The 117502-nt window shown below is 40.9% G+C and overlaps 2 protein-coding genes across 2 annotated transcripts; one reads left to right on the forward strand and one right to left on the reverse strand.

Annotated features, from left to right (window-relative positions):
- The first annotated feature begins 983 nt into the window (after positions 1-983).
- Positions 984-113192, forward strand: LOC115045668 (voltage-dependent calcium channel subunit alpha-2/delta-3-like). Its single transcript, XM_029505454.1, has 41 exons — positions 984-1085; positions 3694-3757; positions 7646-7713; positions 11452-11694; positions 11892-12010; positions 12264-12345; positions 34430-34546; positions 45239-45298; positions 56667-56829; positions 59479-59610; positions 60084-60295; positions 61335-61409; positions 64708-64797; positions 65213-65326; positions 70331-70409; positions 73861-73994; positions 75366-75383; positions 79139-79210; positions 79513-79593; positions 80164-80238; positions 81808-81891; positions 81990-82061; positions 82706-82767; positions 82900-82967; positions 84447-84492; positions 84938-85035; positions 85145-85238; positions 85429-85524; positions 85699-85820; positions 86655-86732; positions 99074-99135; positions 99507-99551; positions 99644-99706; positions 101221-101291; positions 103248-103323; positions 103464-103516; positions 105248-105303; positions 107809-107923; positions 111806-111918; positions 112857-112939; positions 113071-113192. Exons 1-41 carry the CDS (start codon positions 984-986, stop codon positions 113161-113163), a joined length of 3750 nt encoding a protein of 1249 aa, XP_029361314.1. The 3' UTR covers positions 113164-113192.
- Positions 88804-94871, reverse strand: lrtm1 (leucine rich repeat transmembrane protein 1). Its single transcript, XM_029506229.1, has 4 exons — positions 94537-94871; positions 92175-92559; positions 91865-92070; positions 88804-90543 (listed from the first exon to the last, which is right to left on the reverse strand). The coding sequence occupies exons 1-4, from the start codon at positions 94571-94573 to the stop codon at positions 90020-90022; spliced, it is 1152 nt and encodes a 383-aa protein (XP_029362089.1). The 5' UTR covers positions 94574-94871; the 3' UTR covers positions 88804-90019.
- Positions 113193-117502: the final 4310 nt, after the last annotated feature.

Genomic DNA, 117502 nt, shown 5'->3' on the forward strand with positions numbered 1-117502 from the left:
AATTGTTACTTAACCCAGAGTTTTTCCAGCCCAGCGTCTTCTGCCAGTGCTGCCTCCCCTCCTGAGCACCATCTGCTCTCTCCTCTCACCTCGCTCTGACCTATAATGTCAGTACCACTGACTGGGACAGCTTACCAACGAGCACGTGTCCAATCAGACACCTTAATACTTATTTCATTGGCATTCACAGACATCTGATAACTTGTAATCTCAAAACCAGAGCCCCAATGTCACCTCTCTTTTGATAAATCTATATCTCAGTCTCTCTACAGTGTCAAGTATATATTTTCACCTTCATATTAGATTTGAAAAAATAAAAAATAAAAAAAAATAAATAAATAAAATAAATAAATAAATAAATAACGGTTTGGTAAAGTCTCTTCTCTTACTCCAATACAGGATTATACAACATGTGTCCTCGTCCGACGTGGTAATAACCATACTGATTATTGTGAAGTATTGTTGGGTTATGTGACAAAACAGAAAAGATGCTGAGCTGATAGTACACCAATGCTGTAGTAGTTTAAGCTGCCAGCTTGGATGCTTTCATCACCAAAAATAAGACGAATCGATTCTGAAATGTCTAACACATCACAACCTACAGCTGTATGCAAAAAATGTGCTGGTATAACGGCAAAGCTGCAGACTCAACAGTACACTGATGCACAAACCCTAAGTTAGCTGTACATACTACATAGTGACCGAAAATAATATTAGCAGTTCTTACAATGTTTTAAGTGCTCCTTTATAGTGACACAGGCGCCTCCGATCTACAGGGACATCTGGTGGCGACAAGCGGACCCAGCAGCTGGCAGTCCGTGAACCACACTCAGCTTCCGGCAGATCGACCGGACGCTGATTGTGACGACACCTTCGGAGTAGATGACGTAACCAAGTAGGATTTTAAATTCGGTGCGACGTCACAATTGCTAAATTCCCCGTTCCGTTTTGTTTGTTCGTTTATGTGGAGCCATATCCGGGTCATGGCCACCCCCCACCCCGCGCACCTTCACTTGACCCGGAAGTGCGGACAGGCGGCTGACTTCCGTCCTCTGGTGAGGACGCCGAGGTTTGGCTGTTTTTTGGTAAGAAACAAACCGAGCAGTCAGTCTGAGGACTGGTTGAAAAATATACTTTCCTCTGAAATCTGCAGAGAATTATGGCTACAGATGTTGTGTACTTTAATCTAAAGGGTGACTTTAAAGTGAAAAAGTTGCCGGGCCCCTGTGACCCATGATATGGCAGCAAGCAGTTGTCACATCTACCATGCACTTGTCACTGTCAGCCATCATTTTGTTGTCTTAGAAATTTGTAGAGAAAGCTAAAATGGTGAATCAATTAATTGGCAGAATAGTGGTTAGCGCTGTCTCCCCACAACACAAATGTCACAGGTTCAGTTTGCATGTTTGGGTGAATTGTTGACTCTAAATTGCATGTAGGGCTGAGTGTGAGTGGTTCTTTGTCTCTGTGTGTTGGCCCTGCGGTGGAGCGGTGACTAGTTCAGGGTGACCCCGTCTTCGCCCATCGTCAGCTGGGATCGGCTCCATCATCCCCGCCATGACCCGGAAACGGATAAGCGGTAGATGACGGAATAATTGGCCAAAATAATTATTGTAGTTGTTTAAACAAATACAAACAGCCAACCCACCCAAAACATTGCGTACTAACGTCCCATACTGAGAATATTTCAGTTATATCTGTATTTTATATGATTTGCTCAAAAAAAGTAATCTGAATGCTTACTTCTGCTTCAACAAGTCAATGAGTGCACTTGTCACTATTATTTGACATTTCATAGTAATTACTATCAGAAAAATAGGGGTTCTGCATATTGATAGTGATAGCTATCATTGGCTGCAGGCCTATAATGGTGGCCTATAACAATATATAATGACCAAACCAATTTCTTTTGCAATTTGTTAAGTGTTAATGTTAAATGGTAGTTGACTAGGCCTGCATTTTCCAGGTACCTTGTTAAAAAAAAAAAAAAAAAAAAAACTATTGATATGATAAAAACTGCTCAGTTTTAAGCATGATCCTCTTTTTAATACATGTTGTATTAAAAAGTGGTGTGGTAGTAAGTTGGTCTCTCCTGTTGTCCGACTAAGTATTGCAATATTGTAGGAACCATTTAGTTTACCTGATGCTTTGAATATGACACATATTTTATGGATCTTTGGTCATTTACTTTCAATAATCTATGTATAGGGGGTAGCTTGAGCTAATTGTAGTTATTGAAATATGATGCTGTTGAGAAAAATACTCAACATTCATTTTTTTTTAATAACCAATTCAATAATGTACAAGGATAATTTTGGCTATTATGGTTCCATCTGAAAGGGAAAATGGCTGTCTAATATAGTGATACAAAAGAGGGAAATGACTCTCTTGTAACTACTCTTGTAAGGTTGATGCTGTGGGTAGTTTATTGTTTATTGTTGTTTAGGGTCCTCATTAGCAACAGCATAGCTGCAGCTAGTTCTGTGTGTGTGTGTGTGTGTTTGTTTTCAGGTGCTCTGAGGTGTTTGATTACGTATTACAGAGGGATGGGCTGGAGTTCTATCTTGTAATTTACAGGACTTAAAGGATCTGCTGCTAATATGCACACCTCTTCCGAAATGCACTGGAAGATACGGCTTAACTGGTCATGGGTGGTTTGGCAGCAAGAGGGTGACCTTAACAATTAAGGGCAGGTGGTTACAATGTTCTGACTGATCAGCATAAAAGACTAACTGCATGAATTGAACTTGCATTTACATAATATATCCATTAGAGGTCAGCTTTTTGTAATCTGTGGAGAACTATATATACCTGGAAGATGTATTCTTTGTTCAAAGTCAAAGAGCAGACACAACAGAGCTGAGAGGAGAATTTTTACAAATGCAATAGTACTGTCTTAACATAAAATTATTTTAGTAAAAAGATTTTTTTATTAGTTTAATAATTATGTATCTGTGTAGTCTGTAGGTAATACAGTAATTGAGATAGAGGTATTTTTTAGCTTGCCTTAAAACCCATGTTTTAATTTTTCAAACATGTAAATTTGGCAGAAATTCCAAGATGTAATTCAAGAGATTTATTTATTAGTGAAAAATTACATTGTGCTTGTTTCTCAACAATCATGATCATCAAAATATAGGCCTGTTTTGCTCTGAATATACCCTTAGTGCAGTAGTTCTATATAAATATAGGTTTACCCTCCCTTGTACTTAGAAAGTGTTATTTCACCTAACCTACTCTAGATGACAGTATTTGCTTGCGCTTGCTTGAGTTTTTGTTGGCTACTTCTGGATATGTTGAAATACATGATAAATACATTTCATTTAATCAAAAATAATACATTTGAACCTTTGAAAATTTGAACCTTCTGTGACCAGTTATAAAGGCCAAATGCCATACAGAGAACCAGGGTGTCAATAACTTGTAATGTGATTTCAGTATCATAATAAACAGCAATAGACTGCAAAATGAGAGCACAGAAGTTTCAAAAGAAATGATCATATCTTGTACAAAAATATGTTAAGGAGGAGAAAAGATTTTGAACAACTGGGTCAAAGATTATTTATGTTGACAGTGAAGCCAGAGACTTTTATTTGACCAAACTTCCCTCCATGATCCATAATTTCCCTTCTTCTATGAGACAGGAACAGAAGAGTCATGTTTAGTGTTTGTTGTTAATCTCTCCCTGTGCAGAACTCCAGAGTGAGGATCCTCAGAGTGCTCAAAGCTGGGGATTCGGACTTTGTGGCTGCAGCCTGTGCGAAGACAGATAGGCCTGCCTGTTTTATATGTAAAGCTGCCAGCCAGAAAGCATAGGCCCGCAGGGTACTCTGCACAACTCTTCTGTCGCAGCCAAACTGTGGCGCCGTCTGACTGTTTAAGCTGCTATGCATTCTGAGTGCACAAGAGATGGGAAGGACACTAAGGATGGTAGGTGGGTTAAGTTGGACCTTTTGAATCCATGTTGTCACACTTTTTACAAAGCTGTCTGGGGCCTGCACGGCAGCATGCTCTTTATAACAGCATCCCCCTTTTTTTTTTTTTTTTTTTTTCTTTTTTGAGTTCTTACGTTATTCATGTTATATTCCTTCTTTGGTGTGTCCACCATTGCAAATAAGAAGAGAAAATACTGCTCAGCCTTTGGTGGCTGGGATTATTCTGCACTGTCAATCATTTATTTGGCCCAATGGGGCACTTTGACGTGTCTTAGTCGACAATTAATTGAACATCGCAGCTGAACCAATCACAGACTCTGAGCTCTTAAGCCTCTATCAGCACAGCCACAGTCAGTGGTCTTATTTTAGCCTCTTGGGCATGTTATCATTGCAAATGAGTTAGCCGTCACCAAAACAGCCTACATTACAGGGCTTAAACAAAATAAAGTTAAAAGAAAAAAAATGGGGGGACAGATAGGCATTGATGAAATAATAATGTAAATTGGATTGGACTGGTTTTCCAAATCAAGCAAAAACAAATATTAAAATTTGCCATGATTGATAGTATACAATATTTAGTCACTTTATTTGCAGCAGTTTGGCATGATGTTGCCAAACCAGTAAAGAGAAGCAGCCTGCAGGAAAAGGTTGGCTCTCTGGCCCTGCTCTCTCACCATAATTTCCTGTAATATGAGCCATGGCTCTGGTTAACTAGGCAAACAGTTTGCCTTTGAGGAATGATGAGAAAATATACATTTTAATAAGGTGCACTGTGGCAGGGGCACAAAGACACAACAGAAAGATACAAAAAATAAAAATAAAAATGAGGTTGCACATCTGAAATTAGCTGATGATGGAGGAAGGGTGACACAATAATGAAGGTAAGGTCTTGTAACAGCTAGGTGTTTTTTCTTTAATTGAAATGGCTGAGGAACGTAAAATGGAATATATGCTCTGGGCAAATCAATTGTGAATGTAGAGCACTTTAAAGGCATTTTTAATCTGCTACAAAAAAAAAAAAAAAAAAAAACAACATGCAAATATCACAGACGTATTTTCTGGCTTTCTGTTATTTCCCCGCATAATGAAGCCACCTCTCGCATTAAGGCTTTTCTTTTCAAGCAGACATACAGCTGCTTGAGTTATTTTGCATAGTTTGCTTGAAGATGGAAAAGAAAATTCACAAATAACTCCCTAATATAAAAGTCTGACACTCAGTGCTGATGCTCAATTTATGCCTTGGTTTAGGTTTCTTATATTTGACTTAATTATGATATGGACATTCCTCAACCTCGACGTCAACCCTCTCCATCTTCGTCTCATTTCTCATTCATCTCTGGTTTCTGTACTCTCCTTTTCTCAGTCCGCTATTTTTAGGGAGAGCGCCTTTAATTATGCATGCTGTCATAGTGCTTTTAGTATTACCGTCGTTTATGAAGATGGGTGGGTTTTTCTCTCACCCACAGTGCAATCCCGGCTTTCTGTTTGTTTACTTGGCTTGCTCTATGTCTGAGCACAACCCCAGTTTGACGACAAAGTATGAGATATGAGAGGCGTTCGCCCTCAGGTGACCAGAATTGCAGACATGACGATGTGGAAAAAGGGAGAAGGAGTAATGGATATATTATTGTGCCTGCATACCTGCAGAAACGCACATTTTCAGACGTTGACATCCCTGTGATCCCTCTTCTCATACCCAACATGGGGATCTCTTAGATATTGGGAGTTTATTTTTTATAGTTAATCATCAAAAATAATCATAAAAAATTCTTGAATTAACCTTTTTTTCTTTAAATGACAAGGAAAAGAGAAAAGCAAATAAACTTTAAATAGTATGCACAAAAAAAAAAGTGTTTAGTGGTATGCAGTTCTGTGAGGTAGCTGCAAAGTCAGCCTGACTCTTGCGTTTCCAACCAAAGTATGGGGAGCTGTGCTGACTTGTCACCAGGGTAACACTTTCTGATTTCTAGCAGGACAAACTCTTAACACCAGATTATATGGCCCAACAAGTCTTCCTGTTGTAGTATTGTGTTCCACTTGCTTTCAATTTATTGGCCTGTCTTTCTTTATTCCCTTCTTCATTTTCTTGTTTATACCCAAGTCTTTGAAAAGCAGATGGCTTCCTCATGTCTCTCCCAGTCACTCTGTTTTTCTTTCACCTGTCTTCCCCAACCCATTGTTGCTTGTTTTGATTTTGTTTCCCTGAAATATTTGTCTTCCAAATCTATCCTTTTTCTTGGTTTCGTCCATCTTCTCTCTGACCATCTCTGCCCCTCCTCACTCAGGTGCTACATTGTTTTGATATATGACCTAATTACTTGGCTAATTGAGGTTCTTGTCGCTTCTACACGGTTTGGTTGTGGGGAATATCTTGTGTACTTTACAATATCCAAACGAAGGTCATGGTCTATGTCAGTGTTGGCTAAATGTATTGTTTTTGTTGTCAGATGGGGTCACAGGCAAAAGTACAGTGAGAAGCAAATCTGTTTTGAGTTCCTGAGGCTTGACAAAAATATCCATGGCAATAAGTCTTGCGAACAAGCAGTGCGTTAACGATACTGCAGTTCCTTTGGCCATTATGGGACTTGCAGTCTTCCATCAGCTCATTTCTCTTTCATAAATGGCTCAATGTTCTAATTCTTATCTCATAGCAAAGGAAATGACTGGTGTATAATTGCTTTTAAACACAATTATGTTCACTAATATGCAATAATTTCTCTAGATTTTTCACATAACAAATTAGTCTTTGCTGTCCTGAAGCATCCTCCTCTTTTCATTGGATATCGTCTCCTTTTCTCTTCCCATTCTTCTCTTTTGCTGAACAAGCTCTTTCTCTCTTTCATTATATCTGCTTGTCAGAAGATGGGAGATTGTAATCACACAAAAGAGTGCAAGCACACACAAACGATTCAGAAAATTGCATGGTCCTGTTAAAGGTAGTGACATTTAATATGCTCTTTTTGGAATAACCCTAACTCTCCTGGAGGTGAAAATATAACTTTTCAGGTTAGCAAATCAGATTTTACCTTTTTAAAAAGGCTAAATACATTTAAATGTCCCTTGAAGAACATTTGAACTACCTTGTTGCATTTTAACAAAATTCGGATGTTTTAGCCTGTAATAGAGCAACTGCTCATTTTGCACAGCTTGAAGAAACTACCAGGACTTTGATCATTCATGAACTACTTTTTCATCTTGAAGACCAAACTATAGATGTTATTTGTATAACGCCTACTTTATTCTACCTTATGTTGTTATATATGTGTCGATTTTAGGTTTTGATGTTAAAAATATCAAACAATTTCCCACATTGGACTGAATGTGCCCATAGGGAGCATCTTTCCTTTTCATGAATTGTTAAAATAGCGTCTAAACATTCACAGCAATTTTCTGAAGAAGGCTGGAAAATTAAGCTACCTTTCACAAGCACTGAAGTAATCTGTTTCAAATTCAGGCAATCTTGGAGCATAAGTTTTTAATCATCTATTCAACCCAGTGTACTAGATGTTGACAACTGCTGTTGAAGAAGATTCCTCCCCAAAGCCTTCATTTGCCTTACATCTGTTTCAACCTCCCGTTTCAAACTGCTTCCTTGTTCAAGCACAGCCAGCTCTTACCAATGTTAGAGATTTAATGATTCATTCAAGGACACTTTCCAGGATAGGAGGAAAACCCTGTAATCATTAATTTTTCCTGTCCTTATTTTGCAGGTGCTGTACCAGGTGGAGGCTCACTTCTCTGGAGCAGAAGCTGCCACCGCCCCCTGCTGTTCGTCATGGTGAGCTTGGCGCTTTGTCCTTGTTTTCAGAGCCCATGAATCTTGCATGCAGTGGATATTTTGATGTGTGACTGTGCATATTCCACAGCCAGCCATGCTCTTGTCTCATCATCAAGTACAGTCCTCTGTTTCTCTGCTACTGCTGATGGAGGAAAGTCTTCTGGCATCTCATTATTAATTGAATTAAGCAAGGTATTTCTATAACATGGTCAGTTCTGAGCCTGGTAACAAAGAATTATTTATTGTGCGCTTTGAAATTTACAGCCGCTAATGGGAACTGAGCCCATCACTGTCTATATAGATGAGAACATCAATGATCACTGACATGCGAAATCTGCTGCTTCCGGCCTTCTAGTGTAAATACAAACCAGCTTTGAAAGTGGTGCTTAGGCTCTGCAATAGCTCAAAAAATATAACAGCCAATATAACAGCCTCATCCTATGAAGGCAGCAATACACCAGTTTGTTGACAGTAATCCAAAAAAAAAAAAAAAAACCCATGCATATTTGGAGACCATGATTACAAAACAAAATACATTAAAATTCAATCCAGTGGTTGCAGCAATTGATGCTCTCTGAAGCACCAACATATGTAGTTCAATCAGGGCAACCCTTCTCCACTGATCTTGTATTCTGTAGTTATGTGCAGAATTGACCTTGGTGCTAATGATCTTGTAGTCTTGGGGTCAAACTCAGGACACCAAAAAAGGAGCCATGGCTCTCATGCTGGTCATAGCTCCGTGTAGTTTGTAAAATATTCTCTTTCCACCTTGGCTTGGTAAATATTAACAATGGGAAGTCAAGACACAGTGGCTACTGAGTATATTTGAAATGCACAGCAATCATTCAGAGTCTGTAAATATCTAATTCGACTGAAGATATATGCAGCATGTTGTGTGAATAAGAAAAACCATAGTACTAACTGTCTTTCTATCAGTAGCGTATTGCAAAAGCTAACGTTACTTAAGGTCACTGTTTCATATGTAAAACTGCAGTTTTTAGAGGACCATGGCGAGGTATAGAAAGCCTTTGCTACTGAAAAAAGGAAGTGCACACTTATAGATGTCAAAATGTCCTTTTTCCTCTCATGTAATGCTCGGTACAGCCTGGTTACCACCGGCCTAGGTACACTCTGCCTTCCAAAATCATGTGAGATTACAGCGTTCAGGACTGGAAATGGAGGGTTAGAGAGGATCGTGGGCATGTGAAGATGGAAAAGAAGATTGTGTCATTAGACTTTGATGTTTTTTTCCCCCTCTGATGTCACCCATGACTTATTCTCCCCCACTACAATGTAGTGTTTGTGTGTATGCGTGTGCATGTGAGAGAGAGGTCAGGACTTGTACTTTTTTTTTCACTATTATCTGTGAAAATATTAATACCCCTGGTTAGAAATGCACTATTTTGTGTATTCTGTTAATTTCAGGTCTTGCTTGCCACATTAACAACCTTATCTCCATGGAAACAACATGTTCTGCGTTGGCTTAAAGGTTGATGGTACTGTGTTTAAAAAATGAGCAAAAACAACAACAAAAAAAAAACCAAAACAAGTAACAACAGCAACAATCCCTTGCTAATCCAGATTTTAGCCTCCTACCTCACTGCCCCATTCTTTCAGAAAGTCTCCTGGGAAATGCCTTGAACCACTGTATATAAATATATAATGAGGAAGTTTTCTGGAAAACTGGTTCACTATCAGATCACTGTCCAGTGGCGGGTAGGGTCCCACTGGACAGGAAGTGTGACAGAGAAAAGTGAGTCTTTGGAGCCCATTTTTGTTCAATATTATTATTGTTGTCCGACTTGTTTTACCTTGGAGCTGTCTCAGCATCTACTTATTGGCAACAAACTAAATCCAGAAAATTTTGTTGTAAAAGTCAAGTGCAGATGCCTTAACCCTATCATGTTGCATTTGAAATCATCATCCTTCACTTCAACTTACCATAATAAATAAAGAATAAGGACAACCCAGCAAGGCAATATAACTGATATGTCTTCTTTTATTTGCTTTTGCTCTTTGCGCTCCGGAGTTCCCAGAGGAGATTCTGGTTTTGAAGAAAAAAATCGATTTCAGTCCAAATAACATCTGATCATTTTTCAGGAATAAATGAAATTTGTTTTAAATGTGATCTTACCTCAGGTGAGATGATTGAAATTGGCTGCTGACTGCACATCTACCATCCGATGAGCCAAGATTCAATGTGTAGATGTAGAAACAGAAATGATGCTGTCAGAATGATTAGATTTAAACATCTTTACAGTGGGAAATTATGGCAAGTACACAACTGCTCTTCTTATTATAAGACATTTTATGAAGTTGCTTGACAAAATACAAAATACCATGCTGTTCATTCTTGAATGCTGTTGGTGTCATGTGCTCTATTTTTCTGTTACAGTTCTGTGTGTTATGCAAATTCTGCATTTTCTTCCAAACGAGATTTTGATCTAGATCTGCACCAAATTCCACCAAAAGTCAACACCATAAATACTTAAAATAACTTTTATCCCATACCGTCTTTGTTTAGAAATGAAGTTAATGCATATCTTTCATGTTTTAATGAAAAAAAAACAAACCAAAACAAAACTGGATATTCCCTTTGACCCTGTGGCTGATCCAGCTATCAGGCGAGGTGCAAATATTGTTGGGCACTTTTTCGTGTAATCCTGTTAACAAATAAACAAACCAACAAACAGGCACAAAATATACCAATGTGGACTTAAAACCAACAATATTCAAGCCATTTTCATTTCCCATGTCAGGGCAAGTCGGCTACTTCTTACTTTTCCTTGATGAAGTAGATTTTTAAGACTATGATTCTGAAAGTTTAGAAGCCAACTGAATGTGATCTTGACTTGTTTGGTGTGAATACTTGGGAGGGGGCTCTATCAAATATAGTTGTTTTGTTGTTTTGCTGAGCTCACTTCAGCAGTTTTACATCAGTATGCAAAGGTGAGTCCTGAGCTGTGATCAGGGTAGGCCCTTCATCGACAGGACACCCCTCCTGCAGCAGCAGAGATAGGCCGTTCAGTCAGTGTTGATCCCCTCCCAGTGCTTTGCCAGAATCCTTCCAGCTTTGTGTGAAATGCGATCCGTCACATGGGGTCCGTTGCTGGGGGCTCTCATACACTTCCACAGCCCATATGCCCGCACTCTTCCAGTGCCACATCACTGCTGCTAAGTGCATTTAATTGACATGCTTTTATTCAGCACAAGCGACTTATCCTCTGCTCCTTTTCCACCATCAGGCTGAACACCCCCTCTTCCCTCCGTGTGTGTGTGTGTTTTATACAAAGACACTCACTTTCTCTTTTCCCTCTATGTCTTTCGTCAGCACTTTGGCACTAATTCTTGCTCCAGTGAACTGGACATACAGGGCATGACTTGATCTGACATGAAAGCAAAAGGCTGCCTATTGTAGCTCTGTATTAGAGCCCATGAGGGAGAGAGAGAGAGATATGGCGTAATTCCGTAACAATAACAGCATCCTCAATAGCCTATCCTCTGATTCTGAGCGGAAGGAGGAGAGAAAGTTTGTGTGTGTGTGTGTGTGTGTGTGTGTGTGTGTGTGTGTGTGTGTGTGTGTGTGTGTGAGAGAGAGAGAGAGAAGGAGAGGGAGAGAGAGAGAGCGAAAGAAAAGGGGAGAGGAGGCAAGTCTCAGCACTCAGGAGGAGTAGGCGTGCTCTTGCGCGCTGCATCGTTAGATGATCTCCCCGGTCGCCCCCGAACCTCCACTCCGAGCTCTCGGTGGGTGAGGTCGGTCCACCAAAGCGGCTGAGCGGACTTTTACCCAGCCGGAGGAGTCGGGATCGACTTTCCTGCGGGCAACAGCAGCAGCAGCAGCATCAGCAGCAGGTCGGTGTGCTGAGCATCGCGCCGGTCAGCGGGGCCACACCGTGGCACTTTGGAGAACTCCCGCTGCGGAGGATCCGTCCCTCAATCCCGCACCAAGAGACAGATCAACGCACCGCCATGCGCGATCTAGTCTGTATACATATGTGACTTTTCATCTCCTCCATTTTCTTTGTCTTTTTTTTTTTTTTGGTTCTCTGGAGGAGGAAGAGTGTGGTATTCACGGTGGCAGCATAAGCCAAAAACAAACAAACAAACAACCAAAAAAAAAAAAACAACACCTCGCAGTTTGCGCGTCGGGAGGGTATTTTTTTGTGCCCAATATGCAGATGGAGCGGAGCTGCGTTGCTTCCTGTGCGTGGTGTGCGTGTCTGCTTTTACTTTTCTCAAGTCTTAGCAGCAGGGTCACAGAGGTGGGAGGCTCCCACCAAAGCATCCCTCCATCCGTGTAAGTAGACGCTCCTTTGCTCGAAGATGCAGAGCATCAGTCCATTCTGCAACTTCCAAATCCAAATTTGACTGGTGGCACATTGAGAAGAAGAAAAAGTGCATTTTAACTTTTACCTTTCAACTGTAAAATAGAATATAAAACATTCTGTTTCATTTATTTATTTATTTATTTATTATAGCCTGCTTGTTCATGTTTCTGCCTCTGATTTCTTTCTGCTCCGTGCGTGTGTGTGTGTGTGTGTGATTTGCAGGGTGAAGCTGTGGGCTTCTGCGTTTGGTGGGGAGATGAAGTCCATCTCGGCAAAGTACTCTGGCTCCCAGCTGCTGCAGAAGGTGAGCTTCAGGTGTCAAACTTCAAGTGCAGCCTGGAACTGCAAGACTCAATATACTTATTCAGATGGCTGAGCTGGAGCATGGTCTTATGGGCAGTTTTACTCTTTGATTTGAAACATAGTGGGGTAGAGGAGATTTTCTTTAAAAATGTGTAAGTACACGCAGTGTTACACACGTAACTGGAGATCATTTTACTTTTCAGGCTTGAATTATCCACTCATGCAGGTAAATGCTTATCTAAAGAAATACAAATAAATAAATTACTGTGTGAATGTGAAAGACCAGCCTAAGAGAGAGAATGACAGTTGAGTAATTTTTTTTGAGCTGAGAGAAATGTCACTTTTAATTTTTAGGACCTGTGCTTTTTATCCACACGAGAATCAGTAATGCATGTTAACAAGGTAGGTGCAGATTTAAAAGCTTTTTCAGAACATGTGCCTTTTTAAATGAGTGTCCACTTCTGAAGCACTTCTGCACAGACAAATATACTTCAAGCATCTAAACCTGCTTCTCACATATCTAACCACCCCCCCTTACCTCTTTTCCTACCTCTCTGCAGTCTCTTACAGTTGCTTGTCTGTTTGCTTTGTGGCGTTAATGTAAAATTTGAGTGCGATGGAATGCAAATTTTTCTAATGGAGGGTCAGTTGATGAAGCATGACTTAAAACTAGCTAATGGATAGCCATTGGATAGAGGTCGAAGTGGGTGTCCACGCACACAGACACACACACTGACACCCACATGCGCGCGCACACAATTTGGTGCTTGGGGTCAGCTGTTAAGGGGTCTGGCGGATGCAGAGAATCACTGGTGTGCGGGTGGGCACAGCCTGTCCCTGTCACTTACTCATGTCCCCTATACATACGTGATAACATACAGAATCCGCAGGCAGACACACTGGGCATGCACATAACCAAACACTGCCTACTCTCACGCACAATCCCACAGACACATATGGCCCTCTACAGCATGGGATTTCATCAGCTCCTGATAAGGGTAGTGGCAGTGTTATCTCTTTTCCAGGATAGAAACTGTACCCCCTTCTCATCTTTTTTTTGCCTCCAAAAAGAAGATAACCCTCCCACAGAGTGACGACCTCTTTATGAAATGCAAATTAAGGCCGCAGGGTTAATTGAGCAAAGAAAAAAGGGGGAAAAAAAAAAAAAAGACCTTTTTTCTGTAGCAGAAGTGCATCTTTTTTTTTTTTACACCAAACTAGTATATTGTAATATAGCGGTATAGTGTGATATTTTTTATTTTATTTTTATTTACATTTTTGTACTCATTTGATGGATCATATAGGATCATTTAAAATGAAGGATTTAAAAGTCCACACACCCATTCACGTGCAGGCTTTGGAAACATGTCACGATACCCTGTATATGTCAGGCCTCATTGTGTGCCCAGTACAGTATTGTAGCTCTTGTTTGGTACTGCTTAGGAGGGACCACAATTCCCCCGAGGGCCCATATGCTTTTAAATAGGCAGAAAGAATGTTGGATATATACTGTCATACATAGAGGTACTGAAGAGAAAAGACCAAAGTGTGTGTGTGTTTGTTTCCCTTGGGCAGGGGACAGATGGACTTAGTCTTTCTTCACTTATCTCTCTGACCCTAGCATAACAATACTCCCTTGGAAATAACCATAGCTCTGCAAGACACACACAAAGACAGAGATAATAAAACTGTGTTCTGTACTATCACCTTCAACTAAGTATATTTATTAAATGAGCAAAGAACAATTTTGGACTGGTAGGTGGTAGGTAAATTGTTTAAGCCACCTGATGAAAGTGCACAAATCAAGTCAGTATAGTACACAAATCTAGCTAAGCCACCACAGGTGTCCCAACCAGCGCATGTGAGGATTTGTGTTTTGTTCTGCATGACTGATAGCTATTGTGGCTCATGGTGTTACTTTGTGCTCCAAGTTAAAATGCTACAAATTGAATTTTACTCTTCCTTTGTGTTGCCTATGCATTAATTTGATGCTTGATTTGACTTCTGAATTTAATCATCTTTCATAAGAGACATTCTTAAAAAGTGCAAAAGTGTGATTAATCACAATTAATAACACAAAAGCATGCGATGAATTACTTACATCTTTTTTAATTGAGTGACAGCCCTAATCCAAATACATTACCAGCTCAATTTAATATCTTCATAGATAATTCAAACAGATGTTTTCAGCAATTTTAGTCAAATAGAAAATAGTCAATAAAAATTATCTGTGTCAGCTAAGTTGGAAAATGGCTTAGTTCCCAGATGGACCAAGACTACAGGATTTATGTAAATTTAAATATTTGAAAATAATTACTTACCTAATCTTTGTTTCCACAGACAAATTTAACATGTATTTATTTATTTATTTTTTAAAACTCCAGTTGAACCAGTTTTAGCATCTGTTCTGTCCTGATCTGCCCTCCCCCTCCACGGCACAGCGCGCTTCCTGTAGCCATCGGAAACGGCTCTTGTTTCAAGGTTATACCAGTGTGTGTGTGTGTGTGTGTGTGTGTGTCAGCCCCGTGTGTGTGTGTGTATGCTTGTATGTAAGTGTTCTTGCACGATAGCAAAAGCAAGTGATCAATTACAACAGGACACAATATATAAATGCAATACAAATCTATGCAGTATATATCTATAGATACAATGTGCGCACACTCATGAAAAGGACAGAAAACTTCTGTTTGAGACACATTAAATATCTCCTGCTGACAGAATTAGCTCTGTGTCTTTTACCCTCTTCAGTTCTATTCTGCTGAAATCTTTAATTTCATGTATCATTGAGCAACCTGTCTATATGAGCCAGTCTGGTTGTGATAGCTGTGTCTATGTCTGTGTTGTTGGCTGGACTAGTTTTCACCTCACTGATGTTATGGCTTTCTGGAATCAAAGTAGTGGGACATTATGCTACGCTGAAATAACCGCAAGCCTCTTGGTAATAGAAGATACAAGACAAATGATCTTTCTATGGGATCGCCACCACAGCCCTCTGAAAGTTATCCATGTAGCTCTGCTTTCCCTATTTTTAAAAGCATAAGCCGTATCTAAAGGCAAGGAATAGGCAGCAGGTTTGTATGAGTGTGTTTGTGTGTGTTTGTGTGTGTGTGTGTGTGTGTGTGTGTGTGTGTGTGTGTGTGTGTGTGTGTGTGTGTGTGTGTGTGTGTGTGTGTGTGTGTGTGTGTGTGTGTGTGTGTGTGTGTGTGTGTGTGGAGTTTGCATTACTACTTAAAGCATGCTCAATCACACACACGCACACACGATGTCTCCCCTACACTGAGGCGTGCTTATTCTGAACAAAAAGAGCAGAGGATGATAGGAAAGTTTAATGACGTGTGACAAGAGTACGCTTGAATCGATTTGCTTGGGCGAGGAGGAGTGTGAGCGTCTGTGTGTGAGTGGATGTATGGTTTTAGAGTGTTGCCATACCATTTTCCTTTACTGATGTGGAGCTTAGTGCTTCAAGCCACTGACAATGTTCCTAAAGAATGAGTGAAATAGGACAGAGTGGAGTGGTTTTGCAATAAGAAACCCAGCATTAAAAAATATATATTAGAATTGAAGTCAGCCAGTGAAGTGAAAAGGTAAAAGTCTTACAGAAAGACCTGCTGGGTTCATGGAGTGCAGAGGGAAAGCGTGGGGGGCCTGCATATCCTCTGATGTGGCTGGCCACCAGCTTTGATATGAAATATTTGTTATGAGCGATTGTAGGAAATATGTAAGATTACCACTGAAATATAGTTATATACTACTGTACCCGTACCAGTTACCATCACGTCCCACTCGGTAGTACATCCTGCATGTAAGACATGTTTCTCTGTTTTTTTAATCAGTTTTTGCTCCTTTTTTAAACATGATATATGTCTGAGGGTCATACATTAGTTGGTATTATCACTGACAGATATAAAATAATTTTTGAAACCATGTTACATATGATGCAGTTTGTGCTTGATATCAGTCTGTTTGGCATTATCTATTGAGATTTCAAGTCATTTCATAAACAAGGGATCGCTGACGAGTTAAGTGCTTTACGCACAAAATCATTTTGATCACTGAAGACCTTTCTGTAAGACCTGTTTCACAAAAACATAATTCAGTATTTCTGCAGAAGGCCGTTTCATGTTTGTTGGAGGAAAAAACCCCATCTATTTATGTTCTGAATATGTATTTTAGTCACACTAACCAGATTTAAGAGCATGACTAATTGTCTAATTCTGAAGTGAAAATGATTATGCATTTCAGTTTTTCATGTTCATTTAAAATTAATTACATATTTGGATGAACAGTGGAAGAATGACTCTTGCTGTGTGAAGAACTGCAGTGTAATAAAAAAAAATCCACTCAGTACTCGCATTAAACAGCACTGAAATTTTAATTTGATAAACATTTTTTTTTTTAAATCCAAAAATAACACACATTTACAAGCATTTGTTAACAAACAATTATTCGCAGAAGTGGCTTTGTCAAACTCAGTCAGAATTATTTGTGTTATGTTGTGCACATACATGTAATCATCTGTGTCCAGTGATTTCACGACCAAATGTTTCTAATGGTCAGTTGAGGTTGTGTTCACAGTCATGTTTTGAGGAAGCTGTAAACTTTATAGACTTCAGAAATGCCAACAAATTACACACAATGGTTTCGGGCATCAACCTCAATATATTTTTTTTAGTTCTTATTAAGTAATAAATAAAAACCAGAATATTAAATCCTTTCATATTTATCAACTAGAATCACATTCTGGGAGAAAGCTTTGAGAACACACAGCGTTAAGATATAAAAATTTTAGGAAACTTTAAAGATGTTTCTGTAGCTAAGCAAAGCTGTCACCATGAGACTTTCATGCAAGAAGTATTTAGGCCAGTATTTCAAAAAGCAAAGCTACGCTGCTGTTGTCTCTAAGTTGCTATGTTTTTACAGCACAAATGATAGCTTACCACTGACTGTCGAAAGTGTATTAGAACCCGGAAAAATAAATGTGTGTGTTATTACGAAACCTAACTCAGATATTTTACTGCAAAAAAAAAAAAAAAAAATTCAAATTGTGTGATCATGACTTGCTCTTGATACTAATGCGAGGAGCTCATTTATTTTCTTGCTCTCTATTTGTCTGTCTGGTTCCATGGATGACTTTGTATATGTTTGCGTGCATGAAGGGGGGAGGGGGAAGTGCGTGTGATGGTGCCAATCTGCTGCCAGGGGTAGGTGATGGCTGAGGCGTTTCAGTGTAACACTGTGTCAGTGAGGGGGAGACGGCTGCAGATTAGATTTAGCTTTGGGAAAATTGAATAGCTGTCAGGTTTGGTTCAGCATGGCTGGCGATGAGGTGAGGGAAAGTGTGGGGGGAGGGGGAGGGGGGGGGGTGTTGTCGGGGTGTGTACTGGTGATGATACCTCGTTCCCTAACCTCTGCTAACCCTCCCATTTCTCCTTCTGCTTCTCTCTCCCTCCCTGACTTGTTCTCCTTGACCACTGCATGATCCAGCCAGATTCAGTTCCTCCGCTTTTCATCGAGAGCAAGGGGAAAAGAAAAAAAAGCATGTGTGTGTAAAACAGAGAGGGTAAGACTGACGGAGGAATGCCGTGCCACACAGAATTAATTACAGCGTTAGGAGGCGAGAGTGCACCTTGTGCTGCTATCCTTTCATGTCCTAGCAGGCCAGCTTTAGCCAACACAGCCACTCACTCATACTGTAATTAGCGCTTTGTTGGTGAGGAAAGCATGAGAAAAGCCAGTGTGTGAATCAAACGCACTCCCTTTACGAAAGAGAGCTGTGGAGCAGAGAGTGGGGCCCTTTGCTACCAGATTAAAGAACTAGAGTTCTTTAAGAGCACAACTGCTGACGCTGTGTTTGTGGGCTTAGGAAATCAAGTGTCTTTTGATGACTTGTTAGCACTTTCAGCTGTGCAGTTTACGTCTTTATTCCCAATTTCTCTGCCTGAATTCATTTCCCAGTACCCAAAGTGTTTGATTTAGTAGTTAATTTGTGCTTGTAGAGAAACAGATTTTTCTTCCCTGTTCCTCAAGTTAAATGGACAAACACACGCACACACACATATACATACATAGACACACACACACACACACACACACACACACACACACACTGTTTGCATACAGTGTAATACCTTCTGCTCTGTGCTGCAAGGATGATGAATGTGAACACTGAAGATAAATATCCGCTGTCATTCGTCATTGGCTGTGCAGGTTTGGCTCTGCCTCTGTTGGCCTGCAGATAAAGAGCATCTCACTGTGCAGACATTAATGGACACACGTGTATACAAGCATACAAGCACACACACGCACACAAACCGACAAGCACATACAAACACACCTTTACAGATTTCATAATTATGACAGATTGGTCACCTGGTCTGCTCCAGACTTGATTGCATGCAGAAAGTAAACATTAGCCAACTCTGCAAAGGGGCGGAGCTGGTGCTATTAAGCACATTAACATGTTTGGCATTGTGTGAAGGACTGTCCGTGACTTACTGCTGTCCACATCAATCATGCTGCCAGTTTCTAGTGTCCACCCTGTCTGCTGTAGGTAAAGATGGCTCTTATAAAGTAACACACTGAATATGGAAAAGACATTCAGCCCAGTTACGACTGCTCCCTCATTCAGTCACAAAATCAGTTACTTTATCTCTTTAATTCCTACAACTATTCCGTCAACTCTTTCCACGTGAAGGGTTTGCATCTTTTTTACTCCCCCAATCTTATTTTTCTCCTTCTCCCCATGCCTTTCACACGCTCTCCTTGTCTCTACTTCTCTCCCTCCACCCCGCTACTTTAATAATGGATAGGATGCAGCTATGGCACTAAAGAATACATGGGAGGGGATCTTGGGACACACCAAAGTTCAGAGTAAGTCTTGGTGCCCACACTCTTTGGAGAAAAAAAAAAAAAAAAAAAAAAAAAGTTCTGCTGGCCCAGCACAATGTCCTGCACTCACTGCACTCTCAATATATGTCCCAAGTCACTCCCTCTGCCTCTACATCAACTCTGCCGACATGCACACTTGCACAAACACATACTTAGTTTTACTGTGCTATTCCCCATTTGCACAACACTTGCAACAGACTGAGAGAGTGCTGCCAAATCCCGCTCAGTGGGACAACACTGGCTCCTCCTCCTGATGACCTTCACCTGCACTTGCTATCTTCTCACACAAGCGCACACTTGCTACTGCAGTTTACAGTGGAGAAATACCATCACACGCTCAGTCTTATACAATATGCTGGTACACGCATAAACTTCAGTTACAATTCACGTTACGAAAACTCTTTGCATTCTTTTCTACTCTGTTGAGTCTGTTACCTTCCATGTCATGCATTTATTGATGAGCGACCTGAGCTGGCTGATGTGCAGCTATGGAAATGCTGAGCACTGAGGAAATGACAACCGATCAGTTAGATGCAGAGAATCAGTATGGATCAATGTTGAGCTGTATTGATTGCATGGTGCTATTGACATATACATTAACAAAGACAGATGTTCCATGAAAGTTAGTAAAATAGAGAGGAGACACAGCCTGTTGTTAGCTGAAGTTAAAAAGTTTTAATCTGCAATAATGTAACTGTACCTCAGATCAATGGTCATAAAGTGGGATTATTTAACAGTCACCTTCAAATGCTGCTGTGCGGACGTATGTAATAGTTGGTTTTTCCAAAAACAACAACAAAAAAAAAGTTGTAAGGCAGCAGCTCCCAAAGGCTGCTTCTAGATTTTTAAAACTGCTGCCAAATTAGACTGAGGATGTGATTACTCGTTCAAAGAAACGTCCAGTTATTTCTATCTAATCTCAATATCTAGACGTTTGACTCAATATAGCGTCACTTAATCAATCCAAAGAATTAACTTTCAGTTGCCTTTTAATCAAGTTGATTAACCAAGACTTTAAAGACTTACAGACTTTAAACTGTAATTTAACGTTTTTCTGCTAAACAGGAGAAAGAGGAAAAAGAAAACTACTCAAAGTCAGAGTCTTTCTGATTGTTTGGGTTATTTGACACAGAGGTGTTGTTAGGTACTTATTTATAGTCAGTGTGTTACTGCAGTAGATATGGATTAGCATGTTGCCAGTTAAGAGAAGCACTAAGAGCACGGGCACAGTAGCTGAGCAATGTGCTGCTGTGGATGGAGCCGACCGGCAAAATGTGTTTTTAGCCATCTGTAAAATTGCCCACAAAAAAAAAAAAAAAAATCAGTTAAAATTCATGCTTTATTTTGAATATTTTACAACTGTATCTCACTATCGAGCAACTCCTTCCTTTAAAGCTATGTTTGAGATACAGCTTCTTGCGCTGAGCCATGTTTGACTCAAACAGCTGATCTGCGGAGTAACACAGCACATGCCATAGTTTAAGATGGCTTCGTCCATGCCAGCCCATCACTCAACGTCTGTGCTGGTGCCCCCAGCTACTTCTGTAGACTGGGAGCACGCTGATCTGTGACATTAATGTTGTCTTCACAACACAAGCAGGCAGTCTCAGATATATGGCACTTTTAATGAAGTATAAATTCAGCTTGCGAATCGAATGCGAATCAGAAATGCTTCTATTCAGTCAGTCTTGTGTGCAAACTCAGGAAAATAGTGAACGTTATGGCAGCAATGTGTTAAATAATGAGATTATGCAGACAGAAGACCATAAATACACACAGTTATCAGCAAGGATCTCAAATGCTGACTGGATGATCCTTTACACCAATGATCTGCACAGCCCTGATTCTCAGTCTAGTAAGCTCCTGTGAGATGATTCAAAGCTTAACATTCATGGAGTCAACACAAGACCATAATCAGTGTCATCAGATACAATGCAATATGGTCCCTCTCGACTTTATAACCTACTTGGTATCTCTAAATGACTATATTTATATTGTGAATGCTTCTTAGATGCGTGTTTTTTTTTTTTTTTTTTTTTTTTTTTTTTGCTATTGCTTTCTGAAAAATAAACCATCTTTAGTTTATATTGCACATTGTGTTTCATGTTGTTCATTATTGTAACATATTAACCTTTTTATTGTCTCCTGATTAATGTCTTCCTTTGCACTTCAGGCAGTAGCTTTATTTCCTCCCATTTCTTTGACAGGCTTTCAAAGCAAACTCAAATGAAACCACGGTTGCAAAAACTTAACTTCCCTCAATAAATCTACACTTGCAAGGATGAATACAGCATTTATATATCCACAACAATGTTTTGCTCTCCTCCACTTTCACGCTGGCTGCAGCTAGAATCAATTTTGAGACTGAAAATGTATGGTGGGGAAGCAGCGGGCCACACTGAACCTGCTGCTAACCATGAAAAATGTTTTCTAGGACTCTGCTGAAACCAGCTGTATGCAGGCAACTACAGATAGACTGTGGACTATTAATCAGTTCCATGTGAACAGATTAGACCTGCTCTTGGTGTTATTATGGTTTTTGGTGAAGTGAATAATGGCCATATTATAGAAGAAGTGAAGTAGAAATAGTTGAGATGTACGTGTTGAGAGAGAAAGCTTTTTTTTATGTATTATGTATTAATTATTTCAGGGTAGATAAGTGCTTATGCTGGCGTCTGCGCACAGGTGGGGGGTACGCCATGATGGAACGGCAAGTGAGGACACTGAAAGATGACGGTCATTAGAAAGAGCAGGGCTTTCGCACCCATTCTGAGGGGCAATGGTGCATACCCAGCAGACACAGGGCACCCTGGGATAAACTCCTGAGCCGCTACCAGCTATACCATAAGCACTGTTTGTGTGTGTGTGTGTGTGTGTTCGTATTTGTGTTAGTACAGCTGTTATTCTACAGTTCCTCTCAACAGCCCTCAGGCAGGCTTTAAACAGTGTATCACTGTGGAAGCGCACACACACTCTTCCAGAGGTGCGGTTGGGTGAATTGTGTTAAGGTGCTAAATTGGTGAAGTGTGTAAGTGATTCTGATCATGCTGATGGGGAAAAAAAAGCACCATGATCTCATAGCTCATAGAAAGGATGTATTTCAACTGGTGATTTTCTTTTTTTGAGGGACTTAAAAAAAACAAAAAAAACAAAAAAAAAATAATGTTGATAGTCAGTTATGTCAGGGATTGCCAATAATTACAGACATTTGGTTTATTCCCCAGAGGCGAATGATCACTGTCATCTCGTCTGCTGACTGAAACATCCCAATGCAGCCATCAAATAGAGGGTTGCCATGAAATACTGTGCAGACATTCCTGGGCCCCAGAGGATAAAACCCAATGACTCCCCGTGACCTTTCCTCTCCCGCCACAATGAGGCTGACATTTGTGCTTTAAAGTAAAATGTCACAAAAACTGTTTGATTGATTGCCATGACGTTTGTTAAAACAGTCACAGCCCCCTCATTGTAATAATGGTTGATTCCCTGACCTTAAATTTAGCTTCATCTGCTTAGGTCTAGTACATACCACAGTCATACAGACTTTTGACCAAGTAATTCGTTTAAAGTTATTGCATTATTACATTTCCATCAGCTTCAGCTGTCGTTTAATTGAGTTTAATTGTAAATTTTAAAAGTTAACACACTTAATCTATCTCCCTGTATGCGGAATAAAAAAAATATACTAACTCTTGCTAACATCTGCTTTTAGGTTTAGTTTTAAGATCACAGTTGGGCAGGTTACTTTAAAAAATAGTATCTAGCTTATTGTTGCTGTGCACTCTCTCCAGGTATTCATGTGTATTAATTTAGACCGTTTCCTCGGCTTCCAACCACCAACACATGTAGAGCCCTATAAAATCGTTTTATTTTTTCTTTGTCTAGTCTGGTCTGATCTGGTCTAGTCTCTAGTCTACGGGGGGGCTCTGGTCCCTGGAGGGATCTGGTCTAGTCTCTTGAGGGGTCTGGTCTCTGGGGTGATCCCATCTGGTTAAGTCTCTAGTTGGCTCTGCGGGGGTCCTATCTCTGGTCTAATCTGGTCTGGTCCAGTCTACTTTTCCTTGCTGGTCTCTGTCTCTCTGGGTCTAGTCCCAGGCCAGGGTTAGGGTTAGTCTTGGGGGGGGGGGTCCAGCCTCTGGAGGGTTCTGGTCTGCTCTGGTCCGCCTTTTCTTGCTGTAGCCCAGTCTGTCACTCATCACCAATATGCCAATTAACCTAGACATCTTCGACTGCCCACATCTGGAATCGAACCGTGACCTGGCAACAGCGCTAATCACTATGTCACCGTGCTGCTCAGATCGCCACATGCATTTACATCAAATCACCAATTAAGTCTGCCTGAAAACTGGTAGATAATAGATAGTAACCTATTTTTCATTTAAATTGTAAAATTGCGGCCTGTTCTGTGTTATTCTGTGTTCATAATGAATTCTGTCCGTGATTTCGTGATTTTATAGGGCCCTACACATGAAGTGCACTTTAGTGTGAAGTTCTTATCTTTTTCTGCCTATTTCAGGCTGTTACTGTTACCAGACTCAGTAACTGTAATAATATTAATAACCCTTAAAAGTAATATATTACTGAATCTTGTTGCTTTTGTGACGCGCTAGCCCCCGACACTGCTGCATGTTACGACGATGCTTCTGTTTGTCTTTGTCTGTCACAACCAAAACAGAAAGAACAGAATCCCTTTCAGTGAGTTTACTCACATGTAACAACATACTAACTATTTTGGCAATTTTGGCATAAAGTAATGTAGGATTTTAATGGTATGAGAACTGATTATAAAAAGTCAAGAGAGTTTAAATAAATGTTAATAGCAGTTTTTGAGTTGTAGTATTAAAGTCAAAGTCTTTCCGGCGGACAGGCCAAATCATTACACACACTAGGCCTACTTAAATGCATGCTGTACAGTAGATACATTTAGATTTAGTTACAGTTATACAGAGATTTAAAAGTAAAGGTTTTGAGTAAACTTAAGACTTTCAGGAGTCTTAAGACTAAGACCTGTTATCTACGATAATGAAAGAGAAACAGCTTCTGTGACCTGTTGACAAATCACTTTGCGAATAATAATAAAAGAAAAAAATAGGCCGAATTCTCTCCTGGGCAGCCTTCAGATTGTGCCATTCAGCTGCTCAAATAAGGGCGTACCAGGGCTCCTCTCCTCCTGCTCATGTCTGCACACCTGATCTCCATGTGAATGGGTGTCAATACCAGGCCGCAGGTTTGGGAAAGTTATGGGAATGATTGGCAACACCTATTCCAAGATTGTAAAGGCGTCGGCAGGCAGTATTTATGTTCAACGGTCCATTTAGATTTTTGGTCAATCTGATGATAATCCATTTAGAACTGTTGTCGATGATGTCAGCACAGTAAAAAATATTAAATCAGTGTCTCACACTAACGATAAAGGATCATCATTTGTCTCTTTTGGTCTGTGTGAAATACCCTGCACAAGGTGGAATTATCTCTGTGATTCAACAAGAGCTTATAAAGTTTACAAATGTGACTGAGGAATCAGAGTGTGACGGTCCCTCGGTCTGTCCCTAGGTTGTAGGCAATAGGTTCTGTGTTTTTGGTTGCTATGGAGGTCATTATCTTTTCATCTCTAACAGGTAGCTACAGCCCCTGCAACACTGGTGGATAAGCAGGTGAAAAAGAATGAAATACAAATGTTTTGTTTCAATCTGCATTTCCTTAGTTTTTGTCCTGGCTTTTGAGGCGGGTGGTGGCATAGGTGAAGACGAGCAATTTTTTTCAACATAAAATAACTGAGACCTGTCTGCCAATGGTCTTTCCACCATCTTGTTTCTTCTCATGCTTCATCTGACGGAAGTTTTCTGAGCGCTAGTAGATTTCAGAACTTTCCCCCCTTCTCATCACATGATTGAGTGGTCCATCAAGGATATGTGTGCATGTGACGTGCTCTCGCAATCCTCCCCAGTCATTCATAGTGCATTGATCCGACTTTGAGGCATCTCCACGCTGTGATCAATACCATCTTCACCCTCTCTGATAGATTGCGTTATTGTTAATGGAGCAATGGTGGTGTGGTCAGTCAGGCAAGAAGGGGTTTACGATTCCTGAATTTTATTAAAGATGTCTTGTTTTCATGTCTGTGTGATTAGCATTTACAGTGTTTAATTTACATTTTGTCTGAGTGTGTGTCTGTGTGTGTGCTTTTACAATCTGTGGGGAGTGTCTCTGTGCCACCAGATACAGGATTCAGACCAACATGCTTTTGAGGCAGGGAGGACAGGCGTGAAATTAATTGTTCCACTTCATCTCCGGCCAGCGTTCTTCTTTTGAGGGAACAATTTGTTGGCTGGTGTACAAGGGAGGGTATGAAAGGAGGAGAGCATGGCAACGGTTTTGGTGTTCATGGCAGATCCTGTGATCCAGAAGTGATTTCCTGCTTGAATTTGGGCTGATGCTCTTGTCTCTCGCTCAAGTGAAAGACTCTGAGTATTTCATAGGAACGCAACATCAGTCATAGGGTTTTTGTTTTACTGTCTCACCCTCACTCTCTTTTTTCCACTTGTTCCTACACACACACACACACACACACACACGGTAACGGCTCAGTGACATGGTGACAAAATACAGACTCCACCTGAAACACATGATTTCTCTGGGTGCTACCTCATCTCTTTTCCTTCTCTTCATCTCATCTCGCCTTGTCTCTCCAATCCCACTCGCCTCCTCCTCCCTGAGCTATGTTGTCTGTAATTACAAACATGACTTTGGGGAGTCAGCCCCCCTTTATATGAATTGATGGCACTGCAAAATGTTTGATCTCTTGAACGTGTTTTAGAAGAATACATACTCACACACTATATAGGTAAAAGGATGTAACTTGTGCCCAATGAACGCACACAAACACTTTCCAGTCTACGTGCTGAGAAAGTGCTATTCATCCTAAGGTATTTTCTTTGTAGCTCTGTTTTGAAATTTGGTCAAAGGATTCAGGAACGCCCAATATTATTTATTATGCCATCCATATGTAATATTCCTCACATGATGGTGATGGGAAAACCACAAACCATATGTTGAATGATAGAATGACTATCACCGCGGCCACGTGCTTCCGTAAATTTAAGTTTAAAATCATTATTCTAGAGAGCAAAGTGGAAACACTCAATGAAAATACAGTCCTGCAGTACCTTCCACCACTGGTGATATTATTTAGCCTTCAGCATGTATGGGTTGATATTGCCCGATTACTCAAGCAAGTAAAACTTGAGATTGTTCTCTTTTCACCAAGGTGAAAAGGAAAACTATCAATAGGGCAATAGATTAACAAGACCTAAACCAAGCATCCAGAGGCATTCTTCGTGGTACTGGCAGACTTTCACCGAACTAAGCTGACGGTCACTTTGCCTCCATTCTATGAGCACATCTCCATAGCAACCAGGGCAGCACATTGGACCAGGTGTACACTAACACATGGGAGGTATACATAGTGGTGGCCTGCCTCCATCAAGGTTTCTCTGGCCATATTGCTATCATAGTCCTGGGCTCAGACACAGTAAACCCGTGCAGAAGAAACCCGAAATCCCGGCTGAGGATGCAGCGTTCAGATCTGAGGGCAGCAGGGAGGAATTTAGAGGCCGGAATTAAAAGAGCAAAGGCACAATGTGCTCTTATAATTCAGACATTGAATGCCCCCTGGGATCTGTCTCTCACAGATACCATGAGCAGATTCTGTGGCCTATTCAAAGCCTCCAAACCCTCCCCAGCTCCAGGCTCACTGTTCCACCAGGTGAGACGTTCCTCAGTGTGTCAGCTGGGGATGTGAGGGAAACTCTTCAGCACATCAACCACTGCAAAGCAGCAGGCCAAAACGATATTCAGGGAAGGGGGTTGAGAGACTCTGCTCGTGAACTTGAACTTGTTTTCTCAGACATTATTAACAACAGTTCTCTCAGGCTTTGGTGCTGATTCTTCTTTTCTGGACTTGAGTTCTGTATTTAATATGATCATCAAGCAGACAGTTCTCAGTAAATTATGCTTGGATTAGCAGCTTCCCTTTGCAACCGGGTCCTGGGCTTTCCTTTTCACCGTCCTCAAGACAGTCAAAATCCACTGCATCTTGTTCTCCCCCATCATTCTCAACACTGGCTCCCCCCAAGGGCATGCCCTGAGCCCCCTGCTGTACACACTGTTCACATACGACTGCTCAGCCAAACACCCAAGCAGCCACATTGTGAAATTTGCAGATGACACAGCTGTAGTGGGGCTGCAATCCCTCAATAAGAAGCTGTCGCGCTGGCAGGAGTTGAAAGATCGGGTGGACTGACATGAGGAGAAAATCCTCGGCATCAATGTGGGGAAGACAAAGGAGTTGATCATGGATTTTAGAAGTAGTCACTACCACCCTCCCAATTGTTCATCATTGGAACAGCTGTGGAAACGGTCCACAGCTTCACGTACCTTGGAATCCACATTTCCAGTGGCTTGAAGTGAAAAATAAACACCTCCACCACCTTAAAGGAGGCCCACCAATGCCCCTATTTCCTCAGGAGGCTGAGGCAGGCCAGCCTCAATACCTCAGTGCTGGCAGCTTTCTACAGGTATGTGATGCAGAGTAAACTCACTTGCATTAAAACCAGAACAACAAGGCTCAAAGGCAGCTTTTATCCAGAGGCGGTCAGACTGAACACACTCAGAATTAATTATCAATTATTTAATTGATTATTTGACTTATATTGTACACTTCCTGACCTCACTACAGATATGGTTTCATGAGCAAATGGCAGTAAATCCACCCTGAACCTTGAATATTCTCACATTATTTTCAATTCAGATCTAAATATCCAGATGGATTCAGATGCTGAGTATATCAAAGACTCTGCTAAGTGGACTGACTGATCTCTATTTATTTGTGTCCCTCCCCTCGGTTCCCCCACACACACAAACACAAACTTGCCCTGCCTTAGTTGTCAAAGTGCTCATTGAAAATAATTCCTTCCAAACCCTTACTCTAAACTGAACATCGCGTTTACTAAAATTAAACATAACACAAAACCAAAGCTAACCTTAGTCCTAAAACCAGATCTTAAACTGATCCCTCACTGAAGCAATCAGGGTCACGACAATGTCTTTGCTTGTTTCAAAGCAAAATTTGTAGACACAGCCAGAGACGTGTAAACACATACATATAAAAACAAAATCAGAGGCTTCGCTGAGCCATGTCTCGTTTGTTCATCTACTTGGACAAGCAGGCAGGAGTAAACAAAACAACAAAAGCGCTAGAATAATATAGAAAACACACTTAAAATTTAGGGTGTTAAGCTTGCTGTATATTTTCAAGTTCTGCTTTATTTTCTTAGCTGGAGAGACCAACAACATCCGATCAACAGTATAACACCGTGTATATTTTTTAATTTAATTTACAGTTAGATCACGTTTCATAATTTTGAATAGTTAATGTCCTGAGAAATACCATATAAATAAATGAATGAAAAATTCTTGAAGTAATGTTCATACTTGTCATACTTTTGTTCATACTTTTGTTTCTGTGCATGTTTAAGTGTCAACATTCATTTTTATTTTTTTTTTTTTGCCAGTCACTGTGTGTGTCTGTGAGAGAAGGGGAGAGCAAAAGAGAGAGAGAGAGAGCTACAAAAAGACAGCTGTGAGATTATGGGCAAATGGGACAAGGTAAAGTGGGCTCTGGTGACGCGTAAAATGAGCTGGGATTTGGGGTATTGGGGTTCAGTCTTGGTGTGAAATGAAGTAGTTTCCCTTCATTAATCACTTTATTATCAAATCCCAATGAAACCACATACATAGAGACAAACACTTTTTATGTCACTCATGTGTCTAAACTCTAATTCTCCATCATGGAGGCGAACCAGCAAACAGACCCAGAGAAAACCAGTATACATACAGTCTACTTATTGTACCACTGCCAGCAAAATGTCTGAGTTTATATATGCAATGTCTGGGTTTTGTACATCTGTGTGTGTGTGTGTGTGTGTACACTGAAGCTTGCTGCTGTTGTCGCTGTTGCTGCGTACTAAGGTGCAGGATGGATATGAGGACTCTAGCCTCGAATTGTTGTCCCACAGTCAGTGCACACTGTGTAGGAGAGAGATTAGCCGCATCAGCTCATCCATGTGATGCAGCAAAGCAGAGGGGGTGAGGGGGTAGAAAAAGACGGATTGAGTTACACCGACTGTATAATGTGTGTCACCACATGCCTCTCTCTGTCCTCAGCACAGCCCAGACTGGTCTTGGTCGGCCATAGACTATCTTAAGATGTAACTTGGTGAGGTAGCAGTGAATTTCTGTCTCAGCTATAACTGTAACAAACATCCTCTTAAACTCCTGTCAGTCATTTGGTGTAATAACTGCAACAGTGTTATTGAATTGATTGCAAAGTAAAGAAAGCAAATGTTCCATTTTGAGCAGGTATGATCACTTGATGGTCACAAAATTTCTGCTTCAGATTGTGTCAGCATTGTAGAGAAACTTTTACAACAGATGATTGAGCTATGAAATACTTAATTATGAATATTATTGTTTTGTTTTTTTTTGCATTTTACATGAATTGAATCCCTGAAAATGAGTGAAGATGTGCTAGAATGAGAGACAAATTGTAAAAAAAGGAATAACTGCTTTGTTGTTTGCAAAAAGTCCAACCTGCCGATATTATAGGTTAGCACTGTTAGAAGTATAAGTGAAGACAGTGTGCTCATGCACAAAATCAAACCATTTCCTACGTAGAGACTACCTCTCTGAGAAAAGAGGAAAAAACGATGTTGTGTTGAACAACATAATAAAGCCTCACCTGCTGTGCTCAACAGCAAGTCAGGCAACACTTCTGCTGAGCTGCAGACACAAAACAAGTGCTCCAGCCAAAAGGCCAGCACCTCCACAGAACCCAAGGAGACTCCAAAGGCACAACACAGGCTTTTCACCTCAGCAAAGAAACAGAGTAACAGCAAAGCATGTGATAGGATCATTTGAACTGGCAAACATCTTTATTTATGAGTCTCCAAAAAATACAAAATGAAACGCATTTATTGTCCATTGCAGGACACCACAGAGGATGCTGCTGGTTTCCGAAAACTATATTGTGTGCATGGAATTTGCATTCTGGCTGATGAACCTGAACTCTGAATTGTTTGGGAATAGTGTGTAGCACTTCACAAGGAGCGAAAGGGAACTACATACTAACCTGAAAACATCATCAGTGATGAATGGCCGAGGAAGCCTCATCATTTGTGGCTGCTTCCTTCCATCATTGAAGCACAATTAAGTCCCACATTAATCAAAGAATCCTACAGAATCATGTCAGGATGTCTACCAGCAGAACAATGCGGCTAAACATCCAAGTAGATCTACCACAGTGGCTTCAAAAAAAAAAAAAAAAAAAGAGGAGCGAGATAATCTATCCTTTTGAGTCAACACTTTTTCAGATTCTGAAGACCTCAAAACGTCTGACACACCAGGTGTCGGAAAGCACCCTCAAACATTTGGCTGACGTTATTGCTGCCAAAGGAGCTTCTACCTTTTTATTAAGTCCAAGAGATTCATTGTTTGTGTGGACATTGAAGAACATTGACAAAATTCTTGAATGAAGATGTAGAACGCCACATAAAATCACTTTTTCTTTTTCTTTTTCTGAATACTGATCCGACTCTTTTGGGTGTCTTCTCATTCACTTAACTGCTACCTTCATGTTAAAGTTGCTATTGGGGCCCGTTGCAGAAGCGTTCGATCGCCTCTCCTGGGAAATGGCGTTTCTGGAAGTATGTCAGTTGGCTTTCTTTTGATGATGATGTGATGTGAAGAGGATGGTGCCAGCCTAATTGGGTGCACTCTGCTCCGGTCAGCCTGACTGAACATAGAGCTGCAGACAGCCTGTGGTCAGCTGGGCCCTCTCAGCCTCTCACTGACCACACAAACTTGACTCAATCTTTTCTTCTTCTTTTGCACCTTTTCTTTCCTTGCTTTCCTTTGTCCTCGGTGAGGCTTCAGTTATCAGTTTTGGGCCATTTTATGGACAGAGATTACATATTGGTTCTGTGGACGATAATGGATTGGTTTTTGGACTGGAGGATCGCCTAAAGAAAGAATAATATGTGACAGTGTCTGTGAATTCAACCATTAGTTTTTAGATAGGCTAACAAAAGAAAAACCAGGTGATACACTAAGTAGAGTAAAAAGAAAGCTCTAAAGAGAGACTAAATGAAGGAAGAAAGGGGCCCGTCGAGCCAGTTCAGGGTTCTAAATCCTGCTGACCTGTCAGCTTTAACAGCCCACCACAGCCAGTCAGGGAACAGGATTGTCTTAAAACCAGGATTTTCTGTCTCTCTGACATACTGCAGTTTTCTGTCAGCGAGTGGGATTATTGCGCTGATTTTCATTCAGTTCTGGTCGCTCTGGCTTGTGAATCATCAGCCAGTCACTTTGATTGGCCACAGACTATATTATTTGAGGCTGCAATTAATTATCAGCGACGTTGGGTGAGGGACTGAGGTTTGTGTGAGAAAATGTAAAACATGGTTGTAGTAGCTGTTATGCAGAACAGGTCCTAAAATTATCTCGCTTGCCACCTTGCTTCCATCATTTCTTCTTTCCTAGTGTCTGGTCTGATCTGATCATTACCATGTTCGAAACAGAAGCATTTTTGGATGACTGCACCAGAGCTTTTGAAGAGAATTTTTTTTTTAAATACCAAACTGTTTGGCCATGACATGCAAATGAATCTGGCAATGATGGCGCCGCTTCGGCAGCATTTCAAAGACACAGACTGCTCAGTGTTATGGCTGTGAGCAGAGTGTGGATGCCATGATATGGTGATAAAGATGAAACAGTGAGTGTTTCCCTTTAGGTGCCGGGTTCTATTCACTCCTCCTTGGCTTTTTCCTGTCAGCAGCTCATCGCTCTTCCCGCTGCGCGTTTCTCTCCACCTGTCTTTAAATCTCTCCCCATTGGTAGAGGCACTTTTCTCCTCAATCAGAACAGATTGTTTATGCCTCAGCTTCCATTATATCATCAACTGGACAATCATGTCCTCAAAAGGTACCTTGATGAGCCAGACCCCTATCTTGCTAATCACCATAACTGCTGAATAATATATATATATATACTTTTTTTCCCCACACACTATGATCAGTCAGAGTATTGTACCTTCAGGCTCTGGTCGTTGGACTGATAATTGCTTGCTTTGTAATGATGAATGCAGTAATCAACAGATTCAAAGCCAGTTTATTGCTTTATACATCGCAAGTCATTCCTCTTCCCATGTTTGTCATGAAATATTTAGTGATTTTTAACCTCCTTCCCTCCGTTTGCGGCCGCCTGCACCTCTGGAAATAATGCAGCTAACATTTGACACCACCCTCTGCCCTTCCCACTTCGATATTACCTCTTCATGTTCATTCTGATCATCTGTCATCCTATTCCTCCACTCCCTACCTTCGCCTCTCACCCTTAAAATGTCCCCGCCTTCCCTTTTGTCTTCATCCTCCCTGCCCTCACATCTCTTGAATCCCTTTGCACCCGCACCGTTTGCTCTTCCTATCACCATCTCTGCATCGCTTTCGCTCGCTTATTTCGGTTCCCCTTTATCTCTCCCTTGCTCTCTCATCTGTTTGTCTGTCTGGCTGCCTCTCTCACAGGATGAAGCCAGTTGCGAAGGCGCCCACATTTTCCTCTGCACACACAAGCGTACACACACAAAAAAGAAATGTAACCATCTTTGATTACTTGTTAGAAAGATAATCAGTGATTAAAGTCAACGTGTCTCCTTCTTAGTGTCCCTTTTTTCTACCTGATTGTTCTCAGTGTAGGCTTTTTGAGTCGGTAGTGATGCACAGTAAAATGAATTGTCTCTGGAGTTGTTCACTTAAGTGACAGCTCATTTTTGCATACTTGCTTCGCTTTCACTCGTCACCTTCAGCTACAACTAAACAATTCATGCTTATCAAAAGTTTTGGCCTGAAGCAAAAAATAAAACGAAATATTCTTCTCTGTTTGGTGATGTCCTGCAGTTTGTCAGATGATTGCCTAAACTCGAAAGCTACTGCCTCAGTGTCTAATGCTGTCCCTGTTCCCCTTCTCCTGCTGTGATCTCTCTCCCCTCACCCCGCTACTTGTGTGTGTTGCTGCACGGGAGCAGCTAGGAGCATGCATCTAAGCAGGTTGGCTTAACATTAGAGCGAGCATGTTATTTGATATGGTGGTAATCTTCAGTTAAATCCCCCAAGAGTGAAACACAACCGCCTGCAGCTTTGCACAGATTTCCAAAATGGTTTTCTTTTCTTCTTCTTTTGCATCTTTTTTTTTTTTCCTTGTATAAGTATACCCCTCACTTAGATCAGCTCTGCATATGTGGCATGTATGGGTGTGAATTAATGAGACTTAGTGTCACTGTCCCCAGTTTAAGGCGCTGGTTAAGTTAAGCACCCTAGTATAGGGTTGGTTTTTTTTTTTTTTTTTTTTTGCAAAATAATGTGATTTAGTGTAGTACAGATACGGAGGGCAGCAGTGTGTCATCAATGCTTGATGTGTGGTGAGGAAAATTTGAAGTTAGCTAATAATTCTTCTTGGCTGAGCTGATTGGTTTCATTTGTGTGTAGATGAGTTTGGAGAAGCAAGTGCTTCTAAGCTTAATTCCACTTTTGAACCTCATGCTCACTTCTTTGTGGCATTGCTGTGAGGTAACACTGTTTTGTTTTGTTTTTTTGTTTCTCTCTGCGGGAACTTTACTACTGAAACTTCTGCTCACACTGTACAGACAGTACTTAATCGTTGTCTTATTTTAGTTCATATTAATACACTTGCCAGGAAGCAGGGCGGTGAAGTGGTTAGTGCTGTTGCTCCACAATAAGAAGGCCATTGGTCCGGTTCCCGAGTTCTCATGTTCTCCCCGTGCCTGTGTGAGTTTCCTCCCACCATCCAAAGACATCCTGTTTAGGTTAATTGGTGACTCTAAATTGTCTGTAGGTGTGTGTGCGTGGTTGTTGGTCTCGCCAAAAGTGAGCTGGAATTTGCTCCAGCATCCCCTGCGACCCAAAAAGGCGTAAGTGATAGAAGATGAATGAATGAGTAATATTTATTTATTTTTTTATTTTTTTGACTAAATCTCCTTGAACTGTTTAATGCACCAAAAACACACCAATGAGTTACCTTTGCAGTAATTAGAACATGTTTTCATGAATGTTCGGTTTTTCTTGCAGAAATACAAAGAGTTTGAGAGGGCAGTGCGCGTGGAGGAGATCGATGGGCTGCGGCTGGTAAAGAGGCTGGCAGAGGACATGGAGGAAATGTTTCACAAGAAAGCTCAGGCAATGAAGGTACGTATGAAACTAATCCCATGCAAAGATTAAAAAATCGTGCAGCAGTTATACACAACAGTTCATATCATTTACAGTAAACATTAAAATCATTTCACTGGTGCACCCTCTCCCAGAGAGCAGAGGATCAAAAAGTAAAGCTGTGGGACAGTGCTCGATGTAAAGTGTTCATTTCTGACCATTCTGTTGACCCCATTGGATGGCTGCAGAAGTGCTGTAGTGTCACATTGCCACAGTGAAACCAGACACATCCAGAGCATGGCGTGTATACGTGTGAAAGAGACTGAAGTGACAGACAGAGGCTGTGATCTGCTCATTGGTGCCTTGGACACTTATTGCTCCAAACAGACCAAACATCACAACAGGCCATTTTAGAAGAGACTAAAAATATACTATTTTCATTTTCCATTTGTTTATGTGTAGACTGTAGCATTAGTATATCGCAATTGACAGTATTTAAGTGTAGGTTGTAGTTCGTTTGTACCTAATTTTTAACCCATTTAATGGCGGAATATTCTACTTGTATTTTAGTCACCAGTTACCTTGCAGATGTTACAAAAATATTAATGCACCAGACAAACTGATCCAATAAGTTTATGATAAAATAAACTCTGAAACAAGCCATTCTGCATATTTATTAGCATAACGGGGCAAACTGTGGGGGTCTCCTCCAGCTGTCAGAGTAATAAATGGTTTTAAACAGCTGTCTTTGTCCCGATCAAAAGAAAACAAAGACAATAGGTGGCACTTTTATGCATAGCATAGGGGCAACTTTTACACTTTTTTTTTTTTTTTTTTTACATGTGAGATGTTGTTTCAGTGTGTGTTGTGCTAGAGAAGTAGTCGCAAATAAGTACTAATTAATGCTACTGCAGCACAGGGGAGACTCCAACTGCTGTGAGATGACCTAAACACAACTTTGTGACTCTCTGAAAGTGTTTTTTTTTTTTTTTTTTAAGCTCAGGGTAGGGAGACTTTTCAGACATGCCTTTCGACATCCACAGTGAAATGCATCACAATCATAATAATCCACATCATCACGCATGTAAACAAACTGTCTGTGTGTGGATGGATGGAAGAGCTGGCAGATTCTCTCTGTACTGTATCCAAATTAGTTTTATAAAGCAAACCTTCATGTGAAACCAAGTTTGGAAAGCTCCAGGAATCTAGTACTGCTTGTTCACACTGAGTATAATATAAAATAAGTAATATGGTGCAATACCTACATTTCCTTGCATCGCAGAGGCGGCAATTTGAAGCAAATATTTATGGGAAATGGGGCGAAATGAATCTAGAGATATGCCTTGACTGGATAATGTTTTTTTATTTGTGCTTGTAGTTTTGCTCTACAAAATATTAGATGCGTGTAAATGTGCACAGAACAGATGCATGCATTAGTTTTGCATTGTGCTATTTCTACTTTTCTTAAGCAGTCTGAATATTCCGTTCACCGCTGGTGTCAGTACATAGGAACGTCAGCCGTATGAGCCCTGTTATCTATATCCGAATGACTGATTGTCTTTGTGGGTGTGTGTGAGTGTGTGTGTGTGTGTGTGTCAGTGTTGTAAGAGGCGCAGTTCACGACGTGTCCACAGTATACTGCCTCTGTGGCTGCTGCTCTAGCTCCAGGTGATAGATCCTATCAGAACAACATGGTGCTGTTCACAGAAATTGGATTTCTCTCTGAGCGTCTGGTCCAAGGATACAAGCTGAAAGAAAAGTGAGGGAGGGGGAGGGAGCGAGACGGCCACAGATAGTGACAAACCATTTCCGTGCTTCAGCTTTGCTTGTGCCCATGCCATTTTTTTTATGCATGATACCCTTTGGCCACTTGGATTACATGACTACGCGCTTTTCTTGGCTTTAATGTTACCTTAAAAACATTCAGTTTTTTACTCATCCACTGTGCCTAAAATTCTTCAATGAGCAAGTACTTCATGGTAATATGTATGCTGATAACCTCCGCTTTAACCTCCTTCCCACCATGGCATGAACGTGAGGTTCTAACTGAGTATTGTTACTGCTCATGCTTTTAACTTGTGCTCAGAGAAGTGAAGACCTGAATTGGTTTACCAATAATAATTATTCAAGTTATTTTGTTAATTAAGCCAATGCCAATTGATTTCCAAAACAGTAGTAATGATTACAATTATTTAATCCATATAAACATTACATAACTGTCATTTTATCTGCCCATTTAACTATTGGTCTACTGTGCTTGTTGACATGAGTAATTTTCCTTAAGCAGGGAGATTAGATATATCAAGTCTACTAACACAGCTGTCTGTCTGTGTGTGTGTGTGTGTGTGTGTCATCTCCTTGAGTGTGTGTTAAATCCCTGGAGATACGAGGGCTCGGTTAGCTAATGGCTTTTCTAAGACTGCCTGTCCAGATGCCTGATAATTCTGGATCCCAGGGGTTTGTGTGCACTTCTGTGTGTGGAAGAAAAGCTCCGGTTCGGTTGATGTGAAGGCTGGAAGGAATCCTGGATACTTACAAAAAAAAAAAAAAAAAAAGAAAGCGAGAGAGAGGTGAAAATGTAAGAGGAAAAATGTTAGAGCCAGGAAATCTGTAGAAATCAAAGGGGGAAAAAAGGCTGCTTGTATTTAAACTTTACCAGCTGCATTACTAATTCCCTCTCACCTGCGCTTTTCACCGTCAATGCAGGCATTTAATCTTGTGATTAACATATGACTGTGTCCGTCACTCCTTTTATCTTTTCTAGATTCTATGAGTTTTTATCACTGTGTTCAGTCTGCCTCAGTGCACAGCCCCTTCACCTGTCCTAAAGCACCCCGCCTTCCTCCTCCGTCCCTTCTCCCGCTCCACCGCTTCCCAGTTCTCTGCTTTTCACTTAAGTCTATGTGGTGCTTCAGCGATTCAATTTCCATACAGACACTCTCCGCCGTCCGTCAACATGGTTTTATCTCGTCTTCATGATGATTCCCCCTCTCTATCGCCCACCACCACCTGCTGAGGGACGGCAACCTCCGCCACTGTAAAAACACTGTAACACCCGTTAAAGTGTGTGTAGGGTTTCAGATGCCCTTCTGTCAAATTGTGTTTAGGTGAGAGGTTTATGCTTTCATCCTTGTGCGATAAGATAATTCCTTTGATTTGGAGAAAGGGGGATTCTGAAGACACATAATTATAAGATTAATATTATTGCTGCTGCTGTGTGTCAGAAAGCATGGCAGTATATATATGTGTGTAATTGCATTTGGAATTGCTGTTTGTTTATGTTCACATCTGTTGATTCTCTTTTCCCTTATCATCATCACATTATTATGGTGAGCAGACACACAAAAGAGCAGCAAGAGCAGTAGTTTTTTTGTTTTTTAGTTTTTTTTTTTTTTTTTTTTTGTGGCTTCACCAATTAAATTGCAGTTTAACTATAGATAAGATTAAAAAGGCCCATCACACAGTGTTCAAAAATATACATATGCCTGCCTGCAAATGATATAGTGTGCATGTGTGTGTTTGTGTCCATGTGAGTAGTTTTGTATGTGTATTGTGAATACATAGGGATTTATTTATCTTTATTCCTGAGCTCAGCAACCATGGTAGCTCACCATTGTTACCTTTTAATTACTATTACCTTCATCACTTCCTGAGTCAGTGGGATACAGCATCTCCTCTTCTATCATCACATCTCTTCTCCTCTCGTCTCCTCTCCTCTTTCTTTCCACACAAAGTTCGGCTGTTGGCTGGTAATGGCAGCAACAACAGATAGTTCAAGAAACGGTGAACATCGTTGTTATCAAAGTTTAAAGGCGTGGAACTATTGTAATGTCCTCTTTGAAGTCAAGCATGGATGTGTTTCATGAGACCAATGGACTTCAAAGCGGAGTGGATTTCTCGCTGCCAGGTCTGTTTCTCCTGTAATGGCATTCAGTCTCCGCTCTGTACCTGCTGATATAATTTACTTGTGGCAGCTATGGCTCTGCAGTCCTAAACATGATTACCAATGTGGAGCAGGGGGGAGTCTGTGTGGGTGCGTGTTAAAAGTAAAAGGCACACACAAGACTTTTATTGAAATTTGGCTGCGAGCAGAACCTCCCATGAACTTTAATTTCCCTTTGCTAACATGCACAGTGAATATCAAACACATCTTTGCATTTGAAGAATGCGGCATAAATTGTCGTCTTCTGGAGATGATTTGAATAAAGATGTGTTTCATCTTATTCACTGGGAAGCATCAGCGTTTAATGGGAAATGTTGGTTTATTGCAACTTTTGGCCTTTGAGTTTTGTAGTTTTTGCTGCCATCGCTATAAATAATGGCATAACAGCTCTGGCAACTTAACTGCCAAACTGTGACAACATTGCAAACGATAAGTCTGTTGGAGACCTGCAGGTTTGCCAAAGTGAAACAGTAAAATGAAATGCCGTATTTACAGCAAACATCTATAACAAAACAAACAAACATCCTCTGCAATGTTTATGGATCTTCACATTTCAGGTGGCCACATTTTTGATTTTTTTGATTTATTTTGCTAAATAAATAAAATTGCCACGCTTCAATCCAAATGTAGTAAACATTTCAATTTCCCGAAGGAAAATTTCAGATAATTGTGTTGTTTTTTCCAATGTTGTTAATCAAGAATTAGGAGTTGTGAACATCAGCGGGACTCGTTTTACTGTTTGGTTCCAATAAAATACTGCAGAAGAAGCACTCAATCTATGAAGGAGTAATTAATCGGGGGCCAGTGTCGAGAGGCAATCTGAAGACCTACAGTTTTGGGCACTTCAATGGTGGCTTGATTTTTCAGCTTCAGAGGGTACTTCTTGTTTTTATCTCATTATTTACTTCCTTTTAAGTTTATTGTAATTGTCATGTAGATGAGCAACAGAACATTCCAATGAAATGAAAAGCTTATTCTCTGGCTCCCACCTGTGCACACACTTGGTCATTCCACAGGAGAGAGGAGGTCACCGTGGGACAGCGGCATCCTGCCAGCTATTGATATTTGTGATATATTTAGGTTTCAGTTTCTTTTTATGTGGACCTCGAACATGGCCATAAAGTTGGAGGAAGCACGTTTAATGTTTGTGTGCAGTTCTGATATGGATTATAATGGTGTGGTCTGGCAGTCAGTCTTATCCTTTTTCTCCTCTCCGGCAGACCACACTGGCACGCTGGGCTCACAGCACTGATTCCCTCATTTGCCTCATATCATTAGCTGCCTTCAGTCTCAGATCATTGTCACATCTGCGTGTGTGCGTGTGTGTGTGCGCGCGTGCATGCGTGAGTGAGTGATGGCTGCTAATAACAAGGGGGAGTCAGCCAGAAGATGTCAGGACAGTGACTCCTTCCTCTTCCTCCTTCTTCTCTCCAGTTGTTTTTCGGTCACCAAGTCATCAAAGTGTTAGAGATTGAATTTTCTAGAGTGATGAAATGAGGATGTAGGCCAAGAGGATGGGAAAGGTAAATGTCAAGAAAAAAGGATTTGTCAAAAGTTCAGACAAAGCATAAAATGAGAGTGAAGAAGTGAGGACTTGTGAGAAAGATGGCAGAGCTGGCTTAGGCCACTCATATTTCTTTTCAGTCAGCAAAACTTGTCACATATTGATTATTGGGATGTGATGTTTCAAAGCGCGCCACTTTCCTCCCGCTCTCTTTCATTTTCCTTTTTTATCAGTCTCCCCACCACGCTTTGTCTACTTGGCCTGGACCCAATCTAAGTTTGCAAAACAGAGGAAGCAAGGTGTCTCAGAGCGCTTTTCCATTTTTGTTGATGCTGCAAGTCTTTCTGGGGTGGTTTGACAATATTAATTGCTGTCCACAGTGCTATTGATGGGCTGACCTGAGCCAGTCTACCTCAGCTCAGCCGAGGCCTTGACGGCTCAAGCTTCGACAGAACCCAGACCCTTCGGATCTGCCCTTATCCAGGAGGCCAAGGCTTAGTTAGCATTTCCTCTTCCATCTGTGGAAAAGCTGAGTATTTGGCCAAGCAGCATAATGCAGAGTAGTTCAAATATAAAAGTTTACTGTGTACTCTTAATTTGTGCAAAGGTGAACTGTTAGGTATATTAAATATGCAAACACATTTACATGGGGGGGGGGTGTCAAAGTTATTATCTTATCTACGCATGCAGACAAAGCTGATAAATGTAGTTGATCTTTATCTGATTATTTAGATAATGGTCATTTTGATCTCTGTTCCTGGCAATTATTCAGAGCTCTTCAACAAACTATAACCAAATAAGACGATTACATAGAAAAAGAAGAGTTAAGTTCAGACCAAAGTAGAACTGCATGCTGAGCCAACAGTATGCAGAACCACTGGGAATCTTTTTTATGTCTCTTTAGAGCTGAAGTTGACTGTGGTCTTGTTCCTGGTTAACTCGGGAGAACATTCAGATTCAGGCCATTGCCCTCTCCTTCTCCTGCTAAGGAAGGCTTAATGCACTGCTCAAAAAAGTGTCCTAGACTTCCGCTTCTAGTCAATAATGTATGTGACCCACCCCCCATCCCCCGTGCTCTCACGTCCACCCATCCTCTCTGCTTCTCCGGCAGCTGTTGGTAGAAATGCTTGGATGTATCCGAAAACCTTCGCTAACTTTCACAGCTTTAGTGATGCTTTCATAATGCAGAGGCATTTGTTAAGGTCAGCAGCTTCCACCATCAGGAAATATAACGACGCAGCAAGCACAGAACAAGAACAATAAGCCAGTCAAGTTGACGGCCAAATGAGGGGGATCTTTTATGATCTTTTGAAAGTGTAAACAAGCTGGAACCTCTGACAGGCAAATCATAATCACAGGATGTCAGATAATGAAAGAGGGTAGATGAGTGCAAATGTCAGAAAAATGGACTGGGTGGGTAGAAGATGGCTGGCTGAAAAGTTATGAAACTGGAACAGAAACTGGGTTTAGTTAAAAGGGAAGATATCACCTCAACTCAACTTATCCTGGGTAGTAAGATTTTTCAAGTTCAATGAAGTAAGGTCGAGATATAATAATGTAAATATCTTCACCCTTCTGCCATTTCTCAGGTCGGAAAATTCCACTGATGCTGAGGCATCATTGTACGTCTTGCAACACATCACCTCAGCCAGCCTTACTGCTCTAAAATACCTTTGGTGGCAAAGCTACACACAGGCTCATTCACGCGACGCATTGTTTCTTGTGGTTTGATTTAGGCTTAAAGACAAATTGGCCTGACTGGGACCAGACTGGGTCTTGTGTAATCAGCTTTATGTGGAGAATCAAAGCTCTGTAGTGATCACAAAGGCCAGCGGAAAAAAAAACAAAACACCAGGGATCTTTAATCAGGTCCAGATGCCAGACTCCTTTTTTTTATTTATTTTTTTAGCTCTAACAAATCTAATGCCGTTACCACAGCAGGTCTTGTTAGCTCTGTGTTCGGCTCTTAGAGTGTCAGCCACAGTAAAATCCTGTGAACCTGGATGCGTGTATGTGCGTTTTCTGTGAGACAACACTTAGACTGTGTCAGGTTAATTATTGCTGTCATCGCGCACTGAGCCCGAGTTTCAGCAGAATGACTGGAGAAGAAAAGACATTTCCTCTCTCTTTTTAAGCTGCATCACGCACCTTGGCAGGTCCACCTATTGACAAAAAAAGATGTGGCAGGCTTATTTGAATATGTGAGACTCACACAAGACAGAGAGCGCGCGCACACACACACACACACTCATGTAAGCCCACAGCAACACAACATGCACTCAGAGACAAACACACCACCTGGAATGCTCATCTTGGTTTTGTGGGAGAATTGAACTTCCAAGGAGTGAGTACTACTTAGTTATCACTAATATTTTTTTCCCAAATTGAAAAACTCCCGGCTATGGAGGAAGTTATTTTTACCCAACACCTCTAACTCCCATTTCCCTGCATGGGAAGATAGACTACATGAATAATATGCCAGGATGGATTATCTGCAGGTGGGAATCAAGTGTTTAAATGCTCGATAGAGTGCAGCAGAGATAAATTTATCTAATGTATGGAATGTATTCCATGGGTGATGGAGTGCTGTGTAATATTTACAGCCAACAGGTTTTATTATTATTATTTTTATTTTTTATTTTTTTGGTCTTGTCTTAGTTTACAATATAACAGATTAATAATCTTTCAGTTTCTCACAAGAGGAAGTACTGTGGCATTTATTCTGCACTTATATGCAATCAGATTTCATCATGCTCACACTTACACGTTTGCATACTCTCACATTCAGTGATTGGCATTTGCAAAAGCAGCTGCAAGACAGAGTAGGTCAGAGGGCTAACATCTTAACACATGTCATCTGACGGAAGGATTAACACTTGTGCACGCACACAAACGCACACCATCACCCACTCGCAAATGATGAAAAGTATGTTTCTATCGATGCAGCTTCACAGGCAACGCCTGACATTTCGCTGGGAGTGTGAGGCTAAGCATCCAGACCTTTAGAGAATGTTGTTCTCTCGTTCCTCTCTCATCCTCCCTTTATCCCACCTTATCTTTGTTTGCTCATGGAGCATGCTCTGTTATGGACTTGTGTTTTGGCGCATCCTGGAGCCCGGACGCACACACAAACAAAAACTACAACACATGCTCTTGCATAGGTGCAAAACGTTCCTTGTTTGGTTCTGAAATATCTGTCCAAAAAGATACAGAGTTGTGTTTTTCTCTCTCTGCATATCAGAGAACAGGAAGCAACCAAGCAAATATATACATGAGTTGATCGCCAAATACAATCAAATACAGCGTGAGATACAATGATACACAACAGCCAGGTGTGTTGCTATGGTGAACAAAATGATTGGCCAGGCTCTAGATTACAGTGTTTGCTTCCCAAAACAGCCTGCCCATACGCATAACAGACACACAATGCACACACAAACACACACAAAAACTCTCAAATGGCTCAGCTGAAATAAGCTGGATGATTGCAGTAGTTTTACGAGTGAAGCCATTTGAATGGAAATGCAAAATGGAAGTGCTTTACCAAAAACTCATAGACACCACGACCAGCTGTGAATGAGAGAAACGACTTGCTATGAGAACATACCATGTGCATCACAGCTGGTAGTAGAACGAAATGTGTGTGGTTGAGAGAGTGACAAAGATCAGTGAGGATAAAAAAAAAAAAAAAAAGCTTCCTGTAGATCTCTCATCTTTATCCTGTTTGAAATGCCGCTGTTTGCCTGTCTTTGCTACTTTACTTTTCGTTTATTGAGTACAAATTAGACAATCTTCTTAGCAAGGGACCTTGTTACTTACTGGCACAGTTAGTCCTTTCACCACTTGAGACCCTCAACACTTCTCATTCCCTTCCTGTGCACCCTTTATTCAAATAACTGTATCAGCCTTTTACCCGCCACCACATATTTCTCACACTGTGATTGAACTTTCATACTTAAACTACTCGCTAAGAAAAGCAATACTAGGAAGTTGGAAATAATGCTTCCGAAATCCTTCTTTATCCCCATCTCATCTGTCATCCATTGTATGTCATTTCTTATAGAAAACAAGTCTTCACAAACTACCCCACTGACACTTGAAGGATTGAAATGCATCTGTATGTGCACACATGCACACATACATATACACAGATACACACAACATGACTGTGCGTGTGTGATTAAAGGCTATGTACTATATGTCTGTATGCTTCTGTGTGGAATCGAGTACAAGATGTGAAAAACAAATTTCCCTTCTGGGGCAACAAGACCACGTCTCACATACATACACGAACTCCCACACATACTCACATCTTCACTAATGCTGAAATCAATTAGGGAAGCAACAAAAATGAATCAACAAGTGATTCCCCAGGCAGAACTGCCAACATTCATTGGCTATGTCTTAGTAGTAAATGCATCCTGCTTTTCTCTGTTTCAAACCAACATAAAAGAGCCATTTTGGAGTTTTTGACTTAAAATTAGACAAAATGGGTTATTTGAAGATATCGAAGCAGCTCCAATGCTAACTGATAGATGATGTCACACCATATCCATGCAACATGAATAATACCCTTCCCCACCAGGTTATGACTGCACAAAGAAAGCCAGTCATAAAGCAGGCACTTTAATTCGTGCAACTTAAATTTCTCCATGATTGGCTGTCATTGGAGAACATTCACGATGACATCATGTTTCCAGCTTTTGAGGAAATGCTGTTTTCAAAAGACAAAAGATATTGTTCCCCTGAGAGAGAGGGAGAGAGAGGGAGAGAGAGAGAGAGAGAGAGAGAACAAAACGTTGACTCACACTGGCACATAGATACCAGCACCACCCTACAGGCACACACAGCAGACGGTAGCAGCAAGAGGGTGATGATGAGAGTGAGTGTATGTGTGCGTGTGTGTGCGCTTCCCTATGCATGTTGAGTGCATGAGAGTGCACGTGTAAAACATCATGAACTGATGCTGGAGTTTGTTGTGGTAGTGTCCAAAGAACCTGAGGCAGTCATTACCTTTACTGCTGAACCATTTAGGAAAATAGCCTCTTTACACAAGATGGCCAAATGTCTGTCTGGTGTCTGTGTCTATTTGTGTCTGTGTGTGTATGTGTGTGTCCTCAGGGGCTGTAGTGGTGGTCTGCTGCTAAGGGGTACCTATAAAGCCAGTTATAATGTTTGCATGTAATGTATGTACGTTTCTCTGCTTATTATTTTTTTGACCCACAAATCGAATCATTTTTGTGCTAAAGCAGTTTAATCTCTCCTCTCCTTTCCCCCCCTGAAGAGACTGGTGGAAGCGGCAGAGGAAGCCCACCTACAGCACGAGGAGGACCCCAACCTACAGGTATGTGTGTGTGGGTCCCCTGAAACTGCATGTTCACACCCTATGTAAGGACATTAATTCATGCTGAAAATGAGCTCAGAAACTAGCACGCCTCTGCGATTGATGCTCATTGAGAGAGAGAGAGAGAAAAAAAAAAAAAAAAGGCTCAGTGAATGACAAAGACCCCTAAAAACACAACCAGAAGAGAAACTGGGAGAAATATTAGGAATACTTTTCTGGAGTGTGCTGCACTTGACTAGACTTGACAGTCTTTTGAAGTGCATTCGTCCTTATCTCTCCATAATAATTTTGTCAGCATATGTCTGTCTGTGACAATCACAATGTCAAATGCTCAGAGTCTCACAGGAGCGAACATAGCTACAAACATGCATATCACGAGGACGAGATGGGGAATAGCTTGTCTGCTAAACACTGAACAAATCGCAAAAGCAATGACAGAAAAGTTTTATGTTCCTCAAGAAAGAAACCTCAACGTTACCTGATATTTATAATTAACTTTTAGCATCTAGCAATCTGGCCAGTGCCAAAGGGTGAAGGTTTCCAGGTTCTAAATTCAGATTATGAGGCTGGACTAGAAAATTTGAGTAATTCAGAAATATTAAACAAGAACAGAAAAACAAAATTCAGATTGGTGTGGGAATAAATAGAAAATGTAAAAAAAAATACATAAATAAATAAAGCACAAAAGATTATCAACTGAAAAGAGGTATGAGGTAGAAAGAGGAAAAGGTGGCTTTAAAACAGTGGTTTGTTTTAAAGTTATTTCCAAACGCAGCCATTTTAGACGCAGATCATGACGGAAGATGAATCTAGAAAAGAGTTGGCTTGAGCTGGAAGTGGCCTGACTGCTGACAGAAGATCAGCTAGTGAGCCCACATGGGAACCACCTCAGGAACTGAGGAGATGGCAAGGCATGTTAACAGCCAGAACCCATAGTGCTGGAACAGGTGAGAAGGTGACCAGAAAACAGACCAGATGCTGATCAGAACATCAGACACGGGACTGAGTGGTGTGTCTACCAGGGCCTTTGACACGGGAACAGATGGGACTAACTTGGTCCAGAACAGGGAACAGGCTGGATCAGGGAATTTGTCAGCTGGGCCTGCCAACTCTGGAACAGACGAGACATCAACTGGGACCCCTGATGCCAAAACAGTTGATGTATCAGCCAGGCCGCATGACTCAGGAGCGGACAAGATGTTGACAATGATGGAACATGTTAGGTGTGAGCCAAAGCGGTCGGCTTTTAACAGATGAGATGCTGTTCTGTACCAGAAGAGAGATCAGGATCCTCAAAGCAGGAACAGAACAGATGTTGCCCCAGAGCACCACTTCAGAGAGAGATGATGCATTATTCAGAATTTTTGTCAGAAGAACAATTGGTTCACAGGAGTAGACTAAGAAATAGAAAAGGAACTGACTGCGATGCTGAGGAATGGAGACTCATGGTCACTGGACAGCCTGGCTGCAGATTGCCTGCCCACTGAGTCCCTGGCTTCCCGGGCAGCTGAGGAACTCGGTGCTGCGCTCTGGACTGGTAGCTGGAATCCTGGAGCTGAAGCTCGGGCTGGTTGCTGGCAACTTGGCTGTCAGTGGAGGTGGGCAGCTTGAGGGATCAGTGTCCTCATGGCTATAGCAAACTCTGGGGAAAGGAGCAGAGGGAAACAGGGAACCAGCTGTCCAGTCTGTCCGCCCAGCTTCTGCCCACAGCCCCATTCCTATGCTCATCCCCAGGGGCCCCTTGCTTTGGAGTTGAACAGGATTCCAGCCAGAGTAACTGGGCAGCCTGAGAGCATAGTCCATGGGCCAGAAAGGGAGGGCTTCCCTTCTGAAGGCTGTTGACGCAGGCAGGATCACTGTGGAGGTGGAGTGTGTGGTTGATGCCGAGAAGCTAATAATGAAGACCGTGTCTCTCTGCTGGGCAGGCTATAGCACGGTGATGCAAATAGAGCATTTATGGATGATAAGCAGTGAGCCAATCAGACAGTCAGGACAACTCTGTGGAATAACCCGTAGACTGACGTTTAGGGTGAAGGTCTGGACAATAGACATATATTCCTCAACGGTACATGTATGAAATAATATATTTTGAAATACTGAAAATGTCTATGTACAAGCTATTGTGAAAAGGTTTCATACCTCCTGTTGGACGCACCTCGTTTATTGTATACAAATGGGAAACAAAGGTCAATAATAAGAGTGCTGGCGTAGACTGGGACTTTCCTGTCTTTTGTTTTTGTGGCAAAAGACAGAAGCTGAAGAGGCAGTGGTTAAAAACTCACAGGAGTGACGTTTTCATGCAGTGCAGTTAAGTCATGTGCTATTTTTACTTTTTTCATCTGCCTTCCCTTCAGAAGAGTTTAATATTTAGGGTGGTTTTGTTGTCCCAGTCCTCATTCACATGGAATACAGTATTGGTTGTGCCTACAGAGCTGTGATTACAATAAGTAGTGATTGAATTACATATTGACAGTTTTGTAAGAGATGAAGTAATGAATCACGTTATTGTTCTAGAATTTACTCAGACTAAGAAATTTGGAGTCGGAAACATATATCATGAATCATTCGTGATATTATGTCACTGTCATAGTCAAACTCCACACATTTTAAACTATTGGGAGTTCCACCCTGAGTCCTGCAGGCTTGGGCAAATACATTCAGCTAATCATAACTGCATACACACCCCCAAAACCAGCTTCTGCTCTCATGGTTCTGCCTCAAATCCATTTCAGCAGCTTCAATTTTTAAAGTGCAGCTTTGTATTTTGTGTGTGCGCGCGCGTATGTGTGTGTTTGCGAGTACCAGAGACAGACTAAATAGAGGAATATATGTGTGTGGTTGTGCGCACTTGAGTTTGCTGTGCATCAAGCACATCTCAGAGCAGAGTTTATTAAAGTAGGTGGAGCAACAACAGAAACTTGAGTTTTAAAGAGGAAATATGATGCTAAGCCGACTTGGGAGAATTTGCCGCTGAACTACTTTTAAACTCTCTGGTGTGCGTTAAGTGTGCCTGTGTTTGCGCCCGTGGTGGTGGGTATGTGTTTACTCTGTCAGCTCTTTAAGGCATTACAGTGAATGCCCTGTGGTTTTCTGCTGTCATGGGTCATCGAGGAGGATCAATTACTACATTTAAACACTGTCTGCTGTCCATGTCTGAATCCGTCTCGTCGTGCCCCTTTCCTTTCTCCTAATTTTGGTTGTCTTTTTAATTCGCCTAATCTTGCAATTTCTTCCTGTGTGTTCAAAGAAAAATTATATTGCATCTAAAATTTCAGCCTTTTGCCAGTTTTATATGAATGTTAAAGGAATATTTCTATTTGGCATGATATAAACCTTGTGACTGGGAATATTTCTCATGAATAAAAACATTTTCTTGGGCCAAGCAATGAATAAATGAATTGGGAAACTAATTTTTGCCCCCCAAACAATGGCCATCATAGATATATAATTGTCTTCGTCGTGTATTTATCTTTGGAGACAGTTTTGTGTGTTCTTATGGACGAGTGACTGTGCATCTGCATGTATGTGTCACTTGTGGATGCCTGTCTGTGTGTTGGTGTTTTCATATGCTGCTTGAGGCACAGCAACATCGTGTGGGCTCACACTGGTGCCTTATGCCAGTAATTACTTGGCGACGTTGAGACGAGCCCAGCAAAGTGTGGAAAGTACAGAAAATGGCTGATCGAGAGCATGCACTTTAATGTGCGGTTTCACAACATCCAGGATAGAGTGAGATACTATCATAAGACCAAGACATTTCTACATAAAAATAGAATATATTGTACACATACTTATGTTGCTGATGCAATGTGCCAAAAATGTGGGAATTGGAAATAATCAAAAGTAGGAAGAGGGATAAAGAAAGAGAAAATTAAATTGTTTATGGCAATCAATGTACCTGCCAGATATGGTGGGTGACCGTAGTAATAGCATCGACTTTAATCAGAGATTAGATTAAACACTTGTGCGGTTGGTGCATGATCCGGTGTTACCTCATTACAGGGACAAAAATTTTAACTAGCAAGATGCCATCTCATAGTTTGTGGGTTTGGTACGTTGTGGTCTACCTTACCTGCTTGATTGGCTCAGTCATCACAATAATAACAAGGGTTAGGGTCAGGGTTATAATAAGTAATAATAGCTATTGTTCTGCATCCTTGTCTGTGTGAGGGTGTCTGTGCTTAGATTTATCCTTTGTTTAGCAGGTTTTTCAGAACCTCTTGGGAAATTATGTCTGGCATTAATTTTTCTCTGCTAATTGTGTTTTGAATTGCCAGAGCAGAAAATGAAATGTTTGAGCGTACTTTGGTTGCAATCACAAACTATTGTGGCTTTTCATGCATGTGTAAATTCATGTACACTGTTTTCGAATGTATGTTTACACCTGTGCATGAATGTGTGTGTGCACTTGTCTGCGCAGCTCTGGTGGTGGCATTTCTAATAGTGCTTTTTATTACAGAACGTGGTGAATAGATGGTAATTATCGCCAGCTGTGCTAAAAATACCGCATCTACACTGTAGGGTGAAACCTCCTCCATCACTATTTGGGTTTATTATAAAATGTTTGTGTGTGTGTGTGTGTGTGTGTGTGTATGTGTTGGGGGGGTTACATATTTGGTTGGCAGCGGTTTGATAGGAATTTCCTTATCTATCCTTTCCAGAGCTCCTCTGCTTCCATGTGAAATTGGCACGGTAATCTGCTGCGATTTTCCTCCCTCGTTCTTTTACCCGCAATGCTCATGTACTGTAAATAGGAAAGCAGAGAGCAGTCTCCTATGCCCTCTGCAGCCAATGAAATCCTTCCTTGGAGGTTGAAAACAAACAGCCAATGGCCAAGCCCCATACTGACTCGAAAAGTAGCCCCAGTCTGGTGGGAGCAGCGGGAAAGAATCACTTAATCGTTGTTTTTTTTTTTTTCCCCCCCAGAGTCACTTTTGTTCTCATACTCTCTTGTCAAGAGCATTACCATAGTGCAGAGGGGTGGCCACATGTTTTGTTGGTTTGCCAATATGCTTGTCATATTACTGGCAAAAATTATGCAACCTGAGTGACTGAAGCTTTGTACCCAGAGTATCCTCTGCTTCACTTTCCTGTCGCATGCATGGCCACTCATGCGCAAATTAGATTTTTTAAGCCATTTATTCAAGAGTTGGCCTTGACTGTCCGCAATCCAGCACGCAGATGTACCACACGCACTTGGCATTCACACATTCCATCTCGCCTGCACAAGCAGCAACAAAGCATTTGGAGGTACCCCTGTCTATAAAGGTTCAGAGGTGTTATGTGTGCTAACTTTGACAAACGTAAGAGATAAAAATATATTCCTGTACAATAGCTCACTTTTTTTCCCCCAACAGTTACAAAATGCGTCAAAAGTCTTTAAAGGGTGAAAATTGATACGATTCTAAAACATATCCTTCAGTGGAATTTTCTAGTTTGTGTTTGATTTGATAAACACGCAGCAAAACCAAAAATACAGTACTTTTCAGAGACCTAGAGCACCGTGGTGCAGCCCAGTGCATCACACAGCTTTCAGTCTGAGTTAACTGCTGCAGTATATATGAATCCAGTAAGTCAGCGGCTCTGAGAAACAGACTGAAACACAACAGAAGAGTGCCCAAATGACTTTCAGTGCAGTCTTTCCTCACAATTTAGAATCTGCAGAGCGCATGGGGAGATAAGTACCCAGTTATCAATGAATTATGAATTTCTTTTTCAGCGCAGAATAAAAAATCTACTGGTTAAAGCTTAACTATTGACTTAGCATTTCACCTGACTTTTATCAACATGCTGCTTTCTGTCACAGTTCAGTTTCACAACTCTATGTCAACCTTAATTTTTTTAATTACGTCATTTTAATGACAAAAGCACAGTGATGCATTGATAATAACTTTGTTCTTTGCTCTCGCGCAACACAATCAATTTTAAGGTGTGCTGCTGGAGACTTTTAGTTTTTTGATCGTGTGAGTGGAAATTATAAAATATGCTGAGAAGCAAAATTCAGCACATCATGTCAAGCCAAACTTGGCCTCTCCTGCGAGTTATTTATTAAATCTTCTGTCTTATTTGCTCCCTCATTACCTGTATCCATGCCCTCTGGTTGTTTTCCAGTCCCATTTCCACACTCAGGGATTGGCGTCTTCCCCCTTCCCAACCGTGAAAAAAGAGACTGGGAGGTGGGTGAGGGAAAAGAGAGTTTAAGCCGCGATGAGAGTTGAAAGTGAACACCAGAGGGTGGAGCGTCACACTTAACAGCTCCAGCCTCCACCCTCACAGCATGCCCCCCTTTCACATGTGGTCTCCTCGCTGTCTTGCTCTTTCTTTGCACCTTGAGGCTCATGACTCATTGTTGTGCTCTTTGCTGTGAGAGCGTTTCTTAAAAAACAACCCAAAAAAAAAAAAAAAAAAAACAGTTGGTGTTTCTATGTGAGCGTATGCATGTGGGTCATACATTTGTCTGTGTCTGCATGACTGGATCTATGTGAGACCCCCAAACTGCAGCAGTACTTCTACTAAATGCGGCTCTTAAAGATGTGAGTTTCTGCTACGCACAATTTTGGACATGTGTAGGTGTACGCATATAAGATATATTAAAAATGAATACATAAATTACTATAATAAATGACATAAAAAGGCATAATACATCAATAAAATTTCACCACGTATTAATAATATTAATGCCATTGCGACCACAGTACAGCGAACCACTGCCTGTCTGTTATACACAAGTATCACTTAGCACTCTCAAGAAGATTCTGACAAATCAGTAAAGCCCACATAAGCATCGAAACAGGTTTATTTAAGGGATGTAAATCCTCCTTTGGCAGTGTCAAGGTGTTTTAAATGTTAACTCTGAAAGAGTGTTTTAAAAAATGCATCAAAGTTGATGCCATTTCAGAGGTGCTAGCACGTTAATGGAAAGCCTGCTGAAAGAAAAGAGTTCCAAAATATAAATAATGGTGAGTTGAAATGAATGAAATTACATTGTCACTGTTATTGTCGTGAGTGTCAAATCTTTCATTTCATGACTTACTACTTCACCTAGATGAGTTAAGGAAATTCTACATGCCATGATAGGACAAATTTTAATATTAAGAGGAAAGAGAGACACGGTCAGTGCTGGAGATATTCATTCATTCATGTATCTTTTCTATCATTTTTCCGTTCCCAGGGCATGGGGGGTGCTGGAATCAATCCCAGCTCACATTGGTGAGGTTGCCAGTCCATCCCAGGGCCAACATACATAAAATCTCATGACTCTCTCTGTTCTATTTTAAAACAGACAAGTGAACTAACCCCCTCCCCCGCCCCTGCCCCGCCCCCGCCACACACACACACACTCACACACTGAGTGGGTGCTACTGGTACATGAGCCATCGCTTAGTGTAATGCACTCAAGCATTAAAGATCAGATTGTTAACACTATGATCAGGGATTGCATTAGTGGCAGTGGGAACAGCTTGACTGTAATGCTGGAACGGCATAATTGACTTACTCAGCACATACTCCCACACTTGAACACAAGCACACACATTTCCGCCCATGCCATACACACACAAGTGCACACGCACAACTGAAAGTGATTTGTGCATCAATGCACACCTACAACCTATGGTTTACCTCTGCCTCCATTAGCACACCTACATATACTCCCACACAGTTGAAACCCAAAAGCTGATAGGAGTAATTTTAATCAAAGTTAACGCCCACATCCTGTGAATTTAATAATAAGTGAATTAGCAGACTCATTAACCATTGTTTGCTTTACTTTCTTTTTCTTTTTTTGCTCCCTAAGCTTTAAACAACTAAAGCCTCAGGTGGCCCTCTCATCTTCCCCTTTACTCCCACTCTCTTTTAAGACACAACTTCAATTGTTTTTCCTAATGAAGCCAGTTGTATCTTGGGTCATGAATTGTTCACTTCTCAAAACTTGATTCTTTGTGTTTTATGTGTGAGCTACAGGTGTTGAAATTATTTTCATTCATTCATTGTCTACCACTTATCTGTTTTTGGGTCGCAGGGGTGTTGAAGCCAATCTCAGCTCACACAGGGCGAGGGCAGGGACCCCCCGGACAGGTCACCAGTCCGTCGCAGGGCCACCACACAGAGAGAGACAGAGACAAATAACCACTCACACTCAGACCTGCGGAAGATTTAGAGTCCCCAATGCTAGTCTTTGGACTGCGGGAGGAAACAAACCTGGAGGAAACCCACATACAAACTCCACACAGAAAGCCCCCAGGCCCGGGAACCGAACCCTTGACCTTCTTGTTGTGAGGCAACAGCGTTAACCACTATGCCCACATGCTGCTCTTGAAATTATTTAAACATTGAAATTTGTCCCATTTCCCTCTTCCTGAAGGGAGATTTGGACAGAGGAAAGCTGGCAATAGCTACAGTGGTCTCACAGATTGAGCTCATAGGACCCAAACCTCGCCAATGAAATCTGTAAGCACACAGGAGCTGAATGCCAGAAAGTGAGAAAGGATGGTAAGAAACTAGATGAGGATTGCATGCAGCTCGGCCAGTGAACAATGGGTAGAAGAAAACAGGTTGGCTAGAAATGGAAAAGGGATGAGTCAGGTTGGGAGGTTAAGACAGAGGAAATGAGGGAGAGAATGATAGAACAGGAACTAACTGAACAATGGCAGAAAGAGAACAGAGTGAAGACACAATGGGGCCTTGTCCTCTGCAGGTGCAGAGCGCTAAGCCTCAATATAAGTATCACAATGTGTGCGTCTCTACATTGTTGTCTTTGTTTATTTTCTGCCTTTCAAGCCTCCACGTCTTTTAAAGTAGTTATTCAGCTACGACTAGGGCAGAACACTGCCAATGAAATTATCGAAAGAAAAAAAAAATTAAAGAAATATTAAAAATAATCAAGCAATCACATAGGAAAGAACAAGTATCTAAATGTTTTGTTGGAAGCAATTCTGTAGAATTTGCATCATGGTCGTCCATTTATTTTGTGTCTTTGAGAGTAGACTTTGAGAGTAGAGGTTTTGAAGGTGATAATGATGTGAAATTAAGGTTGGCTGCAGATGCTACAGCCTTCTTTGGCAGGAAATAGAGAAACAGTTGCCAGAGGAGGAGAGGTCAGGTACAGTGCAAGCAAGAGATCGGTGAAGAGGACACATAAGCCGTTCATTGGCATGTGAAACTCTGCCAGAGGTTTTCGCTTCAACCTTGTCATTCCTGCAGCCTCGCCAGATTTTAAGGCGCTGGACTGGACTAGAATGGAAAGATATTTTGACTGTATTCAATATTTTTGTGTTTTTTAAATTATATTTTCTTGCTCTTGTGTCTGAAACTGCGCTAACTGTGTGATGATTTCCGCTAAAAATGACTGCTGTTAAATTATATATCTGCTTGTTAAATTATTCACAATCAGCGCTTACTAGTTGGTTTTAATTTTCACTTTTTGCATTATTCACTGGATACATTTCATTCTTGCTTCTTTGGTTGTTAGCTTTGGTTGTTTGTTTTTTGTTTTTTTTTTTGTTGTTGTTGTTGTTGTTGCTTGTTTTGTTTATTCTTAAAAGCAAATGTGTGAGGTGGTTTACCAAAGCAATGCAGCACAAGTCTCTTCTAGAAACCAAGTTAATAGTAGAAACCGAGTTATATTCTATGAAAACATAGAATTGCCAGAATTGCCTCTCGCTGTAAAATAAGGATTGGGAATATTAGTGAAGTTCTATGCTCATATTGACATATAATAACCCAGGTGAAGACAGGAGGGAAAATATGGAAAGAAATATGCAACACTGTGCTCCCTAACCTTGAAATGGCAGTATTGCTTTTGATAAAGGGCTAAAAGCCAAATCATGCTTGATTCATTCATAGGCATTGTGTTTGCTAGCCTAAATGGCTTTACCTGTGTTTTGCATAAGGCTAAGGAGATGAAGGTGTTCCTCGTGAGGAGCTGAAAATATTTAACCCAAATGGAGGTTAATGGTGTGAGAATAGAGAAGGTAGGGTGGTGTGGTGACTGTTGCTTTAGGAATATAGAGGGAGTCCATTGAAGTCAGCTTTGGGGCTGCAAAATATATTTGAATTCTAAGAGCTTGTGTCAGAACTATTTGGTTCAGGAAGAGGCAAGGTATTGATGACTTTTAAATGTGCACTCTATGCTTTTTCCTTTGCACAAATACTCTTTGTACTTAGACCTGCAGCCTCTTCAGCCCGAGCAAGAAATAAAAGTTCAGAAAGTCCTTGCCGGCCTCTGAATGATAACACATGCGCTAAGGTTCTGTATTTGACAATTGAAAATTGCAATTTTCAAACGCTATTCTCTTGATCATTACGAGAGAAAGCTGTGTGGTCTTGAGCCATGCAATCAACACCATTCACCTGCCGGACAGACTGAAGTGGGGCAGCTACTGAAAAGTTAAACATTGTTATTTAGAGAATAAAGGTTGTTCTGCTCACAAACTGTATATCTGAGACTGACGATGTATTCAGCATCACTTCATTGCTATGTCATTATTTTATTGAAGTGAATTACCATTTGGTTGAATTTCATATGCCGTCGAGGATAAATTTGTTAAAAATGACTAAGTTGCTACACAGCCTTTACTGCTTACTTGAGCACAAACAGTTTTATCGTCAAAGTTAGTGGTGTATGGCTGTCGTGCACAACAATTATATTAACTGTGAAACATTAGTAGCCTGATGTTTCAAAGACAAAATCCAAAGGCTAATGTTAGATATGGATAAATGACACCTTGTAAAGTAAGGATTAACTTTGTTTCAGCATGTATTGACAAACGTTTAATGTCTGTATGTAACTATAAGCTGTAGCTCATTTACACAAGAACACACAAAAACAAGAATGGGGTTTTTAGTCCATAATACCAAATTTTCTTTACAATGGCTTGAGCATCTTTATCTCTTTGTTGTGCTATGTTCTGCATGGGCTGAAGCCTTTGTAGACTGTGCCCCTGTGTGGTAGCTCAGACTTCACAGTCTTTGGGATGCAGGGAGCCATGTGCTCTATATTTATCTAGCTCTATGATTTATTAATAGTCTCCCAAGTATGCACAGTCCTAAAAATATAGTGGAAGAGCAGCGCAGCACATGCAGCATCTAGCCTGGAAGGGAGCATGTTCAGGCTGAGGTGAATTCTGTTAACTCAGCAGCTTTCCGCTGTACAAACATGCACATTCGGGATTATCCCGGGAATACGGTTACAACGGTATGCAAAATACTCTGACTCAGCAAAAGAGTGAGCCAGTCATCCTATACATTGACAACACAATTCAGCATGTTGAATATGTTGAAACGGAGATATCTGCTTCTGAGTGGAGAGTTTCATTATTGAATGGAGCTATTAGCATGTGTAATCTTATCTCTTTTTTCCTGTCTCTAGTATGAATACTTCAATGCGGTGCTGATCAATGAAGTGGATGAGGCGGGGAAAAGTGTAGAGCTCGGCGGAGAATTCATCTTGCAGCCCAATGACCACTTTAACAACCTGTCGGTCAACCTCAGCCTCAGCGTGGTCCAAGTACCCACCAACATGTACAACAAAGGTGCCAAACAACTGTACTGAAAACAGGTTTAACACCATCATCATAAAAAATTGCATGTCCATCTCAGCTTTTGTTCTCTAAAGTGGATAATTGAAACCTGGTCTAGGAATGGACGAAAACCTGATACTAAAGTTTGTAGGCATGCTGGTGTGCTTGGTCTGAGCTTGAAAGAGGATTTGAGATCATTAACTGTAACTCTTTGGATCATCTCTACCACACACTGACTTAATTAGCAGTTATATAATCAGACTTTCTGCTAATTTACCATCCATCCAAGTCCAACCAATGAAGTCATGGCCTTGTACAATGCTCAGTGGACAGAGTGAATGTCATGTCGGCTTAACACGGCCGCCACAGGCAAAGAAATTGCATGGAGAGAGTAAGTGAGGGAAAAAAAGTAGGTTAAGTCAGACTGATGAAAGGTCTGAGCAACAGATTAATTACAGCTAGGTAGAAAAAGAAGAGAGAGTAAATGAGAGTGACAGGAGGAGACTGAATGAAATGGAAAGGAATTGAATGAGTGCGCCGAGAGTGAGGTTGGCAGGCAGGCAGGCAAACCCATACAGGGAAAGGAAGAGTAATTCTGATTTGATTCACAGGCAAATGAGTGGAGCACACACACACACATACACACACTTTAAAGAGTTTTAGATCTGCAGGCTTTGTTCAGCGGCAGCGATAACATGGATGTATTGGCTGAGACTACAGGACCTTGTTGGCGGGCAAATTCTGACTGCTCTGCAAAGAGCCTGTGAGGCTTTGCTTGAGGCAAGGAAAGGAAACGGTTTTTGAATGATTCTTTAGAACATTTGAAAACATCCATGCTTAAATTGTTCCCCTTTTCTCAGTCTGAAAAATAGCACTGCAGTCAAAAACACATGTCCTATTAGCGTGGGTGTTTTTGTTCAGATGAGGGTGAGAAGGTGAGAGTCAATTTGGACCAATCCATACTGTACATATAAGGACAAAAGAGAAAGCTAATAGAATTTAACTCTCATCATGTTAGCAAGCAGCTGGACTGCTCCATTACTGTCTGAAGAATAATCTACAAATTATTTGCACAATTTGTCTGCTTAGCTGATATAATGAGTCGTTTTTTTATGTATTTTTTTTTTTTTTTTTTTTTGTGCAATGTTAAACATCATCAACTGTCATCCATCACAACCAAAACAGCGCTTTAAGACACACATTTACAGCAAGTTGACACTCTCTAATTTTCATATATTTATATTCATACTGTCTGAGAGGTACATACACATATCCATTGTCTCTCAGCTCTCTCTACTATATTCCTCCCTTGTCTTCTTAAAACCTCTCTTATTCATTGTAAGTAACCTAATAAAGGGAAGTTGATTCAGCTCAGATGGGTACCTACACAAAGCTACTTTTTAATCTGAGTACACGGGCAAGTGTGGATATCGAATCATGGGAGCTTCTTTGATCAGATTGAATTAAGGAGTGCATTAGTTGAGATGAAATGTTAAATTGCAGTTTAGGGGGAAAGTAGAGTCCATAAATCTTCAAATCATCAAGACGAGTTCAGATTGTAATAGACGGCCAAACTGCTCCAGAGGTGACTGTATTGTTGTGTAAATGGTGCCTGGATGAAGTCCAGCTTCCTCTACGCTCCACTCCATAGTGGTTAGGTGTTTACTATCAAGAGAGGGCTTTAGTGTGCTAACTTCCAGAAGACTAATTCAATCATGGACTATTGGTGTGACTGTGCCAGCAGAACAATATTGCCTGCATAGGATATGATGGGAAATCTGCTATCTGCTTCTTCTTTTTTTTTCTGTTCATTAAGGTGCTTGTCTGTCTGTTTGTTTGTCTCTCTCTCTCTCTCTGTCTGCCTTCCTGCCTTTTCAAATATCTGTTTCTAAAAGCTTTTGTGTATCTGTGTCACTGTATGATTGTGTCTGTGCGTCTGCTTATCCTCCTCTGCTTTCATTTTCCCCTCTCTGCTTCTGAACCAAGCAAAATTTTGGTAGTAAGTAGCTTTAATAAGCATGGCTGTCTGGTTTCAGCCCGTTATACTTATTACCACACTGAAAAACTGTAGAAAGATAAAATAATTGGCTATGCCTAACTGAATTTTATGATCAATTTTGGCACAATGATTAAACAGAAAAAAAGCTATAGATATGAGTTTAGGGTACATGCAGTGATACAAAAAGAAAATAAATAAAAGTGATTTGTTTCCAAAAGAAAGTAAAATGGTAAAAATGAACTTAGTTTGTCATGTCCTTGCTTTCGTACCTTTAATTTTATCTACAAAAAGGATTTCCCCAAACATTTGAATGAAATCCAATCGGAAATTGCAATATCACAGAAAAATTGACAAATTTTCCCCATCCATTTTGAGAAGAATAGCAATTAGATCATTTTGAGTTCTGAGTTTATAGAAAGTAAATGTAATATGGCTCTTTCGCTTGGTAGTTGACAACCTGCTGTTAATATTTCAATTGAAATAAACATAATTAATTCTATTATAGTTGAACACATTGGAATGAGCTATGATCAGTAACCGCCCTCCATGTATCCCAATGTGAACTACACCCAATTGTGTGGCTTATCTGTGGATGTTCTTGACTCCTCCCCATGTCTGTGTCTTATTTTTATTTATTTTTTTTATCCCTGTTTGTTCATTAGATTCTGCAATCGTCAACGGCGTGTACTGGTCCGAGGCCTTGAATAAAGTCTTTGTGGATAACTTTGAGAGAGACCCGTCACTCATATGGCAGTACTTTGGCAGTGCCAAGGGTTTTTTCAGGCAATACCCAGGTAGGTGAATGTGTGCGTCAGTATGTTCTTTTTCCTTCTTTTATTTCTCCACTTTTTCATGTAATAGCAAAATGGTGTTTGAAGGGAAACTGTGTGTGTGTTTGTAATTAAGTTGGTGTTCCCCTAAAGCAGAGGGTTGTGTTGGAATCTGCACTGACTGACAGCTAGACAGTGGGAAGCTAGCAGGGTGAAGGAAATGCTGCAGTCGCATTTTTGTCTGAGCTTTGAGCCAATATAAATATTCTTCAGTTGTATTTAATAGCCGAAATCTCCAATCACGTTCTGAATTGTCCCTGTAAACTAAAACTAAAACCTGGAGGGGGTCAAAGAACAGCTCATATACTCATCTCTCTCTCTCTCTTTTTTTTTTTTTTTTTTTGATCTTACCAAGATAATAGTTTGTTTTTCGTCCATGCAAAGCTTTATTGCCATTCATCCTTTATTTTTTTCTCTCTCTCTTAATGTTTTATAAGGAATCAAATGGAAACCAGATGAACATGGGGTCATAGCTTTTGACTGTCGTAACCGGAAATGGTACATCCAGGCAGCCACCTCACCGAAAGATGTGGTGATCCTGGTGGATGTTAGTGGCAGCATGAAAGGCCTCAGGCTGACCATTGCCAGACAGACCGTCTCCTCCATACTGGACACTCTTGGAGATGATGATTTCTTCAACATCATTGCTGTGAGTCCAGATATATGTGCACATCTGTTAGGGCAGCACATAAACTATTTAAACTATGTTTTTCGACTCACATGGACACACACGCACAAAAACACATATTACACAGACCCCCACCCTCTCCTCCTCAGATCAGAGGAAATGCTAGAACGAATCCGCTTTCTCTTCTGTCACGCTCACAACCAATTAGCAGTCAGCTGAAAGAAGATTTGAATTGCAAAAGAGACAGTTGTGATTGGAACCCGCCCCAGGCACCCAAACCATTGTTATCGCATCTCAGTCTGATGAAACCCGTGTATGTGCGTGTGTGTGTTTAGTGTGTGTGAGATGAAGCAATTTCACATGTGTGTGTCTGATGCTATTTCCCATCAGAATGTAGCGAGTCACTTTGCCAGCCCCCATTCTCTTTCTCCAACAGAACAAAGTCTTCATTATCACTTTATATCCTAATCATGTTATTTTGAAAATTATTCTTTTGAAAATAGAGAAAAAGAGGATTAGGACAATCAGGCAGAAACATATTGTTATGCCCAAACTCTTTAAAGGGATGTGTCTTTTTCACTCGTCTGTTTCTTCTTTGGTCTTTTTATTTGTGCTTCTTTTACAATATTACCCCAAGAGACCCACAGGGAGTGTCAAAGTTGTGGATTTTGTATCTGCAGTGAGTTTTTTTTTTTTTGTTTTTTTTTTCATGCTGGGACACACACGCACACACAGAGATGACAGACAGAGAGATGAGAGACAGATGTATGTACCTAGAGAGATTGGGGGAAAATTGCTGGCTGTTGAAGACCCCACTTCCATTCTCTTCCTTGGCCTTTGAAGTTTTATCCGTACTCGTGCAATAAATGATGAGTATTATCACAGAAAGACAGGCACTGAGTACCCTGTGTACTATACAGTGCAGTGTGTCCATACGTGTATGTACTTTTCATCAAGATGAGTGAACATCGCCATGTTTTTGTATTCATCACAATTCTATATATGCACCACATTTACAGTCGTTACTATTGTATCAATTATTCATTTTGTTTTATTACAGTACAATGAGGAACTGCATTATGTGGAGCCGTGCCTGAATGGGACTCTGGTCCAAGCAGACGTCACCAACAAAGATGTGAGTCTCTATTTCGCTGTCTGCCATTGTTTTCTTTGTCCTCTAGACATTTGGGAATTATTGACGAGTTTTTGTCACTCTCTCTCGCTCTCTCTGAGGATCAGGGTTGATAGAAGAATACATTAAAAGAATTCATTTGTGGTGATAAACAAGAGTAAACAGAAATCATTTTTATTAATTTAACCACATTGGCACGTGTCGTTGGGTGAGATCAAACGTTGATGTGTTGGAAACAGGGAGAAATGGGCAAGTGTAAGAGCTGGAATAATTAGATGAGGTTGGAGCAAAACTGCAGTACCTGGTGGTGCACAGAAATTAAAGTGTCCAAACGACCCTACCATTCATGTGGCTTTTACTTTGGCTACCAACTTAAAGATTATTGCATAGCAAGTAAACCACTTCATGGAAACTATTTACCAGTGGCAGTGGCTTCTGATCTAATGTGTTTCCTGACCTACGTACATTTTTTGCTTTATGTGATGTAACTTGAAGCTGCATTGGTTGAGGCTGATATTGCGACTTTGATAGTGCTCTAGAAATTGTGATATATTAGTAAAAAAAAAAAAAAAAAAATGTAAACCTGCTTGAACTCTGTGGCTCACTCTTCATTCTTCTTGAAGCTGGCCTCTCTATTGTACGGTAGCTGCTATCAGCATGACACACATGAATCTCCAACCTAAGTGCTACTGTTGGTGACACTTTTTGACAAAGGACACGAATATATATTAAGAATCAGAGACAAATCAGGCAATTTTCCTTTAAATTGTCCACCATAAGTCTGACATTGATACAGGAGTGTGTTGCTAAATTGGTGTAGTATTCTTTAAAATATATAGCTTAGATTATTCCTGCAAATATGGATAAATGTTTCCACATAATGCACTTTTGGGAGTATTTGCACATTTGACTGTGTTGTGGTTTGGGGACTGTTCATGAAAGGAATTTTATTAAGATGGCAGATGAGATAATCCTTGCCTCCTCCCAACCATAGCATGAATTCCTCGCTCAACTCAGAATATTTGCTCCTCTGTGTTGTCTATATTATTGCCTGCATCTCCAGGTGTCAACTATAATCCATCTTACCCAAGTTTTTAAATTCCATTTAAAAATTCAATTTCCAAACGATTGGTTGAGGGAGGATCATTGAAACACAGCTGTTTAACAGCAAACGCACGGGCCACTTTACAAGTGCTGTGGAATTATGTGTGCCTGTTCACATCTGTGGATTTGTGCCTCTCGGTGTACAATTTTCTGTTTACTTCTTAACGAATGTACACTTATGCATATGGATCATCATTTTGCATTTAACTGCAAATGGTAGCTTAATGTAGTGTGAGTCAGCCAGCTAAAAGGGGATGGCTGTGCTAGTAGATAACACTAATGTCTTCTACTTCAGCTGGGGGCAGGTAGCTACAGTCACACTTGAGACTTGAAATTTTACTCATCTGTCTTTCCAAAATCTGTTATTTCTTACCCAGACCTCAACAGGGTCATAAATAGCTGTACTCAAGGCAGTTAGTTCTTCCAGCAAAAGGTGAAATAACATCATGGTTAGAAAGGTTTTTTTTTGGGCATGTTTCCACTTTCATATGCTGAAATAAATTCTAGCAGAACGTTAAACGTATCGGCTTGATATCAGACTTGGGCAAGCATTACTTGTTAATCTACAGTTGAAATGAGCTTTCCCTATTCATATGAACACGGTGTTAGTTACTTTTTTCTCAGTAAAATCAAAGATTTTTCTGCCTGTTTATTCAAAACTGCTCCAGCCTTCTTGTTGAGATAAATAACTTGCCACAAAAATCAAAAGCTCAGACTTCAGCAAACCTGCTGTACTTTTAGATGTTTTTTTTGCTCATTCCGTATTATGTTCCTGTAGCCAGGCTTCTTCGAGCTTACCGCTGTGATCGTTTTCAAGTATTAAAGGGTGTCTGTGGCTTTGAAGGGTTTGATACCTGATGCCCTGTACATTTCAGGGCATGGTGGTGCAGAGAAAGATGTTGGGCATTTTCAGATATGCATGCGCAAGTGGACACACACACACACACACACACACACGCACACTGTCAGCCACTTTGGTAAACTGCTGCAGAAGGAATTGAACATAGCCTGCTGTGCTGAAACGAATCACTTTGATATTAACTCGCATACACTCATACAGACACACATACACACACAACAGGTAAGATTTCCTGTGCTCTAGGGTATAGCATTTTGTTGGAAGATATCAGCCCTCTTTTATCCACATCATTGGAAAGGTTATTTTTGCCACATGTGGACATCAGTGATCCCAGAGGTTGTTTTTGTTTGTTGCTGCTGCTTGTGTGTACATGTGTTATATGTGCGTGCTTTGTACCCAGGTGACCCAGGCTTAATATGGCCTTATACTATTTGAGCCACCTGCAGTCTTTTGAGACACTCCTCAGCCATTTGTGAAAAGAGGAGAAGACTGAAGGAGATGAATGGAGAGGACGCAAAAGGAAGGGAAAAGAAAGGGGGCTGATGTGGATAATTATGTAGGTGTGGGTCTAGATCCTAAAAACTGGGAGATAAACTTTTTATCTAGAAGTTTGTGTGAGGTGGTTGTTTGTTTCTAGAGCTGGAAATGTTTTTTAGATAGAGGATAGAGTGAACAAAAAAAATGTCCCAAATGCCAGCATCTGAATCTAAATAGCTGTAGAAAGGCTGAACTGGGTAATAACCCGTGTCTGCGTCGTGGATGTGTCCGTGTACGGGGGTATACCATCTGGCTGTTAAATAATGACACATACTCGCAAGACCTGTTTGGTTGTTGACAACATTAAACTCATCATTAATTGCCAGAGAGATAATGCGATAGGTGTAATTATGTGGTATAATTACACCTATCACGCATACATGCAGACGTATTCACAACAGATTGAATGGTTGTCGTTTGAAAGGAGATAGAGGAAAATCTGGTCATATTAGTCAGGATGTTTTCAGCCAAGGATAATGGCCGCAGATTGCAAAAAAAAAAAACAAAAAACAAAAACAGGCTCAGAACCGTGTTAAATAGTCCATTGGACTAGATTTAGGTTCAGACAAAAATTACGACAAATCATGTTCAATCAAATATTATGTTTATTTGTTCCAAAAGATGAAATCAGTATCTTTGCATTTTATCAATTGGCTCTTTGTCTTGATTATTTTATTTTTTATTTTTATTTTTAGATATATTTTTTAATAAAATCAATAATGATCTGTAATCCTGTCACCTGTCAAGATATGTTCTCTCTCCATGTTCATAGTGGCTTCTCATTAAACTTTATTTTCCCAGCATTTCCGGGAGCACCTCGACAAGCTGTTTGCTCAAGGCATTGGTATGTTAGACATAGCCCTGACTGAGGCCTTCAATCTTCTCAGTGACGTAAGTAACACACCGTGCATGATCACCCACACACATATATGCACACAGAAAATAAACAGGGCCATGCACAAGATTAATTAGTGCACTGCAAAAACAGAGTAAACAAGACACTTAATGATTTAGGTTACTGGTTCGACATCGCTTCATTGTGGACAAGCAATTTATCAAACACCTAAACACACTGTCACATGCATTTACTGTTCTTTTGGAATTGCTCATATTTTAATGTTTAAAGATACAGTTTAGTGACAAATGTCTCCTCTCTGATTAATAACACTCTGAATCTTCAGGTAGCAGTCCCAGTAGTTTGTGTGCATGTGTGTGCACAAGATGCATATTATTATTATTCCACCAGACTTCAAAACAATGACTTTCCTTAAACACAGAAGTTAACTGTCTGTATCTCTGTCTCCAGTTCAATGAGACTGGGAGGGGAAGTGAATGTAGCCAAGCTATTATGTTGGTGACTGATGGCGCAGTGGACACATATGACACCATCTTTGCCAAGTACAACTGGCCGGAGAGGAAGGTAATGTTTAAAATCCAGAAGCACACAGGGCAGTTGCTGAGCTCAGTTTACAATTTCTTGTGTTCATAACATCATGGACCTAAGAAGATTATTCCAATGAAGCACTGGGCCGCTTCTGGGGCTCTGAATGACTTTTTAAACTTTTTAAATTACAGACTTTTTACTGTAATGAATAGTCTGTCGGAAAATGTGGAATCAGCAAGTTGAGCCATTTGACGCATTGATAAAGGAATTATTTCTAAGGTCGACTGTTGCATAGCCAGCATTGGCATTATGATGTCTTCACTTAGCAACATTAGCAGGAGCTTCAGCCATTATTGCCTTTACAAGAGGCTATATGTCTTCAGGACAGCGGTAATTCTTCAGGGCAGACTGGACACAGTAGTGACAGTGAAAAGTGAAGGGACCGTCTGTATGGGCTGGGGGTAGCTGTCACCATGCTGAATTCAGTGTATGGGAAAAGATGATAGCAATATAAGCAAAAGAAGCAAGGTATTTTTCACTGCTGGAGGCACATCTGAGGAAGTAAAGGCAGAAAGTTTAATGGTGAATTCCCAGCGTTTGTCCTGGTGAACATCTGTTCATGCTAATTCTGGTTATGTAGCAGTAACTACAAAGGGATACCAGTGAATCTATTAAAATAAGTTTCAAATGCCGCCAATATTCCTATACAGATATGTTGCTACTGTGTCGTATTTCAGAGCATGTTTTGGCCAACTCTTTGGCTGAGTTGTTTGATAGAGTTTTTGACAGCCAGAGGGTTTTGAGCAGGCCCAGTATGGGGTCCGTTCAGAGGGCTTTAAAACAGTGTAAGTGTGGCCCTGTGTCTGAGGTCTGAGTCGTCTCTCTGCTGTCCTGAAAGGTAATTGTGGTGCTTTTCTGACAGGCTATGAAATGAAATAGGATGGGAGAGGAATAGATGGAGGGGAAGAAAAAGGCTCATTCTTCGGTCATTTTGTTCTGTAAAAGAAAGCCCACAGGGTCCTCAGGAGGATAGAAGTACCGAAGGCTGGATGTCACATGCATGCACAGATACACACATATACATGCATGTTGTACAAACTTTCATTGCCTCAGGTAACAGTCTTGGCAAGAAATGCTCTTGCACAGAATATGAATGTGAAATATTTGTGTGCATCCGGGAGTCGGTTTTGGACCGGCATTTGGCAGCTGGTGGGCAGCACAGCAGAATATTGGTTAGCGCTGTCGCCCCACAACAAGAAGCCTGCGGGTTCGATTCCCAGGCATGAGGCTTTTCTGTGCGGAGTTTGCATGTTCTCCCCGTGTCTGCGTGGGTTTCCTCTGGGTAGTCCAGCTTCCTCCCACCGTCCAAAGACATCATGTTTGGGTTAAATGATGACTCTAAATTGTCTGAGTGTGAGTGTGAGTGGTCTGTCTCTGTGTGTTGACCATGTCATGGACTGGTGACTTGTCCAGGGTGTACTCCAAACTCGCCCAATGTGAAATGAGATTGGCACCAGCACGCCCTGTGACCCAGAAACGGATAAGTGGTAGAAGATGAATGAATGAAATTTGGTTGCCGAGTGTTAGAACACACCATTAGTCAATTTGCCTTTGAAGTCTGTTTGTGGATATCTTTATGCATTAAAATAATGCAGTAATAATTTCCCAAATGTACTTATATTCCCATGTGTTTGTGTGTATCAGCGATGGGTGCACCTCTCCTCCTGAAACACCCTGCCTCAAGGCTGTACAACAGTGACAAGGCTGCTAGATACTTCCATTTAGAAGGAGCTCTGCTGATAATAGAAGTCTTCAGTATCTGTCACACTCCTGTCGCTCGCTCTCTCTCTCTTGCTCGACTCTCTCTCCCGCCACTGCTGGTTTTTAATGCCCTTTTTCCAACCAGCCTTACAGCTTCATCATTGTACAGCATTACACTGACTATACTGGCATCTACAAGAATGTCTGTACGCAGATAGTTTTTCTTCCAAACAGCTGTAGAGAAAAGATCACGTGATCATAAAGAACACGTCGCCTTAAAAAAAAAAAAAAAACGCTATCTACTGATAAAAAGTGATGAAGATGATGAAAAGAAAAACAGTGACTTCAGACACATTCTCTAATGAGTTTTTCTCAAAATTACTGTGATAGTTTTCAGATAGCAGCTTTTTGTAGATGAAGATTTTTTTTTTAAGTCTTTTACTCCTTGAGCCATGACCTCGAAAACCATACGTACCTAAAACACGCAATCTAAACGTGCAATTTTGTACTCATTACAAACCATTGTGGTGGTTTGTTTAAGAGTGTAACTTTGCTCTCCAATATTTTGTATAAGGCTCTGGTATAGTGCAAGAGAAAAAAATTACAAGACAATGCATTCACTTCTCTCAATCCCATAAAATCTCACATTTCCATCTTTCCACACAAATTTGCCAACACATCTGTATTGCGCTACACACTTAGAAGTGGACATAATTCAGCACTTGTACATACACAGATGTGTTTTAAGGATGTGTGTAACACTGTTCCTGACAGTTTGTTCACTATAGGTCACAGTTGTGTTGTTATTTTTTCTGTTTGTAACCAATATGCTATATTGATTAGGTGTTGGAGCTATTCATGTCGATCAATCTTTGGCTATAGTAGAGGTTAGTCCACATCTAAACAGGGGATAATAAAGATAAGAAAAATGTTCCTAATTTTACTATTGAGAATGGAGGCATCAGAATTCCCATTTAATGTGAGTTCATATCAGCTGATTTGTAGTAAAAGGTTAAACTTTGACAGAGCAGCCACTTTATTCAGGCTTATAATCAAGTAAAAGGATTGAGTCAACAGCTATTTGTAATGGTGAAAGAAAAGCAGATTTCAAATTTCATTACAAGCAAAAGTTCAATGGAAAAGATTGTTAGTGATTGTTAGTGTTATTTGAGTTTTTTACTTGAATGTGTGTGTAGTAGAAGTAGCAAAGATACTTAATTTATGTAAATCAAAACAGCAATGATTCAGGAAAAACTGCGCTCCAAAAAGTTTTTGAAATCATTCCATGTAGGATAAACCTAAGAACTAGTGTTTGTTATTGAAGCTACATTATAACTAAAGCACATCAGAATATCCAGAGAAGGTTTACTTATTCATAACTAAATTGCAACAATCACCAGCCTCAGTGGATGGTGCAAACCAAATAAATTTTAATAATCATTACCATGCAGCTTCTTGACTTTGGTTCAGGGTTGGTATCAACAGTCCAATCCCACCAAGGCTAAATACCCGAATTTCCCCACCGTTCACTCGGGGCTAGGGTTAGGCTCGAGGCTGAGATCTGTGTCCAGCTGCCCTAGATTTAACTATGACCTGGCTGACTGAGAACATTAATGTCGTCTTAACGTTTGAGGATAAAACTTAAAGGTGATCTACATTTGAGATCATGTGCGGAGTGGAGCGTGTTACAATAATATGTTCTGAGCAGTAAAACACATGTCGTTTACAGAAGTACTTACAGTCTTTGAACGTTTTCGTGAATATCTACACGGGGGAACAGAATAAGTTATTGCGTAAAGTATTAAATATATAATGTAGGGGGATAAACAAATTGCTTTTTTTTGCACACATAAGAACTTGTGTGCATTTGTGTGTGCATTGATACATATGCTCATATGTCTGTGCATTTGAATTCTTGTATGCATATGCATTTTTATTCCTCCCTATGTAAAATTTGTGCAGTCAAGTATGTTGAAGATTGCATGCTGGGGCTCAAGCGCCTGCTACTTTTTTATCTCCACAATACTTAAGTCAGCTGCAAACCTCTTCCATAATTAATAAGTAGACTGCTATAGTTTGACCTTGGCCCTTGGCTAACAGTTGAGAAAAACACATAACCACAACCAAAAAAATGCCACTGTGGTACCATTGGGCCTACACGGAGGGGTTTGATCATGTTGGCACTATTTTGCTTTTCTGTCTCTCTGGCAACGTCAACGTCAAATAGCTGAGGTTTTTATGAATAGAGGATGATTACAGTCTAGATAATTAGGGCTGCCTAAAAGTGACAGTCTGACAACTGTACTTATTCACAGTGAAACTCATTACAGCTGACAACAGACCCATAATATCCATACATGAAAATTAGAGTCTAGCAGCAGCTGCTTTATATGTTTGTTTGCTAAAGCTATTAGAATCATTATTCATTATTACATTTATAAGGTGTTCCTCGATAGCATGTGGCAAAATGTGAAGTATAACTTTATGAATGGGAGGTATCAGTCACAAGAAGAAAAGCCATCTATACATATTTGCTATTGTTGTAGTTGTCACACTCTTGTGTTGAATGCAATCATCCAAAAATCTGATATAGACGTACACACTTCCACATCAACACACATAAACACAAACAGACACACGCTGTCAGGGTGAAGGCAGGCAGTGAAAAATGCAGGCATGGGAGCTATGGCAGCTGTGTCCCCAGAGGCTTGCATCTGGTCCAATCTGGCAACCTACTCTTCAAACACACACACACACACACACACATGCAGTGCACAAATAGATGCACACACCTGCCAAATACACCTGCTGTAGGAGCCAACTGAGCTCTGCTGGGCAAAAATGGGTTTGGCAGCAGAGAGTTTAGGAGATTCTCAGGATTGAGCACATTATCAATGACTTTGGCTTTTTCCACTGGAAATATTTACTTTGCAGTTTATCATTTGTATTCATTTTAATTGCAGATTCTTACATACACTTCTTAGATACGCTGATCTTATTTAAAAATCTCTTAATCCTTAATTGTTTAGTTTCTCGATCTGATATAATTGATTTGAATAATTTAAACTTGAAAATCAAATCTAAAAGACTAATTTTAAACTTCCTTGAGTACATAATTGCCTCCATTAAACAAGGTGAAAGGGGCTGCATATCAAAGGCAGATAAAGAATGAGCCCTCTGCCTGGCTTTGACGGTGTTATCTTCTGTATGGTGATGTGGTGGGTCCTATCAAAATGCGATTAAAATGACTGACGGAAGCTATCTGCTTTCTCTCTGCAGGTCCGCATATTCCCTTACCTGATTGGTCGCGAGTCAGCCTTCGCAGATAATCTGAAATGGATGGCATGTGCTAACAAAGGTGGGACAACATGCAGAGGCTGCTCTACTTGTTTCTCCTTACAATCTGTTTTTGCAGAGGAAAGTTGCTGCATGTTGCTGTCGACCCAGTGAAAATAAATACCTTACCGATATCGGTATGTGCATGAAGTTGCACAGACATGTGTTTGTCAGTGCTCGTCACAATTAGCATGTGTATGCCACAGCAGGCAGCTGGTTTCCGTTACACAGAGCAGATATGCCACGTTACGTCTTCCTCTAAAGCCTAAAGTCCAAACTATCTTGGCGATACACCACTTTTCAGCTGCTTTGTGTGTGGTCATGGTTGTCTCATTCTGCTGAGCACTTTCCATCAGGTTCTATATTTAGCTTGGAGGTGGGTGACAGAGACAGTCTGGCTCCATTTCCTCACGCTGACGTAGATAAGACAAGCAAGCCATAGGTCACACAAAGGGTGTGCATGTTCTTTTTTTCTCTTTTTTTTTTTAGCTGTGTGTATGTGTGCATCTGTGTGTTGGCAAGATGACAAGGGCACCCACAGTTTTGCTTAGAAGTGACATCAGAGAGCCCATCCAGTCAGTCCGACGGTGTCATTGGTCATGATGAAAACCTGTGTATGGGTGCAAATTTGTGTGTCATGCTACGTGAATACATTTGTGTTTGTATACTTGATGATGATTAATAAGGTTTGTAACAGTGGGATCCTCTTTAGCCTGCAGAATCAGCACAGAACAGTCTTCTCTGCTCCATACTGCAGATCGTGGATTCTGGAAATGCAGGAAGAGTGTCACGGTACAGAGAGCAATGGGAAAATAATTTCAGGTTCACCATTAAGTCTTATGGCTGTCCAACCTGCTAAACGGTTATGTGAGAAAAGCCTTTGGTTGCACCCTAAACTAGAACGCTTGCTCTTTTCTACAGCTCTTTAATCCCTGCTTTAGCCCGGTCTCGAAGACAGAAATCACAGGAAGATACTGAAGGAATGGGGGTTATTGGTCTTTTTCAGTTTCACCTTCTGACAATGCAAACTGCAGCCCAGGCACTTAGATAAAGCAAATTTTCAAGTTGATGAAATAACATCAATGTGTGTAAACAAAAGTATGTGGACACCCTAGTCCGCCCACAATATTTTTGCATATTCCTCAAGGGAATGTGCTGCATTTCTTGCGACAGAGTTTAATATGAGATGCCTTCCTGCTGTCTGTCTGGTCTTGCTGACAGTCAGCCAGTCAGACAGATCAACAGAATTTGTCTCAGAGAAGTGGCCTGACACCCACAGAACAGTTTGGAGCCCACTCAAATGTTTGATTTCTTTTCATTTTGAATTTGTGATTAGTTCATTTCTGTCAACATAATCTTTGTGATCATACGTGCAACAGAAGTGTACTTCAGTTAAGCCCCATTTTTCTGATGTTTGATGTTCACCAGTAACACATGGGTGAGTGTGGACACCTACACCTCCACCTCATTCATTACGTTCATGTAGCAGGACACCTTGTTGGGTATTTTTACTTGCATGTCACCCAAACCAAGGTCCTTTAAAAATATATGAATGCCCTCATCCTGATCAGACCATGCTGAGGCTGTCCTGGCCTGTATGGGTGACAGGTGCACCATGTCTGCACTGAAAGCAGAGAGCATTCTTTTTTTTTTTCCCCCTCTCTGGCTCATCTCACACTGGCCCCAGTTGCGCAGCCCGAAGGTCGCTCTCAGCCCTCCAGTGGGAGAAGTCATTCTTCATTCAGTACCGTGATAAACGATGCAGTTGGATTTAGGCAGCCAGTTTTTTTCTGATGTGAGTCTGTATGTGCGCATTGTCATTGCACTGTCTGGATCTGAATGTCTCTGAGGATAAAAGGGATGAATCTGTCAAGTACTCCTTCTCATATTTCATACTTCTGTTAGTACGCTTCCATGTAGTCTGCTTACTGTGGCGGTGTTGCCTCAGAAAGTTATATCTGCAACAATTCACTCTAGTTTTTCGCATCCCCTGCCAAAATATCTTCCTGCTTATTCGCCCACCTGACTTAAAAGTGAGCATGACTTACTTATACTTGCATATGTGTGCCACCTGTTTCATGCAAAGTGAAAAGATTGGCACCAAGAAAATGTCCCCACAGGCAAGCTGAGAGCATTTTGAAAACTTGTATACATATTTTTTAGCTGCAAACCAAAAAAATCCAAATAACCCAAATAACTAAACTCCACTTACCTGAAATTAAACTAATAAACTGCTATCTTAAGTGGAAATTTGCAGTTGATATTGTTGTTCACCAAGTTGTCGCCATGTTCCCTCTCCGTCTGCTTTGAAGAGGGCCTGCACCTTAGGTGAGAAGTATCTGGTGTTTTACACTCAATGTTTTGACAGTTACAAGCGCACCATCCAGTCGCTCCATTGTCTGTGTCAACATGTTCATGCACTCAACATAGCAAGTGTAAATATGAATGAATAAGAAATGAGGCGTACTGAAGGGTTCATTCCCAAGTCAAGTTCAAGTTTAGAGTCAAATGCATTCATGTTGCTGTAATTATTGCAGGAATCATGTGTCTTACAAGTCTGCAAAATGAGACTTTAGTCTTTTAGATTTAAAGTGATTTTGTTTTCTCTGGGTGTAAATTCAATATAAGATTATTAGACCCTCTCCTCAGTTATTTGGTGGAGACACACGGCACCCATCATAGATGTATTTTACTGTGTCTAGACTCTGGCTCTTTCTCTTGGTGGAGTAAAGGTCGTTGCTGGAAACAACGACCCCAAAATCTATTTGCTCCAGCTATGATTTTCTCCTTGACTGCCTCACGGTGATGGAGACAGTTTTCTGTTTTAACGGATGAGTGGAAATGTGGTGGTCCCTCTCTTTTCCCTTACTCTCTGTGTCGCTTCATGTCCCCTCTCTCTCTATCTCATTCTCTTTCTCTGTCTCACTGTTGTCATGATTTCCTCCATTCCTCTAGTCCTTTTCATCCCCCTGTAGCGATAGCAGTATATCCCCCCCTGCATATGCACATTAGCATCATAATAAAAGCATTACCATCACAGGAAATGGCATCACATTTGGTGTAACTGAAATCGTTTTTCTGTTACATTTACATACTACTTACCCATTCACAAACCCATGCTGGTTTGTGCTCACTTGTGCATCACTGCAGGAAATTCTGCAGTTATTACTCATGCATATATCCAGGTTTCCGTCTGCTTCATCAGACAAATGTCTGCTCCACCACACGGCATGTGTAATTTCTCTGTTTTTCAACCAAGGTTACCTAAATGGGAAGAATGGCTTGAAAATTATTATAAAGCCAAGCTGATATTGGATGTGACACTCAACTGCAATGGGAAACAGTTTTGGAGACACGAAGACTCTTCTTCTGATCAATGTTTTCACAAAGGGGAATGAATCTTACTTAACTTTGATCAAGCATTTACGTTTCATCATCTTTCCTCTCTTCCTCTTCCTCTCTCTGCCCTACAGGCTACTTTACTCAGATTTCCACATTGGCAGACGTGCAAGAGAACGTGATGGAGTATCTTCATGTACTGAGTCGCCCCAAGGTGATCGACCGGGAGCATGACACCGTGTGGACTGAGGCCTACATCGATAGTACTGTGAGTCAACAAGGCCATGCCTCACATGCTACTAGTTGGCCAGTTGGCCAATTTAAATGGTAAAACTTGATCCACTATAAATTTTTCTCAAGATGCATAAGCCAAAGCAGAATACAAGTGATAAAAACAAGCGGAGGGTTTAAGAGTGCGTTTTGCCTTTTAATGTCCTGGAGTGTGACTCTGTGGAACAATGTGTGTGCGTGCAGCAGATGGAACTATTAAGTCAATGAGTCTCCAATGTGTGTTTGGGAGTTGTCGAGCATGAAGAGAACAATGCTGAGTAAGTCTCAGATCCCTCGTACCGACTTGGTATTATATCCTGCGCCCATGCCTATAATACTGAGCTTAAACTAATGAAATCACATTTAAATTTTTATCATTTTATCATTTAAATTGATCAATTTTAAGATAATTTTGGAGAATGTAGTTGGTGCTATATTATGCTGACAGGTGTTACTGTTATTTTGCCTTACTCTAACCTTGTTATTTATCCGAAATAGAATGGACCCAATAATAAACACCTTTTCAACAGCTCCACAGCTACAACTTCAAAACCATGAAATTGAATGAGCTTGTCTCGAAAACATTTTAAAAAAGATCTACTTTTCCTGAAGGGAGGATTTTGCGAGGGGTACCTAATATACTGACAACTGAGTACAATAGTATTGAAAATGGAAAATCCAGATCCATAGCTAAATCCCCTTCACATGCCATTATTGCAAAAATACCCTAGAGGACAGTGACTAACCTAACCAATTATCTCTCATATATAATTCACACATAATATACTGTGGTATTCATGCTCTGACAGACCTCCTCTTTTATTCAAGTTTTTGTGTTTGGCAATCAAGGCTGGACAGCAACCATTTGTCCTCAGCTCTTTCTAAATGGATTAAGAGATAGGGAGCTTCAAAAATGTAAAGAGACAGAGGTATGTGTTCCCAAATAGAAATACCCAAAGATATTCAAAAGTTCAGTACATGGAAGTGAAGACTTTCCCCCTGCTTTCCTCCTCATATCCCTCATCTTTTACTTTTTTCTGTCTTTCTCTGCTTATCTCTGTTATCCCCGTCGGTTTATAACAGTCAGAGTACATGCTCTCAACTCTGACTCAACAGTAGCAGCTTAAGTTTTGCTTGCTCTCCTGTGAGCTTCATAGCCTTAAAGCTGTCCTCTCTTGACACAGCCACTGTTTTTAAAGCTGCAGTCAAAGTCAATGTCAGTGGATTTAATGCACCCACTGGTGCTGGAGCTCCATTCAGTGGAAACTACACTGGAGGGCTTTCTGACACTTATCCACAAACGTATTGACCCATTCTCTCCTCCTCCTCCTCCTCCTCTTCCTCCTTGTCTCCTTAATCTGATCTTTAGCTCCCCCAAGCGCAAAAGGTAAAAATTTTCGAGGTCATAACTGCATTGTTCTGTGTTGAGGCCTGTTGTTTGTGTTCATGTGCATGTGCGTTTTGGTCTCAGATCTGTGTCAGTTGAAGGCATAATTTGGTTGAAGTAAAAACCGCACTGACCATGGCATTTACTTGTGTGTCGCTGTCGTATGTTGTTTGTTTAAACCATTCATTGTGGTTGTTGTCGGTTCAGTTGATTGCTCTCTTTTGCACGTCTGACTAAAGGCACTCGCACACATCTGTGCACACTTGCATTCATTCATTATTGATGATTTTGTGTTGGCTGTGCTTTGCCAGTATCTCTGGGCTTGGCAGTTTGACTATGTGTGTAACTGTGTAATTTTGGTGGTGTGGAAACAAGATTGCCTGTGCTATTTGTTTTGGAAGAATTCTCCTGAATTAGCTGTTTTGTCATCTTCTTGGTGAAAATCCAATAGCCTATAATGACTGGCGGGATGATCTGTTCTGATGCCTTTTTATCATTTTCAGTGTTTTATAAATCATATGTGGGTTGAGATAAGCAGCTCTATAATCATAACAATGATGATGGTGGGACAGAAGACCCACACACACACACACACACACACAAATTAGCGTTAGCTGAACACAGAACAGTTGAATCAGACAGCTGGCAGCCCATATGTCTGACATAGTGCTGTTAGTGTGATAGACCAGAGCTGATTGATATCATGATATCGGAGCGGCTCAGCAGGAAACAGAAATAGATATCACATTGTTAGACATGATAATTAGGATTAGCAAAGAATCTGCACTGCTTCTTTGCATTCAATAAGCCCGGCACAACTCTGGCCTGGGCGCTCTGAGAACACATATGCAACAGATGCCATGCGTGGTAATAATGTCTGATAAGAAGTTAGCAAAACTTGTAGGATTAGTTCAATGTTTGGAAAGTCGTGAGTGTCAATATGTACCCTTCATCCTATCCCTTGTTTCTCCTCAGTCTCCACAGTGCAATCTCTTACCTCTCCTATAGCGTAGCTCCCCTTTTTGCCTGTTCCCCGTTACACCCCTTTCTTCAGAGCTTTCCCTACACCTGTACTAGTTCCACCACTCTACTTCTGCCTCCTATCGTTCGTCTCACCAGCCTCATCCATCATTCTCTGGCTCATTTGACTTTGTTTCCCAGTCTGTCGGATGAACTGACATTTGAACTCGGGGATGATGGGAGGAGGGAGAAGAGGGGTGTGGTGGGGAAGGAGCGTGCGGAGGCTATTTTCGAACATGTGTCAGGATACGTAGTGGAAGATTGCAAGAGATTTGAAGAAAAAGAATACAATGTCAGTGAATGTTGGGAAGACTAGTTTAGGATTTAAGGATGTTTTGTATTGCGTTGCGGGGCAGCACAGCGGTGTAGTGTCGCCCCACAATAAGAAGGTTGGGTCCTTCTTCACAGAAAGGACCCAGGCCGGAACCGAACCCGATACCTTTTTGTTTTGGGGCAACAGTGCTAACCACTATCCCCCCGTGCTGCCCAACTCAAATACAATTATGTTAAAAATGTCTTGACATATGAATGTAAAACCAATTACTTCAGAGCAGAAGTTTTCATTTTGTTTATGCTAATTATGCACTTTCATAGATAAGGAGAATTGTGTCTGTGCCAGCTCTGCTTCCCATGGGGTGTGTTGTAGTTTTCCCAAAAGAGCCAACATGGGGGCTGTGACTCTATCACTTACACGCACCAACATCATTAAGCTCAGTCTCCAAGGAAACAAGAGTCACCTAGACCACCAGCGCACAATTTTTTACAGCGGCTTAGATTAAGAGGTGACCTGTTAGACACCAAACACAGGACAGGGGTGTGTATCGGAGCCTTGTGAGCGGTGTATGTGTGTGGGTATTTGTGTCAGTGGGGAGGTAGTGTATTAGAGTCTCGTGGGTTTCTTTTTCAGCCTCTGACCCACAGCGGGGGAAAGGACTTGCACACCTCATTTACTCAGACTGATACAGATAAAACCACACAGGCAATGATGCTGCAGATGCCAAGTTCAGACATTGCATTAGAGGTGATGGTTATGTATGGATATGTCAAAAGAGCACTCCCCTTGGGATTCCTGGTGTGGTCATGTTGGAGGACACTCATGCAGTTCAAGCAAGTAGAGCCTCTTTCCTCTCTGTGATAGTGAAGTACAGTTTTAAAGGGTTTTCTCCCATGGGCAGGGCAAATGAGGATCATCTGTAGTGCCGTGGTACTTTGTGTCCAAAAGAGTAGTTACTGGCTGCATTTCTCTATGCAGCTCTTGTTACCCACTTAATTACAGTGTGACATTTCCCAGAGCAGCTGCCCAAGCTTGATTTTTACCTAATGCACATGTACTGAATATATTTAAGATCCAAATAAGGTGTTAGGTTTTAGGGAAACAGGACAGAAACTGCAGACAACAAAGGAAGTAGGGCAGAAAACAGTGTTTAATAACAAAAAAAAAAACAGAAACTTAAGCAACAAAGTATCTGAAAATGGACCAGGCAAATCCAGATGACGAGTTTAAGAACACAAGAGCACAGGCAAAGGGCAAACAGGACTAAACAAGGTACACAGATAAACTGAAAAGGACAAGAGGGACAAGACAAAGGCTTAAATACAAAAAGGCCAAAACAAGACAAAGACAAAGAGACACGCACACACACACAAAAAAAAAAACTACCAGAAAATACAAAAGCTCAAATCAATCAAGAGTCAAAGTCCAGAAGTGCAAACATAAACAGTCGGAAGTCATAATATACAAGGCCCTGAAGACCATGATAGTTCATGATGAAGAATAAAAGTCATTCCATATGTTTAGACAGGTGATATATGATCCAATAGACCTGAGCTTTGAAATAGATTTAGTATTTTTAGAACGAGGCTCTGCTCATTTTCCCCATCCTCAATCGATCCCATTCTTCAGCAGCAGGACTGTCCATTGTTAGAGCAGCTGTACTTAGGTTTGCTTTGTTCTGTCTTTGATGTCTATTACTGCATTCAGGATTGCTGTTAGGAGCCATCTGATCTCTGGTCACCAATATCCCCCCTTCTCCAGTGTCTGAGGGAGAGAGAATGGATTTTAGCTTGTCCTTTGTCATTACCTATTATTACTGGTGGGAAAGGGGAGGTGGAAGGGGCAGGAGGTACAGTGTACAGGAGGCGTGTAATGTTCATTTAAAATGATTGGCCAAATGTGTAGTTCCATTAAAAAAAAAAAAGTACAATGCTGGAATCTGATAATACAATCAAAATAATACTCTTCTTTACTCTTTACAAGTGTGGGGTTTGTGCCTTTTACCAGCCCATTTACTTTAAGCCATTGCGAATTTTGTCTGGGTGTCATATATTTAAATTAATGCAGCAATTACTGTTGGTGACTTGAATGTAAGCTGCATGAGTGACTAACACATTCGGAATACTGACATTCAGGAGTGGGCAAGGTCAGACCACTTTCTGCCGGGTACAACGCCTTCTGTCAGTTTCTTCAAAACAGTGTCAAGCATTCATCTCTAATGGATATCATCGGCAGATAGAGACAGCCGCTGGAAAGATAAATATCATAATTATTCCAACAGTCTTCAGGGAGAGAAGATACCCAGATCCAAACTAGAAGCACTGCCTTTGGATAAGCTTATTCTGCATGAGATCAAAGGCAGGCTGTTCTTTTGCAACTATAACAACAATATTTCATCATTAACCCACCCCCCCCTTCTCCTTTGCTGTCTTTCACTGTTCAAATCTCACGGCTCACTTAGTTGGAGGACGGTCAAGGCCCAGTTCTGATGACCACAGTGGCAATGCCAGTGTTCAGTACCAAAAATGAGACCGTAAGTTCGCTTTTTTTTCTCCCAAAAACTTCAAATGAAAAAAACTACACAATTACTTCTCGCTTAACTCAAAACAAATTAGGTTCTGAGAGTAAAGACACAAATTGTGAAATAATGGTTAATTATGTGTGTATTTGATGGAAACTAATTTCAGTTTGATAGGAGGCTGTAAATTAGTATACAGCAGAGCATCACTAATTGAATATATATTGTAAAGTTAGCATAATCAGATGATCTGTGAGAGATCGTGTTATGTAAGCAACCTTTCAGACTTAACTTCTTTCTAATGTGTGTGTTTCCAGAGAAACCGTGGGATTCTTTTAGGGGTGGTTGGGACTGACGTTCCTGTCTCTGAGCTTCTTAAGACCATCCCCAAATACAAGGTACTAACCCCCACGTCATTCATATATTCCTATGAGTAATTACAGATCTGACTGTCAGTCATATTCACACAATCATACCTTTATTATTATGAAATTTGATGTCTTTTGAACCAGTTCATTGGGCTTTGTGAATACTCTATTCACCTTGATGAAGTCAGTAAAGTAATTGAATGCCAAAAGCATGAGGAGATAAAATAGGCTTCGGAGAAGTTTTGACATTGATGGCTCATTCCTTGTATCTAGTTGTGACAGGAAAATTATACACATTATGTCCACTAATGCATTCTGATTGCGTCCCCCGCCGCAACCCCTGTTGATTTCTTTTACTCTTACTCTCTTACTCTCCACGCTGATGTGAAGCTTTGCTTGTGTGTGAGGTTTTTAGCTTTGGAAAGGTGTTATTTGGGGAGACTATAACAAGAAGAGACATGAGGCCACGCTTATGTATCGGGCACTCACAGAACACACTGATTAAGATTCTGCCGTACATATTACAGAGAGCTTGATTAGCAGGAATTTACGACGAGATACGGACTTTTCATGCATGTGTTTTTGTGTTTATCCTCCAAGCTGGGCATTCATGGCTACACATTTGCAATCACCAACAACGGCTACATACTCACGCACCCAGATCTACGGCCACTTGTGAGTATTACCTCCAGCACCATTCCAATGCTCTGTAAGAAGTTAACCGAATTTGAGCCTTACTATCGTAACAATCCCTTTCATGGCATAGAGATTGCAGGTTCAAATGTATTCATTTATTTCCTACAGACCACTGAAGAATATGAAATCTTGAGTTCATGTCAAGTCCATCACTGACTTTGATGCCACATTGTGATGAGTATTGACATCGAAAATGTGTGTGTAGTTTTGTTGGCGCTCCTTGCGTATGTGCTCTGCGCCATGTATTTGGCTGTGTGGTGGTATGCAGATGAGGGGATTGTGTTCCAGGACTCCGCTGTGCTGTGAATAGACAGAGATACAGCTTCTGAGTAGCTGTGATTAACTCCATTGTACTCACTCACTCCTCTCACAAGAGGATGAAGGGAGAAAGTGCAGAGAGGGAGAGGCGGAGGAAGGGGATGAGGGATGGAAGCGGACTGAGGAAAGCAAGGAACCTGATTAATGTGAGAATAGGTGGAGAGTATCAAAGCGGTGCAACACGAGAAGGAAACAGACAGATACTGAGAGGATGAGAGGAGAACAGATGAGGAGGAAAAGAAAGAACTGACACAGACAGACAGATGGTTTAATGGCAGTCTAATTAAAAACGCTAATGAACACTGTTTAGCAACTAATGAGAGGTGGGAAGGTGTCCACACTGACGGATGAAGGGAAAAAGGGCTCACAAATACACACACACGACAAAGACACACGGTTAAACATAAATAGTAAGTCCACTGTTCTGGCCTCTGCCACCTTTATTCAATATAAGATAGGAGAGAAGCAAGTGAACTTCACACATATGAATTTGGGCCGCTCCTAAGAAATACCGACCTTATTGATTGAAGGAATAGTTTAACATTTTGGGAAATTGATCTGATGCCTGTCTGGTAAATATGTAGCCAGAGAAATGACATCAGCTTGGTTTAGCCTGGTGGTGATGATCGTGCCAGCCAATCCCTCCTGCCCATTTCAAGATATAGTTACAGCATCTAGCTCTCTGTAAAATAGAAAATAATTTTAATATTTCTGTTTTTACATAGCTTACACAAGCTTGATATAATGAGTTGATGAGATTTACAAAATGGATTCATTTATTTTTTAGGCTAGGCTAGTGTTTTCCGTCTGTTTCTGGTCTTTATGCTGGGGACTTCCTCTCCCCAATTTCCTGCATTCTGTATTTCCAGAAAATAAAATTTCATTTGGGTTTTATTTGCTGGCATTTTTGCTTCATTTATTTCGTGCTTCCGAATGCTAATTCTAGCACTACTATCTAGTTTTTCTAGTAAATTGACTGACTTGACTTGAATTGTAAACTACCCTAATGTGCAAAGAAACAAATTCACATTTGTATCTCTGCTTTCCTACATTTTATTCAAATGAACATAAAATGAAGAAAAAAAAAACAAACAATAGCACAATCTGATTAATTATTAATTACAATTCTAATAATAAGCTACATATCTCAATTGTGTTATGCGCTTTCATTTTCACCAGTATCTCTATCTCTGTGCATGCATGTTTGTTGGCATGGATCTGTGTATCCAGTATGGAGATGGCAAGAAACGAAGGAAACCTAACTACAGCAGTGTGGATCTGTCTGAAGTGGAATGGGAGGATAAGGATGACACGGTCAGACACTTGTAGTAAATCTGCCCAGCGCATCGCCACAAATCAATCTCAACAAAAACCTGATGTTTGAAGTCTCCCCTGTTCTTTTTGTCGCTTAGCTGAGAAACGCCATGGTCAACAGGAAGACAGGGACCTTCTCCATGGAGGTTAAGAAGAGTGTTGACAAAGGGGTGAGGACCCCCAAAAACCCCAGAAACACACAAACGCACACACTCACAAGCGCTTCTCTGATGGTCCCAAAGGGTGAGCCAGAGAAACTACTCAGCAGGGAGAACCCACTCTGCCAAGGGGTTGTTACACTTGGCACAGAGATGTACAGGATTGACTGGGGGGATTTTGTTTCAGATTTGGTTTGCTCTGCATGCATTGGTGTGTCTGGCTGTGTGTGAGCCCCTTATCTCCACCAAGCACATGCTGCAGAATATGGGAGAGACAGCAGCCCAGGGATTCTATTTTGCTATTTGCCTGTCTGAGAGAGAGGAAGCAAGAGAGACCAGGAGGGAGCATCCAGGTGTGTGTGTGTGTGTGTGTGCAAGCCCATTTTCACAGCTTAGCCAGACGCATTCTACTTCAGCCTGATTATTAAGCATTCAATATGTAAATACATATATATGCAAATACACACAAGCATATTAATGCCGCAAAACTACATCTGTCTGCAGAGTAGCAGGTCCAGTGTCAGACTGCTCACCAAAGCATGTTCTCCCTGCACCACTAGATGGAAGCAGAGTTCAGCAAATCATATCAGATAACTGCCAACACACTGCCAGCTGTTTCCTGTGATGTATGATCGACTTTATCTCTTTTATTTCAGAAACGTGTATTGGTGTTGCATAATGATTACTACTACACAGACATTAAAGGCACTCCCTTCAGGTAAGGAACCTGGAGAGGTTTCCGTGAGCAGTGAACAAAGTTTGTGGAGACTCAAGCTTTAGGATTTTCAGTTTTCTCTGCACAAGAACATGTAATGTATATATTTAGAGACTTTTATTTGTCATCTTTTAGTCTAGGGGTAGCTCTTTCCAGAGGCCACGGAAAGTTTTTCTTCAGAGGGAATGTCACAGTGGAGGAAGGTAGGAAATCTTCCCATCTGCTTTTCCATGTTACCTATTTTTTGTTTGGTGGTTTGCTTTTTTTTTTTTTTTTACATTTGTTGTCTTTGTTATTTTTCTAATTATGTGCTAATTATGTATTAAGTGCTTCATAATAAATAAGTTACATGCACTGAGAGTTTCACATGGAAACATACACAGAAAGGACAAAAAAGAAGAAAGAACTAGATAGTAGAACACACAAGTCAAAGAATGAATTATTTAAAAAATATTTAGTAGGCTTACGTCCTGATAACAACACTGTGTATTCTTCCTACATTTGTATGATGGGCATTCATTTTTATTTTGCATATATTTTAGAGGATGTAAAATATGCAAAAAAATATATAATAATTTTGCAGTTATCTTATCTTATCTTAGTTAGCTCTTATTGCAATTAAAGTTTAAATTGAAATGTTTGTGTTTTATTTCTCTTAAAAAAAAAAAAAACTTCAGAATTTTACTGAGGGTAAAACACTCGTGTAAATTTTTTTTATGCTAAAATGCACTGAGAGCCCCCCAACTTTGTTTTTGTTCTTGCATTTACCCTTTTTATTGTGTTACAGTGTTTCAGTTTCACTGAAGCACTCTTCAAATATACACTGAAATGTTTTACATGGGAAAATGGAAAGAGCCCTACTAACTTACATAAATATGACATGTAAAAGTATGAGCAGATTACCCCCCTTTCACATCTTCATATAATAAGATTGTTATTGTTCTATGTAGATAATTTTTTATATTTACGTGGCAATGTTGCACATGGAAGTATAGCAAATTAACTTAATCTACTTTATGCTCTCTTTGGTTTGATTGTAGGTTTAACAATGTCGTGAACTTCAAGTTTAAAGTAACAGAAAATGAAATCCCTCAAAGTCTTCTAAGAATAATACTTGTAGATGTACTCACTTCCTTTCTACCACTCATATTTAATATATATACGTAACTAGGGATTATTTTTCCTGCGGTCTTTGTTTCTGACATTTTCCTCCGTCTCTCTGTAGCTCACATCCGTGCGCACACATTCAATAATAATATAGTAATTATAAGCTTGAAAGCCACAATTGGGCAGGAAGTTAAATATTTCTTTTGTGGCTCCCTAGGTGTGTTGTATTTGTCTTTGTCTTGACAGTGCGTATGTTGGCCCCTGCATGTATGCGTGTCTATTTTTATGTCCAGCCTCATGCATTTTAATATTCATGTAGCGGTGGTGTGTGTGTGTGTGTGTGTGTGTGTGTGTTTCTCTAAACATGTCCATCATGTGGAGCCCTCTGAGCATGACTTGGCTCTTCCTGATCTAATCAGACCTGTCACATCCATTCAAGAAATACATTTTTCACCCCTGTGTGTGTGTCTGCGTGTGTGCATTTGAAGTTTAGATGCCTAGACTTGTTATTATGAGTTCGTCTTGAGTGCTTTTGGTCATTTAGTTTGAGATATGTAGTTCTTATTCTGGTGCAGGTCTTCATGACTTGGAGCATCCTGATGTAGCGCTGGCAGACGAGTGGTAAGTTTATATCAACACAACTGTACGTGTACTGTACACAAAGTGACATTGTGTTTGGACTTTATCCTAAATAAACTGCCAAATTGCTAAATCAAACAAAGTTCTAGTTTTTCTGTAACACAACCGTTTAGTGATCTGAGGGCCTTTGACGTGATGGTTTGTGTCACTCGATGACTTGTGGTCAACAGGATACAGAACCAACATCTAAACAAATTACAGTAAATGCTTTTCAAACTAATGCCTGCAAATGGGAAAACCATCTTTGTTTTAACTCAGGTTTTTATTCATTGCGGATGCCTTATAATCAAAAAGCAACTGAAAACAACTGGCATATATGACAGAGACTAATTGTGTCTTGCATCTTAATGCAAGACACAATTTTTGTGTGATTGCATGTTACAAAACAATGAACATGTCTGCGTTGTCCAACTTTCTTGTGTGACAGGACATACTGCAACACGGACGAGCACCCCGAGCATCGCTACTTGTCCCAGATAGAGGCAATCAAACTCTACCTGACTGGGCACGAACCCCACCTACAGTGTTAGTTCACCTCATCAACGGACCAACTTCTTGAACTGATATAAACATTTTTTGCGATCACTGGTTCGCCAATGAACATGATATATGTGTGTGTTTTTCCTTTTGTTAGGTGACAAGGAGCTGATCCAGGAGATCCTTTTTGATGCGGTTGTGACTGCTCCTCTGGAGGCCTATTGGACCAGCCTCGTGCTCAATAAGTCTGAGTCTGTCCTTTTTCTTTTTTCCGTGTTTATATTGAAAGCAGAAAGTGTTATTGAAGGACTCAACTCAAAATCTTGCAATTTATTTTACCGCAAGCCAAAAATCATTTTTTCTCTCCCCTTTTGATAGGGCCGATAGCAAACGTATTGTATAATCATACACAATTTTGTATGTATTTGCCATCATACACAGGAACTCTGATAAAGGAGTGGAAATAGCCTATCTGGGTACAAGGACAGGCCTTTCCAGAATTAACCTTTTTGTGGTGCCTGATGAGCTTACAAACCAGTAAGTATGTTTTTGTTACTTCTTTAACATTTAGTTTTAATGTTTACTATAGCCAGCCATGGAAGGAGGAGGGCACTTGCGCACACTTGCTCCCTTCCTGCTTCCAAAGTGCGCATGATATGTTTTGCATGTGCGTCATTTGTACCATCACCTCTGTTCACTGTCTGCTTCAAGAGACTTCCTGACAGCTGAAGACAAAGAAGGGGTGTTCAATGCCGATCACTTTCCCCTTTGGTACAAGAGAGCAGCAGAACAAGTTCCTGGTACCTTTGTCTACTCTCTACCATTCAACACAGGTTAGTTGATGATATAAATTTTGATGACAGATGAATTTTCCCAACAAAGTCACATGTTTAGAAATGAGGCATATTTAAATTCTTTATAGTTCAATGCTATCCTGTGGCCTTTACCAGTCTATGGTCGTGAAACTAAAAAGCTGCTGCAGGACTCATACGCATTACAAGGTCATTCAAAATGAGGTATATAACAAATGAAATTAAATAGATTTATATCTTAGAGAGCTTTTTAAATATCTGCCACCCCCTTTTTTCCCCTTTTACCCATATTTGGTCGTTTTCTCTTGCCGTGCATCTCTGCCTCCCCTTCCTCTCTTATTAATTCTGGGCTGTGTTCTTGTGGAAAGGCCTGATTGCTGTGGTTTGAAATAAGATACTTTAGGAAGAGGTTCAGCCCTTTCCATAGTGACTTGGCCAGAACACACAAATACGCACTCACAAAACGATACACTGACACAAGGACACACACAGGCACCTCACGCATACTCAATTTAACTATGTCTCTAAGAAATGGTTTCTCCTCCAGAGGGAGAATGTGTTCTCATCTCTCCTCAGCCTCAGGCTTTCCATTAGTGCCAGCTAATACAAGTGATCTGAAAGCCTCTTATTTACTCGACGGACTTGCCTTGGATGCACTCTTCCTCTGAAGACTGTGGCAGTTAGCTGTAGCCATGAAATAGTACTCTGTGGTATTTGTGTTCAGTGTTTCTTTCTCCAATCCCCCTGTGGTCAGTTCAGAACTAATATAAGAAATTGTGATATGACTGTGATTTGAACCCAGGCTATATCCTTGTGTGTGTGTGTGTGCGCGCGCTGTGTTTTTGTGTGGCTTAGGATCTGAAAACAAGAGTGTTGTATTGGCCAGCACTGCCATTCAGCTTCTGGATGAGAGGAAATCACCCATAGCTGCGGGTAAGTGGGAACTCAAGTGGCTCTTTCCCTCACACACTACCACACTTATACATTGACAGAGGCTGTGAAAGTCTTTTCCTTACACCACTGTGCTGTGCAAAGGCTTTGTTTTCTGGCCTACAGTTGTCTACCCCAGCTTCTTTTCCGCTTCTTGAGTTGAAACACTGCCCACATACACCGACTACGTTGCTTTTTTGGTCAGCACGCCTAGCACTTCATGAACATATGTGAGAGGGCAGCAGAGCACAGATGTTGCATCCACATATATTTATGCTTGAATATATTAATAGAAGCCAGTTTGACGAAGACGTGTAATGCATTCATTGTTGCCTCCATGCTTATTTAAAGCTTGTTGTGACCCAGAGGATTTCGCTGCGGCCTCGTCTGACGTCCAAGTGACTCAGAATTACCACAATGTCTCGCCCATATAATGCAACTTTGTGCAATCAGCAAGTCGATGATATGAAGTTGTTCGGTTAGACATCATTTTGGTTACAGAAATACGTGGCAATGGAATAAATGGAATAAATTGTAAATAAAAGGATGAGGTTACAAACATACAAATGATTTCACAGTAGTTATGGTATTATGTCTAGGAAAGTTGTGATATTATATCATTCACCTAAAGAAAGTGGCAGCACTTTGCAAAAATGGGAATATTCTTTTGATACGCTAAATAAAACGAAAACATGTAAAATCACTAAAATATGCAGATAAGTATCTGGTGTCTGGCCAAGTGCTATTCCTCGAACAGCCTCTAATTTTCTCAATGTTTATCCCTCTCATTTATGCCTCTGGGATTCCTGTTTTCCCACTGTCATTTTTGGTAATTATGCAGTACAAATGTTATAAATGAGCAGCTATTCAGTATACAGTCTGAAGTACAGTATGCAAACTGAGTAGAGTTTTGCAATCCTTTCCACCAACGTATATACCAACAACCAAAGTGGAGCACAGCTTTTGCTTCATATTAAAAACTGCATCAGATGATTTTCTATGTAAGCTCTCCTGTCAACAGATGGGGGCTAATAATGCCAGCAGACGAATCACAGAAAAATATGTGGGCAAAACAAAGAAAAGAAAAATCCTGAGAATCTTTTGGAAAAGCACAGATAAAAATAAGAGAACTTAAAGGGCAGAGAAAGAGAAAATTATTTCACGGTGCCTGGATGCGTTGACATGAAAGCAGGGCATTGTGGGTACTCTTGGCCTGGGGGAAACCACTGGAGCAGAAGGACAGAGATGGGAGAGTCTGTGTGGTGCCACAGTACGCACAGACAGACATACAGACATACACACACACACATGCACACAGAGTATTCATCAGATTTCTAAGCAGGCAGCCTACAGTTTACACCAGCCCACAGTATCATCTGACACTGTTGACTTGATCACTGTTCTTTTAAGATATCGTCATCCTCTCAAGTCATCTTTAGCAGGGAACAAAAAGGCTAATCAGTAGCAAGGATTTATGAAGACCCTATTGCTATCATGGGTGCAGATGCACAGTAAGGACAATCACGCTGAGATCAGGGGATGTATATACAGATGATTTTATATAAGTGAGTCAGATGGGAAGAGAGATGCAGGCAAGAATGCAGATTTAGTGTGGGCCGGTTAGGGCCAGTTTTCACTGGCCTGCGCTCCACTGAGCTGTAGACTTGGGAATACGCTAATACACTAACTTAACAGGACAGGCTGATGACATCACACACCATGGCCCCTGCAGACATCGCTTGAGTCACAATGTTAATGTGCGTGTGTACATACACGCCGGTGTATGTGTGTTTTGTGTGAATGTTTGTGGTCACATCCTCAGCCACGTGCAGTGAGTCTGCTGCCGCAATACACACAGCGGCAAAAGTCAGGTCAGGCGTTAAGACCAAAGGCATCTGTGTACATTCATGTGCCCCCTTATTGAACCGAGTGAGCTGAAAATCACTTTTGATGGCAAATTATTCAAAGATAGACAGTAAAAATGGATGCTTGTAATGTATACACATCATGTTATATTTTTAATATTACATAAAACAATTCCTAAATATCATCTCTATGATATGTTAATTATAATGATATAATGAAGCAATATTATATCGAGCACATTATGTAACACAGTGCTTAATAATTCCCCTGCAATGGCATTAGTGAACTCTATCAGAAAAAATCCATCAGGGCAAATGTTAAAGGAACAGATATTACAGCATGTTCAAATGTACCTTTCAACCAGCAAATCATTACAATTGTACCAAATGTCAAATTTTGTATAATCTGAAGTGCCATTATTGAAATGCATACATGCTTCACCGTTCATCTTGTCAGATTATTTGGCATGATAAATTAATCATGTATTCATACAGTAATCAATTGTCTCAGTTTTCAATGTCTCCCTTTATTTTATATAATACATACTGAAGGACATGACTACCATTATGTAATCAGCATTAATTCACAAACAAAAGTCAATTTCAAAAAGTGGTTCTCAAAGTTTGTGTGTAACTGTGTTCATCAAATGAGAGTTCGGATTTCTCAAACTGTAAAGTTGTAGAAAACCAACAAGGCTGAGTTCAGGTTTTGTTGTTATTTTCATTTTAGTTTGTTTCATTATTGCTTCAACGAATTTCCCATCCTCACGTCAGCTGTCAGAAAAATATCTTTTACAAAAAGGATGTTTCCTCCTCAAAACAACATCACATTATTAGGCACAGACTCTATAAATATGTGCATACAGTGTACATCTCCACACACACACTCCGGCACAAATGAAACACTGACACAAATGCTTTCTTCCTTTTTCTCGCACACCCGTGTTAACGATACAAGCAACTTGGAACTAAACTTGACTGACAGCAGCTGCCTACTATGAGATTTAAAAATTACCTCAAAATTCTGAACAATAAAAAGACAACCAAATTCTGAAATGTTTTTATACATCAGAGCTCTACTAATATAACTACAAATACGCAATTATAAATATATAGAAATTTGTCCCCAGCTGTGATATGCATATCCCAAACAAAATGGAATTGATACATTTGAATTCTTTGGCCTGCCCATCAAACCCACATACAGTAGAAGATACCGTCATCAGTGCATAGTCAAATACCTGTAGGATTAAGCTACCCAAGTCTCAGAATTGAGGTGACAGTACACATACATTAAGAATCTCTCTCTCTCTCATCTTTTTTTCTCACAAGCATTCATGCACAAGTGTACACATGGCATCCAGAGATGATTAGGTTAAAGGGATGAGGCCCAGGTTGTAAGTGCAGGCTTCACATTGTCATCTCTTAGGCAATGGCGTTCTCCAATGGTTCTTTTTCATCCGCTGTGCCATGATCTGCCCCCTGCACTGCTGCCAACTCCTCGTTCTTCTTCAGCTCCCGCTGATATTTGGCCATGATCGCAGCGTAGGCACAACCGTACACTGCTGCTGCCAACATCATCAGACACACGATTCCACACACGACGCCAGTGATGATCACTGTGGCAATAGCGTGGCGCAAGTTGACAGGCCGCTGCTTCTGCTTAGTTTCACACTCAACGTTCCCTCCTCCTCCACCCCCTCCTCCCCCACCCCCGAAGCCCTCCCCCATTGCCATGGGGACGTGGAGAGCGTGGCTCGAGGGATGAGCGTGGTTGCCGTGGGTGTGGCCTCGCAGCAGCCTCTCGGACTCCAGGTGGTGTATGTTGGCGAACAGGTAGTGGTAGCTTGTGGTCATGCAGGCATGAAAGAGCTGGTATGGGACTTTCTGCAGGTCTTTATCCCTCATTTCCTCCGGCTGGGAGCAAAGCACCTGGTCCACCACTCCACCTTGAGATCACAGTTAAAAAGTCAGCAAGAGTTAAAAGTAGAGGACAGACAAAGGGGCAAGAAACAATAGGGAGTCATGCAACAGTCAGATATGGGGAATTATAAGCACATTACCTGCAGTTTTACACAAAGCAGACCACAGTCATATTTATCGTAGCTGAGCCTGAACCATCCCATTACTTGAGATATTTATTAATCCGAGTTATAATGGCTCACTTTAATGGCTCCTATTAGCAAGTATTACATGATTAACAGCTCAGAGTTTCTGTTGGAACTGTGCAGCTGAATGACTCAAGTTTGTTGGAGAAAGGGTTGAGTTCGAGCTTCATCAGTGGTTCCCTGTGTGCTTCTCTGTGTGTGCCCCTAAATCTCTTTATTATTCATCTCACTCCGTGTTCATGTCGGGCATGCCCTGTCACATTTCCTTTCTCCCTGCCTTATTAACCACTGGCTTTCTATTAAGAATACATCTTTGTATCCGAGTCTATTGTTCTGGTTTGCAGTAATTAGAATTTTCAGCCTTTAATGCGAAAGCTGTGTCAGGGCACTACAGGAATGTAGGCGAGCCAGCCAACTCCAAGCAAGCCTAGCTTTCACTGCACGTGGTTATTTAGTTATCTAATGCATGCAGGGGTTGATCTAGCATGGGAAATAATGCAGTGGGCTACTTAACTCTTAATTGTCTTCTGTAGAATAGCTGCCTCAGGTTGCAGTTGTAAGAACTGCATTGAGCGTTCAACAACACAACATTATTCCAGACTTTCTTGCTGATGCATGGCACTTTTTGCGAAGCTTTAAGGTCAGTCAATGTCAGTGAAGCAAGAGTCACAATGAAGCATACAGTACATATTCTCATTGCCATGTTATTATGCAATGTGGGTCTGACATGCATGTGTCCACCCCTCCAAGTACTGCTTGGAGGGGTGTATCAGACATTAATAATAGCATGAAAGCCACAATAGCTACATTCCTTCCACAGCTACTCACTGAGCAACATGGAACACATTATTCCACTATCTTTAATAACTGGACAAACCTTTTTAATTTGCCTGATATCCACTGTGTAGGTCTCTCCAAGGCCAAAATACATAAACAAAAGTATATCCATTTAGAGTCCTCTCGTCATCTTGTAAACTAGCCAACTGAATTTTGTCCAGCCATTTCTGCTCTTGGTTTGGGACATGTTAAACGTCAAAATTAGCATAATTAAATATTACCATATTTTAATACTGTGCCTAGGAGGAAAGTCATTGTGATCTGTAAAGATTTGAAATGTTGTATATGTTCCTCTGCCACTGCCTTGAGCTACTATGAGTCTGACCTTTAAAGAGGTAGGTTTCCAGCCAGAGTTTGAGGCCTATGAGCTGGCAGTCACATCTCCAGGGGTTGCCCCGAAGCGTGAGGCTGTCTAGGCGGGTCATGGCCTCCAACAGGGAGCGGTCCAACCGTGCTATCCTGTTGTGGGACAGCCCCAGCTGGCTAAGGTTCCTCAAACTGTCCCCCATGGCTCCAGGCAAACCCCACAGGCTGGTGGGGCGGCAAATGACAAGGAAATTAAATAAGATACGAAGATAAGAATGAGTTATCTGGCATGAAGTTAGTTTGTAAGTTAGTTAGTTATGTTGCTTAACCTGTTGTGTGAGAGGTCAAGGTGTGAAAGCGACCGGATAGGTCCAAGCAACCGCTTGTCAAGCTCTCTTATGCTGTTGTAGGCTAGGCTGAGGCGCTGCAGAGTCCGGAGACCCAGCAGAGCAGTTGGGGAAACAGATGTTATAGAGTTATTAGATAAATCAAGGATACGGACAAGGGGTATTTCTCTGAAAGCCATTGATCCCAGCCCCCTGATACGGTTATCTTGCAGATACAGTTCTTGGGTGTCTGGGTGCAGTCGTCTGGGGATGTCGTATAAGCCCTGACCCCGGCAATCTACTACTTTGGTGTTGCTGTTGCAGCTACACTCCTTTGGACAGGCGTGTGACCAGGAGAGGAGGGAGAGGAGGGCACACAGGAGTACCACTGTGGAGACAGGGGGATATAATGATGCATTACACATCTAAAAGTACAGTATTTCACAGCATATGCATTCAAATATGACAAAATACAGACGCACACATTTTGAAAGCTTATTTTCCACATTTGCTATCTCTGTCAGCATTGCAGTGGACTACTGTTACATAATTGCATACATTCACACCACACTCTTCAAATGCCATGGGCACTATCACTGAACCAGAAAAAACATTTGAATCATTAAAGAGACATTTACACAAGTGAGTAATTGAAGTTCTAGATTGTTTGTCTTGGCCTTTATATTGATGTCTTCAGAAAAGAATGCAGTCCCCTTTGCTTTTTTTCCCCTCACATAGCACTGTTTTTGTCTCATAAACAAGAAAGTAAACTTATTACTAATATGCCAACTCCCACCTCCCACCCCCCTTAGACGGTGGCCCTTAATGACTTCACCAAAGTCTCATAACCCCTCTCCCACACTGCGCCCACACACAAATCCATACACAGCAGATATTAGGTGTCTGATTCCCTTTGAGATGACTTCACATGTCCATTCCTTCTGTTACATTACAGCCATATTTATAGCATTGGCTGGACTACCACGAAGCTCAATGAAATGAAACACAGGCTAGTACATTTAATTTGAGCTGGCTCACAAGGTACACACAGATCTGAGCCGATGGGTAAGCTGTATTTGGTTCCATAGGTACAACATCTGAAATGTTCTCTTAAGCAGTTTAGGAGCCATTTCCCCCACTGGTAATAATTCATGTTTTCTCACATGAGAATTATCTAACCTTCTGCGTCAGGCGCCATCTACCTCTACAATTTCACTTGATTCTCCTTGTGCACGTTGAAGTGTCACAACAACCTGATACTTATGAGGAAGCACTATGCAGCTATTAATATCATTACTCAAACTAAACTGGCACTTAGTAAACCTCGAGCAAGGCCAAACAATCCTTCAAATATCCTCACAAAATTTTGCATCCCAAAAGATTTTTTTTTTTTTGTTGTTGTTTTTTTTTGTATTGCAATCCATACCATCTTGATGTGCAATGTTAAGGAAACATGAACATTTCCTGGATCTTTAATTGGATCTGAACCAAAATATTGAAATGACTCTTGACTAGCCTATTGCCCATTGCTGCACTGACACTGGTGCAAACTGGGTCAACAACACTCAAGTCAAATTACATTATAATTTAATTAAATGTCCGCCTTATTGGTCCCTTATGTGTGTGTAAACACCGTTGCAACATAGTTCAATAATTAAAACATTTGCTCTTTATCCTTTGCTTGGCTTGGGGATTTCTGGCAGTGGGTCATGATCTGAAGGTTATAGGCACAGGTGCTCTCAGGTCTAAACTCAGGTGTTCGCTCAGTGGCATTGGCAGGTTCAGTGTTATGACAACCAACAACAAAAAAAAAAAAAAAGCAACACATGGTTAGGGTGAGACTTGGTGCAAATCCCTATGTTGATTGCACCCTTAGTCAGTGCAATGATGTGTGTATGCCAGAATGCATCCAATCACATGTGCTTACAGATGTGTGCATTTACTCATAAACATTACACACATTAACTGATCATCAATTCAGTGGAGCATTGTAAGAGCAGCTCTGGAATGAGGTCAACACAGGGGAAAGGCTCTTTGCTCTGATGTGTCCCTGCAGCCCAAAGTACACACAGAGAAGCTTGTAATGACAAGCACACATCAACCACAGCTTGAAGCCCTTTAAATCAGCTCAGCACCAGTGTCAATATCTGCTGTATTTGCAACAGGAAACATTCAGTGACAATTTCAATCCACCTTTATGATTATATGTGAAGTTGACGTGTGTTGCACCTAACTGTTTTCATACACTCTCAGTTATGAGGAAGCGTTTAATCACTCAGTTATGCAACATTTTCACAACATATTGGTCTCAGCAGCTGAAATGCATGCGCTTATACAAATACAGAAAGACATACGGAGCTCCTACCTCTCATATCTGCCAATGGTCCTCGAGCCGCACACATTCGTTGTTCTTTAGCTCCCTTTTTGGATTTTTGTGACTGACATTGGTTGATGATCCATTAGCCACCAGTAAGGTTGAGATTAGCTTGTCCTGACTCTCATCTGTGTGGGCTGATATGCTCAGTAGGCGGTAAGTAGCAGTAGATCAGCACCAGAAACCTGTGTTGTCTTCAGGATCCCCCCAACACTACATGGACGTGCATGAAATCCCACTAGAGCGGGCTGATCAGAGCAAAGAGCCGACTGCCAGCCAGCCAGTCTGGAAATCACTAGAGTTAGGGAGATCTGCCTCTCTCTCCCTCTCTCTCTCTACCTCTCTCCCCCCCTCTGTCTCTGTTTCACTCTTTATCTCTCTGTTGCTCTCTCACAGCCTCTCAACATCTCTTTCTGTCTCTTGCATATTTCTTGGTGCTTTTTTTTTTTTTTTTATCTGCCTTTTCTTTTTCTTTTGGTTGATTTTTTTTATTTTTTTTATTTCAGTTCCTCCGTTGAATCCAAATCAATATTTCTTCACATTCTCTCTCCTGCACTCAGTTTTGCTTGCACAATCTCTCTGTCCACTGTTGTATTAGTGAGTGGGATGGTGTGTCATCTCCCACTGGACAGCTGTGCTTCTTAAATCAGAGCACACACACACACACACACACATTTACCGGCAATTACTTTACCTCTGCTCTGGCAAGATTAAAGCCAGACAAAAAGTTGATCTGGATTGCTGTGTGCCCAAAACGAACACTGAAAACGCATTGAACAGACTCAGAGGATGCCCATTGCCATGGCATGCTCTGGAGACATTATGCATGAGCCGTGGGCAGAACACGCCCCCAGCACAGCAACACAGAACGCACAAATGCACAAGCATACACGCACACAGTGGGATATTAAGCTGTTGCAGTGAATTTATGAGGATGTTTCTTTTTTCCCCTTATTTTGTATGAAAATGGATTGATTTTTTTTTTTTTAAGCTTATGTGAGTTGATCGGTCACTTCAAGGAGAGGCAAAAATTGAACAAAGAGAGATTAATGGCTGCAACATTGTTAACGATGAATATGATTAAGCTTACAAGCTGACCTCGGCTTGCTTTTTGCCCTCCTGCCCATCTTTATTTATATCCTTTAGTCTGCTGAAGGGCCTGACAATTATATTTATTCTGTCATTTATAGAAAAATGGAAGTCAGTCAGTGTCGCCAGGTTATATTTAGTTGATCTATTGGAATAAATGTGTGAAGATATTTGCTTTAAGCAATTAAGGCTTTAAAAACAAAAATGCATGTAAAATGATGCTTGCACCTGTTTCAGTGCATACAAACAACACTGCATCCATGCTTGCATTCACACTTGAATAGTCAAGCACACCTACGCAGGCAAATACATCCTCAAATGTGTGATGACACCTTTGCATTTGCTAAAAGCCCATATGGTTGATGAGTCCAGACAGTAGGCTGTGTTTGTGCTCCAATGTCTGAAAATGTTAAGCGTCAACTTACAAAAAGGAAGGAGATAAAGCATGCCCTACTATTCCTCCTCCAACCGTCGTGCCATGTATTTGCATCTAGGCAGCGATGCCATTTCTGTGACACATTAAATGCACAAAATACAAATAAACGTTTGCATTGTTTGAATGTGATCAGAGAGTAATTTGAGATTTGGCCAACAGAGATTAATAACTTGAATGGGTTTTGTTTTGTTTTGTTTTGGAGCTGTAAAATATTTAGCTGCCTGATCATTTTTCTGGAATTATTTAAGACCTTTTTTCTGGAAATTTGTGCCAAAGGTCAAGTCTCAGTAGTGCATCAATAAGCACACACAGAAAAGAAAGGTCAGAGTAGCCTATGCCTTGTAGACTGCTGGCATCCCTAAAAACAGCTCCCCGCTCTGCTGATCCTCTAAATGTTGCTCAGCATCTTGACATGATCCGCCCTCTGTGCTGTGTATTTGCTGCGGAGCTACGCTGCTGGACAAGTAGAGCACCACATTTGCAAATCCCTGCATCCCTCTCAGACAGCCCTGTTTGTTTGTGACACTTGTGTGAAGGTGTTATTCAAGATCACTGGGATTTGAACTGATGAATTGATGCATTTTAACAAAGATAAACACACACACACACACACACGTGCATAGTGCACATTCATGATTGCCTTTGTTACATTCCGCACACACTCAGATGCGCCTTTGAGTTAATGGATGCATACATTCATGAAATCCTTATTAGAATCCCAACTATCTGTAGACTTTTAACCAGTTGTCATCACCTTGCCTGGGATTGCACTGATAGGAGATTGGCGGTGGGGGGGGGGGATTTGGAGTGGATTTGATGTCTCTTCATCCTTGAACTCATAAAAGCAGCTCAGGGTGTAAATACCCCCAAGTTCTTATATCATACCTCGGGAAATTAAATGTTCCCCCGTACAGAAAATTCCAAAGCATTAGAGGGACAGATTTGGGCTTTCTATCTTCGCTCTGAGCCAACTTTCAGGTACCAGCCAACATCAGAGCACCTTTAACCTCGAATATCATTTTATAGAGCACTGCTCACATTGGATTTATGTTTCCATGAATTATCCCCCACCCCCATCAGACATGTGTTTTACCATTTGATAACAATGGGATAGTTCAACTTTCAGATGACCTTCCATTGCTAATTATTTGAATGTTTCATGTTTCACATATTATGGTATTTGATATTTTATTCCCCTTCAATGTTTAAGTTGTTTAAACAGCTTTGTTAAGAGTCAATGATCTTTTATCTTTTTGCCTTTTTTTTGGCTTCTTGTTCTTGTTGGCTTAATGATCTAGGCTCTCCTTTGTTTCACACCATGTGTGTTTCCATTGCTGTTGCCCAACATCTTAAATTAGACTCTCCTCCTGGGTTTTCCATGTGGGTGTAGAAATGGTGGGCTGCTGAAAGGCTCCAGCAAAGCTTATGATGGGATAATCTGCACCTGTTTCTCTGGGCAAGGGCTAAAACAGGCCACAGCGGCACCCCACTGCACTTAAACAATGCACACATGCAATCTCACTGAAAGAACATGCGAACCAGCAGAATATTTCCAGCTGACAATGTTCCCATAACATGTGGACACAGTGTGCTTATTACTTTGTTTTTAAGAAATAGCTTCACAGCTTTAGTCCATATCAGTATGCGCATTCATTTCATTCTGTCTCCTGTCATTACGGTGGTTCTCTACATTCAAATGCATATTAAAAACCCAGTCGCACAAACGCAACATTTTGTGCTGTAATCTTGATCACGTTCTGTACAATAATGTTTTTAAATTCCTTTATTTGTCCCACAATGGGAAAATTGCCACTAATATACTTGTACTATAGCTAATTTTTAATACTTCTTAATACTATAAAAAGAATATGAAGATTTTGAAATTCTGTAAGATTAAATCAATATTATAGCAGTTATTACATATTAATTATTTATTTCTAAGCATATGTGTGACATTGTGATGCTATGTGTAATGGCTCAATACCATTTTGTGTTACAATGGTAAGCTATTGATAATTATCTTATCAACTCTCCCCTTTATTATTTACCTGTTAACTTTAACAGCTACTTGCAAGCTTTAGGATATCTAAAGGCATCCATTTCAAATATTTCCATGTTATCCACTGCTACATTTATTTTGTGGCTCAACACTTTTTTTTCTTGGAGGTTGTTGCATGTATGTATTTCTATTTTGTTTGTACGTTTTAAATATGAAGGGTGTAGTTTAAAAATGTTAAATACATCCAAATGCTTCTTTTTCTGCCGGAAAAGTGGCTGCTGGATTCGCGTTTGGATGAATTACAAAATTTTGGTCCTGGAAATACTTACCCACCCCGAAAGCATGACAGACCCCTACTGAGAGAAAGCTAGGGTCCTCCGAGTCTTAGTAGCAGGGGGTAGTGGGAGTGAAGGCGGGGGGGAAGAGAAGCTACGCTAAAGCCTGAGGTGAACATGTCAATCTTTACTCGGCCAACTCTAAAAACCTTCATGTATTTAATGTCAGCAACTGTGTTTTTCCCAGGCAAGGAATTCTGGTCAGATCCATGCATTTAGAGACCTGCTGGGATGAAGCTTATGGGAGTAAGAGCAGCTCTGTGTACCAGCTCTGGAAATGTCTGTTGGGATAACAACAGGGAGGCAGACTGAGGAATGGGATGGATTTCTTGTGGGTACAGAGAGAGAGAGGTCTGGTTTAGAATCATGTGAAACTACATTTTGAGTGTGGTCAGCGGCATCTGTGCAGATGTTTGTAGATTGTACTGTATTACATACGCACTCGCACACATTTAGCCTACCAGAAAAATAAGCTGACGCATGTACGAGGCAGGGTGTAATTGCCCATATGGCTCATTTTGTCCAGGAGTTGTTTGCTTTTCCTCCAGTAGGGGTTAATGAAATGATTTCAGCTGTGACAAATATTGTTGTTCTGATGCACTTCAACACACAGAGAGGACACACACATCCTGTTGACATGCCTCAGTGGTTGTGTTGTCTCTCTTTCAGCTGTGGGCATCCAGATGAAGCTGGAGTTCTTTCAGAAGAAATTCTGGACAGCCAGCAGACAGGTACCCGAGCACACACACACATTCACGCATGGATTTCAAACAAACAAACAAATCAAATTACACTGACTAAATGAAGCAGTTGGAAAATGCACACAAATAAGCCACAAAAGCAAGCAATGTCAAAAGCGCAAACATGACTTCTATTTTTAATTCTAATATGGACTTGGTTATGAGTGGGTTTCATTCAAAGTATCCTTTCGTCATGTGATAATTATTAATTCAGAAAAACAAGAAACCTAGTTAGATTTAATTATATATATATATATATAATTAATTTTAAAGTGATTTGGGGATTTTTATTTATGAATATTGATGCAACTTTATGTCACCTTTTTTTTTTTTTTTAAAGACCATTTTATTTCATCTTACAGTGCGCAGCATTAGATGGAAAATGCTCCATAAGCTGTGATGATGAGGTCAGTCAAGCTTCCTTCTCTCTTACCACCCCACCCCCCCTGTTTGTGCCGCTCCTCATGACTGTTTAACACATTTCCTCTCTTCTTAACAGAATATTAACTGCTACCTCATTGACAACAATGGCTTCATTCTAGTAGCAGAGGACTATACTCAAGTAAGACATGTACACACATGGAAAAATAACACCAGATAAAACAAAACCAGCCTCATCCATATTTCATGTAATGAACCTGGAGTGTTTGATACTCTTTAAAATAACCACTGTAGTTATCAGTTATCAGAATGTATATGCTGTTTGTGCATTTTCACTCTCGTTAATTAAATTGTGTTGCAGAGCTGAGTTTGAATTTCAGTCCAGTGTGCGTGTTTTTCTGTTTCTCATAATTTTGCAATCTTTCATGCATAATATAGTTGTTCAGCCTGATCTCAAGGAGACATGGTCCTGTCCTAGCGTCCACCCTCTGCTTAGCTGTCACCAGACATGCTGTCATTCTGGTTTTGGCTCATCTACCAGCCAGTCCGCTGGCTGTCAGTGCCCTTCCCTGACCCTGCTTGTTCTTTTCATGTGTGTCTCACTTGCCAGCTCCTATCTATTATTCCATCTTAATTTGGAAGGGTTGTCCAGTTGTTTCATGTGATTCGTCGTTGGTTGTACGCTGAGAAATTGTCATCGACTAACATGGAAAAATTAAAGTTCATTTAATTCATTCATCCTCTACTGCTTATCCAGTTCCGGGTTGTGGGGGGGTGCTGAAGACAATCCAAGCTCACACTGGTTGAGGGCGGGGGACAACCTGGACAGGTCACCAGTCCATCGCAGGGCCAACATACAGAGACCAACAACCACTCACACTCACACTCAGACCTACGGACAATTTAGAGTTGCCAGTTAGGGTTCACCTAAACATGATGTCTTTGGATGGTGGGAGGAAACCGGAGTACCCAGAGGAAACCAACGCAGACACGCCCAGGAAAATGAAAGGGAATTGTTAAAATATCACACCTACAATGCATTTTAACACCAAAAAATGCCTTGAATGAGTGAGAGGTCTGAGATAAAAAAAATCAGACTGTGCCATTTTGGCACATTTTGGTTATGTTCCTCTGGGTGGTTACGCTGGGGAGATGCAGCTTAGGGAGGGATTCTTTGCATCCAAGGTGTTAGGAAAGTTAGGACGTAGAAAGTTGGAGGGCATAGATCACGCTCTCAGTTTCTGATATAATTTTTTTTTTTTTTTTTTGAATGTGTCACTGCAGCAGAGACAAACAAACTAAACCCTTGAGTTTAAAAAGCTTCCTGTCTCAGCTAAATGAGGTGAGATGGCTGGCCCTTTTTGCAGACTAGTTTGTGCCCTGTCATCAGGTTATTTGTGTGCATGTGGAACATGAGGTCCTTTCTGTGTGGAAGATTTTCTTCTTAGTTCTTAGTCCTAGAAGGTGTTTCAGCATTGCTAAATTTTCTCTTTTGCCAGAGACTTTTGGTTGTGTCTGCATTCTTTGGGGTTTAGCAAATTGAGGGTTTCTTTTATGGATAATCTTGACCATACATGTGTAATTTTTTTGTACCTGCGAGGGCTTTCAGAACATCCAAACGCTGTTATTCTTGAGTAGGTTACATTTTATTATGACTTGTTTTATTAAATAAAATCTCTTTGCCTTCTTTCTCAGACGGGGAAATTTTTTGGAGAAGCAGAGAGAGCTGTAATGAGTAAGCTTCTGCAGATGGGCTCTTTCAAGAGGTAAGGATTTTGAACCCCACACGTGTGTATTTGGTGTGGGTGGGTGGATGTGTGTGTGTGCACCTCTGTGCCAGCACTAATGTGTACGTGTGTGTGTATGCGCATGTAAGTAAACGTATGCGCATAGTGTCAGGCAGGCCGCAGAATGAGAGCATGTCTCCCCTGGCGCTGACAGCTCTTAACTTGGCCAGTCGTGTTGAGCTATTCAGCGCTGAACTCCGACCCCTCACTCAGCAGAGTTCTCCGTTTGGGGATTATAGCAAATCTTTTCCTGAAATGAAGGAATTAGGAGAAACTTGAAGTCACACACGCACACACACACACACACACACAAACGTAGACACATTCACGCATGTCCTGCATTTTATGGAGCTGTGTCTCCTGGAAAACGCCAGCAGCAGTGGGCGGTGACATTCTGCGATTAATTTGGAAATTTAACCCAAGAGGACACCTTTCCCAGAATTACAGAGCAGAAGTACAGAGAAGCAGACACTGACGAACAGATACAGTTGTCCGGCTGTGCCGTTAGACCGGTGCAGACCTTTGTGGAGTCCTAATGAAGCTGCACAGTTAAATGTAAATTTAGATTGCACAGAAGCTTACAACCACATTTCCACCACGGCAGTGAGACTGTACCCAGCATTCAGTTTTGCCTTTGGGACGTGGGTGAGGAATTTTTTTTGCCATGCTGTCTTACTATATAAAAATCATCGGTGACAAATCATCGCACAAGTAGACAACCACGCCTGTTTAACATGGAGATGAACCTCAGAAGCTGACAGCAAATGGTTTACAGTCCGGCTCATAAAACAAAAAGAGTTTTTATTGAATATTTAATGATGGGTGATGAGTGGTTGTTGGAAATCGAGGATGACATATGATGATAAATGAATAACGTAATATTAGCACGATGAGTAATAGGGTTTATAGACCTTAACACTAATGAATCCAGTCCCATGTCTCTGAACTCAGTAACATCTGCAGAGAATTAATACGCTAAGTTGAAACACAGTTTATGTCTTGATTTAAAATTGTCAAATAGTTTAAGTGCAGCACTATGTTTTGGCACGAGCTGACAGTTTGAGTGTATCTGTCAGCATCGTGACTGTAGATGAGAACAAATGAAGGCAAATTGTTCTCAGTTACTTTTTGATTATCTGTCTTTTCAAACCAGCAGTAGAAAGATAACTCCATAAACATACTGTAAGTGATGTCATGCACCCATGCAGACCAAACGCTGGGCACGCGCACGCACCCATCCATAGAGCCCTCATATACAAATATTACACTGTTCTACATTTGCTGCTAACACCATTATGTGGCCTGGCTTAGCACTAATTGGTTCCTGGCAGTGTGTTGGGGCCGTGTGTCACCAGCACTGTGACTGAGGTTTGAACACCGCCCAGGGCTGCGGATAAACTGGGCCCACTCAGACACACACACAGGAATCTGTCTTCAGGCTATGAGAGTGAGTGTCCTGTGTGCATTTGTGTGACCGTGTTAGGAACGCCTTCAATAACCTCCCCAAACAGACCCAGACCTCACACCCTCAGGCTCTACTAAGCCCCTAAATCCTCTGATATCCTCCCAATATCCCCAAATCATCCACACATACTCACACACACCTTCCAACATCACTTTGAGGAACCTCTCTGGGAGCTCTCGGCTTTCAGTTGCTTTCCTTTTCCCATTCTTGCCACATCCATCCAATATATTATCCGTAGGTAACGCAGCAGTTATAGCAGAAGTGGGATCGTTCCTTCCTGCTCCCACACAACAGTCCAAATGGGCCCACAGGCATGTAATAGTAGAGGGAATGTTTGAATCAAGATTTATATCAACTTATCTGGGCTTTATCGGCCCAACAAAAGCATTATTAAGAAAAGTCAAATTGAAAAACATTCTGTCTTCATCATTTTATCTCTGTCTCCTTTGACCTCTCGTTTCTATCTTCAGGGTCACGCTGTATGACTACCAGGCTCTTTGTTGGGTTTTTTCTGAGAGTAGTGACAGCGGGCATGCACTGTTAGATGTGAGTAATGCATCTTTCATTCTGCTAAATCTCCTTGTTTACACTCCATGTGATGCAAAATCGGAGAAACATATCATATGTTTGCATTGTCTGATGATTTTTGTCTTCTCTCTTCTTTTTTTTTTTTTTTTTTTCCTTAGCCATACTTCGCTTTCTTCTCGGCCGTAAAGTGGATTCTAACCGAGCTTGTCATGTAAGATTTCTGTGCACGTGAGAGTGTCTTGTATCTGTTTGTAATAATATTCACATGCTGCATACATATGTTTTTATGCCTCCACAGTCGTGTTTTCACATCCCATTTCTTGAGAACATGATATCCCAGGAATGCCTGAAGGAAAATTCTTCAAATGTGGCACAAATGTGTCCTTGGACTTAACAATGAACAGAAAACAATATTGTGGTCAAAGACCAAAGGTCAAGGTTTTTGTGACCTCACAAAACACAAAATTTGGCTCAAGAATTTATACAGATTTCTAATAGGATAACATTATGAAACCAAAGCATTTAATGTCAAAAGTACATTTTTCTATGACACCATAATGTTCTGCAAAATTAAACTTTCTGTCTGTTATTCAACACTGTAACTCACATGAAATGGTGGTTATGAGCATATTTCATATTTGGTCAGATACTAAAATGACAGAGAGGCTCTAATTGAAAACAGCAGGAAAGTATATCTGCTAACAGAATGATCATTTCTGTTCAGTCAAAGGATCCACTTCAATACATTTTATTAAGCTCCTTTAAAATCTGCACTGCATACCTGCTGAGTCTGGACTGACATGGATGCAAGGCAGAGGCAGAAACAGCAAGGCTGTAATTATAGTTGAAGACTCATATGGTGGCCTCTTTTGTCTGAGGTTTGTCTCTGTGTGTGTGTGTGTGTGTGTGTGTGTGTGTGTGTGTGTATTTGTGAGTATATATCAGTATAAGTGTATGTTTGTTTACCAGTGCCTTCACATGTATGTCGATGTGATCAGCAGTGAACATTAGCAGTAATAGCTACCTGATGTTTCCTGTTGTGCAGTTGTGCCTGTGATGTCATGTTGTGGAGTTTTCCTGGGTGGTCTGTTGTCACCACAGTGCATCATGAGGGGATTGAGCTGTCACTTGCAATTTTACAGTCGGTCACAACGCAGACAATTTTTTGTCTTTGAAATATTAGAGGGGTTTTTTAAATGACATTTTCCACTAATGTTTTGCTTTCTGCCTTATCAAATTCCAATGGAAGAAGTCACACATGATTGACAGAAATGTGTGTACTGCGTATAAAAATACTTTCATGTACAGAATTTTTTGCTAAATAACTTACACATTAAGTGCATATCACATGTAATGCACATCGCAAAAAACTATAATCGCACAACACTAGAAAGTCATTCAGAAAACTGACACATTTATTATCTTGGCATCACCGCTGAAGTAAAGCTTGGCTTCATATAGGGAACATTTATTCAATGACTGTATAAGGTTCCACTGAAGAGTGAAAATACAACCATCTGTATACATAAATAATTAATTATGTGATCAGCATAACACAGCATGTTTTACAAGCTACCGCTGTGACAAGCTAAGCAAGAGGGATGTTTTACAAGACTAAAGATAATTGCCCGCAAAAATTAAATTTACTTGAGCAAAAAAATGTTTTTATGAGAGAAACCTTTTGAGGTATCTAAGCCAACAAGATGAAATTGCAGCTAAGATAACTGGTTTGGAGCAAAGATTCGTGTGCGTGCCACGGCTGCTTTGAAAACCAAATCATTTTCCATTTGTTAAAGTGAGTTAAAGTGGTAAATATGGTTGTGAACTTCCCTACATCTGTAGAAACTTAAATCATGTTTATAAAAAATGGGAGGGCGCTACAGATTGTGTTGTATAAGTATTGAAGTATTTTGGTTATGGTCAATGTCTTTTCTGTATTCAGATTCCTGGTAGAGTTCAACTTGTACAGCTGGTGGTATTCTGACCTCACAGCTAAAGGTAAGAATGTACTCATCTGCGATAGGGCAGATCTCTCTCTCTATCTCCCTCTCACACACATGGCCAACACATGCGCACACACACACAAGTGCGTACAGTTCACGATATCATATTTTATTCTGAAAGATCAACAATCACTATCGGAGCATGAAGTGCGAAAGAATTTGCTCCTCAAATAATTATACTTATACTTATACACACAGACACTACACAACTGGGAAAAAAAAAATAGTTGAAAGCTTCTTTTACTATCCGTACCTGTTATAGGTCTTGCATTCCACAATAATGACAGTCATGTATTTGTGTATTTTTTTTTTTTGTCTTGTCTTTTTTACTCATTAGAAACAGAAATGAAAAAGGCCAAAGAAAGGGAAAACATATATATATATATATATATATAGTTTCCTTTGTGAAGTATAGATACTCTCCTCTATAGAAAGTAAATGTGAAATGAAACAAAGTAATAAACAATTTCAACTTTTCACATTGAAATTGTTGAAGGTCACATTATATTGCAGTTATTTCATTTTTTCACTGAGGAACGTCTTCCTATTTTGTCTTAAATGCTTATCCAAAAACAATCCTTTGTAAGCTCAACACCTAAATTAAGTTTCAGAAATACAAAATACACACACACACACACACACACACATATATATATATATATATATATATATATATATATATATATATATATATATATATATATAATTTAATAGTTTTCTACAACAAAATTATTTTATATTGACAGAAGATATTTTTGAATGAAATAAAAACAGACATTGCATTCCAGTAATGTAATTTGTATATTTTGATAAAGCTGTTCAAAAATAAAAGGATACAATAACCCAAACATGTCAGTTGTTCATACTTACCATGGAGTTCACATAGAACAAAGTTCATTGCCTGCAGAGGAAACAACCAATGTCCTCAGCAGTGACCTCCTGTGTTCATCTTCGCCATCTCCCCTCCATTTCCTCTTGGCCTGAGTCGGTGTGACCACTGGAAAAACAGAATAAAGAGGGGCAATCCAAAACCTAAAAGTAAAAATGGCAGAACATGCGCTTACCTCAAATGACCTCAGTATGAGGGAGAAAGCGTCAGCGTGTGCATGTCTGAACACACATTTGTGTTTGTTGGTGTGTCCAGAGGGGTTACACTTGATGGGTTTATGACCTGTAAGGATGTGTGTCATATTAGTAGTGGTGGGAAGCAATATCCGCTCTGTAACAAGAGAGAGAGAGGAAAAAAAAAGGTTTCTCTCTCTTCTTCTCACTCAGCCTATCTTTCTTTTTCTCCTCTGGTTTTATGTCTTTCCTTTCTTATTCTCTCTCTCTTTTTCTCCACGAACAGACGCACATTCTCATGCGATTGCTGCCAAGCTACGAACGCTGGGATGCCTAATGCTTTATGGAGTGTTGAATACTGTTTGCCTGTCTGAAATTAAAGTCTCACTAAGCAGCATCACATGAAGTATTAATTCTTGCCAAAACTAATATGAAAATATTTCATATGTGAATGTGAGAAAGAGAAAGACAGGGAGGGAAAGAAAGAGAGCGAGAGAGAGGGAGAGAACCACAAAATGAAAGTCTATAAAATGCTTTCCTTGCACACTCTTATCCTAAATGAAGTGAAGCTGGGCATCCCTGCTTGCCAAGCAGTCGAGACAATTTCACAGCTGGCTAGCCTCAGGTCTTAGCAGCACTTTCTATATCTTTGTACAATAGAGACACAGGACTGTGACACACAGCTGAAACACCCCAATTTAGCAGCCCGTAACACAATCTGCCCAGCCTCTGGAGCTGAACTAATCCCAGACGTTTATACGTGTCAGCTGTGTTTCTCACATGTATATAGTTATTAGATACACACACATTTTTTTATTATTATGATTTTTTTTTTATTATTTATTTATTTTTTTTGCACAGTAAAGCCGTGCTGCTGACACCCGTTAATTAAACCACTCTATTCAAATTACACACCTGATCCACTATCATAAGAAGACTGTGTGTAGGGCGCGATGATAAAACGGACCTCAAAATGAAACCCCTTGTTCAAATATTAGTGTTTAATATGTACAATTGGCTTATATTCATTTTAATTAGTAGGTGGTATTGTTATATAAATTCTAAAACATAAAACACGTGATTTTTGTCTCCTTAGTCCTTTTCAGCCTGTAGCGATATCTCAAACCTCTGGGTGGCAGGAGAGTCAAAGCTATGTGGTTTCAATAGTTGGCCTAGATTTCCACTGGAAATATCTCCACTAGTGCGAGAGGCAGCTCTGGTTCAGAAATGCTGCTTCCTTTCATATGTGCATGTTTGTAAGGATTCGACCGGTTTAACTGTTACTGTAATATTTATGCTTCATTATTTTAAGTATATATTTGACTCTTCCACAAATTTTTTTTCAGTGCCTCTTCTTTTCATCTTTCTCTTTATGTGTCACTTCTTTTCTCACCGTTTTAATCTCTCCTTCCCTCTCTCCCTTCCTTCCTTGCCTCAGCTGAGAGGATGCGCCGGACCATGCAGGTGCCATGTGACACGGAGTATCCAGCATTTGTCTCAGAGAGAACCATCAAAGAGAACATGGGCAACATTGACTGTGATGGCTGCATCAAGTAAGAGACACATTTGTTAACACAAGTGAACACACTCATGACCGCAGCAAGTCACTTTCAAATAATTGAACCAAATCTGCCCATTGTAATTGGATCTAACCTGGCTGCTGTGCTCCGTAAAACAGGGTAACAATCAAAAATGAATTACGCTGTTATCGCCCGTCCTGGTGAAATATTTTTAACCATTTTATTCCTCCCATCCCCTGATCGTGAGAAACAATTTAAAATAATCTGTAGTCTGCTGAAAACACTCCAGACAGTGATAAACATGCACACACAGGCATTGGTTCTCCTGAAACACAAGGCAATTCGAGATGAGGGGGAGAGGTGGAAAAAAGGCTTCCTTTAAAAATGGGAAAATGAGTGTGGTCCCCATTAACAATTTAGGCTTTTCTGTCAGGCAATTGTGGGGTGTTCGCTGGATCCCTCCAGTGGGCCCTTCATTGCTCCCAGCTGTGGAACTGCCAGGGAAGCATGTGAGATTTTTCATTGTGTATCTGGTCAGCAGGGCAACCACTGCCCTGGGTTCCAGAAGTAAAATGAGGTTTGGGGACCCCAACGCACATCCTGTACACAAATAAAACACACACACACACATTCACAACACTCAGCCATATGTACACACATGGCATGACATGAAGTGTGCTTCAGAGAAGAATGGCCCCATGTTTGATGATGACACCAAACCAGGCTTCGCGGGTAGCTCTGAGCAACATGTCACCTTCAAATAAATCATTTTTAAAGCACAATGAATTTGACAAAGTAAAATGGAGTTTTTATTTCAGCTTTATGGAACTTTATAGCTCACATTAGTTATAAAGGATATTGGCGATAAACATCTGCTTCATGTTACAGGCTGACTGAGGCCTTTCTCACATATTTTCATTGGGACACGTGTGTATGCTTTATGCTCTAGGAAATATACCCTAAACTTATGCCTGTTAGAGCTCTCTTTACTGTGCTGTTTGACTGTGTGTGTGTGTGTGTGTGTGTGTGTGTGCATGTGTGTGTCTGTGTTTGTGAGATGTGGGTATTTGTATTTGTCTGTTACTTCCTGATGGGCGAAAAAGAGTTGTGCAGCACAAGATACATCGCAATCTTGTGAATTATATAATAGTTAAAGTGGCCCTATTGGATGACTTAATCTCCATTAATATATTGCAGGCTTCCCCAGACTGTAACATGAGATTTAGTGGGAAAAAATGTCTGTCATGTCTCAAATGAGAAAAGTTCTTCAAAGGGACTATTAGCGACAATATTCGTGACTATATATCCTACCAGTCCACAGGCTCCTTTTGGTTTCTTTCAACCGTACATGACGACACATATCCCCAAAAGAAGGGTTTAAAGTCGCAATGAGTTACACCTTCAGTTCCACATTCAGACAACCAGACGTAGCTACATCTATTTGATATTCATAAAATACATCTGTCTTCTTTTGCAAGGGTAACACTGATAATCATGGTACTGCTGAGATTATCATGCATATTATGAAGCTGTCACTCCTGACATTGTGCAAGGCAAGTTTCCTTTCATTGATGTAGATTTTTCTTTTTAATGGTACAGATGATGACCGAGGAAAGTCAATATTTGCCAGCAAAAATAGCGAAATCAAAGGTATATTAATATCTTCTGTATTTTATATTTTACAGTAATTCTCTCTGTGTCTGGTGTGTGTATCTACATATATATATATATATATATATATATATATATACACCTCGGAATACATAATAAATTAAATGCTGGGATCATAGTGCCTGTTTTACCAAAAAATTTTAAAAACAAATGGAAATATAATGGCAGCATTGCTCTTAAAACCGGCCCGCTGTTTGGGTTAGGGTTAGGGTTAGATTTTGTTGGAGAAATTTCAACTCACTGTATTAGTAATAGTTTATTTGCACACAGTAATTACTGGTCACATTTCCCAACTGTGATGAGAGATTTTTTCGAAAACAGTACGGTGCATGCAGTTCTGGTTATGGCTAAGCTATGCAATGATTAAGTCATTCGAAAAATTTCAATCTTCTCTACAGGATTCACACACACACAAACGCACAAAAAACTTTTGGATTGAGCCAAAACTGAGCAAAAGATTAACACAATTGAATTAACTAGGAAAAATATTAAATATTGGTACTGTTCAACATTAAAAACAAAGCATTCAAATTTAAAGGTAAACTGTGAATATTCATCATTTTGTCATAGCTCTAGTGCCTAAAATAAGATTCAGGAAAGATGAGCTGGAACGATTGAGCAGTCTTCATGACTGAAACATGTTGCAAAGCAGAGTTACTTTTCTCTCAGTGGAATAGCTATAGATTGTGATTTGGTTTGTCAGAAGTCTTGAGAAGACGACACATTCTGTCACCACATCATTGCTTTAGTCTTTAGATTTTACTACACTACTTTAGCGTCACACATCAATCGAAACCTTGATCTATATGTCTTTTTCTGACTTATCATTTTGCTGTCAGTCTGTGTGTCACTCAAAGGGTCATTCTCTGTTTTCCCTCAGAGGGACATATTAGATGTCTTTGTTGTCCAATTCTCTGCTGGCCAAAATCACTAAAAGCTCCCACAAGCACAAGGAGACCATGTCAAGAAGACATCAATCTGTTTATACAGCCTGTGTGTTTGTGCAAGAGTGTATGCACTGATGTCTGTCTGAAAGTCTGTGCATACTGTACAAATCCGTGTGTGTGTGTGTGTGTGTGTGTGTAGCGCTCCCATTCCCAGCAGTGAGTATGTTCAAGGCCAGCAGCTGTGCTGTCAGGATATGTTTAAGTCTTTTCTCCAAGAACACTTGCTCTGCTTTCCATCAGCGGGCTGAGCTGGGCCAGCCCGGCGCTGTGCAGGGGTGAGCACAGATTATTAAACATCGGCAGATCCTAACTCAGCCTGATTGGAACTTTCTTGGCCCGTTTGGTCGGGTTCGGTTGGCCACGGTGGAATAACTGCATTAGAGTGCGGTGAATTGGCGCTACTCTGGGATTAAAGGCTGTTTATGGTCAGATTAAATTGGTCATGGTATTGAATTAGAAAGGATGGAGATATTCCTGAAGATATGATGTTTGTTTGTGAACCACCAGGTTTTTCCCCCTTTGTTTGAATTGCCGTCCTCTTTTACAAGAGTCACGAAAGCAAACGTGTTTACATTTTTACATCTGCGTGTGTTCACTCAGTCACACGTGCGTGTCCTCATACGTGTCTGATAAATGCCTCATAGCAAACTTGATAAATCACCCAGCTGTGGCAGAAGAGAGTGAGGGAGAGAAGCAAGAGATAAAGAACGAAAGGGGGACAGAAAGAAGAGATCATTTTTACGACCCCTCTTCTTCATAAAGCTTATCCATGGCCATAAATCACCAGGCAGGAGGGTGAGGCGAGGGCTGATCTCTCAGGCCAGTATAACGCAGGCATGGGAAGCTGTGAGCACAAAAGTGTGGTTCCCATTTTTCTCCCTTTGGAGTGTTTTATATTCAGCAACACTTCATTGATGCTCGCCTTGCATAGGATATAACAAAGACAAAAGAAGGGAAGGGGACAGGGAAGAAGAGGGGATGGAGTGAGTTAGAGAAGTATGTGTGTAAACTTTAGTATATGGTTGTCTATTAGTGCGGGACCGTCTGTGTCTCTGTATGTTTATTGACAGCTGGCGTTGAGACAAGTCATCCTCTTCACATGCATTAAGCACAGTCTCTTCAGCGCATTTCTCTGCCAGAAGAGAATGTGAACACTCACAACACAAATCCTCTGACACACATGGAAATTAATATCATACCCATGCGCTTTGTTTACTTGCCAATCCAGCTCTCAACCTCCCATGCGCCCTCTCTCCTCTTCCTTCCTCATCTCTTTGTCTCTGGCTGTGATTGGCAGGTCCTTTGTGATCCAGCAGATCCCCAGCAGTAATCTCTTCATGGTGGTGGTGGACAACAAGTGCGACTGCGGCATGTTTGAGCCAATCACCATGGACCCCATCGAAATCATGTATATCCTTCACTGACCAAAGACAGGAGAGCTGGGGGGGTTGGTCTAGTGTACAGTAGTGGTATAGATAATGGAAGGAGGATAGGACATAAGAGCATTTTGAACAAAATTAAATGTTAATTAAATTACTAATAATAATGTGTGATCCCAACAAACATTCAAACAAACTGATGGATGGATGGATGCTTTCTACTTTGATCTTAAATGGATCATACAACCCATCTGTTTCAACCTTCCCATGTTGGTATTTAAAAAGAAAATCAACTTTACCTCCTTGTGTTTTCTTGCTTCCATTGTCAGATTCATTATAGCCAGTGTGTGTACATTGAGATTACTCTGATAGAAGTAATGGAGAGCGCCTGAATTTGTGGTAACCCCCCCCCCACACACACACACACACACACACGGCGGTGTTTGTCCTTTACCCCCTCCGTGAATGAAAGAGATGGGAGCATTGTGTGGGGAAAAGATCTGCACTTCACTGCAAGTGCTCTTCACATTGTGAATGCGTATGCTTTGGGCCGTATTACTCAACAGCGCACACAGTGATAGGATACTGATCAATAGCAGACACAGCTCAGAGTGGATGCAAACTTGTCAGACTCGGCTTGTCACCACATACCCGAGTTGGAGTTTCCTACAATGTGAAATTTTGTATTGTACAGTCGTGCTGTATATACATGTAGACCACTGTTTATCGTGCTTACTGCAGCATAAAGCTTTCCATTCTGTTGCTTAGTAGCAAAACAATACTCATCAAACATTGCTTGAAGATTTTTTTGCAGGTTGTGCAAAATATCCCTGCATTCAGAAGAGCCTGTTTCCACGTTGCTCTCAGAATCATGCATTCCTTTCCATTATAATCAAGAAATGCACTCCGGCAGGAAAACACCCTGCAGAGGGTACACTCTGTCTGTTATTGCCTTGACTTCAGCTGCACATAATGAATCTCTTAAGTGTGAGAGATTGAAAATGCAAAAGGACAGAAGGCGCCCAGATACCTGCCACCCCTTTCACCCTGAGGTATTTGCACCACACGCACAATCATAAACACGCAATATTCTCTTTGACAGTGCATCATCTTCTGATTCTGCCTTCGTGTTTTCATTAAATTACTCCACATCTATCCATGTAATATGTCCCTCTGTCTCCAGGAGAACTCAATGGAGTGTGGAGGAGCTTCAGGTCTCACCCCGTCTCTTGCGGCAACTCTGCTCTGTCTCCTCTTGGCACCGTTCTCTAGGTGACCAGAGGTAGCCACGCCTCTCCATCCAGCACCTGACTTGGATCGGCTTGGCTGAGCATACAAAAGAAATGTAACAATGCCACTGAAAAAAAACACTCCTGCTGCCCCTCATATAACTGTGCTCAATTTCAACTCACCACCTACAAAGCCCCCAGCCCAAAGGTACGTCCAGACGTACGTCAAGACACTTATTTGAAAGGATTGATACTGGATTGCTATCACAGTTGATAAGTAGAGCTCATTAAGGTGCTTTAGCAATTTCACATGGGCTGTCAGAGAGGTTGTTGGGGAGATCCAAATTTTTAAACATAGTAATAATTCTAACGATGCACTTAGTAGCTTAAAAACTGCACATGTGGTCCAGGAATACCCATGAACAGTGACACTCACTATGTTCAGTCCCTTCAGGTAGCAGCTAAGGGCTGGGTTATGTAGCTGGGCTTTGAACTGGGCATTACAGCCACAAAACACCTGGGTGAGAATGAAAGCCGTACCTCTCCTTGGCCCACTTTTCATGGACAATAATGATTCAGAAGATAAAAAGTAATACTGAAGATGAAGATGATTCTATGTGACTGGGGTTGTAATGAAATGTTTGTCTAATGATTTTTTTTTTTTTTTCATGTCAAAAAAAAGTGTATATATATATACTGTATATATGGAGAAAAAAAATATTTATGATTTGCAAGTGATGCCCATAAACTGTGACTATGAGATTTTGAGTCCTCTGACGTGAGTGGTGATTAATATTTGAGCTTTGCCTTATTGAACGATATTGGTCCTGTTTGTGTACTTTTGAAATAAAATGTATCAAAATGTATGTTTATTGTCAAAAGGCTCTTTGACAAAGCAGACCCTGCAAACAACAATAGACATAAAAGGAAGGCTCAGTTCTGATCCCTATAGATCATTGACTGATGAGTACAGTATATGCTCAAATGGTTGGGGCGGTTTTTTGCCTTCCACATGAGATGTGAGATGTGGCAGGTTTTTGTGCGTGCGCGTATATGTGTGTCTGTGTGCGCACGCCTGTGTGCATCTGGTGTTTTCCTCTTCTGTCATTCATGTATGCCTCTACCCCAGAGGCTTATCCCCCACACAAAGAGAGACAATAAAGACCATGACACTGAAATTGAAGGCCAACCACAACATACATCTGTATTTATTTAGGAAATAGACATAAACAATCAAAGTTTCGAACAAACATACCCATGTGCGCATATATGCAAGAACTAGGATTAGTGTGCTATGCCAGACCGACTTTCGGTTGAGTGTTTGTGTGTGCATACATGGAGCACAAGAATTTAAAGAGGGAAAGAAAAAAAACTAAGAGTTCTCTGTCAGTGCCAAAAGGAGGCCACTCTGCTGTGGTCTTCATGTCAACACCAAGGTCCCTGTGGTGAACAACAGGACATGCTTCTTCCCACATCTTTACCCACCTCTCCGCTCACCAGCCCCACTTCCCCACCGCCCAGCTCGTCTTCCTCCTCCACTGACAAGGTAATTCTCAGCATTCAAGCGCTCTAATCTGTTCTCTACTGTGTCCCTGCTCTTATCCCTCGAGCAGAACTGTGTGACTCTCTAATCATTCTCAGTTCATCCTTCCTCTTGTTATGGTCCAAAGACTCCCTGGTGGGTCATTTATCACTGTATAATGGGATTGGAGCTGTTTTGAATCAACACACATCTAATCTGGTCTGATTTCTTCCTCTTTGCCAGATGACTTATGCGAAAGTGCATCCAGTACGTGTAGAAAAGACAAACTTGGGAAGGCAATCTTCTTTCTGGGCCGCTGCCCCAATGGCAGCCCTTTTGCCACCTCAGGGTCCTGCAGGTGATAAACACTCATTTCTGTTTCCCCACACACGTAGGTATAACCCATCCAAATGCCAAAAAGCATGCATGTGTTCAGACACATTTTATATTCGTACTGTCAGCCTACGGGCGATGGCGAAAATTCAGCTTTGCAAAAAAATAATAAAACATCTCAGCATATGTGTGTCTTTCCAGGTTTGACGCAGCAGAGAAATGTTCACGCTGACGCGACCAGTCGCAACCTATCACCCCCGTCCATCAAGAGAGACACGTTCAAGGATGCAGCGAGTGAGTAAAACGTCAGTGACGGTAGTTTATGAGCAGGCATCCACATTCCTTCCCGCTGATCCGACCCGCACTGCTGTTTGTGGTGGGAGGTTAGCCATGAGAGAGGAGTCGCTGATCACTAGGACACAATGCCCTCGGGGGGCCCTGCAGTTCAAAACACCCCCATCCATCAGCACACACACCACTCTCATCCTGTTTGCTTGCCATTCTCTTCACTTCACGAGAACTCTCCTCGGCTAATACACCGGAAGACGGGTGACGATGAATCACACACGTGTTCACACGTTCTAGCATTTGTGCGCAGCGCCCACATTCTTCAAATATGAAGACAGCACACGCGCACATGCAGAGGCAGTCACACAGAGGGCAAAACTTTTGGTGTTACCTCCAATGGAGTGGATAACATCGGTGGTTTGCTTTGAGGACCACAGATATGTTTAAATGGAAATGATTCTGAGCAGCTGAACCACACCAGGACCACACACAGGCCCAGTGACCACAACCAGCCACAGCTAAGACAAGCTGGGAAAACACAAAGGATGCTGCCGGCATTCTGATTAGTGACAGGCAAAATATCATCCCTGCAACTCACGGCGTGTACGTATTCATGTGTTTGCAGAGTGTGCAGTTGTAAAGAAAAGAAAGGGAACGGATTCCATGCTTTATTGAACACATCCATTATTTTATTTTTTTATTTTTTTTACATGCTGTCATTATTTTCACCTCTTGCCCTCACAGCCTAGTTTCTCAGCTCCATCCTTATTTACCTCTTCCTCCACCCTGTTTTACCTTATTCCCTGCTGTTCTGGCCACATGCTCGCTGGCTGTAGGGGTGATAATGACCAGGCCTTTTGACTACCTCAGCCAATCATGCACATACCCACCCACAGACACACACACACACACAGACACACACACACACACACAGACACACACATGTCAGAGACAAAACCAAACCAAACCCCAAAGACAAATTAGTTCCTGCGGGTGCCAGGAGACACGCCAAGGTTGAGAGGTGCCAGCTGAGAACATACACTCACACACACACACACACACAGAGTTAGATGTGTACCTCATACTGTGACAGGAAGAAAAGCCTTCAGCCTTACGGACCTCTTGGTGATCTTAAAGAACTGACAGCCAGCTGAACTAATACTGTTTGTGTGCGTGTGCGTGCACGCTTGTGCAAAGCTGAGAAACTATATCTCAATGTTTTTATGCTCTGATTAGGATTAGTATATATTTGGGAAGACGAGTACACGTAATTCGCCAGCTGGTAGTTCATAAGTTTTCCATCGTACAGGCAGCTTTCCCTCATCAGCCAAATATTGAATACCAAAACCAAAACAAATCCTAGTCATATATTTAGCATTCCATTCTGTGTTTGCTCAAACAAGCTGAGAAGGATTTTTCAACATTTGCATATTCAGCTGAGTCTTTGTAGCTGCGATCTAAAAAGAATAGCTTTTAGCCAGCTCATTGCATTTGCGTAAAAAAACAAAAAACCCTCATTTAGTTACACATAGCAAGCGAACCGATGGCCTGGAGGGGCATACATATTGGCTCCTTCATACAGGAAATGGCTAAATTGAGACCCAGGAGCCCCCCCTGCCCTGCCTCGCCTCTGCCACTCAAATGCACCCAGGCTGTTTTTAGAGTGTAGACCTGCTGAACAGAACGGACAGTCAGAAGTGAAGAAAGCAAAGTAAGCGAAGGAAGGAGAAAAGCTGGATTGGAGGTCAGGGAAGCAGTGGAGGGAAAAGGCGGGCTGATTGCAGCGGAGTAGGTGGTCTCAGCATATAATGCCTCATAGCAAAGCAACACCTTAGTTCTCAGCCTCAATTTGGCCCCAGGGGGCCTGTCCCATGAAGCGGGACTTGGGTGTATTTAGATAAGTTCAGACCAAATCGCGGGTTTCCAGTCGTACAAAGGCTGGATCAAATCTTACCGGGATATATCACCACGGCAATTTATGCTGAGCAGCTCAGAAAATGACATCACTGTCTGAAGACGACCCCTTGTCAGAGACTCCCTTGGAAGAGCAAGAGTTTTTTCATGGACCGGCACAATAGTTCACAATCACTGTGCTGACAGTCGGGGGGGCGGATTGTCATTAACTCATGTGACGACTTCGAGGTGCATCCTGAATTTAAGAGACTACACAGATGTGATTGTTGTCAGATATGTGTCTACATGATGGGCCGGTTCGATCTTAGAAACTTCTACATTGTAAATTA

The sequence above is a fragment of the Echeneis naucrates genome, chromosome 7, assembly GCF_900963305.1.
Source record: "Echeneis naucrates chromosome 7, fEcheNa1.1, whole genome shotgun sequence".
NCBI classification, from domain to species: domain Eukaryota; kingdom Metazoa; phylum Chordata; class Actinopteri; order Carangiformes; family Echeneidae; genus Echeneis; species Echeneis naucrates.

Bases quoted from the DNA above. Each gene is read 5' to 3' on its own strand.
- LOC115045668 (XM_029505454.1), top strand. From the start codon at position 984: ATGGCCACCCCCCACCCCGCGCACCTTCACTTGACCCGGAAGTGCGGA. The intron at 64,798-65,212 runs GTAAGTAACACA...CTCTGTCTCCAG, and splicing joins CCTTCAATCTTCTCAGTGAC to TTCAATGAGACTGGGAGGGG. The intron at 79,594-80,163 runs GTACTAACCCCC...TTATCCTCCAAG, and splicing joins AGACCATCCCCAAATACAAG to CTGGGCATTCATGGCTACAC.
- lrtm1 (XM_029506229.1), bottom strand. From the start codon at position 94,573: ATGTGTGCGGCTCGAGGACCATTGGCAGATATGAGAG. The intron at 92,071-92,174 runs GTTAAGCAACAT...CCGCCCCACCAG, and splicing joins CTTGACCTCTCACACAACAG to CCTGTGGGGTTTGCCTGGAG. The intron at 90,544-91,864 runs GTCAGACTCATA...TGTGATCTCAAG, and splicing joins GGAAACCTACCTCTTTAAAG to GTGGAGTGGTGGACCAGGTG.